Below are 141149 nucleotides of genomic sequence, written 5' to 3'. Positions count from 1 at the left end.
CGTCCTGTCACCAGGCACGTGGGAGAACAGGCCAACCCCCACCTCGCTACAGCCTCCCTTGAGGTACCCATAGAGAGTGATAAGGTCGCCCCTGAGCCTCCTCTTCTCCAGGCTGAACAAGCCCAGCTCCCTCAGCCGCTCCTCGTAGGACTTGTTCTCCAGGCCCCTCACCAGCTTCGTCGCCCTTCTCTGCACCCGCTCAAGCACCTCCATGTCCTTCTTGTAGCGAGGGGCCCAAAACTGAACACAGTACTCGAGGTGCGGCCTCACCAGAGCCGAGTACAGGGGGACGATCACCTCCCTAGCCCTGCTGGCCACACTGTTCCTGATACAAGCCAGGATGCCGTTGGCCTTCTTGGCCACCTGAGCACACTGCTGGCTCATATTCAGCCGACTATCCACCATCACTCCCAGGTCCTTCTCTGCCTGGCAGATCTCCAACTATTCCTCTCCCAGCCTGTAGCTCTGCTTGGGGTTATTGCGCCCCAGGTGCAGGACCCTGCACTTGGCCTTGTTGAACTTCATGCAGTTGACCTCAGCCCATTGGTGCAGCCTATCCAGATCCTCCTGCAGAGCTTTCCTACCCTCAAGCAGATCGACACACGCACCTAACTTGGTGTCATCTGCAAACTTACTGAGGGTGCACTCGATGCCCTCGTCCAGATCATCGATGAAGATATTAAAGAGGACCGGCCCCAGCACCGAGCCCTGGGGGACGCCACTAGTGACTGGCCTCCAACTGGACTTGGCTCCATTCACCACGACTCTTTGGGCCCGGCTATCCAGCCAGTTTCTAACCCAACGAAGCGTGCGCCAGTCCAAGCCAAGACACAAGTCACAAACCGGACACAAGTCACCTCAGCAGCAGCTTCCAAGCCAGGGGCCTGCTGCTGGCCTTGCAGCTTCTTGTGGAGACACAGCCAAGCCTTGTGCCTCCTGCTGCCCAGCCATGGACTCAAGCAGGAGGGACAGGACAACCCATCTGGGGGCCTTCTTTCTGTCTTGGTCCTCCTGGGTCTGGAGGCAGAGGGGATCCCCCAGTCAGCATGCCAAGCAGGTGCCTTCTGCTGGCCTAGCAGGGCCACTGCCAGATGTCAGCCCAAAAGTGCAGCTCCCAGGGAGAAGTCAATGCTGACCTGCCACCTCCAGACACAAGTGACCTCACAGTCCCTTTCTGTGACACATTCCTGCTGCTGCCCTATCAAGTGCAGAGACAGAAGTGACCTCACAGTCCTTGCCACAGTCACATTCCTCCTGTTGGGGCAGGAGATCCTGAAGCCGAGCTTGTATCTCCCTAGTCCCTTAGGGACTAGGACTCACTTTTCTGGGTTAGAGAGTAAACAGAGGTTTTTTGGGAACGTTTGGTGTTCTTCTGTGGTTAGGGTATAGGCAAGCTCTGTAGTTTAGCATTTTATTTAGGTCTGCCAATGAATCGAGGGATAAATAGAGCATTTTAATACTAGTGTCCACGGAAGGCATTTGGGTGAGTAAGCCTCATCTTGGTAAGGGATGCAAGGAATAATAAGAAGACATTCTAGAGATACATCACTCGGTAAATAAAGGCCAAGGAGAGTGTACCCCCTGCAATGAATGAGAAGGGTGGACTGTTAATGACAGACATGGAGAAGGCTGAGGGACTCAACAACATCTTTGCCTCAGTCTTCCCTGCCAGTCAGGCTTCCCAAGTCTTTCATTTCCCTGAAGCCATAGATGGAGGCTGGAGGTGCAAATTCCCACCCACTCTAAGTGAAGAGCAGGTTTGAGACCGCCTGATGGAACTCCACAAGTACAAGTCTATGGCACCTGATGACTTGCATCCCAGGGTCCTCAGGGAACTGGCTGATGCAGTTGGCAAGCCTCTCTCCATCATATTTGAAGAGTCCTGTCAGTTGTGTGAAGTCCCTGGTGACTGGAAAAAGGGAAATATCACTCCCATTTTTAAAAAGGGTAGAAAGGATAACCCAGGGAACTACTGAATGGTGAGCCTCAGCTCTGTGCCTCAAAAGATCATGGAAAAGATCCTCCTGGAATCAGTGTCAAGGCACAAAGAGGTGATCCGAGACAACCAGAATGGCTTCACGAAAGGGTAAATGGTGCCTGGCCAATCTGGTGGCTTTCTAACAATGGAGTGACCACATCAGACAACAAAAGAAGACCAGCCTATGTCACCTACTTGGACTTCAGTAAGACCATTGACACTGTCCCACATGACATCCTGGTCTCCAAATTAGAGAGATATGCATTTGATGGGTGCACTATTCAGTGGGTAAGGAGTTGGCCTGAAGGTCACACCCAGAGAGTGGTGCTCAATCGCTCTATGTCCAAGTGGAGGCTGGTGGTGAGTCTTGTACCTCAGGGGTCTGTCCTCGGACCCATATGGTTTAATATGTTTATTAGTGACATAGACAGTGGGGTTGAGTGCACCCTCAGCAAGTGTGCAGATGACACCAAGCTGAGAGGTGTAGTTGATGCGACAGAGGAAGGGATTCCTGTGCAAAGGGCCCTGGGCAACCTGATCTCATGGGGGGCATCCCTGTTTATGGCCAGGGGGTTAGCAATAGGTGATCTTTAAAGTCCCTTCCAACAGGAGTCATTCTCTGATTCTATGCTCTCACAAACTATACCTCAAGCATGACTCCCATCCCATCAGCCTTCTTGTGGTCTATCACCTCACCAGAACAGAAGACGCCTCACCATCATCTTCAATGCCATGTGCATGCTTCTGGCCTTTACAGTCCCTAACTGTGCCACATTCCTCATGCAGGTCCATCAGAGCCAGAGACAGAAGTGACCTCCCAGCCTCCGTCACAACCATGGGCCTCCTACAGGCCCAGCACATCCTGAGGCACACCTGACCTCATCCCAGCATTCCCAGCCAGCTCCTCCTTGTGGCCTCTGATCTGATCAGATACCTATCACCTCACATGCCTCTTCCAATGCTGAGTGACTGCTGCAGGACTTCACAGTTCCTGCTCTACCCCAAGGGGACAAGCAGCTGAAGTTAGGTGTAGAAGTGGGGTTGAAGCTGAGATGTGTTGTGTGCATGGTGGAGGGCTTTGGGAGTTATGTGTTCAGATTAACATTTAGGCATTAGAGGTCACCTTCTAGGGTTAAGGGAATGGTAGGCCTTTAAGGGAGGGATCAGTGTTCTGCTCAAGATGCCTGCTCAAGGGGTAGGGGAAGAACAAGCTTTGTGGGTTAGAGTTCAGTTCTTGGTGGAGGGCTAGGCTTAAGGCTGGTGTTTTACTCCTTGGTTAGGCTTAATCATCCTTCTGCTTGCTCTTCTAGTAGAAGATGAATTTGACATCTGCATTTTCAAAGTACAGAGGAACGTCTTTGATCAACCTGCCCTTTGCAAGCTTGTTTTCAGAAATGTGTTGTATAGCACATTACTTGCTGCATGTGTTCCCGTTGTGCTCTTTATCATTTCTGGGTCTGGTATAAAGTTATTTTGCTATGTTGTGTAACACTGGCTTATGAGTCAGGAAAATTACTGGTCATGTGACAAATCTGTTCTTTGTACTGAGCATTGCCATCACCTCCATACCTCAGGAACCATCACTCAGAAACTCTTAAGAACTACACCCTTCACCTTTTTGCTTTAGGGAGCCAATCCATGAGGAGAAACGGGAGAAACACTTCTCCACTTATGTACTCTCTCTTTCTCCTTCACCTCCCCCTTCTCCTCCAGGCTAAGTACCCTAGCTCGCTCTACAAAGCTTTGGATATCCATGGGATGGTCCTACTGTGATGTCTCCTGAATGTGTTTCAACTTTTGTTTAAGGATAAACAACTCCTTAAGAATGCCCTCCGGAGACCTGCCCCAAGGCCGGAGAGTTAGGAGTGGCAGGGAGCATGGGAGGATCTGGGCAGGCACCTAGAGCAGTGGGCACCTCCAGTGCTTTGGAACTTCCCCCCTGAGCACGTGCAGAATCCTTAAAAACTGCAGAAGTGCTTGAAAAGGAGGGGTTATCACCTTGGCAATTCCAAAGGGAATTCCAAAGGCAGCCTCAGTCAGTGTCACTCCAACCCCTGTGATGGGCCCTGCAGCTACTCCAACACCTCTGACATGTCCTGCAGCCACTCCAGCCCCAGTGACAGACCCCAGGTCTAGTCTGGGGCCTAGACCAGACCCCCCAGGTCTGCTCTTGCTAGGCCAGAGCACCAACCTGTGCCAGGTTCCACTGCTTCTACATGCAGGAGAAAACAGTGGGTGTGAAAATCAGGCTCCTGAGAATGGAAAAGAACTACTGCCCAGAAAAGAAAGGAGGGAGAAGAATGTTGATCTATGAAACCTTGACATAGACTTCCCCATGAGAAGGTACTTCCAAATCCAAAAGGGTACAGGTGGAGTTTTGGGATAGCTGCCTTGGAGACAGAGGATGTTAAAGAGTTGTCTCCCTCACCCAGTCCCTAGGAGGACCCTTCCATTTATGCAGTGGTTGAAGGTCAAAGAAGAGCAGGTGCAGATGGTTAATGCAATGTTCTACCAGTTGGGGACAGGCTGGACATCAGTCAGTAATGAGCAATTGCACTGTGCATAGCTTGCTTTGTACATAACGATAATAGTAATAAAAATAATTGCTATTATTATTCCTCTTCCCCTTCAGTACTTCAAACTGCCCTTACTACAACACATAAGCATTTGGGGCTGGGGGGTGTTGGCGTGAGCTAACAGCTGTGTGGTGCTGAGCTGCCTGCCAGGTTAAAGCACATCATGTTTGACAACCATACTCTAACAGTAGAAATAACATTTCTAAAAGTCATCTCTCCTGTGTTCAGAGAAGGCCAGTCGGTGATGAATTCAGTCTGCTTCAGACACCACACCCCAGCAGAGACCCTGCTGCTTTTGGGAGCTGTCAGCCCTGAGGCCTTGGGGACACCTCGAGGGAGCCCAAGGGCACAGAGCAACCTATGGAACGGTCGGGTGCTGTGCTGCTGAGCTGGGCCAGGCTCCTGAGCCCAAGGGGAGCTCCTGGCAAGAGGCATCGCTGTAGAGAGACAGCTGTGCCCAGGAGCAGCTCCTCTGCACAGCGCAGCAGGGCTGGGGGCTCTGACCGCAGCTGGCACACAGAGAGGAGAGAAGGAGAGAGGGCTTGGAGGCACTGAGGAGCGCAACAACAGAGGGCAGCGTGTGGCAGGACACATCTGCAGGCTCTTGACACCGTGAGGCTCTGGCAGCAGGGCCATGCAGGTGGGTTTGCCAGAGGGGTCTTCTACAGCTGGCACATCTGATGGCTGATAGCATCTGTCAGGATGACTTTTACTCTACATTTAATGTGGAATAGAATGTGCTATACACAATGGCATTTATAAAAGGGCATTTCCAGAGGAAAACTGACGCTTGGTTAATCTGAAGAGGAAGGCTTTTTTAGTTTCTGTGCTTTCTGAATCTTGCAGTGCAGTGGAAGCATGGATGGGGGCTGTGAGCATGGACAGGGAGATGTGGGGTGTCGTGGTTTAACCCGGCCGGCAGCTAAACACCACGCAGCCGTTCGCTCACCCTCCCCCTCCCTCTCTGGGACGGGGGAGAGAAATGGAAAGTGAAGCCCGTGAGTTGAGATAAAGACAGTTTAATAAGACAGGAAAATAATAATAACAAAAGTAATAATAAGCCAAAACACAGCATTCCACCAGCTCCTAGGAAGAAAATTAATTCTGTTCTATCTGAAACTTCTGTTCTAACTGAAACCAGGACATGGGGACATAGAACCATCTCCAAGCAGAGAAATAGGAAGGCAGCAGAGACTTGGGCAGGTGGTGAGAGGGAGCTGCTGCCAGAAATGCTGTGCGAGGGAGGGCTCAGGCACCTCCCCGCAACCCCCTGCAGGGCAGAAGCCTTCCCTGGGACACCCCCTGCTCTCCTCTCCCTCCAGCACAGCCTCTGCCCTCAAGCCCCCAGTGTCCCCAGCAGGAGCTGCCTGCTCTGCAGGCAGATCTGCAGCACAGGAGGGTCTGCTGAGTGTCCGTCTGTCCCTCCCTGGCCTTGCCTCCCCTGGCAGCAGCACGCTGGCATTCCTCCTGGCTTCTCCAGCTGGCCGTGCTGCTGCTGGTCTTGTTCCCAGGCTGGCTGGGGATGGGGGTTTCACATGCCCATTCCATGAGCCCTAGGAGTGTTTGGCTGGAAGAGGAGTATGGGGACAGGATGAGGGGTCTGGAGATGGGCACTTTGTGCCTGGATTCCTCTACTCTCAGCAGTGTTCAGGTTCTTCTCAGGTCAACCTCTGAATACAACTTTCCTGCAACACTCACATGGTGGCTGAGACCAGTATTGATGGACAGATTATCTGTCCTCACTAAAGGACACTGCACTATAGGGTCAGTCCCTTTTTCCCTTAGGATGCACAACATTTCCACTTATGTGCTGGACAAATGCCCAGGATTTCTGTTTTAGAAAAACTCAACAGGTGTGGTAGGTCAGTAACAACAAAAAATCTGACCCTATAAATTGAAAATTAAAAAAAATCATATATATATATATCTGCTGTGAAGTTGGGTAACCGGGGAGCAACACTGGGGCAAGGTTCTTTGATATCAGGAGTGAAGTGAGTCTGAGATTGCCCCATGTTCCACCTTACCTCTGGCTATTGGGCATAACTGACTCTTGCATTGAATACAGAGGAGTCCCCTGCTCTTGGGGATACCCTCAGGCATCAGGAAGAACTCAGGAAAGATACCTACCAAATGTCTTTTTGGAAATGGACAATTTTCTGGCGATTCTAAATGAGAAATGGGATGAGTTTTTCTCTGATGAGTCTGTTGTACATTGTTACTATTCTTCCTCTTCTTTGTTCAGGATCACATCCCCAAAAAAGCAGATGTCCAACAGAAGCACCATCACTGAGTTCCTCCTGTTGGCATTCGCAGACACGCGCGAGCTGCAGCTCCTGCACTTCGTGCTCTTCCTGGGCATCTACCTGGCTGCCCTCCTGGGCAACGGCCTCATCCTCAGCGCCGTAGCCTGCCACCACCGCCTCCACACCCCCATGTACTTCTTCCTCCTTAACCTCGCCTTCCTCGACCTGGGATCCATCTCTACCACTGTTCCTAAAGCCATGGCCAATGCCCTCTGGGACACCAGGGCCATCTCCTATCAAGGATGTGCTGCACAAGTCTTCTTTTTCATCTTCTTCTTTGGTTCAGAGTTTTCCCTTCTCACTATCATGGCCTATGACCGCTATGTTGCCATCTGCAAGCCCCTGCACTACGGGAGCCTCCTGGGCAGCAGAGCTTGTGCCCAGATGGCAGCAGCTGCCTGGGGCAGTGGCTTTCTCAATGCTGTCCTGCACATGGCCAACACATTTTCCCTTCCCCTCTGCCAAGGCAATGCTGTGGACCAGTTCTTCTGTGAAATCCCCCACATCCTCAAGCTCTCCTGCTCAGATGCCTACCTCAGGGAAGTCTGGGCACTTGTGTTTAGTGTTTCTTTAGTCCTTGGTTGCTTTATTTTCATTGTGGTGTCCTATGTGCAGATCTTCATTGTGGTGCTGAGGATGCCCTCTTCTCAGGGCCGGCACAAAGCCTTTTCCACGTGCCTCCCTCACCTGGCCGTGGTATCCCTTTTTTGTCAGCACTGTCATGTTTGCCTACCTGAAGCCCTCCTCCATTTCCCCTGCATCCTTGGACATGGTGGTGTCATTTCTGTACTCGGTGGTGCCTCCGACAGTGAATCCCCTAATGTATAGCATGAGGAACCAGGAGCTCAAGGATGCCTTGAAGAGACTGATGACTGGAGATGTTTCACAATCAAAAACATAACCCATTTTTTTCTGCATATGACCCACAATACATTGCAGGCTCAAGGTTTGTTCTGTTTTCTTTTTTGTCATTTTTCTTACTCTGGAGAACATCACCACCAGCTCAGAGATATACGGTGCATCGAAGGAGGTTCAGCAATGGCTGGCCAGTCCACTGCTCATTGCTCATCTCATACAGGCTCCCTGGGAGGTAGGATGTCCAGGAGAAGAGCAGGGCCCCCTGCAGGTTCATGGGAGATGTATAAAGGGAAACCCGTTGCTGCTGGTGCCAGCAGGCACATCATACACTCACAGAGAGATGAACACGAGCGAGCACAAATGCCATCAGCCATTCCTACAAGTCTCATGAAGGCCAGTGGGGCAGACAGTGTCACGAGGTTAAGTAACATGCCTTGGGAAATCACCTTTATCCAGCTCTGAGATGTGCTTGCTTGAAGCAAGGTCCCTGTGACCATTCCTCACGCCGTGGGGCATCTCAGAGGAGGGCAGAGCAGGGCAAAGCACTGCAGGGCTGAGGTGCCTCCCAGCCTCTGGCAGTGGCTGCAGGAGCCAGAGGGACACTGCAGGAACTGCAGTGCACTGTGCGTGGTGTGCAAGGCAGAGACTCGTGTCTCTCAACAGCCCCGTGTGTATGAGGAGCATGGGAGGCCATCTCAGATGTGGACATCTCATAGAGCGCTGCCGTTGCCCTGTGTGACTCCCGAACCAACCCCCAGTGTCTCTGTGAGATTTCTGTAACCCCCCTCTCACAAGCTCATTGCAAATGCCCCTCTCTGCTATGTCACACTACCCTGCCTTTCTGGACCAGGCCATCAAGCCTTTGGATCAGAGAGATTTCTGGGGACTTGGAAAAAGCAGACAGCAAACTCGTCTTCAGGAAGCACAAGAAAAAGGACTGGGAGATTTGCAGTTGTCACCTCTGCCCATGGGAACGTGATGGAGAAAGTCCTGCCACAGGTGAAGCAGTAGGGGAGGGCAGAGAAGGGAATGTGGTGAACCTGGATTTGGCAAGGCCTTTGCCATAGTCTCCTGGAGTCTCTCTTTAGCCACATTGCTGATATTCACACTGAAGAAGGGGATGAAGTTGGGGGGGGGAGAAGTTGGCTGGACATTAGTGGTACAAAGTCCTCCTGCCAGCCAGTTACCAGCAGCATCCTTCAGTCATGGGCACTTGGACCAACACGTTTGACCCTTTTTTATCTCCCTTTATGATGGCATGGAGCACTTTTCCAAGTCATCATCTCATCAACATGAGTTATTCTTTAATTCAGTGACTTCTTCCCTTGGAGTTCTGCTTGAAGACGGAAGAGGTGGAGGAAGAAGAAAAAAGAAAAAAAAAAAAGTTGGGAAATATCTTTTGGTAAATGTTTGCATAAGACTATTCACAGAAAAAGCATACATTGGTAGATAATCCTTGTCCACAGTGCTGTCAATAATAAATAAAATAAATAAATAAACAAATAAAATAATAATAATAAAAAACCTATGAGACTAAATCAAGAGAATTCATAGAAAAAAAGCTGGTGGTGCTGCCATAAAAGACTCTTTTAGCTGTTACTTAGAGTCCTTTTATGCACAGGTTCCCATTGTTTCCTAGATCTACTTTCGTGGATGGTTTCCATTCTCTATTCAGAGGTGGCCACTGACTCCAGGATGCCCTGGGGTAGCTGAGGAACGCAGATGGGACAAGTGACGTGAGGGAGCACTTTTGGAGCACAAGTTGAGGGGCATGAACTGAGGCTAGGCCCTACAGGAGCTGTACAGGGCTGCTAAGCACAGAATCATAGAACTGCTCATGTTGGAAGGGACTTTAAAGATCCTGTGGTTCCATAATGTTCACAAACACCCAAATCTCAAGCCTGTGCCACACTGCTGCTGGCCTAGGCCTTTTACTTCAGACGTAGGCCTTTTCCTGCAGCATATACCATGTTGGTAATGGCACAAAAATGCTGTTTCTACACCAGCGATCTGGAGCCTCCTTCATGTGAGGCCACATTTCAGTGTCCTTCGTGCTGCTTGCAGGGTTTTGTCTCATGGATGAACTGGATCACAGAATCCCAGAATCATCTAGGCTGGAAGAGACCTCCAAGATCACCTAGTCCAACCTCTGACCTACCACTAACAAGTCCTCCACTAAACCATATCATAAAGGATCACTAAGTATTCTGAAACTCAATACCATGTTTTTATTACTATTATTATTACTATCACTGTTATTATTACTTTGCCTCTGAAGCACAATCACAGAATCAGAGAATCATATAATGGTAGAGTTGGAAAACACCTCGACAATCATCTAGTTCCAACCCCCCTGTCAGAGGCAGGGACACCACCCCCTAGATCAGATTGCTCAGGGCCTCATCTAACGTGGCCTTGAACACCCCCAAGGATGGAACATCCACAGCCTCAGCCACAGCATTCCACTCCCTGGAATGCAAGTCATCAAGTCCCATAGACTTCACAGAATCACAGAATCACAGAATTTTCTAGGTTGGAAGAGACCTCAAGGTCATCGAGTCCAACCTCCAACCTAACGCTAACAGCCCTCCACTAAACCATATCCCTAAGCTCTACATCTAAACGTCTTTTGAAGACTTCCAAGGATGGTGACTCCACCACTTCCCTGGGCAGCCTGTTCCAATGCCTCACAACCCTTTCAGTGAAGAAGTTCTTCCTAACATCTAGCCTAAAACTCCCCTGGCTCAACTTAAGCCCATTCCCCCTCGTCCTGTCACCAGGCACGTGGGAGAACAGGCCAACCCCCACCTCGCTACAGCCTCCCTTGAGGTACCCATAGAGAGTGATAAGGTCGCCCCTGAGCCTCCTCTTCTCCAGGCTGAACAAGCCCAGCTCCCTCAGCCGCTCCTCGTAGGACTTGTTCTCCAGGCCCCTCACCAGCTTCGTCGCCCTTCTCTGCACCCGCTCAAGCACCTCCATGTCCTTCTTGTAGCGAGGGGCCCAAAACTGAACACAGTACTCGAGGTGCGGCCTCACCAGAGCTGAGTACAGGGGGACGATCACCTCCCTAGCCCTGCTGGTCACGCTGTTCCTAATACAAGCCAGGATGCCGTTGGCCTTCTTGGCCACCTGAGCACACTGCTGGCTCATATTCAGCCGACTATCCACCATCACTCCCAGGTCCTTCTCTGCCTGGCAGCTTTCCAACCATTCCTCTCCCAGCCTGTAGCTCTGCTTGGGGTTATTGCGCCCCAGGTGCAGGACCCGGCACTTGGCCTTGTTAAACTTCATGCAGTTGACCTCAGCCCATCGGTGCAGCCTATCCAGATCCTCCTGCAGAGCTTTCCTACCCTCAAGCAGATCGACACACGCACCTAACTTGGTGTCATCTGCGAACTTACTGAGGGTGCACTCGATGCCCTCGTCCAGATCATCGATGAAGATATTAAAGAGGACCGGCCCCAGCACCGAGCCCTGGGGGACGCCACTAGTGACTGGCCTCCAACTGGACTTGGCTCCATTCACCACGACTCTTTGGGCCCGGCTATCCAGCCAGTTTCTAACCCAACGAAGCGTGCGCCAGTCCAAGCCAAGAGCAGCCAGTTTCTTGAGGAGAATGCTGTGGGAGACGGTGTCAAAAGCCTTGCTGAAGTCAAGGTAGACCACATCCACAGCCTTTCCCTCATCCACCCAGCGCGTCACTCTGTCATAGAAGGAGATCAGGTTCGTCAGGCATGACCTGCCTTTCATAAAGCCATGCTGACTGGGCCTGATCGCCTGCTTCCCCTTCAAGTGCTGCATGATGACTCTCAGGAGGATCTGCTCCATGAGCTTTCCTGGCACTGAGGTCAAACTGACAGGCCTGTAGTTTCCTGGGTCAGCCCTCCGGCCCTTCTTGTAGATGGGCGTCACGTTTGCTAGCCGCCAGTCGATTGGGACCTCCCCCGATAGCCAGGACTGTTGATAAATGATGGACAGTGGCTTGGCCAGCTCCTCTGCCAGTTCCCTCAGTACCCTTGGGTGGATCCCATCTGGCCCCATCGACTTGTGCACATCTAAGTGCCGTAGTAGGTCACCAACCAGTTCTTCATGGATAATGAGGGCCACATCCTGCTCCCCATCCCCTTCCACCAGCTCAGGGTACTGGGTATCCAGAGAACATCCGGTATTGCCGCTAAAGACTGAGGCAAAGAAGGCATTGAGCACCTCCGCCTTTTCCTCATCTCTTGTAACTAAGTTTCCCCCCGCATCCAGTAAAGGATGGAGATTCTCCTTAGTCCTCCTTTTTGTGTTGATACTTGTGACTTGTACTTCTTGAGCTTCTTCAGGTGGCCTCAAACCTTCTCTTCACTTACAAGAGGTCGGAATTTGCACCCCCAGCCACCACCTATGGGTTCAGGGAATGAAAGACTTGTGAAGCCTGACTTGCAGGGAAGACTGAGGCAAAGAAGTTGTTGAGTCCCTCAGGCTTCTCCATGTCTGTCATTACCAGTTCACCCTTCTCATTCATCAATGGGGGTACAATGTCCTTGGCCTTCCTTTTCTGAGCAAGGTACCTACAGAATCTCTTCCTGTTATTCTTTTCATCCCCTGCTAAGCTCAGTTCCATCCGTGCCTTGGTTTTCCTTATCCCATCCCTCCACATCGGAAACTGAAACGTGAGAGGGCCTGGGAAAAGTAGACTGGGATCCACAGAAGTCACTTGGGAAACAAAACTTGTACGTAGGAAGCGTGATTTTGTGGAGGTGCAGAGCTGAAGAGCATATTGTACAGGATGCTCCTAAAGACCCATGTGTCCTTTTTCCTCCTGACTACAATGCCACTTCCTTCTCAGGAATGGAGGAGCCAACAGAGTTGAGACAGATGCACTGAGATGTTAAATGTCATCAGAAAGCTGATCCCAACAAGATATGGGGAGGTCAGGAGCAGCAGTGAGATTATGGGGTGGTAAGAGGAGCATGGCCAGCAGAAATTAATCATTTCATAGAGGTAAGAGCATTCATGCAATGCCAGTAGTGCCGTAACACTGACTTAAAACAGTCACATATGGACCTTACCTTACTTGAAACAGTAATTTTATTCCCCAACCTAAGTACTAATATAATAGTAATTGTAGGTCAAGGGAGGTGATTGTCCCGCTCTACTCTGCGCTGGTGCGGCCTCACCTCGAGTACTGTGTGCAGTTCTGGGCACCACAGTATAAAAAGGACATGAAACTGTTGGAAAGTGTCCAGAGGAGGGCTACGAAGATGGTGAAAGGCCTTGAGGGGAAGACGTACGAGGAACGGCTGAGGTCACTGGGCCTGTTCAGCCTGGAGAAGAGGAGGCTGAGGGGAGACCTCATTGCAGTCTACAACTTCCTCGTAAGGGGTTGTCGAGAGGCAGGAGACCTTTTCTCCATTAACACCAGTGACAGGACCCGCGGGAACGGGGTTAAGCTGAGGCAGGGGAAATTTAGGCTGGACGTCAGGAGGGGGTTCTTCACAGAGAGGGTGGTTGCACACTGGAAGTGGCTCCCCAGGGAAGTGGTCACTGCACCGAGCCTGTCTGAATTTAAGAAGAGATTGGACTGTGAACTTAGGCACATGGTCTGAACTTTTGGGTAGACCTGTGCGGTGTCAAGAGTTGGACTTGATGATCCTTAAGGGTCCCTTCCAACTCAGGATATTCTATGATTCTATGATTCTATGATAATACCCTGAAATGAAGCAGTTTTCTCTCTTGATTACCCTAATCCCTTCCGTTAACACTAACATTAAAATGCTCTATTTAACCCTAGACTTCTTAGCAGACCTAAAACATCCCTAAACCACAGAGCTTGTCCATACCTTAACCACAGACCTGACACCACAAGCAGAACACCAAACAATCCCACTAAAACTTTGCTTAATCTCTAACCCAGAAAGTGAAAAAGAGGTATCGAAGAGACTAGAGTGAGTTCAGCTCTATCTCAGGATCTCCTGCTTCAGCAGGAGGAATGTGACCGTGGCAGGGACTGTGAGGTCACTTCTGTCTCTGCACTTGATAGGGCAGCAGCAGGAACGTGTCACACAAAGGGACTGGGAGGTCACTCCTCTCCAATATAGCTGACAGGTCACCCTTGCCTTCTCCCTGGGATCTGCACTTTTGGGCTGACATCTGGCAGTGGCCCTGCTAGGCCAGCAGAAGGCACCTGCTTGGCATGCTGACTGGGGGATCCCCTCTGCCTCCAGAGCCAGGAGGACCCAGGCAGAAAGAAGGCCCCCAGATGGGTTGTCCTGTCCCTTCTGCTTGAGTCCATGACTGGGCAGCAGGAGACACAAGGCTTGGCTGTGTCTAGCCAAGAAGCTGCAAGGCCAGCAGCAGGGCCCTGGCTTGGAAGATGCTGGTGAGTATCTATGATTTGACCTTAGCTTCATTTTTCAAGGAACAGCTGGTGAGGGTTGATGAGACAGTGAAATGATGGAAATGCTGGGATGAGAGCAAGGTGGTGAACAGAGATGGGTGTCGGCAGACTTCCAGGAAATAGGATAAAGTGTGGGACAGCATATTAAAACATGCAGAGGAGAAGGCAGAGAGTGCTGGCAAGAATGGAAGTCACCAACAGCCCTGTCACTTTGGCTAGAGCTTATGAGAAGATGACTATATGTCATTGCAATGCAGCCTCTTTGCTTCCTTGCAACCCTGTGCAGAGGCAGGGTGGTGTTACACCAGTGTTCTTCTCAGGCATCACACTGCCCACCACATTCCTCAGACCTCCAGGAAAAATCCTGAGCCAGACAGGGGGGTGCAGGATCTCCCCTCACAGTGGCTGGGGTCAGGCCTTGGCTCTTCTGCTTCACCAAAACCAAGAAAGACCTTTCTCAGCACAGTGCTTTGCCTGTCTATAATCATGGACTCCAATTATCTGCCCTAAGCAGTCCCTAGGGAGGCCTTGTCAGTAACAGCCCTCATTGGGGCCCATTCATACTCCAAGTCACTTCAGCTTTTCCTTTTGAGTTTGTTTTTTTGCACAGTTGCATCATTCTCCTCTCAGTACCCAAGTTTCATTGACTCAGCACCAAAACATACAATGGAACTCATTAAAACACGGAAACTCCTAAGCAGCCATGTCTCTCCCAACATTTTCTTCAAGTCTTCAAGACTTGATCAGCTAATTGGAGAGCTTTTCATGTTGTAGTTAAGGGGGAAGATTTCAAGGAGCATCTAATAAAAATCTTTCTTCATTTTAAAGGCTGAATTTTGTTCCGTTTCAGTTTAGAGCATCATTCTCCTGGTTATATTGGTCTAAGGTTTCTCCTTTGAAGCCCTGCATAGGTAGGAAGAACAGGAGTTTTCCTATTTCAAAACAAACAACAGGAAATCATGCTGCAATTAAAAAAAAAAAAAAATGTTCAAGTTCCTTATTTTGTTGCCTCTAGTGATGTTTACCTTCCCAAAAGGATGACTGTACATGATGTATTTTACAGTGATTTAAATAAATGTGTTAATACTAATCCATATTATACTAATTCAATGATAAACGAGGAGGGTCTTACTAAGGAAACCATTAGACAGACTGCTGAGAGATGGGCGACCTTGAACTCACTGAAACTCCAAGCAGCAACTGGGTCATTGAGAGTGGTCTGAATGATTAAACGGTAAGAGGAGGGCAAACCAGGAGAATGATGGGAAATGCATAGGTCCAGACAGGCAGCTGGAAAGGGGAAATTCAGCAGGGTCTGTGTAATCAAGATGAGTTTTGTGCCTGGAAGATGAGGGAGGGAGCACACCATGACAGAAAAGCGATACCAATGCAACTACAGGTGAACACCAGTATTTCTTCTCCTGGGATGAATATGCATCCTGAAAAATCACATTTCTTCATGATAGAAATTACACTTCACATGAGACATTTTACAGAAAGGATTGAGTCTTTTGAGCTGATGAGTTGTTGCTTTATTATTCAAGTACTGAAAAAAAAACTGGGTATTCTGGCAGAGCTTTGCTGTCTGACCATAAGCAACCAGGGAAAACCTCCAGTGGCCCTGTTGTGTTTGAGGCACTTCCCTGGACCGGCAGATGTCAGAAAAGACCTGCAGGATGCCAGAGCCCTTTGGGAAAATCAGGTGGAGCATGGTGGAGTTCCCAGGGCACCTCCACTGCCAGCAGTGGTCTTTGTCCCTGTAACTGCAGCTCAGTCCAGCACAGGAAACCCCTTCAAAGACAAACCTCTTCTTCAGTGGGTTCCTTGGATTGACCTAGATCTGAAATGGCCACTGGAAACCTGAGATACTCTCCCTTACTTAAACTAGACACTTGAACATCTGTTGATGACCTTCCTGGGTCATCTTTAGCAAACTCAGGCTGAAAAACTCAAGTATAGCATGCTTCAAATGGCTGAGGCAGAACCCATCAGCTTGCCCCACTTTGCAAATGGCCCCCGTCCAACTAAGGATTTGAAAGCAAAAAGTGTGGAATGACCCGTGAGGTCAATGTGCAGAGTAAGGGAAAGTCACCCATCTTGTGCTGGAGTAGCAGAAGGCAAAAAGCATTGTATTGTGCCTCAGAATAATCAAGGAGACCTAATCCAGTTCATCCATGAGGAAAAGCAGAGAGAGAAGGATGTTGATTTTGTCCTAACATGAGGAAGGATGTGCATCACTGGTGAAGGAACCGTCATTTGTGCCATCACCAATGTGAATTACACAAGCACTACCACATCTAACGGTAACCTGTCCGCCTCAGCTTGGTATTCCCATAGGGCAGGGGAAAGGGAGTCGACAGCCCAGGGACACATTTGGGTGTGGAAGGTGGGGCCCAGCAGAGACAAGGAGTCAAGACAGTGGGTGGGGGAGGCCAGCAGAAGCAGCCCAAGGGGTGGTGCTGCTTGTGATGACACGTTTGTGGCAACAGCTGGAGTGGGCAGCAGCTGTGCGCAGGCGAGGGGAGGCCAGGAAGCGCATGCCAAGAGTGCTCCTGCCAGCAGAGCCAAGGCCAGGGGCACAGCCTGGCCCTGAGCTCTTCCTGACGGCCCTGCAGGTCCTGGCAGGCTTTGGGGAGGGGACAAATGCCCTGAGCCCCCTTCCTGCTCTGCCCAGGCCACCAAGGGCCCAGTGCGGCCTTCTCTCCCCTGCCCCTGCAGCTCTGGGCTCCCTTGGCGCAGCCCTGGCTCTGCAGCACCAAGCCCTGCTGGGAGCCCTCCCCTGCATGCTGCCACCGCTCCCTGACGCTGCTGTTGCCCTCTGCCGGGCACTGCCCAGCCCAGCCCAGCCCCTGCCCACCTCTCCCCACCTCCCTGCCCTCTCCCCAGCCCACCCCAGCAGCCCAGACTGTGCTGTCCCCAGGGCAGTGCCCACCGCAGGCTGCTGCAGGGCTCTAGGCACGGCCACCACAGCCCTAGCCTATCGCAAGGCACTGCAGCTGCTGGCACAAAGGCGGCTCTGGACCTCCCCAGCAGCCCCTGCACTCAGGAGATGGAGGTCCGTGAAGCTGCAGGAGCCCTGCTCTTTTGCCTGGCAGATCCCCAGCACACAGTGCCTGTGCCCCACAAGGCCAACCCCACTCCCCAGGCCAGCACAAGAGGCCTGGCCCAGCCACAGAGCAGCTCCACATTCCTCTCCAGCATGCCATTTGCCATCAGATCCAACAGCAGTGGACACTCCCAGGCATGACATAAGCCAATTATTGTTTGCTGAGCCATGGCCAGCCAAGAAGGGAGCTGCCAGTGCAGCACTACACTGAACACTCTGAAATTCTGATCCATGGTGAAGCCCCAAAAAGCAAGAGACCCGTTCATGCAGCAGTTCCTTGGGTATATTCCTTCTACCAACTTTGGAAGAGCTGTGCAAAGAAAGAGATGCCCCTTTACAGACAATTAGACTGTCAGCAAGATGTATGAGATCTCAGTGGGAGAACACAAGGGAACAATGTGGAAGCCAAAAGACAGCAGCAGTGAAAAGGCCACATCATGCTGCTGGCCATGGCCATGGCTCCAGGGAAGCAGCAGCCCCAACCCGAAGGCAGCAGAGAGGCAGAGCCCAGCGGGCAGTGAGGGGAAGCTCCAAGGGCCACCGGGGCTTCTCCTGCATGTGGCAGCTGGGCTCTTGATCCTGAGCCCCTCCTGCGTGCTGGGGCTGCTCCCCCAGCTCCAGAGGAGATGGGAAGAAATGTCAGCTCAGACCAGAGAGGTTCTCATGCATTTTTTTATTGTCTATATCTACTGAGGAAGCCTAGTTCTATAGGTAAATTAGATTACCTGATCAAAGTAATTAAAATAATAAATAGGCAGGCTGCTAAGATTAATATTTAACTCAAAATGTTATCATGTGTTTGCTAAACTAGTTCTAAAGTATATTAGAAATGAAAGACTATCTCAACTCTTTTTGGATATGCTAGAAGAATGGATAAATTGATGAGAAGTTTAGTGATGCTTTAACAAATGTTTAAATTGTTTGTTTATAACATCCTTCAATTCCTGGTTCCTCATGCTGTAGATGAGGGGGTTCACAGTTGGAGGCACCACTGAGTATAAAAATGACACCACCAGGTCCAGGGATGGGAATGAGTTTGAAGGGTGCCTCAGGGAGGCAGACGTGCCAGTGCTGACAAAGAGAGAGACCACAGCCAGGTGAGGGAGGCACGTGGAAAAGGCTTTGTGTCGGCCCTGAGAAGAGGACATCCTCAACACTGCCCTGAAGATCTGCACATAGGACACCAAAATGAAAACAAAACAACCAACACCAAAGCAACCACTAACTAGAAGAACACCAACTTCTCTTTGGTAGACATCTGAGCAGGAGAGTTTGAGGATGTGGGAGATTTCACAGAAGAACTGGTCCACAACACTGCTGCGGCAGAGGGGCAGGGAAAATGTGTTGGCCGTGTGCAGGACAGCATTGAGAAAGCCACTGCCCCAGGCAGCTGCTGCCATTTGGGCACAAGCTCTGCTGCCCACGAGGCTCCCGTAGTGCAGGGGCTTGCAGATGGCAACGTAGCGGTCATAGGCCATGACGGTGAGAAGATAAAATTCTGATGCAATCAAGAAGACAAACAAGAAGACCTGTGCAGCACATCCTTGATAGGAGATGGCCCTGGTGTCCCAGAGGGCATTGGCCATGGCTTTGGGCAGAGTGGTGGAGATGCAGCCCAGGTCCAGGAGGGCGAGGTTGAGCAGGAAGAAGTACATGGGAGTGTGGAGGTGGTGGTGGCAGGCTACGGCGCTGAGGATGAGGCCGTTGCCCAGGAGGGCAGCCAGGTAGATGCCCAGGAAGAGCGCAAAGTGCAGGAGCTGCAGCTTGTGCGTGTTTTGCGAATGCCAGCAGGAGGAACTCGCTCACAGAGCTGATGTTGGACATTTGGTGGTTCTGGCCATGGGTTACTGCCAAGGATGAAAAAAGCTTTAATAAATAAGAAGACATACCTGAGATAAAGTTCTTACATTTCTCACATAACTGCTATGAAAACCCTTTCAGTCAGGCTTTTATCAGCTCCCTTTCATATGTTCTTCTTGATGCTGCCTGAGGTTGTCCCTGGGAGCAAGGGACCCTGCTCTGGGCAAGGAGTCAGTCCTGCCCCACAACCAGAGGTAAAGAGGAAGATGGGGTATTCTCAGATTCAATCAGCTGATAATAAAGAGCTTTTCAATTTTGTTGCTCTCAATTCACCCAACTACGGAGCAGGGCTGCGGGGATTTATTTTTGTATTTTCTGTCTAACTGCCTACCCGACCCTGTTTTCTAAGGCATAAATCCTGGGCATTTCAAATGAAAACTTGTGGAGCCTCAGATGAAAGAGTCCCTTCAGAGTTTCATTTAGAGACAATTTTGAGCCATGCTTAGGCTCATTTGGCCTGTGCTGGCATTTATTGAGCTACAGAAGTGTTGTACTCGTAGGTTCATAGAGACATGGAGTCACAGATTATCCCAGGTTGGAAGGGGCCCACAAGGATATTCAAATCCAACCCCTGAATCTGTACATGAAAACCCCAAAATTGGCCTATATCTGAGGGGGTTGCCCAAATATTTCTGGAATTCTGACAGCCTCAGCGCTGTGACCACTTCCCTGTGGTACCTGTTCCAGTGCCTAAGGAACCAGGACACTGCTGCCTGCCCATGTCCCTGCTGGGAACTTGTTTCTCTATCCCCACATCTCTTCCCTGTCCAAAACCAGCAGACCCCATCCCATAAGCTGTGTGCTCAGACTCACTCAGATTCCCCACCACTGCAAGTATCTGAAAGCACAGAAACTAAAAAAGCCTTCCTCTTCAGATAATCCAAGCCTCAGTCTTCCTCTGGAAAAAATCCTTTTATAAATGCCATTCCCTACAGCATCTTCTAGTCCACATTAAATGTAGAATAATGCAGAGCCTCACGGTGTCAAGAGCCTGCAGATGTGTCCTGCCACACGCTGCCCTCTGTTGTTGCGCTCCTCAGTGCCTCCAAGCCCTCTCTCCTTCTCTCCTCTCTGTGTGCCAGCTGCGGTCAGAGCCCCCAGCCCTGCTGCGCTGTGCAGAGGAGCTGCTCCTGGGCACAGCTGTCTCTCTGCACCACGGCCCTCTTGCCAGGAGCTCTGCTTGGGCCCAGGAGCCCAGCCCAGCTCAGCAGCACAGCACCCGACCATGGCATCGCTTGCTCTGTGCCCTTGGGCTCCCTCGAGGTGTCCCCAAGGCCTCAGAGCTGACAACTCCCGAACGCAGCAGGGTCTCTGTTGGGGTGTGCTGATTGAGGCAGACCAAAGTCATCACCGAATGCTCTTCTCTGAAGAAAGGGAAGATACATTTTAGAAGCGTGATTTGTGCTATTAGAGTGTGTTTGTCAAACATGAGAACCAATGATTCCTTAACCCCTATTTTGTTCCTGTTGTATTGCAGGATACCTCGGCCATGACAGGCAGGGATAATTTCACCTCTCTGTAATTCCTTCACTGTTCCGTTTAGGAACTGGGGAAGAAACTGCTTGGAAATTTTTATCCCAACAAGACAGAGGGGACCAGAGTGCTCTAAAAGGGTTTCCATAAGGAAAGGGGAATGGTGCAATAAGCCATCATTGGCTGAGTTTCCACTACTGTGAATACGGAAGTTCCTCAACCCTTACAAACATCTCTCCCTCCTCTCTTACATGAACAGCACAGTGACTGGGATGTGGAACACCCTCATCACTGTGCTGGTGCTGGCCACCAAACACCTGCAGATGCCCGTGGCCTTCTTCCTGAGGGAGATTTCTCCTCCTTGCACACCTTGTACAGCTCCAGCACCCTCCGCCAGATGCTGGCTAGCTTCCTGGCTGGAGACAGCACCCCCTTTGCTCACAGAGCTGGCAGCACTCTCAGCTGCACCTTCTGCATGACTGCAGTGCTTCCTGCTGGGGGCCATGTCCTACGGTCAGCCCTGGGCTGTATGCCACCCCTGTTCTCTGCAAGGCTCAAGAATTGGAAGGCCTGACTCCAGAAGGCAGCTGTACCTGAAACGGGTGAATTTCTCTCATGTACAGGAATTCTTTCTCCCCTTCCCAGCTACAGTTCTGTGGCCCCAGTGTCATAGACACCTTCTGTTGTTTTGTTCCATTGCTGGAGCTGTCCTGCAGTGCCACGGTGATTCTCATGGTCTTTGATTTCATAATCTACATTTTGGATCCAATCTTCCTCTTCCCTCCCATGCAGTTTTCATGTGTGTTTGTGTCCTGTGTTGGCAGGCCCAAGGTCTTATCCACCTGCTCTATAGTCCTCATGAGTGTCACTGTTTTCTGTGACACCACCCTCACTGTCTGTGTGAAGCCCATAAAGGCTGTGCTCAGAGGTTTTAACCAAGCCCTTTCCCAAACCTTCATCATCCCCCTGCTCAGTCCTCAGGTTGCTTAGCAGTTGAGTGGGAAGAGTGAGAGACATGATGGTGGAACTGCTCCAGACGTTGTCATAAGATCTATCTGAGAGGCCTTGGAAAGGACAGGTTGACCAAAGAGGTTCCTCGGGACTTGGAAAAGGCAGATGTCAAACACATCTTGTACTTGAAGGTCAAGCAGAATGATGATTAAGCCTAATCATGAATTAGAATGCCAGCGTTAGCCTTAGTCCTCACCCAAGAACTAAACAAAACTCTGACCCACAAACCTTGCCCTCATCCTACACCTTGAGCAGGAATCTTGAGCAGAACACAAATCCCTCCCTCAAAGCCCTTCCTTTACATTACCTGTAGAAGCTGACCTCTAATCCCTAAATGTTAAATTGACCACCTAACCCTCCACCACACACACAACACATCTCATCTTCAAACCTACTCCTATCCCTAACTTCAGCTGTTTGTCCCCTTGGGGCAGGGCAGGGACTGTGATGTCCTTGAGCAAAGAGTCACTCTCCATCTTTTTTATAAGCCCCCTTTAAGTACTGAAAAGCTTCAGTGAGGTCACCCGGGAACCTTTTCTTCTTCAGGCTGAACAGCCCCAGCTCTCTCAGCCTTTCTTCATAGGAGAGGTGTTCCAGACCCTTGATCATCTTCGTGGCCCTTCTCTAGACCCATTCTAATAGACCCACACCCTTCTTGTGCTGGTGGCCCCAGTCCTGGATGCAGGACTCCAAGATGAGCCTCACAAGGGCAGAGTAGAAGGGGTGAATCACCTGCCTCCACCTGCTTGCCATTCCTCTTTTGATGCAGCCCAGAATGCAGTTGGCCTCCTGGGCTACAAGCACACACTGCTGGCTCATGTCGAGCTTTTTGTCCAGCAGAACCCCCAAGTACCTCCCTGCAGGGATCCTCTCAATGAGTTCTTCTCCCAGCCTATCCTCATATCTGGGATTTCCCGAGCCCAGTTGCAGCATCTTGCCCTTGGACTTGTTGAACCTCCTTAGATTTACAGGGACCCAAATTTCAATCTTGTCCAGCACTCTTTGGTTGGCACCCCTTCCTCTGTTGCATCAACTACAGCACTCAGCTTGGTGTCATCTGCACACTTGCTGAGGGAGCACTCGATCCCACTATGTCATTGATAAAGATATTAAACTGTACCAGTCCCAAGACAGACTCATGACAGACGCCACTCATCACCAGCCTCCACTTGGACATAGAGCCATTGAGCACCACTCTCTCAGTGTGACCTTCAAGCCAACTCCTTACCCACTGAATGGTGCACCCTTCAAATGCATATCTCTCCAATTTGGAGACCAGGATGTCATGTGGGACAGTGTCAATGGACTTAGAGAAGTCCAAGTAGATGGCATCAGTCGGTCTTCCCTTGTTGTCCGATGTGGTTACTCCATTGTAGAAAGACACCAGATTGGTCAGGCAAGATTTATCCTTTGGTGAAGCCATGCTGGCTGTCTGAGATCACCTCTTTGTCTTGTATGTGCCTTGACACCGATTCCAGGAGGATCTTTTCCATGATCTTGTCAGGCACAGACGTGAGGCTCACCATTCAGTGGTTCCCTGGGTCCTCCTTTCTACCCTTTTTAAGGGGGTACACTGTCCTTGGCCTTCCATATCTGAGCAATGTATCTATAGAATCTCTTCTTATTATTCCTTGCATCACTTGCCAAGCTGAGTTCCATCTGAGACTTGGCTTTCCTTATCCTATCCCTCCACATCTGAAACTGAAACATGGGAGAGGGCCTGGGAAAAGTAACCCTGGATCCACAGAAGCCATTTGGGAAACAAAACTTGTAGGTAGGAAGCATGATTTTGCGTAGGTGCAGAGCTGATGGGCACATTGAGCAGGATGTGCCTATGTGTCCTTTTCCCTCCTCATTACAAGACCTTTGTGTCCTTTTCCCTCCTCATTACAAGGCCACTACCTTCTGAGGAATGGAGGAGCCAACAGAGGTGAGATAGATACACTGAGATGGTAAATGTCATCAGAAAGCTGATCCCAACAAGATATGGGGAGGTCGGGAGCAGCCTGGACAAGAGAGATGTGAGATTTTGGGGTGGGAAGAGGAGCATGGCCAGCAGAAATTAATGATTCCCTAAAGGTAAGAGGGGTCATTTAATGTAGGTGTTACAGTAACACTGATTTAAAACAGTCATGTATTGCCCTTACATTATTTGAACCAGTAATTCTAATCTTTAAACCTAAATGCTCCTCCAACACTCTGAGAGGAATCCACTACTCTAATGCCTGAACTTAAAGTATCCACTGAAGAAAAATGCAGCCCACAGACCCGTTTCCTTACCTTTACTCTCCTGCTTACCCTAATTCCTTCCCTAAACACTAGCATTAAAATGCACTATTTAGCCCTAGAGAAGTTGTTGGCAGGCCTTAAAATACTCTAAACCACAGGGTTTGCCCATAACCTTATGACAGACCTGATAGCCACAGAAGAACACCAAAGATTCCCGTTTAACCTGTGTTTATCCTCTAACCCAGAATGGTGAGCCCTAGTCCCTAAAGGACTAGAGAGAGGTCAGCCCTACGTCAGGATGTCCTGACCCAGCAGAAGGAATGTGACTGTGAGGTCACTTCTGTCTCTGCACTTGATAGGGCAGCAGCAGGAAAGTGTCAGGAAAGGGACTGTGAGGTCACTGGTGTCTGGAAGTCACCCTTGGCTTCTCCCTGGGACCTGCATTTTTGGGCTGACATCTGGCAGTGGCCCTGCTAGGCCAGCAGAAGGCACCTGCTTGGCATGCTGACTGGGGGATTCCCCTCTGCCTCTAGACCCAGGAGGACCCAGGCAGAAAGAAGGCCCCCAGATGGGTTGTGCTGTCCCTTCTGCTTGAGTCCATGACTGCACAGCAGCAGGCACAAGGCTTGGCTGTGTCTAGCCAAAAAGCTGCAAGGCCAGCAGCAGGCCCCTGGCTTGGAAGGTGCTGCTGAGGTGACTTGTGTCTGGTTGGCTGAGAGGCCGCAATGAAACACAATGAAAGCAAAACAACCAAATGCTAAAGAAAAACTAAACAGAAGTGGCCCAACTTTCCTGAGGTAGGCATCTGAGCAGGAGAGCTTGAGGATGTGGGGGATTTCACAGAAGAACTGGTCCACAGCATTGCCTTGGCAGAGGGGCAGGGAAAATACTCATTTTTTCCTCCTCAAGACCAGTGCCAACTTTCCAGGGCACGATTCGTGGTTGTTTCTCCTCTCCTTCTCTTTCCTACCACCAAAGAAAGCTCCATCAGAGTGGAAACCACTCCTGAAGTAGGCATCCCAACCCAGCAGGCTCCTTGCGGCCTCTCAGCCCAGCAGACATTAGGCTCACATGTACCAGTGCCTGTGACAGGCCAGAAGAAGACACGTGCTTTGCACTGTAGGCTGTGAGATCCACTCTTCCAAAGCCATTTGGATGGCTTGGCCATCATAAAGTAACAATTGTGAAAAGGTAAGGGGGTTCAGGTAATATTGATGCTGCTGCAACACTGACTCTGAGAATACTCCCTTCAGACTCTTACTTTGTTTCTAACCCCTAACTGCTACTCCTCACCTTGACTGTAATCCACTACTCTCCTGCTTAACCTCAAACCTTCACTTGAAGCAAGTCTTCCATTTCAGATAAACCAAGCCTCGGTCTTCCTGCTAAAATGACCCCTCAAAAATAACATTCTCTAAAACATCTTCTATGCCACATTACAGGTAGAATAAGACCCATCCTCACAGATGCTATCAGCCATCAGATGTGCTAGCTGTAGACGACCCCTCTGGCAACCCCACCTGCATGGCCCTGCTGCCAGAGCCTCACGGTGTCAAGAGCCTGCAGATGTGTCCTGCCACACGCTGCCCTCTGTTGTTGCACTCCTCAGTGCCTCCAAGCCCTCTCTCCTTCTCTCCTCTCACCTGTGGTCAGAGCCCCCAGCCCTGCTGCGCTGTGCAGAGGAGCTGCTCCTGGGCACAGCTGTCTCTCTGCACCACGGCCCTCTTGCCAGCAGCTCTCTCTGTCCCACAAGTCTGGCCCAGCTCAGCAGCACAGCACCAGCCCAAGGCACTGCAATCACCCCTCTGGGGGCTTTGCTGATGAGCCCACGAACCTCAGGCACTCAGAGACAATTGAAGACATCTCTGCTGAAGTCCAAGTCAGAGGCAAGTTTCCTGCAGTGTCCCCCTGAGGGCCAGCACTGACACAGATCTCATTAGAGCAGAACCCTGGAGGCAGTGAGGACAAGGAGACAAAGGCAATGTGAAGATGACATTGATGTGTAGAAAAACTGGATGTGTGTCAGTAAGCACAAGGGCCAGGCCTTGACTCCAAGTGCTTCAGAAGGGAGATCCTTTCCTTTACAGGTTGCTCAGGGCTCTTTGTGGGGCAGTAGGAGATGGGGATGTGCATGGCCAAGTGCAGGAGAATGGTATGACTCCTGCCTGCTTCATGGGTGGGGGCGAGGAGGTAATGAGGCCCTGGTGCTTTAAAGATCAACCGTCTCCTCAAAGGCCTCAGTGGCAGAGACAACAGCCATAGCCATGGGCACAAAGGTCTGGGTTCTGCTGGGACTCTCAGTCTTGTCACAGCCCTTAATCCTTTCCACAGCAGCCTTTCCTAATCACAGAATTTCTAGGTTGGAAGAGACCTCAAGATCATCGAGTCCAACCTCTGACCTAACGCTAGCAGTCCCCACTAAACCATATCCCTAAGCTCTACATCTAAACGTCTTTTGAAGACTTCCAGGGATGGTGACTCCACCACTTCCCTGGGCAGCCTGTTCCAATGCCTCACAACCCTTTCAGTACAGAAGTTCTTCCTAACATCTAACCTAAAACTCCCCTGGTGCATCTTTAGACCATTCCCCCTCGTCCTGTCACCAGGCACGTGGGAGAACAGACCAACCCCCACCTCGCTACAGCCTCCCTTGAGGTACCCATAGAGAGTGATAAGGTCTCCCCTGAGCCTCCTTTTCTGCAGGCTGAACAAGCCCAGCTCCCTCAGCCGCTCCTCGTAGGACTTGTTCTCCAGGCCCCTCACCAGCTTCGTCGCCCTTCTCTGTACCCGCTCAAGCACCTCGATGTCCTTCTTGTAGCGAGGGGCCCAAAACTGAACACAGTACTCGAGGTGCGGCCTCACCAGAGCTGAGTACAGGGGGACGATCACCTCCCTAGCCCTGCTGGTCACACTGTTCCTGATACAAGCCAGGATGCCGTTGGCCTTCTTGGCCACCTGAGCACACTGCTGGCTCATATTCAGCTGACTATCAACCATCACTCCCAGGTCCTTCTCTGCCTGGCAGCTCTCCAACCACTCATCTCCCAGCCTGTAGCTCTGCTTGGGGTTATTGCGCCCCAGGTGCAGGACCCGGCACTTGGCCTTGTTGAACTTCATGCAGTTGACCTCAGCCCATCGGTGCAGCCTATCCAGATCCTCCTGCAGAACCTTACTACCCTCAAGCAGATCGACACACGCACCTACCTTGGTGTCATCTGCGAACTTACTGAGGGTGCACTCAATGCCCTCTTCCAGATCATCGATGAAGATATTAAAGAGGACCGGCCCCAGCACCGAGCCCTGGGGGACGCCACTAGTGACTGGCCTCCAACTGGACTTGACTCCATTCACCACAACTCTTTGGGCCCGGCTATCCAGCCAGTTTCTAACCCAACGAAGCGTGCGCCAGTCCAAGCCAAGAGCAGCCAGTTTCTTGAGGAGAATGCTGTGGGAGACGGTGTCAAAAGCCTTGCTGAAGTCAAGGTAGACCACATCCACAGCCTTTCCCTCGTCCACCCAGCAATGCCAGATGTCAGCCCAAAAGTGCAGATCCCAGGGAGAAGTCAAGGCTCACCTGCCAAATCCAGAAACAAGTGACCTCACAGTCCCTTTCTGTAACACGTTCCTGCTGCAGGCCTATCAAGTGCAGACACAGAAGTGATCTCTGCCCTTGTGAGGCCCCACTTGGAGAGATGCATCCACGACTGGGGCCCCCAGCACTAGAAGGATGTGCATCTGTTAGAATAGGTCCAGAAGAGGGCCACAAAGATGATCAAGGGGCTGAAGCACATCTCCTATGAAGAAAGGGTGAGAGAGCTGGGGCTGTTCAGCCTGGAGAAAAGAAGGCTCCGGGGTGACCTCTTTGTGGCCTTTCAGTACTTAAAGGGGGTGTATAAAAAGACTGAGAGTGACTCTTTGCTCAATCAGATAATGACAGGACAAGGGGGAATGGTTTTAAGCTAAATGAGGAGAGATTTAGACTACTGGTGAGGAGAAAAATTCTTCAATTAGTGGATAGTGAGGCACTGGAACAGGTTGCCGAGAGACCTTAGAGGTGCCCCATCCCTGGAGCTGATCAAGAGCAGGTTAGAGGATGCCCTGGGCAACCTGATCTCATGGGGGGCATCCCTGTTTATGGCCAGGGGGTTAGCAATAGGTGATCTTTAAAGTCCCTTCCAACAGGAGCCATTCTCTGATTCTATGGTCTCACTAGCTATACCTCAAGCATGACTCCGATGCCATCAGCCTTCCTGTGGTCTCTCACCTGACCAGAACAGAAGGTTCCTCACCATCATCTTCAATGCCTTGAACATGCTTCTGCCCTTTATGGTTCCTATCTGTGCCACATTCCTACTGCTGGTCCATCAGATCCAGAGACAGAAGTGACCTCCCAGCCTCCTTCACAGCCATGTGCCTCCTGCAGGCCCAGCACATCCTGAGGCACACCTGACCTCATCCCAGCATTCCCAGCCAGCTCCTCCTTGTGACCTCTGATCTGATCACATACCTGTCACCTCACATACCTCTTCCAATGCCATGGGACTGCTGCAGGACCTCACAGTCCCTGCCCTGCCCCAAGGGGACAAACAGCTGAAGTTAGGGATAGCAGTGGGGTTGAAGCTGAGATGTGCTGTGTGCATGGTGGAGGGCTTTGGGGGTTAGATGATCAAGTTAATGTTTAGGAAGTAGAGGTCACCCTCCAGGGTTAAGGGAATGGCAAAGGCTTCAAGGGAGGGATTTGTGTTCTGCTCAATGTGCCTGCTCAAGATCTGGGATAAGGACAAGTTTTGAGGTTTTTAATTTAGATTTGATCTGAAGTGTAGATTCCATAATAGCATTTTAATCCTTAGTTAGTCTTAATCATCCTTCTGTTTAACCTTCTTGCAGAAGATGCGCACTGGCAGATTTCAGCCCCAAAGTGCAGATCCCAGGTCTATGTCAAGGGTGACCTGCCACCTCCAGACACAAGTGACCTCCCAGTCCCTTTCTGTGACACGTTCCTACTGCTGCTCTATCAAGTGCAGAGACAGAAGTGACCTCACAGTCCCTACCACGGTCACATTCCTCCTGGTGGGGCAGGAGATCCTGAGGCAGAGCTGAGCTCTCAGAGCACTCCCATCCATCTCCTCTTTGTGGCCCACAAGCTGATCAGATCCATGGCCCCTCACATTCATCTTTGTATGCCACGTGACTGCAGAGCAATCTCATGGTTCCTACCCTTCCTTATGGGTCAAGCACCTTAAGTGCTTAAGATAAGGGTTAGGAAAAAGGCTGAATGTGAATAAGTGAATGCAAAGGTATCAGGGCTTTGAGTGTTAGGCATTCATGCATGGGGTTCGGGACTAGGGCTCAGCTTTCTGTGATAGAGATTAATCAAATATTTATTGGGAGGGTTTGGTGTTTGGCTTGTAGTGTCAGGTCTGTGGTTAGGGTATGTACAAGTTCTTTGGTTTTGTTTAAGTCTGCAAGAAGTTTAGGGCTAAGTAGAGCATGTTAATGGTAGTGTTAAGGGCAGGGATCAGGGTGAGCAAGAGACTAAGGGCAATGTAATGAGGCTATGGACTAGTTTTGGCTTCAAGGGATCTTGTGGTCAAATATTAGAGCAGTGGATTCCTGTCAGGGTGTGGAGTAGCATTTAGCTTTATGGATTAACATTACAGGTTAAAATAGGGCAAGGGCCTCCCATGACTGCTTTAAGTCTGCTTTATGGTAGGATCAACATTACCTGAACATTCTTACCTCTGCAAAATCATTAGCTTCTGCTGTCCACGTTCCTTTTCCCTCGCACAAATCTCACATCCCTGTTGTCCAGGCTTCTCCTGACTTCCCCATATCAGTCATCTTCTTAGGGGAAGTTTGGAGAACCAGCATGGAGAAGGAGAGAAATGTCTGTAGGAGCACCCTGCACAATGCGCCCATCAGTTCTGAGCCTAAAGGCACAGATCCCAGCCAGGAGTCAAGGGTTGAGCTATCGGCTACTTCAGAAAGAAGTCAACTCCCAGCCACTTAACAGCCATTCGCTTCCTACTGGACTGACAGCTACCGAGGCGTCTCTGCCCTCATAATACCAGACCTACAAAACACCCCCTTTTTGGGCCAGGACCTGCCCAGATAGAAGTGAGCTGGTTTTCATTCTTCAAGCCTGCTGGGCTCCCAGCCTCTCTGACACTCAGGAGCCAGTTCCGTGCCAGTCCTGTGAGGTGCTAGGGCAGGAGGGACCTTGCAGGCAATGTTCCAGCCCCATGCCTGTTGGTGGTCTCTCAGCTCCTTGTGCACAGTGAAGATCACGCTCACATCCAGAAGTCTGAAGCTGGCCTAGATGACACTCAGGGGAAGCGCTCTCGCAGCCCAAGCCCCAGACCCAGCCCCAGTCCCAACCCCAGCCCCAGCTGGTGGTGCTGCTCTGCAGAGCGAGGGGGCTGTGGTGTCTGGGGCACGGGAGCACTCTGCAGGGCTGTGCTGGTTAGGCTGGGAGGCAGACCCAGCTCATGGGATCACTGCCATTGCCCCAGGGCTGCAAGGAATCACTCGCCAGGCTCCTTTGGTGGGGCTTTTGTGTGCCCTGGGGCTGCCGAGATCTCCTCTGCCTGCTCACACCACACTAAGCACTTGAGCTCTGCTCAGTCCACCTCGGACAGGCTCACACTCTGCGGGCTACATTCATTGCTGTCCCCTGGGCTCACAAATCCCCATCAAAGGAGCCTTGCGAGAGATCTGTTGCAGCCCTGGGGCAATGGCAGTGACATTTCCTTGTTTCTCACAGCCTTCTCACAAGTCTTTCTCCTGGCCCTCCCCACTGCCCAGCACTGCCTCTCAGGTGGCACTCGGTGACCCTTCAGAAGGGCCTTTGGGCATCCTCAGTTGTCTTGGTGCTTATTAGCACCTTCCTGTCACCTTCCCGAGCTTAGAGGGAGCCTTCTTGTACATCAGGGGCACTGCACTGGTTCTGGCTTGGACAAAGTTACTGTCTGCAGACCACCCCCTGTGGTGCTGTGTTTCTGATAAGTGACCAGAGCAGTGTTGGTCACCCATGGCTGTAGTCGCTGTTCCTGAGCAGTGCTGGCACAGCGTCAAGGCCTTCTCTGCTTCTCACTCTACCCCAGGAGACAGTTGGCTGCAGGTGGGCAAGAGGCTGGGTGGGGGACCTGCTGTGACAGCTGACCCAGCCTGACCAGTCCGAACTGCCCATGCACTCCTCAGATTCACCTTGTTTGTTTCCTGAAACGACCTTGCACAGTCATTTTATGAGGTTCTAATCACTACCCACTGAGCACCTTGTCCATGGAGATCCTCTGACATCTGGAAGCTCCAGACTCCTCTCCAGACTGGCATCAGCCATCAGCCCCACTGCAGGGGGTGCAGTCTCATGCTGATGAGTCCAACACCAGTTGTCATCTGCTTGGGCAAGTGCCCCCATAAAGGGAACTCTTAGTCCTGCCCTTGTTTCCCCACAAACCACCCTGGGACTTTCATCCTGTGTCCTTCATTCCATGAATATCCCCAGAAAACAGAAGAGCAGGGAGCAACCTCTTAGCTCTATTCCTGATAGCACATTTGAAAGAGGTGTCCAGGCTTCTGGGTTTGCCCTGAGCAAGACCCTTTTATTACTGTGGTGCTATCAGGGAGGCAGATGTGAGCCAGGGCTACACAGTGCCTGCTGCTGCCTGCAGCCACAGGGATGTCACTGCAGAGACAACAGGACTGTCACCAAGGTACACGAGATCTGATGGCTTATCCAAATAAAAGAGCACAGGATAAAAATGTGGAGACCAAACGAAAGCAGCAGTGAAAAGGTCACGTCCTGCTGCTGGCCAAGGGCATGGCTCCAGGGAAGCAGCAGCCCCGACCCAAAGGCAGCAGAGAGGCAGAGCCCAGCGGGCAGTGAGGGACAGCTCCGAGGGCCACCGGGGCTTCTCCTGCATGTGGCAGCTGGGCTCCTGGACCTGAGTCCCTCCTGCATGCTGGGGCTGCTCCTCCAGCTCCAGAGGAAATGGGAAGAGATGGCAGCTGAGACCAATGAATTTCTTCTGGATTCTTTATTGTTTTTATGAACACAGGAAGCCTGGTTCTATAGGTAAATCTTTAACAAGTAGGAGGATAAGATTAATATTATTTATATCTGAAAAAAAAGATAGTGAAAATAAAAACACAGACAAATAAAAAGAAAAAAAAAAGTACCTAAAAGTTTTCTGAAAAACAGGTATTTCTATTTTATAAGCTTATTGTTATAGGCAAAGAAGCTGAAGAATATGTATTCAAGCAGTGTCATCACTGCATCACTTAGTTCCATGTTCCCCATGTTTTAGATGAGTGGGTTCACTGCTGGAGGCACTGACGATGGGAAGAGACCACAGGAGAGACTAATGAAATAGTCCCAGTTTCTTTATTGTCTTTATTTAAACAAGAATATCAATTGTAAAGGTATTTGAAATTATCGACTTCATAATAATAATAATAAAACAATAATTAGGAGGCTTAGAATATATTAAATCAAAGCCACAAGTTATAGGAAATAATAATAAAGAAAATTACTTTCAAGAATTTGCACTAAGAGTGTTTGTTTGCAGAAATCCTGTTAGTATTTTATGCACATTATTAATGCTGAAGAAAGACGTATAAAATAGTTTCCTCACTGCATGTTTGAGCTCCTGGTTCCTCATGCTGTAAATGAGGGGATTCACTGCTGGAGGCAACACTGAGTACAGAACAGCCACCACTAGGTCCAGGGATGGGGAAGAGATGGAGGGGGGCTTCAGGTAGGCAAACATGGCAGTGCTAAGAAACAGGGAGACCACGGCCAGGTGAGGGAGGCACGTGGAAAAGGCTTTGTGCCGGCCCTGCTCAGAGGGCATCCTCAGCACTGCCCTGAAGATCTGCATGTAGGAGAAAAGAATGAAAACAAAACAACCAAGGACTAAAAAAACACTAAACACAAGTGCCCAAACTTCCCTGAGGTAGGCATCCGAACAGGAGAGCTTGAGGATGTGGGGGACTTCACAGAAGAACTGGTCCACAGCATTGCCATGGCAGAGGGGCAGGGAAAATGTAGTGGCTGTGTGCAGGATACTATACAGAAAGCCACTGCCCCAGGCAGCTGCTGCCATCTGGGCACAAGCTCTGCTGCCAAGGAGGTTCCTGTAGTGCAGGGGCTTGCAGATGGCAATGTAGCGATCGTAGGCCATGACAGTGAGAAGGGAATACTCTGAACCAAACAAGAAGAATAAAAAGAAGACCTGAGCAGCACAGCCTTGATAGGAGATGGCCCTGGTGTCCCAGAGGGCATTGGCCATGGCTTTGGGCAGAGTGGTGGAGATGCAGCCCATGTCGAGGAGGGCGAGGTTGAGGAGGAAGAAGTACATGGGGGTGTGGAGGCGGTGGTGGCAGGCTACGGCGCTGAGGATGAGGCCGTTGCCCAGGAGGGCAGCCAGGTAGATGCCCAGGAAGAGCGCGAAGTGCAGGAGCTGCAGCTCACGCGTGTCTGCGAATGCCAGCAGGAGGAACTCACTCACGGAGCTGATGTTGGGCATTTGCTGTCCATACACATGCTTTCCTGGTAAAGAGCAAAATGCAGAAGAATGTTAAAACAGAGTTCTCTGAGGAAAACCTATTGTGTCTCTTAAAGCACCCTGTAACCTGAGCCTCTCTCTTTGCACAAAAATCTTTTGGCATCTCTCCTGCTTGAGCTGCAGCTGGTGCTGGCTGAGAGTGGCACTGGGAGCAGGGGCTGCTGTAGGCTGCAGAGGAGTCCTCTCTGCTATACAGCAGGAAGGAATCAGGAACATGGGGGAAGCTCAAGTTCAGTTCTCTGGTCAGATTAATGATCTTTTCAGTGTTATTTCAAACAACTCCTCTGAATGCAGAGTTACACAGGCCACTGCCCACAAGTCATGTTCTAATCTGCCCTGTGTTTCCTGTCTTTGAGCCGCAGAACCATCCAGCTCATGAGTTTCCCTGAGAAGAAACTGTAGAGAACTGAGAGCAGAGAAGCCCCAGTCCAAGTGCAGCTGGACAGAAACCTCACCTGAGGTGAAGTTCTCACACAGACAGAGCTTGGGAGCATCCCTGTCTGAGCTCTACCTTCTCTTCTACCCCTGCCTGCCCCACAGCCCATGGGCTGCAGTGGGAGAGGAGGCCAGGGAGGGGCTGCTCCAGGGGAAGGCGTCTGCACTGCAGGGCATGGCCGCAAGGTGCCCGAATCCCCCCTGCCACGGCGTTTCTGGCAACAACTCCTTCTGGCCGCTTGCCCCTCTCTCTGCTGCCTGCAGCTGTCCCTGCAGGGAGCTGCTGCTCTGCGCCCTCCTCTTCTTTCCCCCTGCCCGTGCTCACAGACCCCATCCCACGTGGCTGTGCTCAGCGCTGCCCTGCAGGACCCTGCCACCAACAGGGCCCTGCCAAGGGGCACCTCCATGGCTGCAGGAGCTATGGGGCAGCTGACAGAGAGCCCGGCATGGACAGCCAGGGCAGGGTGTTCTGGGCTGACTGGGGGCACCTGCCTTAGGGCACTCCAAGGGGCTTCTGCCAGACTTCCTCACCTCACACTACAACCCAGCAGGACTCTCAAAGCCTACTGCATTGCCCACTGCCCTCCCAGAAACAAGACCCAGCAAGAGGAGACCCTTCCAGGACCTGCAGCTGCATGGCCCTGCAGCCAGACACTCACCTTGTCAAGGGCTGTGCAGGTTTGTCCTGCAGGCAGCTCTCAGCATCCTCCCCCTGCCAAAAGCCTCCAAGCCCTCTCTCCTTCTCTCCTCTCTGTGTGCCAGTTGCAGTCAGAGCCCCCCAGTCCTGCTGCGCTGTGCAGAGGAGTTGCTCCTGGCCACAGCTGTCTCTGCAACAGGATCCCTTTTCAAATGAGTTTAATCTGTTGCAGGAGCCCAACCCAGCTCAGCACCAGAGGCCTAGATCAAGGCACTGCAATCATCCCTCTGGGGGCTTTGCTGATGAGCCCACGAACCTCAGGCACTCAGAGACAATTGAAGACAGCTCTCCAGAAGTCCAAGTCAGAGGCAAGTTTCCTGCAGTGTCCCCCTGAGGGCCAGCACTGACACAGCCTCCCTTGGAGCTCGTTAGAGCCAAACTCTGGAGGCAGTGAGGACAAGGAGACAAAGGCAATGTGAAGGTGACACTGAGGTGTAGGAAAACTGGATGTGTGTCACCAAGCACAAGGGCCAGGTCTTATTGCATGGCACACATGAAGGGAGATCCTTTGCCTTGACTGGTTGTCCCAGCAGGTGTGCCATGAGCTTGGAGGATCACAAACAGATCATTTCTACCTGGGCAGGTCCTGGCCCAAAAAGGGGGTGTTTTATAGGTGTGGTATTATAAGCTCAGTGGTGCCTCAGAAGCACTAAGTCCAGCAGGAAGCTAATGGCAGTTAAATGGCCTGTGAGTTGAGCTCTCTCTGAAGTAGCTGACAGGTCACCCTTGACTCCTGGCTGGGATCTGTGCCTTTAGGCTCACATCTGCCAGTGTCCATGGTAGGGCAGCAGAAGGCACTTGCTGTGCATGTAGTTTCTGAGATTGGCTCTTCCTAAGTACCTGGTAGGCCCCATAGTGAAAGAGGTCTTGGGTAGGGGTTTTCATGTCAGAGGTGTCAGCTTTTGCCTGAAGTCATCCTTTAGGACTGCTTTCAGTTTTCGACACAGAGGGGGCCACTGCCTCCAAGATGCTTGGGGCAAACTGAACCATGCATGAGGGTTTGGAAAGAGATTGCCTGCGTGCACAGAAGCCATTCCGTATCTAAAAGTTGGAGGCAGGAAACAAAATTTTAGGGTGGTACAAGAACTGCGGGGCACATTGTGCAGGGTTCACCTACAGCCTTTGTGTTCTTTTCCATCCTGACTTAGGTGCCACATCAGTCTCAAAAAAGGAGTAGCCAACGGATATGTGACAGATACTCTGAGATCATGAAAGCCATCAGAAAGCTGCCCGTAAGAAGATGACTGATATGGGGAAGTCAGGAGAAGCCTGGCCAGAGAGATATCAGATTTGCAGGAGGAAAGAGGAGTTTGGCCAGCAGAAATTAATGATTTCTGTGACCTTAGAACTTTCAGACAATGTTGATTTTGCTGTAACACTGATTTAAAATAGTCATGTAAAGCCCTTGCACTATTTTAATCACTGTCATTAATCCCCAAACAGAAATGCTACTCCACACCCTGACAGGAATCCACTATTCTTATGCCTGACCTCAAAGTATCCCTTCAAGACAAAACTCAGCCCATAGCCCCTTTCCCTTACCTTTACTCTCTTGCTCACCCTGATCTGATCAGCTTGTGGGCCACAAGAAGGTTGGGAATGCTGTGATGAGCTCAGCTCTGCCTCAGGATCTCCTGCCCCAGCAGCAGCAATGTGACTGTGGCAGGGACTGTGAGGTCACTTCTGTCTCTGCACTTGATAGGGCAGCAGCAGGAATGTGTCACGCAAAGGGACTGTGAGGTCATTTGTGTCTGGAGGTGGCAGGTCAGCCTTGACTTCTCCCTGGGAGCTGCACTTTTGGGCTGACATCTGGCTTTGCCCTGCTAGGCCAGCAGAAGGCACCTGCTTGGCATGCTGACTGTTGGCATTGCTTCCTTGCAACACTGTGCAGGGCTGAGGAGGTGTCAAAATGAAGTTCTTCTAGTAGCATCACAGTACCCACCACATCCCACAGACCCCAAGACTAGCCCTCAGCCAGAGAGGGGGTTGCAGGATCTCTTCTCCCAGTGGCTGTGGTCAGGCCTTGGCTCTTCTTCACTGAAACCAACCAAGACCTTTCTCAGCACAGTGCTTTGCCTGTCTGTAACCATGGCCTCCAATTATCTGCCCTAACAAGGCCCTGGGGAGGCTTTGTTAGTAACAGGCCTCAGTGGGGCCCATTAATACTCCAAGTCACTTCAAGTTTTCCTTCTGACTTTAGCTTCTCAAGTGGTTACATCACTCTCCTCTCAGTACCTGAGCTGAGTACAGGGGGACAATCACTTCCCTGGACCTGTTGGCCACTATGTTTCTTATGCAAGCCTGGATGCCGTTGGCCTTCTTGGCCACCTGAGCACACTGCTGCCTCATATCCAGCCGACTATCCACCAGTACTCCCACGTCCTTCTCTGCCAGGTAGCTCTCCAACCACTCATCTCCCAGCCTGTAGCTCTGCTTGAGGTTGTTGAGCCCCAGGTGAAAAACCCAGCACTAGAACCCCAGAAAACCAAAGAGCAGGGAGCAACCCCTTGACTGTGTTCCTGATAGCACATTTGGAAGAGGTGTGCAGGGTTCTGGGTTTGCCCTGAGCAAGACCCTCCTGCTACTGTGGTGCTAGCAGGGAGGCAGCTGTGACCCGGGGCTGCACAGTGCCTGCTGCTGCCTGTAGCCACAGGGATGCCACTGCAGAGAGAACAGGACTGTCACCAAGGCCTATGAGATCTGATGGCTTATCCGAATAAAAGAGCACAAGAGAACACACTGGAAGCCAGAAGAGAGCAGCAGTGACAAGGCCACGTCCTGCTGCTGGCCATGGCCATGGCCCCAGAGAAGCAGCAGCCCCCACCCAAACTCCATGTAGCAGCTGGGCTCGCAGTCCTAAGCCCCTCCTGTGTGCTGGGGCTGCTACCCCAGCTCCAGAGGGAATGGGAAGAGATTGAAGCAGATTACAATGTCGTTCTGATGATTTTGTTTTGTTTTCATAGAATCATAGAATCATAGAATCATAGAATATCCTGAGTTGGAAGGGACCCTTAAGGATCATCAAGTCCAACTCTTGACACCGCACAGGTCTACCCAAAAGTTCAGACCATGTGACTAAGTGCACAGTCCAATCTCTTCTTAAATTCAGACAGGCTCGGTGCAGTGACCACTTCCCTGGGGAGCCTGTTCCAGTGTGCAACCACCCTCTCTGTGAAGAACCCCCTCCTGACATCCAGCCTAAATTTCCCCTGCCTCAGCTTAACCCCGTTCCCGCGGGTCCTGTCACTAGTGTTAATGGAGAAAAGGTCTCCTGCCTCTCGACACCCCCTTACGAGGAAGTTGTAGACTGTGATGAGGTCTCCCCTCAGCCTCCTCTTCTCCAGCCTGAACAGGCCCAGTGACCTCAGCCGTTCTTCGTACGTCTTCCCCTCCAGGCCTTTCACCATCTTCGTAGCCCTCCTCTGGACACTTTCCAACAGTTTCATGTCCTTTTTATACTGTGGTGCCCAGAACTGCACACAGTACTCGAGGTGAGGCCGCACCAGCGCAGAGTAGAGCGGGACAATCACCTCCCTTGACCTACTAGCGATGCCGTGCTTGATGCACCCCAGGACACGATTGGCCCTCCTGGCTGCCAGGGCACACTGCTGGCTCATATTTAACTTGCTGTCTACCACGACCCCCAGATCCCTCTCTTCTAGGCTGCTCTCCAGCGTCTCATCACCCAGTCTGTACATGCAGCCAGGGTTTCCCCGTCCCAGGTGCAGGACCCGGCACTTGCTCTTATTGAACTTCATGCGGTTGGTGATCGCCCAGCTCTCCAACCTATCCAGATCCCTCTGCAAGGCCTTTCCACCCTCATTTGAGTCCACAACTCCTCCAAGTTTGGTGTCATCAGCAAACTTGCTCAAAATACCTTCTATTCCTACATCCAGATCGTTTATAAAAATATTGAAAAGTACCGGCCCTAAAACCCATGCAGCACTACAGTCTACGCAGAGGGAAGGGATCTAGGAATGTTGGTCAACACTTACCTGAACATGAGCCAGAAGTGTGCCCAGGTGGCCAAGAAGGCCAATGGCATTCTGGCTATTTTCAGCAGCAGTGTAACCAGAAGGACCAGGTGAAGGCTTCTCTCCCTGTACTCTGCTCTGGTGAGGCCACCCCTCAAGTACTGAGTACCTCTTGCTCTGGCCTGGGCAGAGGGGCTGGCCCAGAGGGGCACAGGCGCTCTGTGCTAGGGCTCTGTTGGACCTGGCAGCAGGGGTGCCGGCATCTCACAGACCTCCATTTCCTGGTGCCGTGGCTGACCCTGGACCTGGGGCTGCTGGGGAGGCTGAGGAGCTTTTGTCCCAGCAGCTGCGGTGCCTTGTGAGGGGCTGAGGCTGTGGTGGCCATGCCCCGAGCTCTGCAACAGCCTGTGGCAAAGCAACCGTGAGTGTGTTTGCCACAAGCCCTGCCTGCCCTACTCCTGCCATGCTCCGTCAGGCAGCTGCAGCAGAGGGGACCTCCAGCCAGCTCCTGGCTGGGCTCTGCCACTCACCTCTCCAGTGCCATCCCTGCTGCCTTGGGGTGCTCTGTGAGGTGCAAAGTGACCTCACAAGGCCTTCTGGCCAGCACATCTCCTGTGGGACAGCCAGGCCACGCAACGGCAGGGACCTCACCACCACCCTTCCAGCCCCCTCCCCTCCCCTCAGCTGTGGCCTTGTCTCTGCTGGCAGGAGCGGCCTGAGGAGGCGCTTCCTGGCCTCCCCTTGCCTCCTGCCAGCTGCTGCCCACTTAGGCTCCTGGCACAAACATGGCCGTGCACCAAAACCACTGCTCGTGCTGCCTTTGCTGCCTTGTCCTGTCCTCTTCCTTGACTCCTTGTGTCTTCCACAGCCAAAGGAATCCCTTTGCTGTCACCACCCTGTCCCCTGCCCTGCAGGACTGCAGAGACAGGGCAGGACATGGTACACAGGGGCCTCAGAGCTTCAAGGAAGCAAATCCCAGAGCCGCATTCAGGTCTTGCACTTTGAACTAGACAGTGTCTGAAGGTGCCTTCCAACTGGACTGTTCTGTGCTATTCAGGCAGATGCCCCGTGGTTGTTTCTCTCAGCATGAAGGGACCTCGGGACACTCTCTGCCCCATTGGCTTTCATGACACCCCTAGGGATAGCTGATGGCCTTTGTGCTCATTCGTGTTCCCTTGCATACCATGTGCCCGCTGGCAGCAGCAGCAGCAAATGTTTCCTGTTCCCGTGTCTCCCCTGTACATGGACAGGCCCTGCTCTTCTCCTGAGCCACCCCATCTACCAGGGAGCCTCTCCCAGGTGAGCCCGTCTGTGCTGGCCTGGCCAGCCACTGCTGCAGCCCCTGGCCATGTTCCCCACAGCCCCAACTGGCGGTGCTGCTCTGCAGAGCCAGGGGGCTGTGGTGCCTGGGGCACGGGGGCACTATGCAGAGCCATGCTGGAGAGGCTGGGGGGCAGAGCCAGTTGGTGGGGGCCCTATCACGGACTGCCTCCCACAACTGTGGCCATGGGGTGCTCAGAGGTGCCCAGCCTGGCCGAGTGAGGAGCCTCTTTGGACTCTCTTCCTTGGGCACGTTCGGATCTGAAAGCAGCTCTGACCGCAGAAGTGAGCCTTCAGGCACAGCCCTTTTAGGGGAGAGATGATTCTCTGTAGGCCAGGTGTGTCACTGCCGTGCCCACTGCCTGTCCATTCCTGCAGTCCCAGCACAGCCCCACAGCAGCACTGGAACCAAGCCACGGGAGCAGCAAAAAAAAAAAAAAAAAAAAAAAAAAAAAAAAAAAAAAAAAAAACTTTAATTGGATAAAAGGCACAATAAAATGCAGAATTATATTTCTTTCTGGACAACTTTTGTAATAAAACTGAGGGGAAAATAATCAGCACAAGAACATAAGACAGGCTTTGTTTATTACGCAAACCTTTAAGAGTGATTTGCAGAACAGGGCAGGCAGCTTATTGCTTATGAAATACAGTTGGTCTTCAGTTTCCACACAGCATTCTTAAGTTCATGGTTCCTCAGGCTGTAGATGAGAGGGTTCACTGCTGGAGGCACCAGTAAGTACAGAACTGTCACTATAAGGTCCAGGGTATGGAATGAGATGTAGGGGGACTTCAGGTGGGAAAACATGGCTGTGCTGAAATTCAGAGAGACCACAGTCAAGTGAGGGATGCATGTAGAAAAGGCTTTGTGTCGTCCCTGCTGTGAGGGCATCCTCAGCACAACCCTGAAGATCTGCACATAGGACAGAATAATCAAAACAAAACACCAACTCAGTAACAAAAAACTAGCTATAGTAATTCGAATTTCCCATAGGTAAGATTCTGAGCAGGAGAGCCTGATGATCTGGGGGATCTGACAGAAAAATTGGTCCAGGGCATTGCCATGGCTGAGAGGTAAAGAAAATACATTGGCAGTGTGCAGTACAGCATTGAGAAAGCCACTGCCCCAGGCAGCTGCTGCCATGGTGGCACAAGCTCTGCTGCCCAGGAGGCTCCCGTAGTGCAGGGACTTGCAGATGGCAATGTAGCAGTCATACGCCATGATGGTGAGAACATAAAATTCTGACGCAACCAAGAAGACAAAGAGAAAGACCTGTGCAGCACATCCTTGATAGGAGATGGCCCTGGTGTCCCAGAGGGCATTGGCCATGGCTTTGGGGAGAGTGGTGGAGATGAGGCCAAGGTCAAGGAGGGCGAGGTTGAGGAGGAAGAAGTACATGGGGGTGTGGAGGCGGTGGTCGCAGGCTATGGCTGTGATGATGAGGCCGTTGCCCGGGAGGGCAGCCAGGTAGATGCCCAGGAAGAGCCCGAAAGTCAGGAGCTGCAGCTCACGTGTATCTGTGAATGCCAGCAGGAGGAACTCGGTGATGGAGCTGCCATTACACATTTATCACCTCTGAGCAAGGGAGCCTGTCCAAAAGAAAAAAATGACAGCGTAAAATGTAGTTACTTCTCTGACCAAAACCCACTGCAAGTCTCATAGAACACCTTACCACACAATAGTCTGTGCCACTTTCTTTTCAGGAAGAGCTTTCTGCAGCTCCTTAGCTTATGTCTGGTTGTTGCTCTGAGGGTGCCACAACAAGCGTGGGGCTCTTCTGTGCGCTCTTAGGCAGTCAGTCCTGGTCTGCAGCAACCCTTAGAAGGGAACCTGGAGTGATCTGAGAAGTCTGCTGGCAAGGGACATCTCCCCGTTTGCAGGTCATGAGAAGGTCAAATAATTCCCTAAGAAAAAACAAAGGTAATGTTGGTTCTGTCTGTACACTGAGGTGTGTGAGGTGCCTTATATCTACAGCAATGATCAAGGAGCCTTAGTCTTTAGTACTACTACTCCATTACTATCCCTCTGAATCACCACACAGGTGGGAAAATGAAAGCAGAGAAAAGTGCACTGCCTTCAGGTAGGTCTTGCCTTGCAGTTTTGCTGTGCAGTGCCCTGGGGAGCTGTGGGGCTGTGAGCAGCCTGCCCCAGGCAGCAGGACCCTGGCCTGCCGTGCCCTGCCATGCCGGGGGGGCTCCTTCCACCCACAGCTTCTCCCTGCAGCCCCTGGGCAGCTCCCCGTGCAGGCTGAGTGCTGAGCCTGGCAGGCGGCAGAGGCCCTGCCCCAGCACACAGCCCCTGGGGCACAGCAGGGACCACAGGCTCTGCACCACAGCCCTGGGCACCCCTGCCTGCATCCCCGGCTGCACTGCCTGCAGCCGGCCCCAAGAGAAGGGAGCCCTCGGGCCCTGCACGCTGACCCTGCAGCACACAAGCCCTGTGTCCTTCAACTCCAACACCGAGCGTCCTCCTGACAGCTCCCATCAGCTGAGGGCTGTGCCAGCTCCAGGAGAGCCTGGCAGGCTCTGCACCCTGAGACTTACTGTGGAGAGGTGGCTGGCAAGATTTCTCCCTCTGCCAGCTCTCCCCTGCCTTCCCCCCCACTCAGGCTGCCCTGAACCTCTCTCTCCCTTCTCTCCTCTCCCCATGCCAGCTGCAGGCAGTGCCCCCAGCAATGCTGTGCCTGGTAGAGCAGCTTGATCTGGGTGGCTGAAGCAGCTTCTCCAGTAGTCCAAGTCTGATGCAAACTCCAAAGCCTCTCACAGTGCTAATGGTCCCACTGAGGGACATTATTGTCAAGGCCTCCCCATGGACTTGTTAGAGCAGAAAAGTGTAGGCAGTGATGACGGGGAGACCAAGGCCCAGGAAAGGTGGCCCTGATGCTGAGGAAACCTTGATGTGTCCCACGAAGTCCAACAGTCGGGCCCTAACCCCAGCCTCTGGGAAGGGAGATCCTGTCCCTCCAGTGGGTTTAGGGCTCTTCCTGGGTAAGCCCAGTGTGGGGACTGTTTCAAGCATGTATCATGGACCTGGGAAAGTATCTGCCTGTTAGTTTGACTCCAGTGCCAGGGAAGCTCATGGAGCAGATTATCGTGACTGTCATCAGGCAGCACTTGCAGGGCAAACAGGTGATCAGGCCCAGTCAGCATGGGTTTATGAAAGGCAGGTCCTGCTTGACGAACCTGATCTCCTTCTATGACTAAGTGACGCGCTGGGTGGACGAGGGAAATGCTGTGGATGTGGTCTACCTTGACTTCAGCAAGGCTTTTGACACCGTCTCCCACAGCATTCTCCTTGAGAAACTGGCTGCTTGTGGCTTGGACTGGCGCACGCTTCGTTGGGTTAGAAACTGGCTGGATAGCCGGGCCCAAAGAGTCGTGGTGAATGGAGCCAAGTCCAGTTGGAGGCCGGTCACTAGTGGCGTCCCCCAGGGCTCGGTGCTGGGGCCGGTCCTCTTTAATATCTTTATCGATGATCTGGACGAGGGCATTGAGTGCACCCTCAGTAAGTTTGCAGATGACAACAAGCTAGGTGCGTGTGTTGATCTGCTTGAGGGTAGGAAGGCTCTGCAGGAGGATCTGGCTGCACCAATGGGCTGAGGCCAACTATGAAGTTCAACAAGGCCAAGTGCCGGGTCCTGCACCTGGGGCACAATAACCCCAAGCAGAGCTACAGGCTGGGAGAGAAGTGGTTGGAAAGTTGCCTGTCAGAGAAGGACGTGGGAGTGATGGTTGATAGTCGGCTGAATATGAGGCAGCAGCGTGCTCAGGTGGCCAAGAAGGCCAACGGCATCCTGGCTTGTATCAGAAGCAGTGTGGCCAGCAGAGCTAGGGAAGTGATTGTCCCCCTGTCCTCGGCTCTGGTGAGGCCGCACCTTGAGTACTGTGTTCAGTTTTGGGCCCCTCACTACAAGAAGGACATCGGGGTGCTCCAGCAAGTCCAGAGAAAACACAAAGCTGGTGAGGGATCTGGAGTCCTACGAGGAGTAGCTGAGGGAGCTGGGCTTGTTCAGCCTGGAGAAGAGAAGGCTCAGGGGTGACCTTATTGCTCTTCCTAAGTACATTAAAGGAGGCTGTAGTGAGGTGGGGTTTGGTCTATTCTCCCACGTGCCTGGTGACAGGACGAGGGGGAATGGGCTAAAGTTGTGCCAGGGGAGGTTTAGGTTGGATATTAGGAAGAACTTCTTTACTGAAAGGGTTATTAGGAATTGGAACAGGCTGCCCAGGGAAGTGGTGGAGTCACCATCCCTGGAGGTCTTTAAAAGATGTTTAGATGTAGTGCTTAGTGATATGGTTTAGTGGAGGACTTGTTAGTGTTAGGTCAGAGGTTGGACTCAATGATCTTGAGGTCTCTTCCAACCTAGACAATTCTGTGATTCTGTGATTTGGTGAATCTCCACGTCTCACCACGATCTGTATCAATCAATCCCTGCATCTCACCATGACCTGTATCAATCTCTGCATCTCACTGCGATCTCTGTATCAAGCAATCTCCGTGTCTCACCACGATCTGTATCAATCAATCTCAGCGTCTCACCGCAATCTCTATATTCGTGTCTGTGCTCGGAGTCTCTCAGGTCTCTCAGTGTCTCTCAGGTCTCTCTGCGTGTCTCAGCCTGTGCAGGTGCCATGTGTTGCAGGAAAAACGGTCGAAAACCCAACAGACACTAGAATGGTCAGATCATGCTCTCTCTCTTTATTACCTGACTAGCCTGACTTTTATAGCATACTTAACAGGGGCGGATAGTGTCTCACACAAGATTATTGGTCAAAAGCACTCAGACAAAGAACTGCACGAAAACAACCCAACCTGCAAGAAAACAACCCCCTTGTGATTAGCAGTCATGTAGATGTTGTCCTTGAAGCCAGCTGCTGGCAACAACATTTTTCTAAATTCCTCAACTGGGCAATGTGGGAACACTGTCATGGGAACTTCTCATAGTCGTCCTGGTAGCTTGGTTTGCTCAGCTGCATCAAGCCATGGGATCTTTGCTGTTTCAAAAATCCCTCAACAAAAGATCTCTCAGCAGCCTGTTCCAGTGCCTCATCTCCAAGTGAAGAATTTCTTCCTAACCTCTAATCTAAATCTCCCCTCATTTAGCTTAGAACCATTCCCCCTTCTTCTGTCATTATCTGATTGAGCAAAGAGTCACTCTCCATCTTTTTTATAAGCTGCTTCAAGTACTGAAAGGCCACAAAGAGGTCACCCTGGAGCCTTCTTTTCTCCAGGCTGAACAGTCCCAGCTCTCTCAGCCTTTTTTTCATAGGAGAGGTGCTTCAGCCCCTTGATCATTTTTGTGGCTCTCTTCTGGACCAGTTTTAAAAGATCCACATCCTTCTCGTGTTGGGGTCTCCAGACCTGGACACAGGACTCCAAGTGAGGCCTCACAAGGGCAGAGCAGAGGGGGACAATCACCTGCCTCCATGTGCTGCCCACTCCTCTCTTGATGCAGCCCAGAATGCAGTTGGCCTCCTGGGCTACAAGCACACACTGCTGGCTCATGTCGAGCTTTTTGTCCAGCAGAACCCCCAAGTACCTCCCAGCAGGGATCCTCTCAATGAGTTCTTCTCCCAGCCTATCCTCATGTCTGGGATTTCCCAAGCCTAGTGCAGAATCTTGCACTTGGACTTGTTGAACCTCCTTAGATTCACAGGGACCCAAATTTCAATCTTGTCCAGCACTCTTTGGTTGGCACCCCTTCCTCTGTTGCATCAACTACACCACTCAGCTTGGTGTCATCTGCACACTTGCTGAGGGTGCACTCGATCCCACTATGTCATTGATAAAGATATTAAACTGTACCAGTCCCAAGACAGACTCGTGACAGACGCTACTCATCACCAGCATCCACTCTGATATAGAGCCATTGAGCACCACTCTCTGGGTGTGACCTTCAGGCCAACACCTTATCCACTCAGTGGTGCAGCCATCAAATGCGTATCTCTCCAATTTGGAGATCAGGATGTCATGCGGGATACTGTAAATGGTCTTACTGAAGTCCAAGTAGATGACATTGGTTGGTCTTTGCTTGTTGTCTGATGCGGTCACTCCATTTTAGAAAGCCACCAGATTGGTCAGGCAAGATTTGGCCTTTGGTGAAGCCATGCTGGGTGTCTGAGATCACTTCTTTTCCATGATCTTGCCAGGCACAGAGGTGAGGCTCAGCAATCGGTGGTTCCCTGGGTCCTCCTTTCTACCCTTTTTTAAAAATGGGAGTGATGTTTTCCTTTTTCAGGTCACCAGGGACTTCAGCCGACTGCCAGGACTCTTCCAATATGATGGAGAGAGGCTTGACAACTACATCAGCCAGTTCCCTCAGGACCCTGGGATGCAAGTCATCAGGCCCCATAGACTTGTACTTGTTGAGTTCCATCAGGTGGTCTCAAACCTGCTTTTCACTTAGAGTGGGTGGGACTTTGCACCTCCAGCCTCCATCTATGGTTTAAGGGAAATGAAAGACTTGGGAAGCCTGACTGGCAGAGAAGACTGAGGCAAAGATGTTGTTGAGTCCCTCAGGCTTCTGCATGTCTGTCATTACCAGTTCACCCTTCTCATTCATCACAGGGGGTACACTGTCCTTGGCCTTTCTTTTCTGAGCAATGTATCTAAAGAATCTCTTCCTGTTATTCTTTGTGTCCCTTGCCAAGCTGAGTTCCATGTGAGACTTGGCTTTCCTTATCCCATCCCTGCACATCCAAAACTGAAACATGTGAGAGGGCCTGGGAAAAGTAACCCTGGATCCTTAGAAGCCATTTGGGAAACAAATCTTGTAGGTAGGAAGTGTGATTTTGTGGAGGTACAGAGCTGGTGGGCACGTTGTGCAGAATGCTCCTAAAGACCGTTGTGTCCTTTTCCTTCCTGACTACAATGATACTTCCTTCCCAGTAATGGAGGAGCCAATAGAGGTGAAAAAAGATACTCTGTGATCATGAATGTCATCAGAAAGCTGACCCCATTAAGATACGGGGAGGTTAGGAGAAGCATGGACAAGAGAGATGTGAAATTTTGGGGTGAGAAAATGAGAATGGCCATTAGAAAATAATGATTTCATAGAGGTAAGAAGGTGCATGTAATGTTGATGCTGTAGTAACACTGACTTAAAAGAACCATGTATGGCCCTTACCTTATTTAGGTGGTAATTTTAATCCCGAAACCTAAATGCTACTCCAACACTCTGACAGGAATCCCCTACTCTAATGCTTGAATTCAAAGGATCCCTTCAAGCAAAACTCAGCCCATAGCCCCTTTTTCTTTCCTTTATTCTCTTACTCACCCAAATGCCTTCCCTGGACACTAGTATTAAAATGCTCTACTGATCCTTAGATTTCTTGGCAGACCAAAATAAAACCCTAAACCACAGAACTTATCCATACCCTAACCACAGAAGAACACCAAACATTCCCAATAAAACTCTGTTTAATCTCTAACACAGAAAAGTGAGCCCGAGTCCCTAAGGGACTAGGGAGAGGTGAGCTCTGCCTCAGGATCTTCTGCCCCAGCAGGAGCAATGTGACCATGACAGTGACTGTGAGGTCACTTCTGTCTCTGCACTTGATAGGGCAGCAGCAGGAACGTGTCACGGAAAGGGACTGGGAGGTCACTTGTGTCTGGAGGTGGCAGGTCACCCTTGGCTTCTCCCTGGGAGCTGCACTTTTGGGCTGACATCTGGCAGTGGCCCTGTTAGGCCAGCAGAAGGCACCTGCTTGGCATGTTGACTGGGGGATCCCCTCTGCCTCCAGACCCAGGAGGACCCAGGCAGAAAGAAGGCCCCCAGATGGGCTGTCCTGTCCCTTCTGCTCGAGTCCATGAGTGGGCAGCAGCAGGCACAAGGCTTGGCACAAGGAGTCAAGGCCATGCGGTGGGGGAGACAAGACACCATACTCCACACGGGGAAGACACCACATGGGGGAGACAGTGCTCCAGCCTCTGTCAGCAAAGGGGGACAGCACTCCCAGCTGCACCTTCTGCATGACCGCAGTGCTTCCTGCTGGGGGCCATGTCCTACAGTCAGCCCTGGGCTGTATGCCACCCCTGTGCTCTGAAAGGCTCGAGAAGTGGAAGGTCTGACTCCAGAAGGCAGCTGTACCTGAACCAGGGGAATTTCTCTCATGTGCAGTAATTCTTTCTCCTCCCAGCTACTGTTCTGTGGCCCCAGTGTCATAGACACCTTCTGTGGTTTTACCCCATTGCTGGAGCTCTTCTGCAGTGCCACGGTGATACTCGTGGTCTTTCCTTTCATAATCTACATTTGGGATCTTCCTTCCTTCTTTCCTTCCTTCCTTCCTTTGGATCATCTTCCTCTTCTCTTTCCTGCAGTTTTCATGTGTGTGCATCCTCTGTTGATAAGCCCAAGGCCTTATCCACCTGCTCTTCTGTCCTCATGAGTGTCACTGTTTTCTATGACACCGTTGTCACTGTCTGTGTAAAGCCCATAAAGGCTGTGCTCAGAGGTTTTAACCAAGCCCTTTCTCATACCTTCATCATCCCCCTGTCAGTCCTAGGGTTGCTTATAGGTAGTATGGGAAGGGTGAGAGATGTGCTGGTGGAGCTGCAGACGTCATCATAAGACTTATCTCAAAGACCTTGGAAAGGACAGATTGATCAAAGAGGTTCCTCGGGACGTGGAAAAGGCAGATGTCGAAAGCATCTTGTACTTCAAGGCTGAGCAGAAGGATGATTAAGCCTAATCATGAATTAGAATGCCAGTGTTAACCCTAGCCCTCACCCAAGAACTAAACAAAACTCTGACCCACAAGGCTTGCCCTTTTCCTACACCTTGAGCAGGCATCTTGAGCAGAACACCAATCCCTCCCTCAAAGCCCTTCCATTGCATTAGCCCTAGAAGTTGACCTCTAATCCCTAAATGTTAAATTGACCACCTAACCCTCCACCACACACACAACACATCTCATCTTCAAACCCACTCCTATCCCTAACTTCAGCTGTTTGTCCCCTTGGGGCAGGGCAGGGATTGTGATGTCCTTGAGCAAAGAATCACTCTCCATCTTTTTTATAAGCCCCCTTTAAGTACTGAAAGGCTGTGATGAGGTCACCCTGGAACCTTCTTTTCTCCAGGCTGAACAGCCACAGTGCTCTCAACCTTTCTTCATAGGAGAGGTTCTCCAGCCACTTGATCATCTTCTTTGCCTCCCAGCCTCCATCTATGGGTTCAGGGAAATGAAAAACTTGGGAAGCCTCACTGGCAGGAAAGATTGAGGCAAAGATGTTGTTGAGGCCCTCAGGCTTCTCCATGTCTGTCATTACCGTTTACCCTTCTCATCCATCAGAGGGGGTACACTCTCCTTGGCCTTTCTTTTCTGAGCTATGTATCTCTAGAATCTTTTCCTGTTATTCTTTGCATCCCTTGCTAAGCTCAGGTCTATCCGCGCATTGCTTTCCTTATCCCATCTCTACACATCCAAAACTGAAGCATTCATAAGGGCCTGGAAAAAGAACTCGAGATCCATGGAAGCTATTCTGGAAACAAAACTAGTAGGTAGGATGCGCAATTTTGTAGAGAGGCAGAGCTGATGGGCATACTGGGCAGGATGCTCCTTTAGGCCCTTTTCCCTCCTGACTACAATGCCACTTCTCTCTGAAGAACAGAGTAGCCCACAGAGGTGAGACATATACTGCCTATGTCATGGATGTCATCAGAAAGCTGATCCCAGTAAGATATGGGGAGGTCAGAAGCAACCTGGACACGAGAGATGTGAGATTTTCAGGTGGCAAGAGGAGCATGGCCAGCAGAAATTAATGATTTCGTAGAGGTAAGAGGCATCATGAAATGCAGATTGTGCAGCAACACTGACTTGTAGAGTCATGTATGGCCCTTACACTATTTTAACCAGTAGTCTTAATCCTTAAATCTAAATGCTCCTCCAACACTCTGACAGGAATCTATTTCTCTAAAGCTTGAACACAAGGTATCCCTTAAAGCAAAACTCACCCCATACCCCCTTTCTATTACTTTTACTCTCTTACTCACCCTAATCCCTTCCCTTAATATTAGTATTAAAATGCTCTATTTAACCCTAGGCTTCTAGGCAGACCTAAAAATGACCTAAACTACAGAGCCTGACCATACCCTAAACACAGAAGAACACCAAACCTTCCTATTAAACATTTGTTTACTCTCTAACCCAGAAAGTTGCGCCTTATTCCCTTGGGAAATAGAAAGCAGTCAGCTATGCCTGAGGATCTCATGGCCTAGCAGAAGGAACGTGACTGTGGCAGTGACTGTGAGGTCACTTCTGTCTCTGCACTTGATAGGGCAGCAGCAGGAGCGTGTCACGGAAAGGGACTGGGAGGTCACTTGTGTCTGGAGGTGGCAGGTCAGCCTTTACATAGACCTGGGATCTGCACTTTTGGGCTGACAGCTGGCAGTGGCCCTGCTAGGCCAGCAGAAGGCACCTGCTTGGCATGCTGACTGGGGGATCCCCTCTGCCTCCAGACCCAGGACGACCCAGACTGAAAGGCCCCCAGATGGGTTGTCCTGTCCCTTCTGCTTGAGTCCATGAGTGGGCAGCAGGAGGCACAAGGCTTGGCTGTGTCTAGCCAAGAAGCTGCAAGGCCAGCAGCAGGCCCCTGGCTTGGAAGCTGCTGCTGAGGTGACTTGTGTCTGGTTGGCTGAGAGGCCGCAAGGAGCCTGCTGGGTTCGGATGCCTAATTCAGGAGTGGTTTCCACCCTGATGGAGCCTGCTTTGGTAGTAGGAAAGAGCAGGAGGAAAAAAAAAAAAAAAAAGAAAAAGACACAAACCACCCTAAAAGGTGGGCTCTGGCCATGAGGAGGAAGAAATGACCAGGGAAACATCTGGTCTTGCTGCTACAGACTGAGGCAAAGAAGGCATTAATTACCTCAGCTTTTACCTCATCTCTTGGCACCAGGTTTCCCCCCACATCCAATAATTTATGATGATTCTTAATCCTCTTTAATTTAAAGTATTTATATAAGCAGTGTTTATTGTCTTTGACAGGAATGGATTTATTAAGCTCCAGCTGGGCTTTGGCCTTTCTAACGTTGTTCTGCACAACCCCATAACATTTAGGACACAACTCCCGAGAAACTGACAGCATGCATGAGAATGAAGAACAGAAAAAGTAGAATCTGGCAGCCTTCCACTCATTACCTTTCTGTGACTGTGTTGCAGTTCCATTCAACTGGTTACTCCTGTATTATCCAAATGTTGATTTAGTGGAGGACTTGGTAGTGTTAGGTCAGAGGTTGGACTCGATCATCTTGAGGTCTCTTCCAAACTAGACAATTCTGTGTGATTCTGTGTGTGATTCTGTGTCCCCTGTACCTCCCAATGCTGCTGTCTTGTCAGAGACAGCACAATCACATGAAGGCTGTCTTGTCTGCCTGCAGACATGAACAGCTGACAGAACGGAGCATCAGTGTGGTTGGAGCTTGAGAAACTACAGGATTTTGTCTAAAGAAACCTCTAGACATTTACAAGGAGAAGAGCCCAGTCCTGAACGAGAGGGAGAGTAACGCCACATATCAGAGCAGACTGGGACACTGCAGAGTACACAGGACGAGGAGGGCCTGGGCACCACAAGGGATGCCATATGAGCAGAGGTGCCTCATCACGAGGAACCAGACCAGCTTCCTACAGAGCTGCCTCATGAGGAGCACGGCCACCAAAAAGATCTGAGTTATCATGCTCATATCAGATCCGGTATGACACCACAAGGACAAGTGTCTTCAACTAACCAGTGAAGAGGTACAGGTCTGGGATTCTCTAGGCCATCCTGGTTTGGAGAGGAGCAAGGGCTATGGCAAGGCTCAAAGTCCCAGCAGGACCCAGGTCTTTGTGTTCATGGCTATGGCTGTTGTCTCTGCCACTGAGCCCTTAGAGGAGACAGCTGATTGGTAAAGCACCAGGGCCTCATTGCCTTCTCGCCCCCACCCATGAACCAGGCAGGAGTCGTACCATTCTCCTGCACTTGGCCATGCACATCCCCATGTCCTACTGCCCCACAAAGAGCCCTGAGCAACCTGTCAAGGGAAAGGATCCCCCTTAAAATGGGATGGATGTCAAGTCCTGGCCCTTGTGCTTGGTGACACACATCCACTTTTCCTACACATCAGTGTCACCTTCACATTGCCTTTGTCTCCTTGTCCTCACTGCCTCCAGGGTTCTGCTCTAACGAGCTCCAAGGGAGGCTGTGTCAGTGCTGGCCTTCAGGGAGACACTGCAGGAAACTTGCCTCTGACTTGGACTTCTGGAGAGCTGTCTTCAATTGTCTCGGAGTGCCTGAGGTTCGTGGGCTCATCAGCAAAGCCCCCAGAGGGGTGATTGCAGTGCCTTGGGCTGGTGCTGTGCTGCTGAGCTGGGCTGGGCTCGTGAGCCCAAGGGGAGCTCGTGGCAAGAGGGCCTTGGTGCAGAGAGACAGCTGTGGCCAGGAGCAGCTCCTCTGCACTGCGCAGCACGAAAGAGACACAGAGGCACAGACACAGAGAGAAGAAAATAAGAGAGGGCTTGGAGGCAGTTGGGTGTGGGAGGATTCTGAGAGCTGCCTGCAGGAGAAACCTGCACAGCCCTTGACAAGGTAAGTGCCTGGCTGCAGGGCCATACAGCTGCAGGTCCTGGAAGGGTCTCGTGCTGGGTCTTGTTTCTGGGAGGGCAGTGGGCAATGCAGTAGGCTTTGAGAGTCCTGCTGGGTTGCAGTGCGAGGTGAGGAAGTCTGGCAGAAGCTCCTTGGAGTGCCCTATGGCAGGTGCCCCCGGTCAGCCCAGAACACCCTGCCCTGGCTGGCCATGCCGGGCTCTCTGTCAGCTGCCCCATAGCTCCTGCAGCCACGGAGGTGCCCCTTGGCAGGGCCCTGTTGGTGGCAGTGTGCTGCAGGGCAGCGCTGAGCACAGCCGAGTGAGATGGGGTCTGTGCACATCGGTAGGGGGAAAGAAGAGGTGGGCGCAGAGCAGCAGCTCCTGGCAGGGACAGCTGCAGGCAGCAGAGAGAGGGGCAGGCGGCCAGAAGGAGCTGTTGGTAGAAACGCCGTGGCAGGGGGGATTTGGGCACCTCGTGGCCATGCCCTGCAGTGCAGATGCCTTCCCCTGGAGCAGCCCCTCCCTGGCCTCCTCTTCCCCTGCAGCCCATGGGCTGTGGGGCAGATGGGGGTAGAAGAGGAGGTAGAGCTCAGACAGGGATGCTTCCAAGCTCTGTCTGTGTGAGAACTTCACCTCAGGTGAGGTTTCTGTCCAGCTGCACTTGGACTGGGGCTTCTCTGCTCTCAGTTGTCTCCAGTTTCTTCTCAAGGAAACTCCAGAGCTGGATGGTCCTGCGGCTCAAAGACAGCAAACACAGGGTAGATTAGAACACGACTTGTGGGCAGTGGCCTGTGTAACTGCATTCAGAGGAGTTGTTTGAAATAACACTGAAAAGCTCATTGATCTGACCAGTGAACAGAACTTGAGCTTCCCCCAAGTTCCTGATTTCTTTCTTTTCTACAGCAGCAAGGACTCCTCTGCAGTCTACAGCAGCCCCTGCTCCCAGTGCACTCTCAGCCAGCACCAGCTGGAGCTCAAGTAAGAGAGCTGCAGAAAGGTTCTTCTGAAAAGAGAGATGCTCAGGCTGGAGGGTGCTCTAAGACTTGCAATAAGTCTCCCTCAGAGAAGTGTGAACTAACATTGTTCTGCCTTCTCCTCTTCAACAGACAACTGTGTTCAATGTCAACAAATGCCCAACATCAGCTCTGTGAGCGAGTTCCTCCTGCTGGCATTCGCAGACACGCGCGAGCTGCAGCTCCTGCACTTCGCGCTCTTCCTGGGCATCTACCTGGCTGCCCTCCTGGGCAACGGCCTCATCCTCAGCGCCATAGCCTGCCACCACCGCCTCCACACCCCCATGTACTTCTTCCTCCTCAACCTCGCCCTCCTGGACCTGGGCTGCATCTCCACCACTCTGCCCAAAGCCATGGCCAATGCCCTCTGGGACACCAGGGCCATCTCCTATCAAGGATGTGCTGCTCAAGTTCTCTTTTTTGTCTTCTTCTTTGGCTCAGAGTTTTTTCTTCTCACCGTCATGGCCTACGACTGCTACGTTGCCATCTGCAAGCCCCTGCACTATGGGAGCCTGCTGGGCAGCAGAGCTTGTGCCCAGATGGCAGCAGCTGCCTGGGGCAGTGGCTTTCTCAATGCTGTCCTGCACACGGCCAACACATTTTCCCTGCCCCTCTGCCAAGGCAACTCTGTTGACCAATTCTTTTGTCAAATTCCCCAGATCATCAAGCTCTCCTGCTCAGATGCCTACCTCAGGGAAGTCGGGGCACTTTTGTTTAGTATTTCTTTAGTCATTGGTTGTTTTGTTTTCATTGTTTTCTCGTATGTGCAGATCTTCAGTGCAGTGCTGAGGATGCCCTCTGAGCAGGGCAGGCACAAAGCCTTTTCCACGTGCCTCCCTCACCTGGCCGTGGTCTCCCTGTTTGTCAGCACTGCCATATTTGCCTACCTGAAGCCCCCCTCCATCTCTTCCCCATCCCTGGACCTGGTGATGGCTGTTCTATACTCAGTGTTGCCTCCAGCAGTGAATCCCCTCATTTACAGTATGAGGAACCAGGAGCTCAAACATGCAGTGAGGAAACTATTTTATACCTCTTCCTTCAGCATTAATAATGTGCGTAAAATGGTAATAGGATTTCTGCAAACAAACACTCTTAGTGCAAATTCTTGAAAGTAATTTTCTTTATTATTATTTCCTATAATTGGTTGCTTTGATTTAATGTTATTCTAAGCCTCCTAATTATTATTTTATTATTATTATTATGAAGTCAATAATTTCAAATAACTTTACAATCATTATTCTTGTTTAAATAAAGACAATAAAGAAACTGGGACTATTTCATTAGTCTCTACCACAGTGTCTTCCCATCGCCAGTGCCTCCAGCAGTGAACCCACCCATCTAAAACATGAGGAACCTGGAACTAACGGTTGCAGTGAGGACACTGATTGAATACATATTCTTCAGCTTCGTTGATTATAACAATAAGCTTATAATCAGAAACACCTATTTTTTCAGAAATCTTTAAGATACTTTTTTTTTTTTTCTTTTTATTTGTCTGTGTTGTTATTTCCATTAGCTATTGTTTCAGATATAAATAGTATTAATCTTAACCTCCTACTTGTTAAAGATTTACCTATAGAACCAGGCTTCCTGTGTAGATAAACACAATAAGGAATCCAGAAGAAATTCATTGTTCTGAGCTGCCATCTCTTCCTATCCCCTCTGGAGCTGGGGGAGCACTTGTTGGGGCACTTGTGTTTTAGTATTTCTTTAGCCTTTAGTTGTTTTGTTTTCATTGTGCTGTCCTATGTGCAAATCTTCAGGGCAGTGCTGAGGATACCCTCTGAGCAGGGCCGGCACAAAGCCTTTTCCACGTGCCTCCCTCACCTGGCCATGGCCTTCCTCTTTCTCAGCACTTCCGTGTTTGCCTACCTGAAGCCCGCTTCCATCTCTTCCCCATCTCTGGACTTGGTGGTGTCACTTTTGTACTCAGTGGCACCTCCAGCAGTGAACCCCCTCATCTACAGCATGAGGAACCAGGAGCTCAAGGTTGCAGTGAGGAAACTGTTTCTATATGTGCTTCTTAAGCATCAGTGCTGTTAACATTATTGTTATTTGTATCATATCATTTTTTGTACTTAGTATTATTATCATATTGTAATAACAATAATAATCCTTTAAATGCTACCATTCTATTTTAAGTAACTTATGAGAGATTTTCATTTCATTTTTCATTTTGATTATTTTCATAACTGTTGATATTGGCTTAATTTTTTAAGTAATTTATTTACTTTAACTACGTCTTCTAATCAACCTATTGAACTAGATTTCCTCTGTAAGTACAGACAATAAAGAAGACAGCATAAATTCATTGGACTCAGTATCCCTCTCTTCCCATCTCCTCTGATTCTGGGGGGAGCAGCCCCAGCACGCAGGAGAGGCTCAGGGCCAAGAGGCTCACCGCCCGCTGGGCTCTGCCTCTCTGCTGCCTTCGGGTCGGGGCTGCTGCTTCCCTGGAGCCATGGCCATGGCCAGCAGCAGGACGTGGTCTTGTCACTGCTGCTCCCTTTGGCTTCCTCATTGTTCTCTTGTGCTTTCACATTCAACTAAGTCTTCAGATCTCATGTATCTTGCTGTCTGTACAGTGGCATCTCTTTCATTGCACAGCTCTTCCAAAGCTGGTGGAAGGAATATACCCAAGGAACTGCTGCATGAACGGACCTCTTGCTTTTCTGGCCTTCACTGTGGATCAGAATTTCAGAGTGCTCAGTGTAGTGCTGGACTGGGAGTTCCCTTCTTGGCTGGCCATGGCTCAGCAAACAATAACTGGCCTTGACTGGCCTGGAACTGTCCCGGTTGTGCTTAGTCTGATGGCAAATAACATGCTGGAGAAGAATGTGGACCTGCTCTGTGGCTGGGCCAGGCCTCTTGTGCTGGCCTGGGGAGTGGGGCTGCCCCTGTGGGGCACAGGCACTGTGTGCTGGGGATCTGCCAGGCAAGAGAGCAGGGCTCCTGCAGCTTCACAGACCTCCATCTCTTGAGCCGGGTCTGGCCCCAGCGTGGGGACTGCTGGGGAGGCCCAGAGCTGCCTTTGAGGCAGCAGCTGCGGTGCCTTGCAAGGGGCTGGGGCTGTGCCTAGAGCCCTGCAGCAGCCTGCACTGGGCACTGCCCTGGGGCCAGCACAGTCTGGGCTGCTGGGGTGGGCTGGGGAGAGGGCAGGGAGGTGGGGAGAGGTGGGCAGGGGCTGGGCTGGGCTGGGCAGTGCCCGGCAGAGGGCAACAGCAGCATCAGGGAGCGGTGGCAGCATGCAGGGGAGGGCTCCCAGCAGGGCTTGGTGCTGCAGAGCCAGGGCTGTGCAAAGGGAGCCCAGAGCTGCAGGGGCAGGGGAGAGGAGGCCGAGGGCCAGGGAAGCTGCTGCAGGGGCAGGGAGGTCAGCATGGCCCTTGCAGCCCCCTGCCCTGGGCCTGCCTCTGCCCTTGGGCTCGGCCTCGGCCCCGGCCTTGGCTCTGCTGGCAGGAGCGCTCTTGGCATGCACTTCCTGGCCTCCCCTCGCCTGCACACAGCTGCTGCCCACTCAGGCTGCTGCCACAAACGTGTCCTCACCAGCAGCACCACCCCTTGGGCTGCTTCTGCTGGCCTCTCCAACCCCACTGCCTTGACTCCTTTTCTCTACTGGGCCCCACCCCACCTTCCCCACCCAAACTCTTGACTGTTGGCTCCATTCCCCTGCCCCATGGAATTACTGTGCTATGGCAGAACGTGTCTCCATTGGGCCGTCTACCAGACACAGCAATGAATACTATGAGCAGGACTAGAGGGGTCCTGCTTCAAGCCAGGGGGAGGCAGGGAGGAAAGGGAGAAACAGGTTTACTTGACTGTATATATTTAATGGCCTGGCACATCAGATCCACAAATGTATCAGGCTCTACTGCACAACGGTGCACAGAGTACCCTAATGCCATCAAGCTAGAAAGAGGTAGAACCCACCTGTATTTCTGGAGTGACAGGGGCAGCCCATTAACTGTACTGGAGGCTGAAGTGAGTCTAACTGGGAAGGAATGGCAAAAGCACCCCACTGGGACTGGCCCAGAGGCTATGTGCATCCTTGGCATAGACTGCTTCAGGAGAGGGAATTCTGAGTTCCAAGAGGGCACCACGGGTGGGGCTTTGGCAGAGCTGCCTTGGAGACAAAGGACATGAAACTGTTGTCTACCTTGCTTGGCCTTCCACAGAATCCTTCTGTTGGGGGTTTGCTGAGGGTTGAAGAACAGCAGGTGCCAATGGCTACCATGGTGGAGCACCTGAGGCAGCGTCGCGCTAACCGAGAGTCCCTGATTGCCATCCATGAGCTGGGTCATCGACTGGAGAGCCAAGGTGTAGATGTAGAGCTTGGGAGCATGGTTTAGTGATGGACTTGTCAGCAGTAAGATAAAGTTGCCTGACCTGGGTTACACGTCCCAGAGTAATGTCAGGCACAATGCAATTCTTTTTGCCTTCTGCATCTATAGCACAGGAAGAAGGACTTTGCCCTGCTCCATTGACTGGGGAGGTCTTTTCACATTACTCAATTTAGTTTTCTGTGTCTGGAAGGGGAAAATTTTCCCAAAGAGGCCAAGATCATGGGTACAGCTACAGCCAATAAAAATATATTTTCTTTAGTTTTCACCCTGAGTTTTCCACAGACGATCCAAGAGAGTGATGGATGTCCAGGTGTCTACTGAGATTCAGGCTGAATTTCTCAGGATTCAATGGTCATTTCAATCTTTTTATTTTATTTTATTTTATTTTATTTTATTTTATTTTATTTTATTTTGTTTTGTTTTGTTTTATTTTATTTTATTTTATTTTATTTTAATTATCTGAACACAACCCTGACTTATCTTAGAAAGGGTTTCATGTGCTAGGCTGGGCTGCAGTTACAGGGACAAAGACCACTGCTGGCAGTGGAGCTGTCAGACCTCCAGTCTCTGCTTTTCCTCCTGATGCAGGTCTCCATAGAAGTCACCCTGGATGAAGAACAATAGGAGAATGATCATCCAAACTGAAATGCAACAACATTCAGCCTTTGAAACAAGAAAATATATTTATTATTTGCTTTGTGAAATCTTTTCCCTTAACTACGTCATGGAAGCTCTGCAGTTAACAGCACAAGACATGAAACCTTGAAGAAAACTTTGGAGGAGATGTTAGGACTTTCTTCATTTTAATGAATTCCATGGTGTATTGTGGTGCTGAGTCTGTGAAGCTCTGGTACTGAGAGGACAATGATGCAACTGCTAGAGAAAGTAAAGTCAGAAGGAAAAGCTGAAGTGACTTGGAGTATTAATGGGCCCCACTGAGGGCTGTTACTAACAAAGCCTCCCCAGGGACTAGTTAGGGTAGATAATTGGAGGCCATGATTGCAGACAGGCAAAGCACTGTGCTGAGAAAGGTCTTGGTTGGTTTTAGTGAAGCAGAAGAGCCAAGGCCTGACCCCAGCCACTGTGAGAGGAGATCCTGAACTGCCACGTCTGGCTCAAGGCTGTTCCTGTTGTCTGAGGGGTGTGGTGGGCAGTGTGATGCCATGAGAAGAACAGTGGTATGACACCTCTGAGCTGCTGCACAGGGTTGCAAGGAATCAATGAGGCCCCATTGCAATGAGTATAACATATCTCCTCCTAAACTACTGCCAAGGGGAAAAACTTTCACGGCTGTTGGGCCTTCCCTTTTTACTAGCACCCTCTGCCTTCTCCTCTGTAGCTTTTCCTATGCTGTCCCACACATTGCCCTATTTTATTGAAGTCTGGAGACATCCATCTCTGTTCACCATCTTGCTCTCATGCCTTGCTTTCACTGATGTCTTGTCAACCCTCACCAGCTGTTCCTTGAAACACAAAGCCAGGGTCTGATCAGAGGGTGACCTCTGGCACCACAGCATGACCCTTTGAGGGATATTTCTCCCTCTTTGTGACCAGTGCCAGCCTTTCTGGAACACTTTGTGGCAGTTTTTTTCTCTTCTGCTCTTTCTTGCTACCGCAGAAAGCTCCATCAGGGTGGAAACCACTCCTGAAGTAGGCATCCCAACTCAGCAGGCTCCTTGCGGCCTGTCAGCCAGCCAGACACAAGTCACCTCAGCAGCAGCTTCCAAGCCAGGGGCCTGCTGCTGGCCTTGCAGCTTCTTGGCTACACACAGCCAAGCCATGTGCCTGCTGCTGCCCACTCATGGACTCAATCAGAAGGGACAGGACAACCCATGTTGGGGCCTTCTTTCTGCCTGGGTCCTCCTGCGTCTGGAGGCAGAGGGAATCCCCCAGTCAGCATGCCAAGCAGGTGCCTTCTGCTGGCCTAGCAGGGCCACTGCCAGATGTCAGCCCAAAAGTGCAGCTCCCAAGGAGAAGGCAAGGGTGACTTGCCTCCTCCAGACACAAGTGACCTCACAGTTCCTTTGCGTGACACGTTCCTGCTGCTACCCTATCAAGTGCAGAGACAGAAGTGACCTCACAGTCCCTGCCACAGTCACATTCCTGCTGCTGGGGCAGGAGATCCTGAGGCAGAGCTGAGCTCCTCTGATCATCCCCGCCAATCTCCTCCTTGTGGCACACAAGCTGGTCAGATCAGAGTGAGCAAGAGATTAAAGATAAAGGGAAGAGGCTATAGGCTGTGTTTTGGCTTCAAGGGATACTTTGAGGTCAGGCATAAGAGTAGTGGATTCCTGTCAGGGTGTGGAGTAGCATTTAGGTTTGGGGATTAATGTCACTGGTTAAAATAGGGGAAGGGCTTTACATGACTGTTTTAAGCCAGCGTTACAGCAGAATCAACATTGCCTGAATGTTCTAATCTCACAGAAATCATTAATTTCTGCTGGCTAAACTCCTTTTCCCTCTCTCAAATCTCACATCTCTCTTGGCCAGGCTTCTCCTGTCTTTCCCATATCAGTCATCTTCCTAGGGGCAGCTTTCAGATGGCTTTCATGATCTCAGAGTATCTTTCTCATATCTGTTGGCTACTCCTTTCTTGAGACTGACGTGGCACCTAAGTCAGGATGGAAAAGAACACAAAGGCTGTAGGTGAACCCTGCACAATGTGCCCAGCAGTTCTTGTACCACCCCAAAATTTTGTTTCCTGCCTCCAACTTCTGGATACGGAATGGCTTCTTTGCACCCAGGGTATCTTTTTTCCAAACCCTCATGCATGGTTCAGTTTGCCCCAAGCATCTTGGAGGCAGTGGCCTGCTCTGTGTAGAAAACTGAAAGCAGTCCTAAAGGATGACTTCAGGCAAAAGCTGACACCTCTGACATGACAACCCCTACCCAAGACCTCTTTCACTATGGGGCCTACCAGCTACTTAGAAAGAGCCGATCTCAGAAATGACATGCACAGCAAGTGCCTTCTGCTGCCCTACCATGGACACTGGCAGATGTGAGCCTAAAGGCACAGATCCCAGCCAGGAGTCAAGGGTGACCTGTCAGCTACTTCAGAAAGCAGTCACCTCACAGACCATTTAACAGCCATTCACTTCTGGCTGGACTTAGTGTTTCTGATGCACCACTGAGCTTATAATACCACACCTACAAAACATCCCCTTTTTGGGCCAGGACCTGTCCAGGTAGAAGTGATCTGGTTGTGATCCTCCAAGCTCATGGCACACCTGCTGGGCTCCCAGCCTCTCTGACACTCAGGAGCCAGTTCCGTGCCAGTCCCGGGAGATGCTAGGGAAGGAGGAACCTTGCAGGCAATGTTCTAGCACCATTCCATGTTGGCGGACTGTCAGCTCCTTGTGCACAATGAAGATCATGTTCGTATCCAGAAGCCGTGAGCCTGTAACTGGCTTAGAAGACACTCAGGAGAAGTGGCCTCCAAGCCCCAGTGCCCCAGCCCCAGCCCCAGCCCCAGCTGGTGGTGCTGCTCTGCAGAGTGAGGGGGCTGTGGTGCCTGTGGCACAGGAGCAATCTGCAGAGGTGTGCTGGGCAGGCTGGGAGGCAGACCCAGCTCAGGGGGTCACTGCCATTGCCCCAGGGCTGCAAGGAATCACTGGACAGGCTCCTTTGCTGGGGCTGCTGCGTGCCCTGGGGCTGCAGGGCTCTCCTCTGCCTGCTCACAGCATACTGAGCACTTGAGCTCTGCTCAGTCCACCTTGGAGGAGATCCCCCCTTAGGAGGGAAGTGCTGCAGTGGAGGCCAGCTGTGCCACTGCCGTGCCCACTGCCTGTCCCTGCCTGCAGTCCCAGCTCGGCCCCACAGCAGCACTGGCACCAAGCTGCAGGAGCAGCCGGGCCTGACCCCACCAGCAGGGCTCAGCAGGACAGGGCGGCAGTGGCAAGAGAGCAGCTCTGCATGTCCCAAGCGCTGGTGCTCCCTGGCTGTGCTGCTGGGATGGGACTCTTTTCCTCTGCACCCCTGCACATGGGCACTGCCCCTGCAGAGCCAGACCAGGTCTCGGAGGAAGGATATCAGACAAAAAAGCCTATTGAACTTTAACTTCCTTAAGGTTAAATTCACAGAGAGCATGGCTTCACATGTACAGAGTCTATGAGCTATATTCAACAGGTCCATCCATATCATTTTAATGGGTGTTCATTAGCTGAATTGATGTAATAAGAATATGTACAAGCACAACCACAAAAAAAAAAAAAAAAAAAAAAAAAAACCTGTAGAGTGGATATTCGTCCAATTATTGACATTACAAATCAGATGCAGAAGCAGATTAGCAATTTCTTGCATCGAAGACACATCTAGTCATTAATTTCCACAAAGCATGCTTGACCTCTTGGATCATTATGGTACAGATGAGGACGTGCTCTGCTGGAAGTACCACTGAGTACAGAACTGCCTCCACCAGGTCAAGGGATGGGGAGAAGTTGGAGGGAGCTTCAGGCAGGCAACCATGACAGGCCTGAGGGAGACGGACACCATGGCCAGGTGAGGGAGGCACGTGGAAAAGGCTTTGTGCCAGCCCTGCTATAGAGACAACAGGACTGTCACCTAGATCCACAAGGTCTAATCCAAATACACTGCTCCTACCCGTGGCAGCTGGGCTCTTGGCCCTGAGCCCCTCCTGGATGCTGGGTCTGCTCCCCCAGCTCGACAGAAGATGGGAAGAGAAGGATACTGAGACCAATGAATTTCTGCTGAGTTTTTTATTGTTTTATCTATCAAGGAAGCCCAGTTCTATATGTACAATAGATGATGTGGTCAAACCTTACAAAAGATGTAACATTCTGAAAGGTAGAATGAGATTATTAAAAACAAAATGAAATATTGTTCAAATACTAACAGAGAAAAATAATTTTAAAAATGTTATGTCATTTTGCCAAACACACTTTTATTTCTCTTGGGATTCTTATTAATGACAATGTTATGATAACACTAGTAACGATAAAAATGATATGATATAATGTGACTCAAAATATTTGCATATTATTAAAAATAAATTTTCTGAACACATAATGGATGCTTAAGAAGAATGTATGGAAACAGATTCCTCACTGCATTCTTGAGCTCCTGGTTCCTCATGCTGTAGATGAGGGGGTTCACTGCTGGAGGCACCACTGAGTATAAAAATGACTCCACCAGGTCCAGGGATGGAGAGGAAATGGAGGGGGGCTTCAGGTAGGAAAATATGCCTGTGCTAATGAAGAGGGAGACCACAGCCAGGTGAGGGAGGCACGTGGAAAAGGCTTTGTGCCAGCCCTGAGAAGAGGGCATCCTCAGCACTGCCCTGAAGATCTGCACATAGGACAACACAATGAAAACAAAACAACCAAATGCTAAAAAGATACTAAACTGAAATGCCCCAAATTCTCTGAGATAGGAATCTGAGCAGGAGAGTTTGAGGATGTGGGGGATTTCACAGAAGAACTGGTCCACAGCATTGCCTTGGCAGAGGGGCAGGGAAAATGTGTTGGCCGTGTGCAGGACAGCATTGAGAAAGCCACTGCCCCAGGCAGCTGCTGCCATCTGGGCACAAGCTCTGCTGCCCACGAGGCTCCCGTAGTGCAGGGGCTTGCAGATGGCAACGTAGCGGTCATACGCCATGATAGTAAGGTTATAATACTCTGCTGATATGAAGAAGAGAAAGAAAAAGACCTGAGCAGCACATCCTTGATAGGAGATGGCCCTGGTGTTCCAGAGGGCATTGGCCATGGCTTTGGGCAGAGTGGTGGAGATGCAGCCCACGTCGAGGAAGGCGAGGTTGAGGAGGAAGAAGTACATGGGGGTGTGGAGGCGGTGGTCACAGGCTACGGCGCTGAGGATGAGGCCGTTGCCCAGGAGGGCAGCCAGGTAGATGCCCAGGAAGAGTGCGAAGTGCAGGAGCTGCAGCTCGCGCGTGTCTGAGAATGCCAGCAGGAGGAACTCAGTGATGTTGCTTCTGTTTGACATTTGCGTTTTTGGGATGTGGTCCTGCACATAGAAGTGGAAGAACAGTAATAACGTACAACAGACTTATCAGAAAAACTCATCCCATTTCTCATCTAATATCACCAGAAAGGTTGCCCACTTCCAGAAAGGTATTTGGTGGTTCCCTTTCTTGAGTTCTTCCTGATGATGCCTGAGGTTATCCCTCGGAGAAGGGGACTCCTCTGTCGACAATGGAAGAGTCAAGTTTGCCCTACAGCCAGAGATAAGGTTGAACATGGGGTAAACTCAGACTCACTTCACTGCTGGTATCAAAGAACCTTGCCCCAGTGTTGCTCCCAGGTCACCCAACTTCAGAGCAGATATATATATATGGATTTTTTTAATTTTTAATTCATAGGGTCAGATTTTTGTTGTTGCTACCCTACCACACCAGCTGAGCTTTTCTAAAACAGAATTCCTGGGCTTTTCTCCTGCACTTAATGGGAAACTTTGTGCATCCTAAGAGAAAAAAGGATTGTCCCTATAGCGTAGTGTGTCCTTTAGTGAGGACAGACAATCCGTCCATCAGTGCTGGTCTCAGCCACCTCGTGTGAGCTGCAGGAAAGTTCTACTCAGAGGTTGACCTGAGAAGAACCTGGACACTGCTGAGAGCAGAAGAATCTAGGCTCAAAGTGCACATCTCCAGACCCCTAAACCAGTCCCTGTACTCCCCTTCCTCCAAGCACACCGAGTGCTCACTCCATGGGCATGTGAAAGCCCCATCCCCAGCCAGCCTGGGAACAAGACCAGCAGCAGCACGGCCAGCTGGAGAAGCCAGGAGGAATGCCAGCGTGCTGCTGCCAGGGGAGGCAAGGCCAGAGAGGGACAGACGGACACTCAGCAGACCCTCCTGTGCTGCAGCTCTGCCTGCAAACGAGGCAGATCATGCTCATTGCAGGTGATCTGTGCTCACCTCAAGTCAGCAGAGACCTCCAAAAGACAGGGCACTGGTCACTGGAGGATTTGCAGCTCCAAAAGATCAGCTAGGATAAAACCTGAGAGGACCACAATGATGATGTTGGTGTAGTTTCTGGGCTGAAGTGTCGGAAGGGACTTTATGAAGTTCATTGATTAAATATTGATCTCTCACTGCAATGTTCTAGGAGTCTCAGTCTGCAGTACAAACCTGACCACCTATTACCATGAAACCGGCCTCCGCTCTACCACAGGTATCTGCAAGCACAGGCTACAGACAAAGTCTTGCCATTCAGGTAGCCCTTGCCTTGGTCTTCCTTTTCAAAAATCCAATCATAAATGCCATTCTCTAAAGCATTTTCTACTCGTTTCTGGAGAAACAGAGAGACCCACCCTGATAGATGCTATCAGCCATCGGATGTGCCAGCTGTAGAAGACCCCTCTGGCAACCCCACCTGCATGTTCCTACTGCCAGAGCCTCACGGTGTCAAGAGCCTGCAGATGTGTCCTGCCACACGCTGCCCTCTGTTGTTGCGCTCCTCAGTGCCTCCAAGCCCTCTCTCCTTCTCTCCTCTCTGCATGCCAGCTGCGGTCAGAGCCCCCAGCCCTGCTGCGCTGTGCAGAGGAGCTGCTCCTGGGCACAGCTGTCTCTCTGCAGCGCTTGCCAGGAGCTGCCCTTGGGCCCACGAGCCCAGCCCAGCTCAGCAGCACAGCACCCGACCATGGCATCGCTTGCTCTGTGCCATTGGGCTCCCTCGAGGTGTCCCCAAGGCCTCAGGGCTGACAGCTCCCCAAGGCAGCAGGGTCTCTGCTGGGGTGTGGTGGTTAAAGCAGACTGAAGTCATCACTGTCTGCTCCTAGATGAATTTCGGAGAGACTGATTTTATGCTCTTAAAGTTTGATTGTCAAACATGAGTACAAATGTTTCCCTCCCTTAACCTCTATTCTGTTCCCACTGCATGGCAGGACACCTCAGCCATGACAGGCAGGGATCTCGTCACCCCTCTAAATGTGTCCTAACAAGAGAGGGGGGAACTGAATGCTCTAAAAGGTTTTCCAAGAAGGGAATTGGACACTAAGACAGCATTTGTTGAGTTTTCCCAGTAATCCACATGGAAGATCCTCTACCCATACACAAATCTCTTCTTCCCCTGTTACTTGACCAGCACGGTGACTGTGATGTGGAACACCCTCATCACTATGCTGGTGCCTGACACCAAACACCTGCAGATGCCCATGGTCTTCTTCATCTTCCCTGCAGGCCTTGTACAGCTCCAGCACCCTACGCCAGATGCTGGCCAGCTTCCTGGCTGGGGACAGCACCCCCTTTGCTCACAGAGGTGGCAGCACTCTCAGCTGCACCTTCTGCATGACCGCAGTACTTCCTGCTGGGGACCATGTCCTACAGTCAGCCCTGGGCTGTATGCCACCCCTGTTCTCTGCAAGGCTCGAGAAGTGGAAGGTCTGACTCCAGAAGGCAGCTGTACCTGAACCAGGGCAATTTCTCTCATGTACAGGAATTCTTTCTCCTCCTCCCAGCTCTAGTTCTGTGGCCCCAGTGTCGTGGACACCTTCCGTGGTTTTGCCCCATTGCTGGAGCTGTCCTGCAGTGCCATGGTGATACTCATGGTTTTGCTTTTGTAATCTGTATTTGTATCCAATCTTCCTGTTCCTAATCATGCAGTTTTCATGTGTGTGTGTCCTGTGTTGGCAGACTCAAAGCTTTATCCACCTGCTTTTCTGTCCTCACAAGTGTCATGGTTTTCTATAACACCATCATCTCTCTCCATGTGAAGCGCGGAACAGCGCATAACATAAGCTACTAATACAATCGCCAAGGAAAAAAAAAAAATCAGTATCTTATGCCCTTCAAACATTTGGTACAGCATTTTGTTTAAAGCAATCATAACATTAATCTTTCCACACAGGAACAGGACATACTCATTGGCATGAATAAATGTTTCTCTAGTAGAGAGAAGAACTTTTGGTCTTCCTCCTCGGAGATTTTAATCAAGCCCTTTCCCAAACCATCATCATCCTCCCAGTCAGCCCTCAGGTTGCTTAGAGGTGGTGTGTGAAGGATGAGACAGGTTCTAGTGGATCTGCAGATGTCATCATAAGACCTCTCTCAAAGACCTTGGAAAGGCCAGATAAAGGAGAGACGTTACTCGGGATTTTGAAAAGCCAGACATGAAAGGCATCTTCTACAAGAAGGGTAAACAGGAGGACAATTAAGCCTAACTAAGGATTAAAATGCTATTATTGAATCTACACCTCAGATCAAATCTAAATTAAAAACCTCAACACTTGTCCTTATCCCAGATCCTGAGCAGACACCTTGAGCAGAACACCAATCCCTCCCTTGAAGCCTTTGCCATTCCCTTAACCCTGGAGGGTGACCTGTACTTCCTAAACATTAACCTGATCATCTAACCCTCAAAGCCCTCCACCATGCACACAGCACGTCTCATCCTCAACCCCACTGCTATCCCTAACTTCAGCTGCTTGTCCCCTTGGGGCAGGGCAGGGACTGTGAGGTCCTGCAGCAGTCCCATGGCATTGGAAGAGGCATGTGAGGTGACAGGTATGTGATCAGATCAGAGACCACAAGCAGGAGCTGGCTGGGAATGCTGGGATGGGATCAGGTGTGCCTCAGGATGTGCTGGGCCTGCAGGAGGCACATGGCTGTGAAGGAGGCTGGGAGGTCACTTCTGTCCGTGGATCTGACGGACCTGCAGCAGGAAACGGCACAGATAGGGACTGTAAAGGGCAGAAGCATGCTCAAGGCATTGACGATGATGGTGAGGCACCTTCTGTTCTGGTCAGGTGGTAGACCACAGGAAGGCTGATGGGATGGGAGTCATGCTTGAGGTATGGCTCGTGAGACCATAGAATCAGAGAATGGCCCCTATTGTGAGGGACCTTAAAGGTCATCTAGTTTGAACCACCTGTTCCATGGATAGCGATGCCATTAGCAGTGATACCCCCCATGAGATCAGGTTGCCCAGGGCGTCATCTAACCTGCTCTTGATCAGCTCCAGGGATGGGGCATCCCTAAGGTCTCTCAGCAACCTGTTCCAGTGCCTCACCTCCCTCTGAGTGAAGAGTTTTCTCCTAACCTCTAGTCTAAGTCTCCAGACTTTTACTTTAAAACTGTTACCCCTTGTCCTGTCATACAATTAAGTGAACAGTCACTCTTCATCTTTTTTAGAAGTCCCCTTTGAGTACTGAAAGGCCACAAAGAGGTCACCCTGGAGCCTTCTCTTCTGTAGAATGATCAGCCACCAAGTATGACGGAGAGAGGCTTGGCAACTACATCAGCCAGCTCCCTCAGGACCCTGGGATGCAAGTCATCAGGCCCCATAGACATGTACCTGTTTAGTGTCATCAGGTGGTCTTGGACCTGCTCTTCACTCCCACCAGGTGCACCCCCAGCCTCCATCTACAGGTTCAGGGAAATGAAAGACTTGGGAAGCCTGACTGGCAGGGAAGATTGAGGGAAAGACGTTGTGGAGTCCCTCAGCCTTCTCCATGTCTGTCATTACCCGTGCACCCTTCTCATCCATCAGAGGGCGTACACTCTCCTTGGCCATTCTTTTCTGAGCAGTGTATCTGTAGAATACCTTCCTATTTTTCCTTGCATCCCTTGAGAAGGTCAGTTCCATCCATGCCTTAACTTTCCTTATTCCATCTCTGCATATCCAAAACAGAACCATGCATGAGAAAAAAAAAAAAAAAACTGATTCCATAAATGCCATTTGGGAAACAAAACTTGTAGGTAGGAAGCGCATTTTTGTGGAGGTGCAGAACTGATGGGCACATTATGCAGGATGCTCCTAAGGATCTTTGTGTCCTTTTCTCTTCTAACTACCATGCCACTACTGTCTCAAGAATAGAGGAACCAACAGAGGTGAGACAGATACTCTGCAATTGTGAATGTCATCAGAAAGCTGATCCCAACAAGATATGGGGAGGTCATGAGCAGCCTGGACAATAGAGATGAGATATTTCAGGCTGGGAAGAAGAGCATGGCCAGCAGAAACTTATGATTTCATGGAGGTAAGAGGGTTTATGTAATGTGGATGCTGTGGTAACACTGATTTAAAACAGTCACAAACGGCCCTTACCTTACATGAGCCAGTAATTTTAATGCCTAAACCTAAATGCTACTACAGTACTCAGAAAGGAATCTTATTTTTTTTTTTTTTTTTTTTTTTTCTCTCTTGCTAAACCTAATGCCTTCCCTTAACAGTAACATGAAAACTCTCTGTTTAACCCTAGACTCCTTGGCAGACCTAAAAAAAAACCCTAACCTGTAGAGCTTATCCATACCTTAACCACAGACATGACACCACAAGCAGAACAACACACACTCCCACTAAAACTTTGCTTAGTCTCTAACCCAAAAAGAGAAAATCAGGTACCTAGATAGTGAGAGAGAGGTCATCTCTGCCTCAGTATTTCATGGCTCAGCAGGAGGAATGTGATGGTGGCAGGGACTGTGAGGTCACTTTTGTCTCTGCACTTGATAGGGCAGCTGCAGGAACGTGTCACAGAAAGGGACTGTGAGGTCACTTGTGTCTGGAGGTGACAGGTCAGCCTTGGCTTCTCCCTGGGAGCTGCACTTTTGGGCTGACATCTGGCAGTGGCCCTGCTAGGCCAGTAGAAGGCACCTGCTTGGCATGCTGACTGGGGGATCCCCTCTGCCTCCAGAGCCAGGAGGACCCAGACAGAAAGAAGGCCCCAACATGGGTTGTCCTGTCCCTTCTGCTTGAGTCCATGACTGCACAGCAGCAGGCCCCTGGCTTGGAAGGTGCTGCTGAGGTGACTTGTGTCTGGTTGGCTGAGAGGCCGCAAGGAGCCTGCTGGGTTGGGATGCCTACTTCAGGAGTGGTTTCCACACTGGTGGAGCTTTCTTTGGTAGTAGGAAAGAGCAGGAGAGAAAAGACTGCTACAAAGTGCACCTTAGAAGTATTGCTGTGGCCATGTCATGGAAGAAATGTCCAGGGGAACAACTGGTCTTCCTGCTACACAGTGGGGCAAAGAAGGCATTAAGTACCTCAGCCTTTACCTAGTCTCTAGATCATCACGAGATTTCCACCACATCTTATAAAGGATGATGATTCTCCTTAATCCTCCTTTATTTAAAGTATTTCTATAAGCAGTGTTTATTGTCTTTGACAGTCATAGCCAGATTGAGCTCCAGCTGGGCTTTGGCCCTTCTAACTTTGACCTGCACAGCCCCATAACATTTAGGACACAGCTCCCGAGAAATTGACAGCATGCATGAGAAGGAAGAACAGAAAAAGTAGAATCTGGCAGCCTTTCACCCACTGTTTTTCTGTGACTCTGTGTTGCAGTTCCATTCAAGTGACTAGTCCTGTATTATCCAAACTTTCCTGCAGCTCGTAATGCTCCTGTCTTGTCAGAGATAGCACAGTCACACAAAGGTTGAAGCATCTGCCTGCAGACATGAACGGCTGACAGAAAGGAGCATGAGTGTGGGGGAATGTTGAGAAACTGCAGGATTTTGCCTAAAGTATCTTCTTGATGTTTACAAGGAGAAGGACCCAGTCCTGCACCAGAGGAAGAGTAACCCCATGCATTAGGGCAGACTGGGACCCTGCTGAGTGAGCACAGAATCACAGAATCACAGAATTTCTAGGTTGGAAGAGACCTCAAGATCATCGAGTCCAAACTCTACCTATCGCTAACAATCCCCACTAAACCATATCCCTAAGCTCTACATCTAAACATCTTTTAAAGACTTCCAGGGATCGTGACTCCACCACTTCCCTGGGCAGCCTGTTCCAGTGTCCAACAACACTTTCGGTAAAGACGTTCTTCCTAACATCTAACCTAAAACTCCCCTGGCCCAACTTTAGCCCATTCCCCCTTGTCCTGTCACCAGGCATGTGGGAGAATAGACCAACCCCCACCTCTCTACAGCCTCCTTTAAGGTATCTGTAAAGAGCAATAAGGTCACCCCTGAGCCTCCTTTTCTGCAGGCTGAACAAGCCCAGCTCCCTCAGCCGCTCCTCGTAGGACTTGTTCTCCAGGCCCCTCACCAGCTTCGTCGCCCTTCTCTGCACCCGCTCAAGCACCTCGATGTCCTTCTTGTAGCGAGGAGCCAAAAACTGAACACAGTACTCGAGGTGCGGCCTCACCAGAGCCGAGTACAGGGGGACGATCACCTCCCTAGCCCTGCTAGCCACACTGTTTCTTATGCAAGCCAGGATGCCGTTGGCCTTCTTGGCCACCTGAGCACACTGCTGGCTCATATTCAGCCGACTATCAACCATCACTCCCAGGTCCCTCTCCGCGTGGAAGCTCTCCAACCACTCATCTCCCAGCCTGGAGCTCTGCTTGGGGTTATTGAACCCCAGGTGGAGGACCCGGCACTTGGCCTTGTTGAAGTTCATGCAGTTGACCTCAGCCCATTGGTGCAGCCTATCCAGATCCTCCTGCACAGCCTTCCTACCCTCGAGCAGATCGACACACGCACCTAGCTTGGTGTCATCTGCAAACTTACTGAGGGTGCACTCAATGCCCTCGTCCAGATCATCAATGAAGATATTAAAGAGGACTGGCCCCAGCACCGAGCCCTGGGGGACGCCACTAGTGACTGGCCTCCAACTGGACTTGACTCCATTCACCACGACTCTTTGGGCTTAGCTATCCAGCCAGTTTCTAACCCAACGAAGCGTGTGCCAGTCCAAGCCAAGAGCAGCCAGTTTCTTGAGGAGAATGCTGTGGGAGACGGTGTCAAAAGCCTTGCTGAAGTCAAGGTAGACCACATCCACAGCCTTTCCCTCGTCCACCCAGCACGTCACTTTGTCATAGAAGGAGATCAGGTTCGTCAAGCAAGATCTGCCTTTCATAAACCCATGCTGACTGGGCCTGATCGCCTGCTTGCCCTGCAAGTGCCGCATGATGACTCTCAGGAGGATCTGCTCCATGAGCTTCCCTGGTACTGAGGTCAAACTGACAGGCCTGTAGTTTCCCGGGTCTGCCCTCCGGCCCTTCTTGTAGATGGGCGTCACATTTGCTAGCCGCCAGTCAACTGGGACCTCCCCCGATAGCCAGGACTGCTGATAAATGATGGACAGTGGCTTGGCCAGCTCCTCTGCCAGTTCTCTCAGTACCCTTGCGTGGATCCCATCCGGCCCCATCGACTTGTGCACATCCAAGTGCCGTAGCAGGTCACCAACCAGTTCTTCATGGATAATGAGGGCCACATCCTGCTCCCCATCCCCTTCCACCAGCTCAGGGTACTGGGTATCCAGAGAACAACCGGTATTGCCGCTAAAGACTGAGGCAAAGAAGGCATTGAGCACCTCCGCCTTTTCCTCATCTCTTGTAACTAAGTTTCCCCCCGCATCCAGTAAAGGATGGAGATTCTCCTTAGTCCTCCTTTTTGTGTTGATGTATTTATAGAAACGTTTTTTGTTATCTTTAACAGCAGTAGCCAGATTGAGCTCCAGATGAGCTTTGGCCTTCCTAATTTTGTCCCTGCACAGCCTCGCAACATCCTTATAGTCCTCCCTAGTGGCCTGCCCACTTTTCCAAAGATTATAAACCCTCTTTTTTCTCCTAAGATCAAGCCACAATTCTCTGTTGAGCCAGCCTGGTCTTCTTCCCCGCCAGCTCATCTTTGGGCACGTGGGGACAGACCGTTCCTGCGCCATTAAGATTTCCCTCTTGAAGAGCGCCCAGCCTTCCTGGACCCCTCTGCCCTTCAGAACCGCCTCCCAAGGGACTCCACCAACCAGTGTCCTGAGCAGCTCAAAGTCAGCCCTCCGGAAGTCCAATACAGCGGTTTTACTGGTCGCCTTCCTGGCCTCGCCAAGAATAGTGAACTCCACCATTTCGTGGTCACTCTGCCCAAGACAGCTCCCGACAATCACATCCTCCACCAGTCCTTCTCTGTTTGTGAAGAAAAGGTCTAGCGGGGCACCACCCCTGGTAGGCTCACTAACTAGCTGCGTCAGGAAGCTATCTTCCACTCTCTCCAGAAACCTCCTAGACTGCTTTCTCAGGGCTGTGTTGTGCTTCCAGGATATGTCAGGGAAGTTGAAGTCCCCCACGAGAACAAGTGCTGAAGATTTCGCAACTTCAGAGTCACTCTCCACTTCAAGAGTCACTCTCCATTTTTTTTATAAGCCCCCTTTAAGTACTGAAAGGCTGTGATGAGGTCACCCGGGAACCTTTTCTTCTCCAGGCTGAAGAGCCCCAGCTCTCTCAGCCTTTCTTCATAGGAGAGGTTTTCCAGACCCTTGATCATCTTCGTGGCCCTCCTCTAGACCCATTCTAATAGACCCACACCCTTCATGTGCTGGCGGCCCCAGTCCTGGATGCAGGACTCCAAGTGGAGCCTCACAAGGACAGAGTAGAAGGGGTGAATCACCTGCCTCCACCTGCTGGCCACTCCTCTGCTGATGCAGCCCAGGATACAGTTGGCCTTCTGGGCTACAAGGGCACACTGCTGGCTCAGGTTGAGCTTTTTGTTCAGCAGAATCCCCAAGTCCTTCTCTGCAGGGCTACTGTCAATCAGTTCTTATCCCAGTCTATCCTCCTGTATGGGATTTCCCCGGCCCAGGTGCAGCACTTAGCACTTGGACTTATAGAACCTGCTTAGGTTCACATGGGGCCAAATTTCAAGCTTTCCCAGAACCACTTGGGTGGCATCCCTTCCTCTGTTGCATCAACTACACCACTCAGCTTGGTGTCATCTGCACACTTGCTGAGGGTGCACTTGACCCCACTGTCTATTTCATTGATAAAGATATTAAACAATACCTGTCCCAGGACAGACCCCTGAGGTACACCACTCATCACCAGCCTCCACTTGGACATAGATCCATTGACCACTTCTCTCTCGGTGTGACCTTCAGGCCAACTCCTTATCCACTGAATGGTGCACCCATCAAATGCGTATCTCTCCAATTTGGAGATCAGGATGTCATGTGGGATAGTGTCAAATGTCTTACAGAAATCCAATTAGGTGGTCTGTCTTCCATTGTTGTCTGATGTAGTCACTCCATTGTAGAAAGCTACCAGATTTACCCCCTGGAGAAGCCATGCTGGCTGTCTGAGATCACCTCTTTGTCTTGCATGTGCCTTGAAACTGATTCCAGGAGGATCTTTTCCATGATCTTTTCAGGCACAGGGGTGTGGCTCACGATTCGGTAGTTCCCTGGGTCCTCCTTTCTATCCTTTTTTAAAAATGGGAGTGATGTTTTCCTTTTTCAGGTCACCAGGGACTTCACCCAACTGCCAGGACTTTTCAGATATGATGGAGAGAGGCTTGGCAACTACATCAGCCAGTTCCCTCAGGACCCTGGGATGCAAGTCATCAAGCCCCATAGACTTGTACTTGTTTAGTTTCTTCAGGTGGTCTCAAACCTGCTTTTCACTAAGAGCAGGTGGGACTTTGCCTCCCAGCCTCCACCCATGGCTTCAGGAAAAGTAAAGACTTGGGAAGCCTGATTGGCAGGGAAGACTGAGGCAAAGATGTTGTTGAGGCCCTCAGGCTTCTCCATGCCTGTCATTACCAGTTTACCCTTCTCATCCATCAGAGCGGGTACACTCTCCTTGGCCTTTCTTTTCTGAGCTATGTATCTCTAGAATCTCTTCCTGTTATTCTTTGCATCCCTTGCTAAGCTCAGTTCTATCCGCGCATTGCTTTCCTTATTCCATCTCTACACATCCAAAAATGAAGTATTTGTGAGGGCCTGGAAAAAGAACTCGAGATCCATGGAAGCTATTCTGGAAACAAAACTAGTAGGTAGGATGCGCAGTTTTGTAGAGAGGCAGAGCTGATGGGCATATGGGGCAGGATGCTCCTTTAGGCCCTTTTCCCTCCTGACTACAATGCCACTTCTCTCTGAAGAACAGAATAGCCCACAGACGTGAGACATATACTGCCTATGTCATGGATGTCATCAGAAAGCTGATCCCAGTAAGATATGGGGAGGTCAGGAGCAACCTGGACACGAGAGATGTGACATTTTCAGGTGGCAAGAGGAGCATGGCCAATTAATGATTTTGTAGAGGTAAGAGGAATCATGTAATGTAGATTATGAAGCAACACTGACTTGTACAGTCATGTATGGCCCTTACACTATTTTAACCAGTAGTTTTAATCCCGAAATCTAAATGCTGTTCCAACACTCTGACAGGAATCCATTTCTCTAAAGCTTGAACACAAGGTATCCCTTGAAGCAAAACTCATCCCATAGCTCCTTTCCATTACTTTTACTCTTTTACTCACCCTAATCCCTTTCCTTAATATTAGTATTAAAATACTCTATTTAAACCTCGGCTTCTAGGCAGACCTAAAAATGACCTAAACTACAGAGCCTGACCATACCCTAAACAGAGAAGAACACCAAATATTCCCAGTAAACATTTGTTTACTCTCTAACCCAGAAAGTTGAGCCTTAGTCCCTTGGGAAATAGAAAGCAGTCAGCTATGCCTGAGGATCTCATGGCCCAGCAGAAGGAATGTGACTGTGGCAGGGACTGTGAGGTCACTTCTGTCTCTGCACTTGATAGGGCAGCAGCAGGAATGTGTCACAGAAAGGGACTGTGAGGTCACTTGTGTCTGGAGGTGTCAGGTCACCCTTTACTTTTGAGAAGTCAAGGCACCTGCTTGTCATGCTGACTGTGGGATCCCCTCTGCCTCCAGACCCAGGAGGACCCAGGCAGAAAGAAAGCCCCCATATGGGTTGTCCTGTCCCTTCTGCTTGAGTCCATGAGTGGGCAGCAGCAGGCACAAGGCTTGGCTGTGTGTAGCCAAGAAGCTGCAAGGCCAGCAGCAGGCCCCTGGCTTGGAAGCTGCTGCTGAGGTGACTTGTGTGTGGTTGGCTGAGAGGCCGCAAGGAGCCTGCTGGGTTGGGATGCCTACTTGAGGAGTGGTTTCCACCCTGATGGAGCCTGCTTTGGTAGTAGGAAAGAGCAGGAGGAAAAAAAAAAAAAAAAAAAAAGACACAAACCACCCTAAAAGGTGGGCTCTGGCCATGAGGAGGAAGAAATGACCAGGGAAACATCTGGTCTTGCTGCTACAGACTGAGGCAAAGAAGGCATTAAGTACCTCAGCCTTTACCTCATCTCTTGGCACCAGGTTTCCCCCCACATTCAATAATTTATGATGAATCTTAATCCTCTTTTATTTAAAGTATTTATATAAGCAGTGTTTATTGTCTTTGACAGGAATGGATTGATTAAGCTCCAGCTGGGCTTTGGCCTTTCTAACGTTGTTCTGCACAACCCCATAACATTTAGGACACAACTCCCGAGAAACTGACAGCATGCATGAGAATGAAGAACAGAAAAAGTAGAATCTGGAAGACTTCCACCCACTACCTTTCTGTGACTGTGCTGCAATTCCATTTAGCCAGTTACTCCTGTATTATCCAAACATTGGTTTAGTGGAGGACTTGTTAGTGTTAGGTCAGAGGTTGGACTCGATTATCTTGAGGTCTCCTCCAACCCAGACAATTCTGTGTGCTTCAGTGTCCCCTGTACCTCCCAATGCTGCTGTCTTGTCAGAGACAGCACAATCACATGAAGGCTGAACTGTCTGCCTGCGGACAGGAACATCTGACAGAACAGAGCATCAGTGTGGTGGGAGCTTGAGAAACTACAGGATTTTGTCTAAAGAAACCTCTAGACATTTACAAGGAGAAGAGCCCAGTCCTGAACGAGAGGGAGAGTAACGCCACATATCAGAGCAGACTGGGACACTGCAGAGTACACAGGACGAGGAGGGCCTGGGCACCACAAGGGATGCCATATGAGCAGAGGTGCCTCCTCACGAGGAACCAGACCAGCTTCCTACAGAGCTGCCTCATGAGGAGCACGGCCACCAAAAAGATCTGAGTTATCATGCTCATATCAGATCCGGTATGACACCACAAGGACAAGTGTCTTCAACTAACCAGTGAAGAGGTACAGGTCTGGGATTCTCTAGGCCATCCTGGTTTGGAGAGGAGCAAGGGCTATGGCAAGGCTCAAAGTCCCAGCAGGACCCAGGTCTTTGTGTTCATGGCTATGGCTGTTGTCTCTGCCACTGAGCCCTTAGAGGAGACAGCTGATTGGTAAAGCACCAGGGCCTCATTGCCTTCTCGCCCCCACCCATGAACCAGGCAGGGGTTGTACCATTCTCCTGCACTTGGCCATGCACATCCCCATCTCCTACTGCCCCACAAAGAGCCCTGAGCAACCTGTCAAGGGAAAGGATCCCCCTTAAAATGGGATGGATGTCAAGTCCTGGCCCTTGAGCTTGGTGACACACATCCAGTTTTCCTACACCTCAGTGTCACCTTCACATTGCCTTTGTCTCCTTGTCCTCACTGCCTCCAGGGTTCTGCTCTAACGAGCTCCAAGGGAGGCTGTGTCAGTGCTGGCCCTCAGGGGGACACTGCAGGAAACTTGCCTCTGACTTGGACTTCTGGAGAGATGTCTTCAATTGTGTCTGAGTGCCTGAGGTTCGTGGGCTCATCAGCAAAGCCCCCAGAGGGGTGATTGCAGTGCCTTGATCTAGGCCTCTGGTGCTGAGCTGGGCTGGGCTCCTGCAACAGATTAAACTCATTTGAAAAGGGATCCTGGTGCAGAGAGACAGCTGTGCCCAGGAGCAACTCCTCTGCACAGCGCAGCAGGACTGGGGGGCTCTGACCGCAACTGGCACACAGAGAGGAGAGAAGGAGAGAGGGCTTGGAGGCACTTGGCAGTGGGAGGATGCTGAGAGCTGCCTGAAGGAGAAACATGCACAGCCCTTGACAAGGTAAGTGCCTGGCTGCAGGGCCATGCAGCTGCAGGTCCTGGAAGGGTCTCCTCTTGCTGGGTCTTGTTTCTGGGAGGGCAGTGGGCAATGCAGTAGGCTTTGAGAGTCCTGCTGGGTTGCAGTGTGAGGTGAGAAAGTCTGGCAGAAGCCCCTTGGAGTGCCCTAAGACAGGTGCCCCTGGTCAGCCCAGAACACCCTGCCGTGGCTGGCCATGCCGGGCTCTCTGTCAGCTGCCCCGTAGCTCCTGCAGCCATGGAGGTGCCCCTTGGCAGGGCCCTGTTGGTGGCAGGGTACTGCAGGGCAGCGCTGAGCACAGCCGTGTGGGATGGGGTCTGTGAGCACAGGTAGGGGGAAAGAAGAGGTGGGCACAGAGCAGCAGCTCCCGACAGGGACAGCTGCAGGCAGCACAGAGGGGCAGGCGGCCAGAAGGAGCTGTTGGCAGAAACGCCATGGCAGGGGGGATTCGGGCACCTTGCGGCCATGCCCTGCAGTGCAGATGCCTTCCCCTGGAGCAGCCCCTCCCTGGCCTCCTCTCCCCCTGCAGCCCATGGGCTGTGGGGCAGGCAGGGGTAGAAGAGAAGGTAGAGCTCAAAGAGATGCTCCCAAGCTCTGTCTGTGTGAGAACTTCACCTCAGGTGAGGCTTCTGTCCAGCTGCACTTGGACTGGGGCTTCTCTGCTCTCAGTTCTCTACAGTTTCTTCTCAGGGAAACACCTGAGTTGGATGGTCCTGTGGCTCAAAGACAGGAAATACAGGGTAGATTAGAACACGACTTGTGGGCAGTGGCCTGTGTAACTGCATTCAGATGAGTTGTTTGAAATAACACTGAAAAGATCATTAATCTGACCAGAGAACTGAACTTGAGCTTCCCCCATGTTCCTGATTCCTTCCTGATGTACAGCAAGAAGGACTCCTCTGCCACCCACAGCAGCCCCTGCTCCCAGTGCCACTCTCAGCCCGCACCAGATTTACCTCAAGTAAGAGAGCTGCAGAAATGTTCTCCTGCAAAGAGAGATGCTCAGGCCGGAGGGCGCTCTAAGACTTGTAATAAGTCTCCCTCAAAGACATGTGAACTAACATTGTTCTGTCTTCTCTTCAACAGACAACTGTGTTCAATGTCAGCAAATGCCCAATATCAGCTCTGTGAGCGAGTTCCTCCTGCTGGCATTCGCAGACACACGCGAGCTGCAGCTCCTGCACTTCGCGCTCTTCCTGGGCATCTACCTGGCTGCCCTCCTGGGCAACGGCCTCATCCTCACTGCCGTAGCCTGCCACCACCGCCTCCACACCCCCATGTACTTCTTCCTCCTCAACCTTGCCCTCCTGGACCTGGGCTGCATCTCCACCACTCTGCCCAAAGCCATGGCCAATGCCCTCTGGGACACCAGGACCATCTCCTATCAAGGATGTGCTGCTCAGGTCTTATTTTTATTCTTCTTGTTTGGTTCAGAGTACTATCTCCTCACTGTCATGGCCTATGATCGCTACGTTGCCATCTGCAAGCCCCTGCACTACGGGAGCCTCCTGGACAGCAGAGCTTGTGCCCAGATGGCAGCAGCTGCCTGGGGCAGTGGCTTTCTTATTGCTGTCCTGCACACGGCCAACACATTTTCCCTGCCCTTCTGCCAAGGCATTGTTGTGGACCAGTTCTTCTGTGAAATCCCCCACATCCTCAAGCTCTCCTGCTCAGATGCCTACTTCAGGGAAGTTGGGGCACTTGTGTTTAGTTTTTCTTTAGCATTTGGTTGTTTTGTTTTCATTGTTTTCTCCTACATGCAGATCTTCAGGGCAGTGCTGAGGATGCCCTCTGAGCAGGCCCGGCACAAAGCCTTTTCCACGTGCCTCCCTCACCTGGCCGTGGTCTCCCTGTTTCTTAGCACTGCCATGTTTGCCTACCTGAGGCCCCCCTCCATCTCTTCCCCATCCCTGGACCTGGTGGTGGCTGTTCTTTACTCAGTGTTGCCTCCAGCAGTTAATCCCCTCATTTACAGCATGAGGAACCAGCAGCTCAAACATGCAGTGAGGAAACTATTTTATACCTCTTTCTTCAGCATTAATAATGTGCATAAAATACTAATAGAATTTCTGCAAACAAACACTCTTAGTGCAAATTCTTGAAAATAATTTTCTTTATTATTATTTCCTTTAACTTGTGGCATTGATTTAATGTTATTCTAAGCCTCCTAATTATTATTTTATTATTATTATTATGACGTTGATAATTTCAAATACCTTTACAATCAATATTCTTGTTTAAATAAAGAAACTGGGACAATTTCATTAGTCTCTACTGCAATCTCTTCCCATCACCAGTGCCTCCAGCAGTGAACACACATGAGGAACTTGGAACTAAGGGATGCAGTGAGGACACTGCTTGAATACATATGCTTCTGGTTCTTTGACTATAACAATAAGCTTATAATCAGAAACACCTATTTTTTCAGAAATCTTTAAGATACTTTTTTTTTCTTTTTATTTGTCTGTGTTGTTATTTTCACTAGCTATTGTTTAAGATATAAATAATATTAATCTTAGCCTCCTACTTCTTAAAGATTTACCTACAGAACCAGGCTTCCTGTGTAGATAAACAATAAAGAATCCAGAAGAAATTCATTGGTCTGAGCTGCCATCTCTTCCGATCCCCTCAGGAGCTGGGGGAGCACTTGTTGGGGCACTTGTGTTTTAGTATTTCTTTAGCCTTTGGTTCTTTTGTTTTCATTGTGCTGTCCTATAGCCTATGTGCAAATCTTCAGGGCAATGCTGAGGATACCCTCTGAACAAGTCCGGCACAAAGCCTTTTCCACGTGCCTCCCTCACCTGGCCATGGCCTTCCTCTTTCTCAGCACTTCCACATTTGCCTACCTGAAGCCCGCTTCCATCTCTTCCCCATCTCTGGACTTGGTGGTGTCACTTTTGTACTCAGTAGTACCTCCAGCAGTGAACCCCCTCATCTACAGCATGAGGAACCAGGAGCTCAAGGTTCCAGTGAGGAAACTGTTTCTATACGTGCTTCTTAAGCATCAGTGCTGTTAACATTATTGTGATTTGTATCATATCATTTTTTGTACTTAGTATTATTATCATATTGTACTACTAATAATAATCCTCTAAATGCTACCATTCTATTTGAGAAGCTGACATGAGAGATTTTCATTTCATTTTTCATTTTGATTATTTTCATAACTTTTGATATTGGCTTAATTTTTTAAGTAATTTATTTACTTTAACTACGTCTTCTAATCAACCTATTGAACTAGATTTCCTCTGTAAGTATAGACAATAAAGAAGACAGCATAAATTCATTGGACTCAGTATCCCTCTCTTCCCATCTCCTCTGATTCTGGGGGGAGCAGTCCCAGCACACAGGAGAGGCTCAGGGCCAAGAGGCTCACCACCCACTGGGCTCTGCCTCTCTGCTGCCTTCAGGTCAGAGCTGCTGCTTCCCTGGAGCCATGGCCATGGCCAGCAGCAGGACGTGGCCTTGTCATTGCTGCTCTCTTTTGGTTTCCACATTGTTCTCTTGTGCTCTCGCATTCAATTAAGCCTTGAGATCGCATGTACCTTGGTGACAGTCTTGTTGTCTGTTCAGTGGCATCTCTTTCATTGCACAGCTCTTCCAAAGCTGGTGGAAGGAATATACCCAAGGAACTGCTGCATGAATGGGTCTCTTGCTTTTCGGGGCTTCACTGTGGATCAGAATTTCAGAGTGCTCAATGTAGTGCTGGACTGGGAGCTCCCTTCTTGGCTGGCCATGGCTCAGCAAACAATAACTGGTCTTGACTGGCCTGGGACTGTCCTGGTGGTGCTTAGTCTGATGGCAAATGGAATCCTGGAGAGGAATGTGGAGCTGCTCTGTGGCTGGGCCAGGCCTCTTGTGCTGGCCTGGGGAGCGGGGCTGCCCCTGCGGGGCACAGGCACTGTGTGCTGGAGATCTCCCAGGCAAGAGAGCAGGGCTCCTGCAGCTTCACGGACCTCCAATTCCTAAGCTGGTCCCAGTGCGGGGGTTGTGGTGGCCGTGCCCAGAGCCCTGCAGCAGCCTGTGGTGGGCACTGCCCTGGGGCCAGCACAGTCTGGGCTGCTGGGCTGGGCTGGGGAGAGGGCAGGGAGGTGGGGAGAGGTGGGCAGGGGCTGGGCTGGACTGGGCAGTGCCCAGCAGAGGGCAACAGCAGAGTCAGGGAGCAGTGGCAGCATGCAGGGAAGGGCTCCCAGCAGGACTTGGTGCTGCAGAGCCAGGGCTGCACCAAGGGAGCCCAGAGCTGCAGGGGAAGGGGAGAGGAGGCTGAGGGCCAGGGCGGCTGCTGCAGGGGCAGGGAGCTCAGCATGGCCCTTGCAGCCCCCTGCCCTGGGCCTGCCTCTGCCCTTGGCCTCGGCCCCGGCCTTGGCTCTGCTGGCAGGAGCGCTCTTGGCATGCGCTTCCTGGCCTCCCCTCACCTGCGCACAGCTGCTGCCCACTCAGGCTGCTGCCACAAACGTGTCCTCACAAGCAGCACCACCCCTTGGGCTGCTTCTGCTGGCCTCCCCCAGCCCACTGCCTTGACTCCTTGTCTCTGCTGGGCCCCACCTTCCACACCCAAATATGTCCCTTGGCTGTTGGCTTCCTTTCCCCTGCCCTGTGGGAATGCCAAGCCAGGGTGGACAGGTTACCATTAGATGTGGTGGTGCTTGTGTAATTCACATTGGTGATGGCACAAATGACGGTTCCTTCACCAGTGATGCACATCCTTCTTCATGTTAGGCCAAAATCAACGTCCTTCTCTCTCTGCTTTTCCCCATGGATGAACTGCATTAGGTCTCCTTGATTAGTCTGAGGCCCAATACAATGCCTTTTGACTTCTGCTACTCCAGCACAATACCGATGACTTTCCCTTACTCTGTGCATTGACCTGATGGGGCATCTCATATTTTACTCTTTCATTCCCATAGTTGGAAGGGGATGGATTCCCAAAGTGCGGCAAGCTGATGGGTTGTATCCTAGCTATTTGACATTTCATGTTCTTGACTCTTGCAACATGAATTTGCTGCAGACGTTCCAGGACGGTAAACGGATGCTCAGCTGTCTACTAGGAACAAAGGAGAGTATCCTGGGTTCCCAATGGCCATTTCAATTTTAGGTCAATCTCAGGAATGCACTGAAGAAGGGGTGTTGTCTTTGAAGAGGTTTCTTGTGCTGGGCTGGACTGTAGTTGCAGGGATAAAGACCGATGCCGGTAGCAGAGGTGCCCTGGGAACTCCACCTGGCTCCAACTGAATCCCCCAAAGGGCTCTGGTCTCTCCTGCAGGCTCTTTCTGACAGCTGCAAATCCAGGGAACTACTTCAAATACAACTGGGTCTCTGGCGGGTTTCCCTGATTGCTTAAGGTCAGACAGCAAAGCTCTGCCTCAATACCCAGTAATTTCGTTAGTACTTAACTAATAGAGCAACTACTCATCACTTCAAATGATTCAATCTCTTCCACGAAATGTCACACAGTGTAGTTTATACCATGAAGAAATGTGAATTTTCAGGATGTATTTTCATCGCAGGAGAAGAAATACTGGTGTTCATCTGTAGTTGCATTGTCCTCTCATAGTCTGTCACGATGTGCTCCCTCATCTTCCAGGCACATCCACAAGTTTTGATTAAACAGACAATGCTCAATGTAGCTTTTCCAGATGCCTGTCTGCACCTATGCACTTCCCATGGTTCTGGTTTGCCCTCCTCTTCATCTGATCATTCAGACTGCTCTCACTGACCCAGTTGCTGCTTTGAGCTTCAGGTAGAAGCAGCCCAGCTTGCCCATCTATCAGCAGCCTGTAATTTTTTTCCTTAGCAAGAACCTCATACTTCATCATTGCAGTCATATGGTATAGATCAATGCTAATACTATTGTTCATAATTTCATATCGATCACTATAAAATACTTCTTGTACATTCAATCTTTTGGGAAGGTAAACCTCAGAGAAGGAATAGAAGATGAGAAGGTTGTTTTATTATTTTATTTTATTTTATTTTATTTTATTTTATTTTATTTTATTTTATTTTATTTTATTTTATTTTTATTTTAAATTGCTGCATGTTTTCATTTTCTTTGCTTGGAAATTTAAAAGACCCTTCTGCACCTGTGTACAGCCACATCTCTTAGGAAAGCAGGTAGAAGCTGCTGCAAAGGGGCCGTAGCATCCAGCTGCAGCCTTGAGTGAAGTCTGGTGTAAGGAAATGAGAAGCAAGCACCAGGTGGCCATTGAGAGAAATGGCAGGGCTGGGGTGGTGAGGAGCAAGGTTGTCCATGCAGTATCAGACCTCCAGAGTCTGCTTTTCCTCCCGAAGCACATCTCCGAAGGAGACACCCTGGATCAATACCAATTAGAGAGTAGTACCTCAAACTGAAATTCAACTAAATGCATCCTTTAAGATGAAAAAAAAAGATTTTTATTAGGTGCTTTTTGCAATCTTCCTCCTTAAATATACCATGAAAACTCTCCAATTAGTTGTACAAGTCTTGAAGTCCTGGACAAAAATACAGAGGAGATGCTAGGAGTTTCTTCCTTCTAATGAGGTCCATGCTGTATTTTGGTGCTGAGCCTGTGACGCTCAGGTACTGAGAGGACAATGATGTAACCGCTTGAGCAAGTAAAGTCAGAAGGACAAGTTGAAGTGACTTGGAATATTAATGGGCGCCACTGAGGGTTATTACTAAGACAACCTCCCCAGAGACTTGTTAGGGCAGATAATTGGAGGCCATGATTACAGACAGGCAAAGGCACTGTGCAGAGAAAGGTCTTTGTTTGCTTTGATAAAGCAGAAGGGCTGAAGCCTGCCACCAGCTACTGGGAGAGAAAATCCTGCTCCCCCACGTCTGGCTCAGGGCTTTTCCTAGGGATCTGTGGGATGTGGTGGGCAGTGTGATGCCATGAGAAGAACAGCGGTATGACAATTCCGAGCTGATGCACAGGGTTGAAAGAAATCAATGAGGCCCCATCACAATCAATATAGCATATCTCCTCATAAGCTCTAGCCAAGGTGACAAAAACCTTAGGGCTGTTGGGGCCTTCCACTTCTACCAGCACTCTGCCTTCTCCTCTGAAGGCTTTCCTATTTTGTCCCACACTTTCCCCTATTTCCTTGACGTCTGCAGACACCCATCTCTGTTCACCATCTTGCTCTCATCCCTTGCTTTCACCCATGTCTCCTCATCCCTCACCAGCTGTTCCTTGAAACACAAAGCCAGGGTCTGATCAGAGGGTGACCTCTGGCACCACAGCACAACCCTTTGAGAGAAATTTCTTCCTCCTCGTGGCCAATGTGTAACTTCCAATGTATACTCCATGGTCATTTTTCTCTCCTGCTCTTTCCTATTACCAAAGCAGGCTCCATCAGGGTGGAAAGCACTCCTGAAGTAGGCATCCCAACCCAGCAGGCTCCTTGAGGTTGGTCAGCCAACCAGACACAAGTCACCTCAGCAGCACCTTCCAAGCCAGGGGCCTGCTGCTGGCCTTGCAGCTTCTTGACACAGCCAAGCCTTGTGCCTGCTGCTGCCCAGTCATGGACTCAAGCAGAAGGGACAGGACAACCCATCTGGGGGCCTTCTTTCTGCCTGGGTCCTCCTGGGTCTGGAGGCAGAGGGGATGCCCCAGTCAGCATGCCAAGCAGGTGCCTTCTGCTGGCCTAGCAGGGCCACTGCCAGATGTCAGCCCAAAAGTGCAGCTCCCAGGGAGAAGTCAAGGGTGACCTGCCACCTCCAGACACAAGTGACCTCACAGTCCCTTTGCGTGACACATTCCTGCTGCTGCCCTATCAAGTGCAGAGACAGAAGTGACCTCACAGTCCCTGCCACAGTCACATTGCTCCTGCTGGGGCAGGAGACCCTGAGGCAGAGCTTAGCTCCTCAGAGCATTCCCACCCATCTCCTTGAGGTCCAGAAGCTGATCAGACCCACGACCCCTCACATCCATCTTTGCATGCCATGTGACTTCATTGCAGCCTCACAGTTCTTGGCCTGCACCAAGGGCCAGACCCAGTACAGTACCTAAAGGTAAGAGTTAGGAGAGGGGCTGAAGGTGAGGAAGTCAATGTACAGGAACAAGGGAATCAGCTGTTAGGTGTTCATGCATGGGATCGGGGACTAGGGCTCACCTTTCTGGGTTTGAGTTTAAAGAAAGATTTATTGGGAGGGTTTGGTGTTCTGCGTTGGTATCAGGTCTGTGCTTAAAGTATGGAAAAGCTTCATGATTTTGGGTTTGTTTAGTTTTTCCAATAATTGTAGGCTTAAATTGAGCATTTAAATCTAGTGTTAAGGACAGGGATCAATGTAAGCAAGAGAGTAAGGGTAAGGAAAAGAGGCTATGGGCTGAGTTTTGGCTTCAGTGCATACTTAGATGTCAGGCATAGGAGTAGTTGATTCCTGTCTGGGTGTGGAGTAGCATTTAAATTTAGGAATTAAGTTTACTCTTTGAAACTTGGGAATAGCCTCATATAACTGTTTTGAGACACAGTTACAGCAGCTTCCGCATAGCCTGAACCAACTCACCTTTTACAAAATCTTTAGTTTCTGCTGGATAGTCCTATTCTCTCTTCCAAATCTCACATTTCTCCTGACCAGGGCTTCTCCTGACCTCGTTATATCAGTCACATTCTTAGGGACATCTTTCTGGTGGCTTTCATGATCTCAGAGTATCTGTCACTGCTCTGTTGGGTACTCTATTTCTGAGAAACGTGGCACTTAATACATGATGGAAAAGGACACAAAAGTCCATTGAAACACCCTGCACAATGTGCCCAGCAGCTCGGCACCATCACAAAAGTGCGGTTCCTGCCTACAACTTTTCTTTCCAGAATGGCTCCTATGTCTCCAGGGTAACTTTTCCCAGGATAAGTTACCCAGGATAAGGGTAACTTTTCCACCCACTTCCCCAGGCCACACCACTCTTGCCTGCAGGCTCCACGTGTCTCTCCAACCCTCCCCTCTCCTCCTGCAGTAGTGGCACCTCACCGCAGCAGGTTGGTGCATCTCCAGGCTCAGGGGTGTTTCCTGAGGGCCTGCCCCGTGTGGGGAGTGATGGGGAGGAAGAGAGCAAGGTCATCTCCTGGGGCATGGCTGAGCACAGCCCAGCCATCCTGCACTACAAGCCCCTGCTCAGCAGTGACCCAGGGCTGCACAGTGCCTGCTGCTGTCAGCAGCCACAGGGATACCACTGGAGACACAACAGGACTGTCACCAAGGCATATGAGACCTCAAGACTAACACGGAAAGAAGCATAATGTGGAAGCTGAAAGAGAGCAGCAGTGACAAGGCCACATCCTGCTGCTGGCCATGGCCATGGCTCCAGGGAAGCAGCAGCCCCGACCTGAAGGCAGCAGAGAGGCAGAGCCGAGCGGGCAGTGAGGGGCAGCCCCGAGGACCACCAGGGCTGCTCCTGCATGTGGCAGCTGGGCTCTTGGCCCCGAGCCCCTCCTGCATGCTGGGGCTGCTCCCCCAGCTCTGGAGGGGATGGGAAGAGATGTCAGCTCAGACCAGTGAGGTTCTCATGGATTTTTTATTGTCTATATCTACTGAGGAAGCCTAGTTCTATAGGTAAATTAGACTACCTGATTATAGCAATTAAAATAAATAACAGGCAGTCTGCTAAAATTAATATTTAACTCAAAATGTTATCACGTATTTGCAAAACTAGTTCTAAAGTACATTAGAAATGAAAGATTCTCTGAACTCTTTTTGGATATGCTACAAGAATGGATAAATTGATGAGAACTTTAGTGATGCTTTAACAAATGTGTAAATTGTTTCTTTATAACATCCTTCAATTCCTGGTTCCTCATGCTGTAGATGACGGGGTTCAGTGCTGCAGGCACCACTGAGTATAAAAATGACATCACCAGGTCCAGGGATGGGAATGAGTTTGATGGACGCTTCAGGGAGGCAGATGTGACAGTGCTGACAAAAAGGGAGACGACGGCCAGGTGAGGGAGGCACGTGGAAAAGGCTTTGTGCCGGCCCTGCTCAGAGGGCATCCTCAGCACTGCCCTGAAGATCTGAACATAGGAGAAAACAATGAAAACAAAACAACCAAGGACTAAAGAAACACTAAACACAAGGATGCCAACTTCTGTGAGGTAGGCATCTGAGCAGGAGAGCATGAGGATGTGGGGGATTTCACAGAAGAACTGGTCCACAGCATTGTCTTGGCAGAGGGGAAGGGAAAATGTGTTGGCTGTGTGCAGGACAGCAATGAGAAAGCCACTGCCCCAGGCAGCTGCTGCCATCTGGGCACAAGCTCTGCTGCCCACAAGGCTCCTGTAGTGCAGGGGCTTGCAGATGGCAACGTAGCGGTCATAGGCCATGACTGTGAGGAGGAAATACTCTGCTCCAATCATAAAAACAAAAAAGAAGACCTGTGCAGCACATCCTTGATAGGAGATGGCCCTGGTGTCCCAGAGGGCATTGGCCATGGCTTTGGGCAGAGTGGTGGAGATGCAGCCCAGGTCGAGGAGGGCGAGGTTGAGGAGGAAGAAGTACATGTGGGTGTGGAGGCGGTGGTGGCAGGCTACGGCGCTGAGGATGAGGCCATTGCCCAGGAGGGCAGCCAGGTAGATGCCCAGGAAGAGCGTGAAGTGCAGGAGCTGCAGCTCGCGCGTCTCTGCAAATGCCAGCAGGAGGAACTCAGTGATGGTGCTTCTGTTGGACATCTGCTTTTTTCGGGATATGGTCCTGAATAAAGTAGAGGATGAGAGTAATAAAGTACAAGAAATGTATCAGAGGGAAACAAATTCAGTTTCTCATTTAAAATCATTGCCTATATTGTGCACTTTCTGGCAGACATTTGGCAGATCCCTTTCATGCATCCTTATTCATTCTGCCTGAGGCTGTCTCTTGGAACAGGGGGCTCTACTGTGGGCAATGCAGGAGTCAGTCCTGTCCTACAGAAAGAGGTGAAGAGGAACATGGGGAAATGTCAGTTTCTCTTCCCTCCTGATCTCAGAGAGTTTTTCACAGTGTTGCTCCCAGTTCACCAAACTGCAGAGCAGAGCTGTGGACACTTTTTTTTAAATTTTATTTTAAATTTTTGTATTTTGAGTTTTTTCTTTCAGCTGTCCCACCACTCCTGAGGAGTGTTTCTAAGCCACAGATCCTGGCTATTTCTACTGGACTCAAAGGGAATCCTTGTAGATCATTATCTGAGAAAAAGGGACTGTCACTTTAGTGCATAGTGTTTTTTGGGGAGGATAACCAGTCTGTCCATCAAGTACGGTCTCAGATGCCCCATGAAAGCTGTAGGAAAGTTGTACTCACATGTTTGATTGAAAAGAACAAAGACACTGCTGAGAGCAGAGGAATCCAGGCTCAAAGTGCCCATCTCTAGACGCATCACCTTGTCCCCGTATTCCCCTTCCCCCAAGCACACCGAGGGCTCACGCCATGGGTATGTGAAACCCCCATCCCCAGCCAGTCTGGGAACAAGACCAGCAGCAGCACGGCCAGCTGGAGAAGACAGGAGGAATGCCAGCGTGCTGCTGCCAGGGGAGGCAAGGCCAGGGAGGGACAGACGGACACTCAGCAGACCCTCCTGTGCTGCAGCTCTGCCTGCAGATGACACAGCTCCTGCAAGGGACACCAGGGGCTTGAGGGCAGAGGCTGTGCTGGAGGGAGAGGAGAGCAGGGGGTGTCCCAGGGAAGGCGCCTGCCCTGCAGGGGATGGCAGGGAGGTGCCTGAGCCCTCCCTCGCACAGCATTTCTGGCAGCAGCTCCCTCTCACCACCTGCCCTGCTCATATCTCTACTGCCTTCCTATGTCCCTGCTGGAAACAGGATCTCTGTCCCCATGTATCTGCCATGTCCTTGCTCACAGACCCCATCTGAGAAGCTGTGTGCTTCCTGAATAAAGGACATCACAGGGGTTGCAGCTCCTAAAGACCTGACAAGCCCTGAGGAGACAACAAACATTGTTGTTTCAGTCTTTAGGCTGAGGTGCCTGAAGAGATTTGATCACGTTAATTGCTGCCATATTGATCTCTCCCTGCAATACTCTTGGAGTCTCAGTCTCCTGTACAATCCAGACAATTCATTGTCATGAACCCTGCCTCTCCTCCACACCAAGAATCTGAAAGCACAGAATCCAAGCAAGTCTTCCATTTCAGATAAACCAAGACTCGGTCTTCCTATTAAAATGCCCCCTCAAAAATACCATTCTCTAAAACATCTTCTGTGCCACATTACAGGTAAAATAAGACACATCGTGACAGATGCTATCAGCCATCGGATGTGCCAGCTGTAGAAGACCCCTCTGGCAATCCCACTTGCATGGCCCTGCTGCCAGAGTCTCACGGTGTCAGGAGCCGGCAGATGTGTCGTGCCACACGCTGTCCTCTGTTGTTGCGCTCCTCAGTGCCTCCAAGCCCTCTCTCCTTCTCTCCTCTGTGTGTGCCAGCTGCGGTCAGAGCCCCCAGCCCTGCTGCGCTGTGCAGAGGAGCTGCTCCTGGGCACAGCTGTCCCTCTGCATTGTCTGCCAGGAGCTCCCCTTGGGCCCAGGAGCCCGGCCCAGCTCAGCAGCACAGCACCAGCCCAAGGCACTGCAATCACCCCTCTGGGGGCTTTGCTGATGAGCCCACGAACCTCAGGCACTCAGAGACAATTGAAGACAGCTCTCCAGAAGTCCAAGTCAGAGGCAAGTTTCCTGCAGTGTCCCCCTGAGGGCCAGCACTGACACAGCCTCCCTTGGAGCTCTTTAGAGCAGAACCCTGGAGGCAGTGAGGACAAGGAGGCAAAGGCAGTGTGAAGGTGACACTGATGTGTAGACAAACTGGATGTGTGTCACAAGCACAAGGGCCAGGCCTCGACTCCAAGTGCTTCGGAAGGGAGATCCTTTCCTTGACAGGTTGCTCAGGGCTCTTTGTGGTGCAGTAGGAGATGGGATGTGCATTGTCAAGTGCAGGAGAATGGTATGACCCCTGCCTGGTTCTTAGGTGAGGGCAAAGAGGAAATGAGGCCATGGTGCTTTAATGATCATCAGTCTCCTCCTAGGTCTCAGTGACAGAGAAAACAGCCATAGCCATGGACACAAAGACCTGGTCCTGTTGGGACTTTCAGCCTTGTCACAGACCTCTACCCTGTCTATACATGGCTTTGCTAGGGACTCCGAGACCTCCACATCTTTCCTTTTTGGCTGCAGACCCTTAACTCTGTGGGGTCACAGCAGATCTGAGCTGAGCATGATAACTCAGATCTTCTTGGTGGTCATGCTCCTCATAAGGCAGCTCTGTAGGAAGCTGACCTGGTTCCTCGTGAGCAGGCACCACTGCTCTATGGCATCCCTCGTTGTACCCAGAGCCTCCTCCTCATGGCCACTACTCACTCAGCAGTGTCCCAGGCTGCCCTGATGTGTGGGGTTCCTCTTCTTCTGGTGAAGGACTGGGCTCTTCTCCATGTGAAAGTCAAGTGTTTTCTGAAGTCAAAATCCTGCAGATTCTCAAGGTTCACCCACAGTGATGCTCCATTCTATCAGCTGTTAATATCAGCAGGCAGACAGTTCAACCTTCGTGTAATTGTGCTATCTCTGACCAGACAGCAGCAGCAGCAAGAGTTGCAGGGAAATGTGGATAATTCAGGAGTAACCATTTGAATGGCATTGCAGCACAGTCACAGAAGGCAGGGGATGGAAGGCAGTCAGGTTCCACATTTGCTGTGCTTTCTTCTAATGCATGCTGTCAGTTTCTCTGGAATCGTTTTCTGAATGTTATGGGGCTGTGCAGGTGAAAATTGGAAGGACCAAAGCCCAGCTGGAGCTCAATCCATCTATTACTCTCAAAGACAATAAAAAAAAAATAATAATAATAAAAAAAAAACACTACTTTCAATGAAGGAGTATTAGAAAGAATCATAATGCTTTATTGGATTTTGGGGGAAAAACCTGGTGAAAAGGGATGAGGTAAAGGCTGAGACACTTAATGCATTCTTTGCCTCTGTTACTAGTAGCAAGACCAGCTGTTCCCCTGGAAATTTCTTCCTCCTCATGGCCAGTGCCAACCTTCCAGGGTACGCTTTGTGGCATTTTTTCTCTCCTGTTCTTTCCTACTACCAAAGGAAGCTCATAACTGGAAGATAACTGGAGGCCATGGTTACAGACAGGCAAAGCACTGTGTTGAGAAAAATCTTGGTTGGTTTTGGTGATGCAGAAGGGCCAAGGGTTTGCCCCCAGCCACTGGAAGGGGAGATCCTGCATCCCCACATCTGTCTCAAGGCTCTTGCTGGGGTCTGTGGGCTGTGGTGGGCAGGGTGATGCCAAGGGAAGAACAGTGTTATAACAGAATCACAGAATTTCTAGGTTGGAAGAGACCTCAAGATCATCGAGTCCAACCTCTGACCTAACGCTAACAGTCCCCACTAAACCGTATCCCTAAGCTCTACATCTAAATGTCTTTTAAAGACTTCCAGGGATGGTGACTCCACCACTTCCCTGGGCAGCCTGTTCCAATGCCTCACAACCCTTTCGGTAAAGAAGTTCTTCCTAACGTCTAACCTAAAACTCCCCTGGCTCAACTTAAGCCCATTCCCCCTCGTCCTGTCACCAGGCATGTGGGAGAATAGACCAACCCCCACCTCGCTACAGCCTCCTTTAAGGTATCTGTAGAGAGCAATAAGGTCGCCCCTGAGCCTCCTCTTCTCCAGGCTGAACAAGCCCAGCTCCCTCAGCCGCTCCTCGTAGGACTTGTTCTCCAGGCCCCTCACCAGCTTCGTCGCCCTTCTCTGCACCCGCTCAAGCACCTCCATGTCCTTCTTGTAGCGAGGGGCCCAAAACTGAACACAGTACTCGAGGTGTGGCCTCACCAGAGCTGAGTACAGGGGGACGATCACCTCCCTAGCCCTGCTGGCCACACTGTTTCTTATGCAAGCCAGGATGCTGTTGGCCTTCTTGGCCACATAAGCATACTGCTGGTTCATATTCAGCTGACTATCCACCATCACTCCCAGGTCCTTCTCTGCCTGGCAGCTCTCCAACCACTCATCACCGAGCCTGTAGCTCTGCTTGGGGTTATTGTGCCCCAGGTGCAGGACCCGGCACTTGGCCTTGTTGAACTTCATGCAGTTGACCTCAGCCCATCGGTGCAGCCTATCCAGATCCTCCTGCAGAGCTTTCCTACCCTCAAGCAGATTGACACACGCACCTAACTTGGTGTCATCTGCAAACTTACTGAGGGTGCACTCGATGCCCTCGTCCAGATCATCGATGAAGATATTAAAGAGGACTGGCCCCAGTACCGAGCCCTGGGGGACGCCACTAGTGACTGGCCTCCAACTGGACTTGGCTCCATTCACCACGACTCTTTGGGCCCGGCTATCCAGCCAGTTTCTAACCCAACGAAGCGTGCGCCAGTCCAAGCCAAGAGCAGCCAGTTTCTTGAGGAGAATGCTGTGGGAGACGGTGTCAAAAGCCTTGCTGAAGTCAAGGTAGACCACATCCACAGCCTTTCCCTTGTCCACCCAGCGCGTCACTTGGTCATAGAAGGAGATCAGGTTCATCAAGCAGGACCTGCCTTTCATAAAGCCATTCTGACTGGGCCTGATCACCTGCTTCCCCTGCAAGTGCTGCGTGATGACTCTCAGGAGGATCTCCTCCATGAGCTTTCCTGGCACTGAGGTCAAACTGACAGGCCTGTAGTTTCCCGGGTCTGCCCTCCGGCCCTTCTTGTAGATGGGTGTCACGTTTGCTAGCCGCCAGTCAACTGGGACCTCCCCCGATCGCCACGACTGCTGATAAATGATGGATAGTGGCTTGGCCAGCTCCTCTGCCAGTTCTCTCAGTACCCTTGGGTGGATCCCATCCGGCCCCATTGACTTGTGCACATCCAAGTGCCGTAGCAGGTCACCAACCAGTTCTTCATGGATAGTGAGGGCCACATCCTGCTCCCCATCCCCTTCCACCAGCTCAGGGTACTGGGTATCCAGAGAACAACCGGTATTGCCGCTAAAGACTGAGGCAAAGAAGGCATTGAGCACCTCCGCCTTTTCCTCATCTCTTGTAACTAAGTTTCCCCCCGCATCCAGTAAAGGATGGAGATTCTCCTTAGTCCTCCTTTTTGTGTTGATGTATTTATAGAAACGTTTTTTGTTATCTTTAACAGCAGTAGCCAGATTGAGCTCCAGATGAGCTTTGGCCTTCCTAATTTTGTCCCTGCACAGCCTCGCAACATCCTTATAGTCCTCCCTAGTGGCCTGCCCACTTTTCCAAAGATTATAAACCCTCTTTTTTCTCCTAAGATCAAGCCACAATTCTCTGTTGAGCCAGCCTGGTCTTCTTCCCCGCCAGCTCATCTTTGGGCACGTGGGGACAGACCGTTCCTGCGCCATTAAGATTTCCCTCTTGAAGAGCGCCCAGCCTTCCTGGACCCCTCTGCCCTTCAGAACCGCCTCCCAAGGGACTCCACCAACCAGTGTCCTGAGCAGCTCAAAGTCAGCCCTCCGGAAGTCCAATACAGCGGTTTTACTGGTCGCCTTCCTGGCCTCGCCAAGAATAGTGAACTCCACCATTTCGTGGTCACTCTGCCCAAGACAGCTCCCGACAATCACATCCTCCACCAGTCCTTCTCTGTTTGTGAAGAAAAGGTCTAGCGGGGCACCACCCCTGGTAGGCTCACTAACTAGCTGCGTCAGGAAGCTATCTTCCACTCTCTCCAGAAACCTCCTAGACTGCTTTCTCAGGGCTGTGTTGTGCTTCCAGGATATGTCAGGGAAGTTGAAGTCCCCCACGAGAACAAGTGCTGAAGATTTCGCAACTTCAGAGTCACTCTCCACTTCAAGAGTCACTCTCCATTTTTTTTATAAGCCCCCTTTAAGTACTGAAAGGCTGTGATGAGGTCACCCGGGAACCTTTTCTTCTCCAGGCTGAAGAGCCCCAGCTCTCTCAGCCTTTCTTCATAGGAGAGGTTTTCCAGACCCTTGATCATCTTCGTGGCCCTCCTCTAGACCCATTCTAATAGACCCACACCCTTCATGTGCTGGCGGCCCCAGTCCTGGATGCAGGACTCCAAGTGGAGCCTCACAAGGACAGAGTAGAAGGGGTGAATCACCTGCCTCCACCTGCTGGCCACTCCTCTGCTGATGCAGCCCAGGATACAGTTGGCCTTCTGGGCTACAAGGGCACACTGCTGGCTCAGGTTGAGCTTTTTGTTCAGCAGAATCCCCAAGTCCTTCTCTGCAGGGCTACTGTCAATCAGTTCTTATCCCAGTCTATCCTCCTGTATGGGATTTCCCCGGCCCAGGTGCAGCACTTAGCACTTGGACTTATAGAACCTGCTTAGGTTCACATGGGGCCAAATTTCAAGCTTTCCCAGAACCACTTGGGTGGCATCCCTTCCTCTGTTGCATCAACTACACCACTCAGCTTGGTGTCATCTGCACACTTGCTGAGGGTGCACTTGACCCCACTGTCTATTTCATTGATAAAGATATTAAACAATACCTGTCCCAGGACAGACCCCTGAGGTACACCACTCATCACCAGCCTCCACTTGGACATAGATCCATTGACCACTTCTCTCTCGGTGTGACCTTCAGGCCAACTCCTTATCCACTGAATGGTGCACCCATCAAATGCGTATCTCTCCAATTTGGAGATCAGGATGTCATGTGGGATAGTGTCAAATGTCTTACAGAAATCCAATTAGGTGGTCTGTCTTCCATTGTTGTCTGATGTAGTCACTCCATTGTAGAAAGCTACCAGATTTACCCCCTGGAGAAGCCATGCTGGCTGTCTGAGATCACCTCTTTGTCTTGCATGTGCCTTGAAACTGATTCCAGGAGGATCTTTTCCATGATCTTTTCAGGCACAGGGGTGTGGCTCACGATTCGGTAGTTCCCTGGGTCCTCCTTTCTATCCTTTTTTAAAAATGGGAGTGATGTTTTCCTTTTTCAGGTCACCAGGGACTTCACCCAACTGCCAGGACTTTTCAGATATGATGGAGAGAGGCTTGGCAACTACATCAGCCAGTTCCCTCAGGACCCTGGGATGCAAGTCATCAAGCCCCATAGACTTGTACTTGTTTAGTTTCTTCAGGTGGTCTCAAACCTGCTTTTCACTAAGAGCAGGTGGGACTTTGCCTCCCAGCCTCCACCCATGGCTTCAGGAAAAGTAAAGACTTGGGAAGCCTGATTGGCAGGGAAGACTGAGGCAAAGATGTTGTTGAGGCCCTCAGGCTTCTCCATGCCTGTCATTACCAGTTTACCCTTCTCATCCATCAGAGCGGGTACACTCTCCTTGGCCTTTCTTTTCTGAGCTATGTATCTCTAGAATCTCTTCCTGTTATTCTTTGCATCCCTTGCTAAGCTCAGTTCTATCCGCGCATTGCTTTCCTTATTCCATCTCTACACATCCAAAAATGAAGTATTTGTGAGGGCCTGGAAAAAGAACTCGAGATCCATGGAAGCTATTCTGGAAACAAAACTAGTAGGTAGGATGCGCAGTTTTGTAGAGAGGCAGAGCTGATGGGCATATGGGGCAGGATGCTCCTTTAGGCCCTTTTCCCTCCTGACTACAATGCCACTTCTCTCTGAAGAACAGAATAGCCCACAGACGTGAGACATATACTGCCTATGTCATGGATGTCATCAGAAAGCTGATCCCAGTAAGATATGGGGAGGTCAGGAGCAACCTGGACACGAGAGATGTGACATTTTCAGGTGGCAAGAGGAGCATGGCCAATTAATGATTTTGTAGAGGTAAGAGGAATCATGTAATGTAGATTATGAAGCAACACTGACTTGTACAGTCATGTATGGCCCTTACACTATTTTAACCAGTAGTTTTAATCCCGAAATCTAAATGCTGTTCCAACACTCTGACAGGAATCCATTTCTCTAAAGCTTGAACACAAGGTATCCCTTGAAGCAAAACTCATCCCATAGCTCCTTTCCATTACTTTTACTCTTTTACTCACCCTAATCCCTTTCCTTAATATTAGTATTAAAATACTCTATTTAAACCTCGGCTTCTAGGCAGACCTAAAAATGACCTAAACTACAGAGCCTGACCATACCCTAAACAGAGAAGAACACCAAATATTCCCAGTAAACATTTGTTTACTCTCTAACCCAGAAAGTTGAGCCTTAGTCCCTTGGGAAATAGAAAGCAGTCAGCTATGCCTGAGGATCTCATGGCCCAGCAGAAGGAATGTGACTGTGGCAGGGACTGTGAGGTCACTTCTGTCTCTGCACTTGATAGGGCAGCAGCAGGAATGTGTCACAGAAAGGGACTGTGAGGTCACTTGTGTCTGGAGGTGTCAGGTCACCCTTTACTTTTGAGAAGTCAAGGCACCTGCTTGTCATGCTGACTGTGGGATCCCCTCTGCCTCCAGACCCAGGAGGACCCAGGCAGAAAGAAAGCCCCCATATGGGTTGTCCTGTCCCTTCTGCTTGAGTCCATGAGTGGGCAGCAGCAGGCACAAGGCTTGGCTGTGTGTAGCCAAGAAGCTGCAAGGCCAGCAGCAGGCCCCTGGCTTGGAAGCTGCTGCTGAGGTGACTTGTGTGTGGTTGGCTGAGAGGCCGCAAGGAGCCTGCTGGGTTGGGATGCCTACTTGAGGAGTGGTTTCCACCCTGATGGAGCCTGCTTTGGTAGTAGGAAAGAGCAGGAGGAAAAAAAAAAAAAAAAAAAAAGACACAAACCACCCTAAAAGGTGGGCTCTGGCCATGAGGAGGAAGAAATGACCAGGGAAACATCTGGTCTTGCTGCTACAGACTGAGGCAAAGAAGGCATTAAGTACCTCAGCCTTTACCTCATCTCTTGGCACCAGGTTTCCCCCCACATTCAATAATTTATGATGAATCTTAATCCTCTTTTATTTAAAGTATTTATATAAGCAGTGTTTATTGTCTTTGACAGGAATGGATTGATTAAGCTCCAGCTGGGCTTTGGCCTTTCTAACGTTGTTCTGCACAACCCCATAACATTTAGGACACAACTCCCGAGAAACTGACAGCATGCATGAGAATGAAGAACAGAAAAAGTAGAATCTGGAAGACTTCCACCCACTACCTTTCTGTGACTGTGCTGCAATTCCATTTAGCCAGTTACTCCTGTATTATCCAAACATTGGTTTAGTGGAGGACTTGTTAGTGTTAGGTCAGAGGTTGGACTCGATTATCTTGAGGTCTCCTCCAACCCAGACAATTCTGTGTGCTTCAGTGTCCCCTGTACCTCCCAATGCTGCTGTCTTGTCAGAGACAGCACAATCACATGAAGGCTGAACTGTCTGCCTGCGGACAGGAACATCTGACAGAACAGAGCATCAGTGTGGTGGGAGCTTGAGAAACTACAGGATTTTGTCTAAAGAAACCTCTAGACATTTACAAGGAGAAGAGCCCAGTCCTGAACGAGAGGGAGAGTAACGCCACATATCAGAGCAGACTGGGACACTGCAGAGTACACAGGACGAGGAGGGCCTGGGCACCACAAGGGATGCCATATGAGCAGAGGTGCCTCCTCACGAGGAACCAGACCAGCTTCCTACAGAGCTGCCTCATGAGGAGCACGGCCACCAAAAAGATCTGAGTTATCATGCTCATATCAGATCCGGTATGACACCACAAGGACAAGTGTCTTCAACTAACCAGTGAAGAGGTACAGGTCTGGGATTCTCTAGGCCATCCTGGTTTGGAGAGGAGCAAGGGCTATGGCAAGGCTCAAAGTCCCAGCAGGACCCAGGTCTTTGTGTTCATGGCTATGGCTGTTGTCTCTGCCACTGAGCCCTTAGAGGAGACAGCTGATTGGTAAAGCACCAGGGCCTCATTGCCTTCTCGCCCCCACCCATGAACCAGGCAGGGGTTGTACCATTCTCCTGCACTTGGCCATGCACATCCCCATCTCCTACTGCCCCACAAAGAGCCCTGAGCAACCTGTCAAGGGAAAGGATCCCCCTTAAAATGGGATGGATGTCAAGTCCTGGCCCTTGAGCTTGGTGACACACATCCACTTTTCCTACACCTCAGTGTCACCTTCACATTGCCTTTGTCTTCTTGTCCTCACTGCCTCCAGGGTTTGGCTCTAACGAGCTCCAAGGGAGGCTGTGTCAGTGCTGGCCCTCAGGGGGACACTGCAGGAAACTTGCCTCTGACTTGGACTTCTGGAGAGATGTCTTCAATTGTCTCTGAGTGCCTGAGGTTCGTGGGCTCATCAGCAAAGCCCCCAGAGGGGTGATTGCAGTGCCTTGGGCTGGTGCTGTGCTGCTGAGCTGGGCTGGGCTCGTGAGCCCAAGGGGAGCTCGTGGCAAGAGGGCCGTGGTGCAGAGAGACAGCTGTGCCCAGGAGCAGCTCCTCTGCACAGCACAGCAGGAAAGAGACATAGAAGCACAGACACAGAGAGAAGAAAATAAGAGAGGGGCTGAAGGCAGTTGGCAGTGGGAGGATTCTGAGAGCTGCCTGCAGGAGAAACCTGCACAGCCCTTGACAAGGTAAGTGTCTGGCTGCAGGGCCATGCAGCTGCAGGTCCTGGAAGGGTCTCGTGCTGGGTCTTGTTTCTGGGAGGGCAGTGGGCAATGCAGTAGGCTTTGAGAGTTTTGCTGGGTTGCAGTGCGAGGTGAGGAAGTCTGGCAGAAGCTCCTTGGAGTGCCCTAAGGCAGGTGCCCCCAGTCAGCCCAGTACACCCTGCCCTGGCTGGCCATGCCGGGCTCTCTGTCAGCTGCCCTGTAACTCCTGCAGCCATGGAGGTGCCCCTTGGCAGGGCCCTGTTGGTGGCAGGGTGCTGCAGGGCAGCGCTGAGCACAGCCGCGTGGGATGGGGTCTGTGAGCACGGGCAGGGGGAAAGAAGAGGTGGGCGCAGAGCAGCAGCTCCCAGCAGGGACAGCTGCAGGCAGCACAGAGGGGCAGGCGGCCAGCAGGAGCTGTTGGCAGAAACGCCATGGCAGGGGGGATTCGGGCACCTCATGGCCATGCCCTGCAGTGCAGACGCCTTCCCCTGGAGCAGCCCCTCCCTGGCCTCCTCTCCCCCTGCAGCCCATGGGCTGTGGGGCAGGCAGGGGTAGAAGAGAAGGTAGAGCTCAAAGAGATGCTCCCAGGTTCTGTCTGTGTGAGAACTTCACCTAAGGTGAGGTTTCTGTCCAGCTGCACTTGGACTGGGGCTTCTCTGCTCTCAGTTGTCTCCAGTTTCTTCTCAAGGAAACTCCAGAGCTTGATGGTCCTGCGGCTCAAAGACAGCAAACACAGGGTAGATTAGAACACGACTTGTGGGCAGTGGCCTGTGTAACTGCATTCAGAGGAGTTGTTTGAAATAACACTGAAAAGCTCATTGATCTGACCAGTGAACAGAACTTAAGCTTCCCCCATGTTCCTGATTTCTTTCTTTTCTACAGCAGCAAGGACTCCTCTGCAGCCTACAGCAGCCCCTGCTCCCAGTGCCACTCTCAGCCAGCACCAGCTGGAGCTCAAGTAAGAGAGCTGCAGAAAGGTTCTTCTGAAAAGAGAGATGCTCAGGCTGGAGGGTGCTCTAAGACTTGCAATAAGTCTCCCTCAGAGAAGTGTGAACTAACATTGTTCTGCCTTCTCCTCTTCAACAGACAACTGTGTTCAATGTCAACAAATGCCCAACATCAGCTCTGTCAGTGAGTTCCTGCTGCTGGCATTCGCAGACACGCACAAGCTGCAGCTCCTGCACTTCGCGCTCTTCCTGGGCATCTACCTGGCTGCCCTCCTGGGCAACGGCCTCATCCTCAGTGCCATAGCCTGCGACCACCACCTCCACACTGCCATGTACTTCTTCCTGCTCAACCTCGCCCTCCTGGACCTGGGCTGCATCTCCACCACTCTGCCCAAAGCCATGGCCAATGCCCTCTGGGACACCAGGGCCATCTCCTATCAAGGATGTGCTGCTCAAGTTCTCTTTTTTGTCTTCTTCTTTGGCTCAGAGTTTTCCCTTCTCACCGTCATGGCCTATGACCGCTACGTTGCCATCTGCAAGCCCCTGCACTACGGGAGCCTCCTGAGCAGCAGAGCTTGTGCCCAGATGGCAGCAGCTGCCTGGGGCAGTGGCTTTCTCAATGCTGTCCTTCACACAGCCAACACATTTTCCCTTCCCCTCTGCCAAGGCAACTCTGTTGACCAATTCTTTTGTCAAATTCCCCAGATCATCAAGCTCTCCTGCTCAGATGCCTACCTCAGGGAAGTCGGGGCACTTTTGTTTAGTATTTCTTTAGTCATTGGTTGTTTTGTTTTCATTGTTTTCTCGTATGTGTAGATCTTCAGGACAGTGCTGAGGATGCCCTCTGAGCAGGCCCGGCACAAAGCCTTTTCCACGTGCCTCCCTCACCTGGCCGTGGTCTCCCTGTTTGTCAGCACTGCCATATTTGCCTACCTGAAGCCCCCCTCCATCTCTTCCGCATCCCTGGACCTGGTGATGGCAGTTCTATACTCAGTGTTGCCTCCAGCAGTGAATCCCCTCATTTACAGCATGAGGAACCAGGAGCTCAAACATGCAGTGAGGAAACTATTTTATACCTCTTCCTTCAGCATTAATAATGTGCGTAAAATGGTAATAGGATTTCTGCAAACAAACACTCTTAGTGCAAATTCTTGAAAGTAATTTTCTTTATTATTATTTCCTATAATTGGTTGCTTTGATTTAATGTTATTCTAAGCCTCCTAATTATTATTTTATTATTATTATTATGAAGTCGATAATTTCAAATAACTTTACAATCATTATTCTTGTTTAAATAAAGACAATAAAGAAACTGGGACAATTTCATTAGTCTCTACCACAGTCTCTTCCCATCGCCAGTGCCTCCAGCAGTGAACCCACTCATCTAAAACATGAGGAACCTGGAACTAACGGTTGCAGTGAGGACACTGATTGAATACATATTCTTCAGCTTCGTTGACTATAACAATAAGCTTATAATCAGAAACACCTATTTTTTGAAAACTTTAAGATACATTTTTTTTTTCTTTTTATTTGTCTGTGTTGTTATTTTCACTAGCTATTGTTTCAGATATAAATAATATTAATCTTAACCTCCTACTTGTTAAAGATTTACCTATAGAACCAGGCTTCCTGTGTAGGTAAACACAATAAAGAATCCAGAAGAAATTCATTGTTATGAGCTGCCATCTCTTCCTATCCCCTCAGGAGCTGGGGGAGCACTTGTTGGGGCACTTGTGTTTTAGTATTTCTTTAGTCCTTGGTTCTTTTGTTTTCATTGTGCTGTCCTATGTGCAAATCTTCAGGGCAATGCTGAGGATGCCCTCTGAACAGGGCCGGCACAAAGCCTTTTCCACGTGCCTCCCTCACCTGGCCATGGCCTTCCTCTTTCTCAGCACTTCCGTGTTTGCCTACCTGAAGCCCGCTTCCATCTCTTCCCCATCTCTGGACTTGGTGGTGTCACTTTTGTACTCAGTGGCACCTCCAGCAGTGAACCCCCTCATCTACAGCATGAGGAACCAGGAGCTCAAGGTTGCAGTGAGGAAACTGTTTCTATATGTGCTTCTTAAGCATCAGTGCTGTTAACATTATTGTTATTTGTATCATATCATTTTTTGTACTTAGTATTATTATCATATTGTAATAACAATAATAATCCTTTAAATGCAACCATTCTATTTTAAGTAACTGACGAGAGATTTTCATTTCATTTTTCATTTTTATTATTTTCATAACTTTTGACATTGTTTTAATTTATTAAGTAATTTATTTACTTTGACTATGTCTTCTAATCAATCATATTGAACTAGGCTTCCTCTGTAAGTACAGACAATAAAGAAGACAGCATAAATTCGTTGGACTCAGTATCCCTCTTTTCCCATCTCCTCTGATTCTGGGGGAGCAGCCCCAGCATGCAGGAGGGGCTCAGGGCCAAGAGGCTCACCGCCCGCTGGGCTCTGCCTCTCTGCTGCCTTCGGGTTGGGGCTGCTGCTTCCCTGGAGCCATGGCCATGGCCAGTAGCAGGACGTGGCCTTGTCACTGCTGCTCCCTTTGGCTTCCTCATTGTTCTCTTGTGCTTTCACATTCAACTAAGTCTTGAGATCTCATGTATCTTGCTGACAATCTTGTTGTCTGTTCAGTGGTATCTCTTTCATTGCACAGCTCTTCCAAAGCTGGTGGAAGGAATATACCCAAGGAACTGCTGCATGAACGGGCCTCTTGCTTTTCGGGGCTTCACTATGGATCAGAATCTCAGAGTGCTCAGTGTAGTGCTGGACTGGGAGCTCCGTTCTTGGCTGCACATGGCTCAGCAAACAATAACTGGCCTTGACTGGCCTGGGACTGTCCCGGTTGTGCTTAGTCTGATGGCAAATAACATGCTGGAGAGGAATGTGGAGCTGCTCTGTGGCTGGACCAGGCCTCTTGTGCTGGCCTGGGGAGCGGGGCTGGCCCTGCGGGGCACAGGCACTGTGTGCTGGGGATCTGCCAGGCAAGAGAGCAGGGCTCCTGCAGCTTCACAGACCTCCATCTCTTGAGCCGGGTCTGGCCCCAGCGCAGGGACTGCTGGGGAGGCCCAGAGCTGCCTTTGAGGCAGCAGCTGCGGTGCCTTGCAAGGGGCTGGGGCTGTGGTGGCCGTGCCCAGAGCCCTGCAGCAGCCTGTGGTGGGAACTGCCCTGGGGACAGCACAGTCTGGGCTGCTGGGCTTGGCTGGGGAGAGGGCAGGGAGGTGGGGAGAGGTGGGCAGGGGCTGGGCTAGGCTGGGCAGTGCCCGGCAGAGGGCAACAGCAGCATCAGGGAGCGGTGGCAGCATGCAGGGGAGGGCTCCCAGCAGGGCTTGGTGCTGCAGAGCCAGGGCTGCGCCAAGGGAGCCCAGAGCTGCAGGGGCAGGGGAGAGGAGGCCGAGGGCCAGGGCAGCTGCTGCAGGGGCAGGGAGCTCAGCATGGCCCTTGCAGCCCCCTGCCCTGGGCCTGCCTCTGCCCTTGGCCTCGGTCCTGGCCTTGGTTCTGCTGGCAGGAGCGCTCTTGGCATGCGCTTCCTGGCCTCCCCTCGCCTGCGCACAGCTGCTGCCCACTCAGGCTGCTGCCACAAACGTGTCCTCACAAGTAGCACCAGCCCTTGGGCTGCTTCTGCTGGCCTCCCCAACCCCACTGCCTTCACTCCTTGTCTCTACTGGGCCCCACCCCACCTTCCCCACCCAAATGTGTCTCTTGACTGTTGGCTCCATTCCCCTGCCCCATGGAATTACTGTGCTATGGCAGAACGTGTCTCCATTGGGCCGTCTACCAGACACAGCAATGAATACTATGAGCAGGACTAGAGGGGTCCTGCTTCAAGCCAGGGGGAGGCAGGGAGGAAAGGGAGAAACAGGTTTACTTGACTGTATATATTTAATGGCCTGGCACACCACACCCACAAATGTATCAGGCTCTACTGCACAACGGTGCACAGAGTACCCTAATGCCATCAAGCTAGAAAGAGGTAGAACCCACCTGTATTTCTGGAGTGACAGGGGCAGCCCATTAACTGTACTGGAGGCTGAAGTGGGTCTAACTGGGAAGGAATGGCAAAAGCACCCCACTGGGACTGGCCCAGAGGCTATGTGCATCCTTGGCATAGACTGCTTCAGGAGAGGGAATTCTGAGTTTCAAGAGGGCACCACGGGTGGGGCTTTGGCAGAGCTGCCTTGGAGACAAAGGACATGAAACAGTTGTCTACCTTGCTTGGCCTTCCACAGAATCCTTCTGTTGGGGGTTTGCTGAGGGGTGAAGAACAGCAGGTGCCAATGGCTACCATGGTGGAGCACCTGAGGCAGCATCGCGCTAACCGAGACTCCCTGATTGACATCCATGAGCTGGGTCATCGACTGGAGAGCCAAGGTGTAGATGCAGAGCTTGGGAGCGTGGTTTAGTGATGGCCTTGTCAGCAGTAAGATAAATTTGCCTGACCTGGGTTACACGTCCCAGAGTAGTGTCAGGCACAATGCAATTCTTTTTGCCTTCTGCATCTATAGCACAGGAAGTAGGACTTTGCCCTGCTCCATTGACTGGGGAGGTCTTTTCACATCACTCAATTTAGGTTTCTGTGTCTGGAAGGGGAAAATTTTCCCAAAGAGGCCAAGATCATGGGTACAGCTACAGCCAATAAAAATATATTTTCTTTAGTTTTCACCCTGAGTTTTCCACAGACGATCCAAGAGAGTCCATGGATGTCCAGGTGTCTACTGAGATTCAGGCTGAATTTCTCAGGATTCAATGGTCATTTCAATCTTTTTATTTTATTTTATTTTATTTTATTTTATTTTATTTTATTTTATTTTATTTTATTTTGTTTTGTTTTGTTTTGTTTTGTTTTGTTTTGTTTTGTTTTATTTTATTTTAATTATCTGAACACAACCCTGACTTATCTTAGAAAGGGTTTCATGTGCTAGGCTGGGCTGCAGTTACAGGGACAAAGACCACTGCTGGCAGTGGAGCTGTCAGATCTCCAGTCTCTGCTTTTCCTCCTGATGCAGGTCTCCATAGAAGTCACCCTGGATGAAGAACAATAGGAGAATGATCATCCAAACTGAAATGCAACAACATTCAGCCTTTGAAACAAGAAAATATATTTATTATTTGCTTTGTGAAATCTTTTCCCTTAACTACGTCATGGAAGCTCTGCAGTTAACAGCACAAGGCATGAAACCTTGAAGAAAACTATGGAGGAGATGTTAGGACTTTCTTCATTTTAATGAATTCCATGGTGTATTGTGGTGCTGAGTCTATGAAGCTCAGGTACTGAGAGGAGAATGATGCAACTGCTAGAGAAAGTAAAGTCAGAAGGAAAAGCTGAAGTGACTTGGAGTATTAATGGGCCCCACTGAGGGCTGTTACTAACAAAGCCTCCCCAGAGACTAGTTAGGGTAGATAATTGGAGGCCATGATTGCAGACAGGCAAAGCACTGTGCTGAGAAAGGTCTTGGTTGGTTTTAGTGAAGCAGAAGAGCCAAGGCCTGACCCCAGCCACTGTGAGAGGAGATCCTGAACCGCCACGTCTGGCTCAAGGCTGTTCCTGTTGTCTGAGGGGTGTGGTGGGCAGTGTGATGCCATGAGAAGAACAGTGGTATGACACCTCTGAGCTGCTGCACAGGGTTGCAAGGAATCAATGAGGCCCCATTGCAATGAGTATAACATCTCCTCCTAAACTACTGCCAAGGGGAAAAACCTTCACGGCTGTTGGGCCTTCCCTTTTTACCAGCACCCTCTGCCTTCTCCTCTGTAGCTTTTCCTATGCTGTCCCACACATTGCCCTATTTTCTTGAAGTCTGGAGACATCCATCTCTGTTCACCATCTTGCTCTCATGCCTTGCTTTCACTGATGTCTTGTCAACCCTCACCAGCTGTTCCTTGAAACACAAAGCCAGGGTCTGATGAGAGGGTGACCTCTGGCACCACAGCATGAGTCTTTGAGGGACATTTCTCCCTCTTTGTGACCAGTGCCAGCCTTTCTGGAACACTTTGTGGCAGTTTTTTTCTCTTCTGCTCTTTCTTGCTACCGCAGAAAGCTCCATCAGGGTGGAAACCACTCGTGAAGTAGGCATCCCAACCCAGCAGGCTCCTTGCGGCCTCTCAGCCAAGCAGACGCAAGTCACCTCAGCAGCAGCTTCCAAGCCAGGGGCCTGCTGCTGGCCTTGCAGCTTCTTGTGGAGACACAGCCAAGCCTTGTGCCTGCTGCTGTGTAGTCATGGACTCAAGCAGAAGGGACAGGACAACCCATCTGGGGGTCTTCTTTCTGCCTGGGTCCTCCTGCGTCTGGAGGCAGAGGGGATCCCCCAGTCAGCATGCCAAGCAGGAGCCTTCTGCTGGCCTAGCAGGGCCACTGCCAGCTGTCAGCCCAAAAGTGCAGATCCCAGGGAGAAGCCAAGGGTGACCTGCCACATCCAGACACAAGTGACCTCACAGTCCCTTTCCGTGACACGTTCCTGCTGCTGCCCTATCAAGTGCAGAGACAGAAGTGACCTCACAGTCCCTGCCACAGTCACATTCCTGCTGCTGGGGCAGGAGATCCTGAGGCAGAGATGAGCTCCTCTGATCATCCCCACCCATCTCCTCCTTGTGGTCCACAAGCTGGTCAGATCAGAGTGAGCAAGAGATTAAAGATAAAGGGAAGAGGCTATAGGCTGTGTTTTGGCTTCAAGGGATACTTTGAGGTCAGGCATAAGAGTAGTGGATTCCTGTCAGGGTGTGGAGTAGCATTTAGGTTTGGGGATTAATGTCACTGGTTAAAATAGGGGAAGGGCTTTACATGACTGTTTTAAGCCAGCATTACAGCAGAATCAACATTGCCTGAATGTTCTAAACTCACAGAAATCATTAATTTCTGCTGGCTAAACTCCTTTTCCCTCTCTCAAATCTCACATCTCTCCTGGCCAGGCTTCTCCTGTCTTTCCCATACCAGTCATCTTCCTAGGGGCAGCTTTCTGATGGCTTTCATGATCTCAGAGTATCTTTCTCATATCTGTTGGCTACTCCTTTCTTGAGACTGACGTGGCACCTAAGTCAGGATGGAAAAGAACACAAAGGCTGTAGGTGAACCCTGCACAATATGCCCAGCAGTTCTTGTACCACCCCAAAATTTTGTTTCCTGCCTCCAACTTCTGGATACGGAATGGCTTCTTTGCACCCAGGGTATCTTTTTTCCAAACCCTCATGCATGGTTCAGTTTGCCCCAAGCATCTTGGAGGCAGTGGCCCGCTCTGTGTCGAAAACTGAAAGCAGTCCTAAAGGATGACTTCAGGCAAAAGCTGACACCTCTGATATGACAACCCCTATCCAAGACCTCTTCCACTATGGGGCCTACCAGCTACTTAGGAAGAGCCAATCTCAGAAACTACATGCACAGCAAGTGCCTTCTGCTGCCCTTCCATGGACACTGGCAGATGTGAGCCTAAAGGCACAGATCCCAGCCAGGAGTCAAGGGTGACCTGTCAGCTACTTCAGAAAGCAGTCACCTCACAGGCCATTTAACAGCCATTCACTTCTGGCTGGACTTAGTGTTTCTGATGCACCACTGAGCTTATAATACCACACCTACAAAACATCCCCTTTTTGGGCCAGGACCTGCCCAGGTTGAAGTGATCTGGTTGTGATCTTCCAAGCTCATGGCACACCTGCTGGGCTCCCAGCCTCTCTGACACTCAGGAGCCAGTTCCGTGCCAGTCCCGGGAGATGCTAGGGAAGGAGGAACCTTGCAGGCAATGTTCTAGCACCATTCCATGTTGGCGGACTGTCAGCTCCTTGTGCACAATGAAGATCATGTTCGTATCCAGAAGCCGTGAGCCTGTAACTGGCTTAGAAGACACTCAGGAGAAGTGGCCTCCAAGCCCCAGTGCCCCAGCCCCAGCCCCAGCCCCAGCTGGCAGTGCTGCTCTGCAGAGTGAGGGGGCTGTGGTGCCTGTGGCACAGGAGCAATCTGCAGAGGTGTGCTGGGCAGGCTGGGAGGCAGACCCAGCTCAGGGGGTCACTGCCATTGCCCCAGGGCTGCAAGGAATCACTGGCCAGGCTCCTTTGCTGGGGCTGCTGCGTGCCCTGGGGCTGCAGGGCTCTCCTCTGCCTGCTCACAGCAGATTGAGCACTTGAGCTCTGCTCAGTCCACCTTGGAGGAGATCCCCCCTTAGGAGGGAAGTGCTGCAGTGGAGGCCAGCTGTGCCACTGCCGTGCCCACTGCCTGTCCCTGCCTGCAGTCCCAGCACAGCCCCACAGCAGCACTGGCACCAAGCTGCAGGAGCAGCCGGGCCTGACCCCACCAGCAGGGCTCAGCAGGACAGGGCGGCAGTGGCAAGAGTGCAGCTCTGCATGCCCCAAGCGCTGGTGCTCCCTGGCTGTGCTGCTGGGATGGGACTCTTTTCCTCTGCACCCCTGCACATGGGCACTGCCCCTGCAGAGCCAGACCAGGTCTCGGAGGAAGGATATCAGACAAAAAAGCCTATTGAACTTTAACTTCCTTAAGGTTAAATTCACAGAGAGCATGGCTTCACATGCACAGTCTATGAGCTATATTCAACAGGTACACCCTTATCATTTTAATGGGTGTTCATTAGCTGAATTGATGTAATAAGAATATGTACAAGCACAACCACAAAAAAAAAAAAAAAAAAAAAAAAAAAAAAAAAAAAAAAAAAAAAAAGCATGTAGAGTGGATATTCGTCCAATTATTGACATTACAAATCAGATGCAGAAGCAGATCCGAAATTTCTTGCATCGAAGACACATCTAGTCATTAATTTCCACAAAGCATGCTTGACCTCTTGGATCATTATGGTACAGATGAGGACGTGCTCTGCTGGAAGTACCACTGAGTACAGAACTGCCTCCACCAGGTCAAGGGATGGGGAGAAGTTGGAGGGAGCTTCAGGCAGGCAACCATGACAGGCCTGAGGGAGACGGACACCATGGCCAGGTGAGGGAGGCACATGGAAAAGGCTTTGTGCCAGTCCTGCTATAGAGACAAGAGGACTGTCACCTAGATGCACTAGTTCTAATCCAAATACACTGCTCCTACCCATGGCAGCTGGGCTCTTGGCCCTGAGCCCCCCCTGGATGCTGGGTCTGCTCCCCCAGCTCGACAGAAGATGGGAAGAGAAGGATACTGAGACCAATGAATTTCTGCTGAGTTTTTTATTGTTTTATCTATCAAGGAAGCCCAGTTCTATATGTACAATAGATGATGTGGTCAAACCTTACAAAAGATGTAACATTCTGAAAGGTAGAATGAGATTATTAAAAACAAAATGAAATATTGTTCAAATACTAACAGAGAAAAATAATTTAAAAAATGTTATGTCATTTTGCCAAACACACTTTTATTTCTCTTGGGATTCTTATTAATGACAATGTTATGATAACACTAGTAACGATAAAAATGATATGATATAATGTGAATCAAAATATTTGCATATTATTAAAAATAAATTTTTTGAACACATAATGGATGCTTAAGAAGAATGTATGGAAACAGATTCCTCACTGCATTCTTGAGCTCCTGGTTCCTCATGCTGTAGATGAGGGGGTTCACTGCTGGAGGCACCACTGAGTATAAAAATGACACCACCAGGTCCAGGGATGGAGAGGAAATGGAGGGGGGCTTCAGGTAGGAAAATATGCCAGTGCTAATGAAGAGGGAGACCACAGCCAGGTGAGGGAGGCACGTGGAAAAGGCTTTGTGCCGGCCCTGAGAAGAGGGCATCCACAGCACTGCCCTGAAGATCTGCACATAGGACAACACAATGAAAACAAAACAACCAAATGCTAAAAAGATACTAAACTGAAATGCCCAAAATTCTCTGAGATAGGAATCTGAGCAGGAGAGCTTGAGGATCTGGGGGATTTCACAGAAGAACTGGTCCACAGCATTGCCTCGACAGAGGGGCAGGGAAAATGTGTTGGCCGTGTGCAGGACAGCATTGAGAAAGCCACTGCCCCAGGCAGCTGCTGCCATCTGGGCACAAGCTCTGCTGCCCACGAGGCTCCCGTAGTGCAGGGGCTTGCAGATGGCAACGTAGCGGTCATAGGCCATGATAGTAAGGTTATAATACTCTGCTGATATGAAGAAGAGAAAGAAAAAGACCTGTGCAGAACAGCCTTGATAGGAGATGGCCCTGGTGTCCCAGAGGGCATTGGCCATGGCTTTGGGCAGAGTGGTGGAGATGCAGCCCAGGTCGAGTAGGGCGAGGTTGAGGAGGAAGAAGTACATGGGGGTGTGGAGGCGGTGGTGGCAGGCTACGGCGCTGAGGATGAGGCCGTTGCCCAGGAGGGCAGCCAGGTAGATGCCCAGGAAGAGCGCGAAGTGCAGGAGCTGCACCTCACACGTATCTGAGACTGCCAGCAGGAGGAATTCAGTGATGGAGCTGACGTTGGGCATCTGCTTTTTTCTGGATGTGGTCCTGAACAAAGAAGAGGATGAGAATAATAAAATACAAGAAATGCATCAGAGGAAAATGAATTCAATTTCTCATTTAAAATCATCACTTTTATTGTGCACTTTTTGGCAGACATTTGGCAGATCCCTTTCATGCATCCTGATTCATTCTGCCTGACGGTGTCTGTTGGAACAGGGGGCTCTACTGTGGGCAGTGCAGGAATCAGTCCTGTCCTACAGCAAGAGGTGAAGAGGAACATGAGGAAATGTCAGTTTCTCTTCCATCCTGATCTCAAAGAGGTTTTCCCCGGTGTTGCTCCCAGTTCACCAAACTGCAAAGCAGAGTTGTGGAGGCTTTTTTTTAATTTTATTTTAAATTTTTGTTTTTTGAGTTTTTTGTTTCAGCTGTCCCACCACTCCTGAGGAGTGTTTCCAAGTCACAAACCCTGGTTATTTCTGCTGGACTCAAAGGGAATCCTTGTAGATCATTATCAGAGAAAAAGAGACTGTCACTTTAGTGCACAGTGTTCTTCAGGGAGGACAGCCAGTCTGTCCATCAAGTATGGTCTCAGCTGCCCTGTGAGAGCTGCACGAAAGTTGTACTCACATGTTTGATTGAAAAGAACAAAGACACTGCTGAGAGCAGAGGAATCCAGGCTCAAAGTGCACATCTCCACACCCCTCACCCTGTCCCCGTACTTCCCTTCCCCCAAGCACACTGAGGGCTCACCCCATGGGCGTGTGAAACCCCCATCCCCAGCCAGCCTGGGAACAAGACCAGCAGCAGCACGGCCAGCTGGAGAAGCCAGGAGGAATGCCAGAGTACTGCTGCCAGGGGAGGCAAGGCCAGGGAGGGACAGACGGACACTCAGCAGACCCTCCTGTGCTGCAGCTCTGCCTGCAGACGAGGCAGCTCCTGCTCATTGCAAATGATCTGTGCTCACCTCAAGCTGGCAGAGACCTCCCAAAAACAGGGATGTCTCCCAGCACTGGGCATCAGGGGGCTTGCAGCTCGTAAAGATCAGCTAGGATAAAACCTGAGAGGACCACAAAATGATGTTGGTGCAGTTTCTGTTCTGAGGTGTGCGTAGGAACTTTATAAACTTAATTGCTGACAAACTGATCTCACACTGCAATTCTCTAGCAGTCTCAGTCTCCACTACAATACCTCCAATCCATTACCATGAAACCTGCCTCCCCTCCACTGCAGGAATCTGCAAGCACAGGCTACAAAAAAAGTCTTGCCTTTCAGGTAGCACCTGCCTTGGTCTTCCTCCTGAAATATCCAGTCATATTTCCCATTCTCTAAAGCGTTTTCTACTCCTTTCTGTAGAAATAGAGACAATGACCCAGGCAGATGCTATCAGCTATCAGATGTGCCAGCTGCAGAAGACCCCTCTGGCAACCCCACCTGCATGGCCCTGCTGCCAGAGCCTCACGGTGTCAAGAGCCTACAGATGTGTCCTGCCACACGCTGCCCTCTGTTGTTGCACTCCTCAGTGCCTCCAAGCCCTCTCTCCTTCTCTCCTCTCTGCGTGCCAGCTGCGGTCAGAGCCCCCAGCCCTGCTGCGCTGTGCAGAGGAGCTGCTCCTGGGCACAGCTGTCTCTCTGCAGCGCTTGCCAGGAGCTCTGCTTGGGCCCAGGAGCCCGGCCCAGCTCAGCAGCACAGCACCCGACCATGTCATTTCTTGCTCTGTGCCCTTGGGCTCCCTCGAGGTGTCCCCAAGGCCTCAGGGCTGACAGCTCCCCAAGGCAGCAGGGTCTCTGCTGGGGTGTGGTGGTTGAAGCAGACTGAATTCATCACCAACTGCTTCTCTCTGTAGATGTCAGAGACTGATTTTTTAAAGTGTGATTTGTGCTGTTGGACTGTGGTTATCAAACATGAGTACAAATGTTTCCCTCCCTTAACCTCTATTCTGTTCCCACTGCATGGCAGGACACCTCAGCCACGACTGACAGGGATCATTTCACCCCTCTGAATGTGTCCTAACAAGAGAGGGGGGAACTGAATGCTCTAAAAGGTTTTCCAAGAAGGGAATTGGACACTAAGCATTTGTTGAGTTTTCCCAGTAATCCACATGGAAGATCCTCTACCCATACACAGATCTCTTCTTCCCCTGTTACTTGACCAGCATGGTGACTGTGATGTGGAACACCCTCATCACTATGCTGGTGCCTGACACCAAACACCTGCAGATGCCCATGGTCTTCTTCATCTTCCCTGCAGGCCTTGCACAGTTCCAGCACCCTGCGCCAGATGCTGGCCAGCTTCCTGGCTGGGGAGAGCACCCCCGTTGCTCACAGAGGTGGCAGCACTCTCAGATGCATCTCCTGCATGACCGCAGTACTTCCTGCTGGGGACCATGTCCTACAGTCAGCCCTGGCTTGTACACCACCCCTTTTCTCTGCAAGGCTCAAGAAGTGGAAGGCCTGACTCCAGAAGGCAGCTGTACCTGAACCAGGGGAATTTCTCCCATGTACACTAGTTCTTTCTCCTCCTCCCAGCTCTAGCTCTGTGGCCCCAGTGTTGTAGACACCTCTTGTGTGGTTTTGCCCCATTGCTGGAGCTGTCCTGCAGTGCCACGGTGATACTCATGGTCTTTGATTTCATAATCTACATTTTGGATCCAATCTTCCTCTTCCCTCTTATGCAGTTTTCATGTATGTGTGTGTCCTGCGTTGGAAGGTCCAAGGCCTTATCCACCTCCTCTTCTGTCCTCACGAGTGTCACTGTTTTCTATGATACTGCCATCACTGTCTGTGTGAAGCCCATAACAGCCCTCCGCAGAGATTTTAACAAAATCCTTTCCCAAGCAAACATCATCCTCCCGGTCACTCCTCAGGTTGCCTAGAGGTGGTGTGGGAAGGGTGAGAGAGGTGCTGGTGGAGCTGCAGACGTTGTTATAAAACCTCTCTCAAAGACCTTGGAAAGGCCAGATAAAGGAGAGGTGTTGGTCAGGATTTTGAAAAGGCAGAGGTAAAAGGCATCTTCTACAAGAAGGCTAAACAGAAGGATGATTAAGACTAACTAAGGATTGATGAAAATGCCAGCCTTAAAGCTAGCTCTCTAACCAAACCTAAACTAAAAGCCTCAAAACTTGTCCTTATCCCAGATCTTGAGAAGGCACCTTGAGCAGAACATTAATCCCTCCCTCAATGCCTTTGCCATTCCCTTAACCCTGGAGGGTGACCTCTACTTCCTAAACATTAACCTGATCATCTAACCCTCAAAGCCCTCCACCATGAACACAGCACATCTCAGCTTCAACCCCACTCCTATCCCTAACTTCACAGAATCACAGAATCACAGAATCACAGAATTTCTAGGTTGGAAGAGACCTCAAGATCATCGAGTCCAACCTCTCCCCCCTGCCCGTGCTGCTCAGGGTGGGCAGCAGACCTACATCCATGGGGATCTCTGCTGCTGAGCCCCTTTCCATCTGCCCTGATGGCTCAGCAGCACAGGGCAGTGCTGGGCAGGGCCATGGGGTGTCTCTAAGGGCACAAAGGGCAGGCGAGTGCTGCACCAGACCTCGCCCATAGCACTTCAAAATGGTTATCCTCAATTACTCTGCAATCTTATGGGCCTTTGCCTGCTGGCTCTTCACCACCTCTTGTGGCATTGCAGAGCCCTCCTTTAGACCATGGACTCCTCAGATTCCCCTTTTACTTTAACAGACCTTTTTTTGGATGGTCACTCATTTTATGAGGTTCTAATCACTTCATCTGAGGACCTTGTCCCTGCAGATCCCCTGACATCTGCTGGAAGCTCCAGATTCCTCTCCAGGCTGGAATCTGCCACCTGCCCCGCTGCAGGGGGTGCAGTCCCATGCAGATAAGTTTAAGATCAGTTGTCATCTCCCTAGGCAAGTTCTGTCATAATGGAAGCTCTTAGTGCTGCCCTTGGTTCCTCAGGGGCCACCCTGGAACTTTCAGCCTGTGTCTTTCACTCCATGAAGAACCCCCAGAATAGAGAAGAGCAGGGAGCAACCCCTTGGTTTCCAGGCTCCTGGGTTTACCTTCAGCAGCCCCTTTTGTTACTGTGGTGCTAGCAGGGAAGCAGCTATGACCCAGGGCTGCACAGTGCCTGCTGCTGTCGGCAGGGATCGGGATGCCCTGCAGAGAAAACAGGACTGTCATCGAGGCATATGAGAGCTCAAGACTAACAGATACAAGAGCACAACAGAACAATGTGGAAGCCAAAGGGAGCAGCAGTGAAAAGGCCATGTCCTGCTGCTGGCCATGGCCATGGCTCCAGGGAAGCAGCAGCCCCGACCTGAAGGCAGCAGAGAGGCAGAGCCCAGCGGGCAGTGAGGGGCAGCCCCGAGGGCCACCGGGGCTGCTCCTGCATGTGGCAGCTGGGCTCTTGGCCCTGAGCCCCTCCTGCATGCTGGGGCTGCTCCCCCAGCTCCAGAGGGGATGGGAAGAGAGGGATACTGAGACCATTGAATTTATTCTGTCTTCTTTATTGTCTATACCTACAAAGGAAGCCTAGTTCAATAGGTTAAATGGAAGATGTAGTCAAAGTAAAAAAATTACTAAATAAATTAAAGCAATATCAAAAGTTATGAAAATAACAAAAACAAAAAATAATATGAAAATCTCTCATCTCAGTTTCTCAAATAGAATGGTAGCGTTTAGAGGATTATTATTATTATTACAATATGATAATAATACTAAGTACAAAAAATGATATGATACAAATCACAATAATGTTAACAACACTGATGCTTAAGAAGCACATATAGAAACAATTTCCTCACTGCAACCTTGAGTTCCTGGTTCCTCATGCTGTAAATGAGGGGGTTCACTGCTGGAGGTACCACTGAGTACAAAAGTGACACCACCAAGTCCAGAGATGGGGAAGAGATGGAAGCGGGCTTCAGGTAGGCAAACATGGAAGTGCTAAGAAAGAGGAAGACCATGGCCAGGTGTGGGAGGCACGTGGAAAAGGCTTTGTGCTGGCCCTGTTCAGAGGGTATCCTCAGCACTACCCTGAAGGTCTGAAAATAGGACAGCACAATGAAAACAAAACAAATAAATGCTAAAGAAACACTAAACACAAGGATGCCAATTTCCCTGAGATAGGAATCTGAACAGAAGAGCTTGAGGATATGGGGGATTTCACAGAAGAACTGGTCCACAACATTGCCATAGCAGAGGGGCAGGGAAAATGTGTTGGCCGTGTGCAGGACAGCATTGAGAAAGCCACTGCCCCAGGCAGCTGCTGCCATCTGGGCACAAGCTCTGCTGCCCACGAGGCTCCCATAGTGCAGAGGCTTGCAGATGGCAACGTAGCGATCGTAGGCCATGATGGTGAGAAGGGAATACTCTGCTGTGATAAAGAAGACAAAGAGAAAGACATGAGCAGCACAGCCTTGATAGGAGATGGCCCTGGTGTCCCAGAAGGCATTGGCCATGGCTTTGGGCAGAGTGGTGGAGAAGCAGCCCAGGTCAAGGAGGGCGAGGTTGAGGAGGAAGAAGTACATGGGGGTGTGGAGGCGGTGGTCGCAGGAGATGGGGATGTGCATGGCCAAGTGTAGGAGAATGGTACGACCCCTGCCTGCTTCATGGGTGGGGGCGAGGAGGCAATGAGGCCCTGGAGCTTTAACGATCAGCTGTCTCCTAATCAGTGGCAGTGGCAGAGACAGCAGCCATAGCCATGGGCACAAAGACCTGGGTCCTGCTGGGACTTGGAACCTTGTCATAGCCCTTGCTCCTCTTCTAACCAGGATGGCCTAGAGAATCCCAGACCTGTACCTCTTTACTGGTTAGTTGTAGGCACTTGTCCTTGTGGTGTCATACCGGATCTGAGCTGAGTCTGATAACTCAGATCTTTTTGCTGGCCATGCTCCTCGTAAGGCAGCTCTGTGTGAAGTTGGCCTGGTTCCTGCTGAGCAGGCACCACTGCTTGTATGGCATCCCTCGTGGTGCCCAGGCCCTCCTTGTCCTGTGTACTCAGCAGTGTCCCAGTCTGCTCTGATGTGTGGCGTTACTCTCCCTCTCGTTCAGGACTGGGCTCCTCTCCTTGTAAATGTCTAGAGGTTTCTTTAGACAAAATCCTGTAGTTTCTCAAGCTCCAACCACACTGATGCTCCGTTCTGTCAGCTGTTCATGTCTGCAGGCAGACAGTTCAGCCTTCATGTGATTGTGCTGTCTCTGACAAGACAGCAGCATTGGGAGGTACAGGGGACACAGAATCACACACAGAATCACACAGAATTGTCTAGTTTGGAAGAGACCTCAAGATGATCGAGTCCAACCTCTGACCTAACACTAACAAGTCCTCCACTAAATCAACATTTGGATAATACAGGAGTAACCAGTTGAATGGAACTGCAACACAGTCACAGAAAGGTAATGAGTGGAAGGCTGCCAGATTCTACTTTTTCTGTTCTTCATTCTCATGCATGCTGTCAGTTTCTCGGGAGTTGTGTCCTAAATGTTATGGGGTTGTGCAGAACAACGTTAGAAAGGCCAAAGCCCAGCTGGAGCTTAATAAATCCATTCCTGTCAAAGACAATAAACACTGCTTATATAAATACTTTAAATAAAAGAGGATTAAGAATCATCATAAATTATTGGATGTGGGGGGAAACCTGGTGCCAAGAGATGAGGTAAAAGCTGAGGTAATTAATGCCTTCTTTGCCTCAGTCTGTAGCAGCAAGACCAGATGTTTCCCTGGTCATTTCTTCCTCCTCATGGCCAGAGCCCACCTTTTAGGGTGGTTTGTGTCTTTTTCTTTTTTTTTTTTTTTTTCCTCCTGCTCTTTCCTACTACCAAAGCAGGCTCCATCAGGGTGGAAACCACTCCTGAATTAGGCATCTGAACCCAGCAGGCTCCTTGCGGCCTCTCAGCCAACCAGACACAAGTCACCTCAGCAGCAGCTTCCAAGCCAGGGGCCTGCTGCTGGCCTTGCAGCTTCTTGGCTAGACACAGCCAAGCCTTGTGCCTCCTGCTGCCCACTCATGGACTCAAGCAGAAGGGACAGGACAACCCATATGGGGGCCTTTCAGTCTGGGTCGTCCTGGGTCTGGAGGCAGAGGGGATCCCCCAGTCAGCATGCCAAGCAGGTGCCTTGTGCTGGCCTAGCAGGGCCACTGCCAGCTGTCAGCCCAAAAGTGCAGATCCCAGGTCTATGTAAAGGCTGACCTGCCACCTCCAGACACAAGTGACCTCCCAGTCCCTTTCCGTGACACGCTCCTGCTGCTGCCCTATCAAGTGCAGAGACAGAAGTGACCTCATAGTCACTGCCACAGTCACGTTCCTTCTGCTAGGCCATGAGATCCTCAGGCATAGCTGACTGCTTTCTAGTTCCCAAGGGAATAAGGCGCAACTTTCTGGGTTAGAGAGTAAACAAATGTTTAATAGGAAGGTTTGGTGTTCTTCTGTGTTTAGGGTATGGTCAGGATCTGTAGTTTAGGTCATTTTTAGGTCTGTCTAGAAGCCTAGGGTTAAATAGAGTATTTTAATACTATTATTAAGGGTAGGTTTTAGGGTGAGTAAGAGAGTAAAAGTAATAGAAAGGGGGTATGGGGTGAGTTTTGCTTCAAGGGATACCTTGTGTTCAAGCTTTAGAGAAATGGATTCCTGTCAGAGTGTTGGAGGAGCATTTAGATTTAAGGATTAAGACTACTGGTTAAAATAGTGTAAGGGCCATGCATGACTCTACAAGTCAGTGTTGCTGCACAACCTGCATTTCATGATGCCTCTTACCTCTACGAAATCATTAATTTCTGCTGGCCATGCTCCTCTTGCCACCTGAAAATCTCACATCTCTCGTGTCCAGGTTGCTCCTGACCTCCCCATATCTTATTGGGATCAGCTTTCTGATGACATCCATGACATAGGCAGTATATGTCTCACCTCTGTGGGCTACTCTGTTCTTCAGAGAGAAGTGGCATTGTAGTCAGGAGGGAAAAGGGCCTAAAGGAGCATCCTGCCCAGTATGCCCATCAGCTCTGCCTCTCTACAAAATTGCGCATCCTACCTACTAGTTTTGTTTCCAGAATAGATTCCATGGATCTCGAGTTCTTTTTCCAGGCCCTTATGAATGCTTCATTTTTGGATGTGTAGAGATGGGATAAGGAAAGCAATGCACGGATAGACCTGAGCTTAGCAAGGGATGCAAAGAATAACAGGAAGAGATTCTATAGATGCATAGCTCAGAAAAGAAAGGCCAAGGAGAGTGTATCCGCTCTGAGGGATGAGAAGGGTAAACTGGTAATGACAGACATGGAGAAGCCTGAGGGCCTCAACAACATCTTTGCCTCAGTCTTCTCTGCCAGTGAGGCTTCCCAAGTTTTTCATTTCCCTAAACCCATAGATGGAGGCTGGGGGAAAAAGAAGATCAAGTGGCTGGAGAACCTCTCCTATGAAGAAAGTCTGAGAGCACTGTGGCTGTTCAGCCTGGAGGAAAGAAGGCTCCAGGGTGACCTCATCACAGCCTTTCAGTACTTAAAGGGGGCTTATAAAAAAGATGGAGAGTGATTCTTTGCTCAAGGACATCACAGTCACTGCCCTGCCCCAAGGGGACAAACAGCTGGAGTTAGGGATAGGAGTGGGTTTGAAGATGAGATGTGCTGTGTGTGTGGTGGAGGGTTAGGTGGTCAATTTAACATTTAGGGATTAGAAGTCAACTTCTACAGCTAATGTAATGGAAGGGCTTTGAGGGAGCAATTCTGCTCAAGATGCCTGCTCAAGGTGTAGGAAAAGGGCAAGCCTTGTGGGTCAGAGTTTTGTTTAGTTCTTGGGTGAGGGCTAGGGTTAACACTGGCATTCTAATTCATGATTAGGCTTAATCATCCTTCTGCTCAGCCTTGAAGTACAAGATGCTTTCAACATCTGCCTTTTCCACGTCCCGAGGAACCTCTTTGATCAATCTGTCCTTTCCAAGGTCTTTGAGATAAGTCTTATGATGACGTCTGCAGCTCCACCAGCACATCTCTCACCCTTCCCATACTACCTATAAGCAACCCTAGGACTGACAGGGGGATGATGAAGGTATGAGAAAGGGCTTGGTTAAAACCTCTGACTACAGCTTTTATGGGCTTTACACAGACAGTGAAAACGGTGTCATAGAAAACAGTAACACTCATGAGGACAGAAGAGCAGGTGGATAAGGCCTTGGGCTTGTCAACAGAGGATGCACGCACATGAAAACTGCAGGAAAGAGAAGAGGAAGATGATCCAAAGGAAGGAAGGAAGGAAAGAAGGAAGGAAGATCCCAAATGTAGATTATGAAAGGAAAGACCATGAGTATCACTGTGGCACTGCAGGAGAGCTCCAGCAATGGGGGAAAACCACAGAAGGTGTCTATGACACTGGGGCCACAGAACAGTAGCTGGGAGGAGAAAGAATTACTGCACATGAGAGAAATTCCCCTGGTTCAGGTACAGCTGCCTTCTGGAGTCAGGCCTTCCACTTCTCGAGCCTTTCAGAGCACAGGGGTGGCATACAGCCCAGGGCTGACCGTAGGACATGGCCCCCAGCAGGAAGCACTGCGGTCATGCAGAAGGTGCAGCTGAGAGTGCTGTCCCCCTTTGCTGACAGAGGTTGGAGCACTGTCTCCCCCATGTGGTGTCTTCCCCGTGTGGAGTATGGTGCCTTGTCTCCCCCACCGCACGGCCTTGACTCCTTGTCTCTGCTGGGCCCCACCTTCCAGACACAAATATGTCTCTTGGCTGTCGGCTCCCTCTCCCCTGCCCTGTGTAGCAAGCTGGAGCGGACAGGTTACCATTAGATGTGGTGGTGCTTCTGTAATTCACATTGGTGATGGCACAAATGACAGTTCCTTCACCAGTGATGTACATCCTTCTTCATGTTAGGACATAACTCAATGTCCTTCACTCTGCTTTATCACACTGATGAACAGAACATGGTCTCCTTGATTATTCTGAGGCACAATGCAATGCTTTTTGCCTTCTGCTACTCCAGCACAATATGTGTGACTTTCCCTTACTCTGCACATTGACCTGCAGGGTCAATGACGTCAGTGGGAGAGATATGGCTCCTTAGGAGTTTCTGTGTTTTAATGAGTTCCATGGTGTATTTTGGTGCTGAGTCAATGAAACTTGGGTACTGAGAAGAGAATGATGCAACTGAGCGAAAAAGCAAACTCAAAAGGAAAAGCTGAAGTGACTTGGAGTATTAATGGTCCCACTGAGGGCTGTTACTAATAAAGCCTCCCCATGGACTGCTTAGGGCAGATTATTGGAGGCCATGATTACAGACAGGCAAAGCACTGTGCTGAGAAAAGTCTTGGTTGGTTTTGGTGAAGCAAAAGGTCTAAAGCCTGACCCCAGCCACTGCGAGGAGAGATCCTGCACCCCCGTCTGGCTCAGGACTTTTCCTGGAGGTCTGAGGAATGTGGTGGGCAGTGTGATACCATGAGAAGAACACTGGTATGACACCACCCTGCCTCTGCACAGGGTTGCAAGGAAGCAAAGAGGCTGCATTGCAATGACTATATCTAGTTTACTCGTAAGCTCTAGGCAAAGTGACAGGGCTGTTGGGTCCTTCCTTTCTTGCCAGCACTCTGCCTACTCCTCTACATGTTTTAATATGCTGTCCCACAATTTATCCTATTTCCTGGAAGTCTGCAGACACCCATCTCTGTTCACCACCTTGCTCTCATCCCAGCATTTCCATCATTTCACTATCTCATCAACTCTCACCAGCTGTTCCTTGAAAAACGAAGCTAAGGTCACATCACAGACACTCACCAGCATCTTCCAAGCCAGGGGCCTGCTGCTGGCCTTGCAGCTTCTTGGCTAGACACAGCCAAGCCTTGTGCCTGCTGCTGCCCAGTCATGGACTCAAGCAGAAGGGACAGGACGACCCATCTTGGGGGCCTTCTTTCTGCCTGTGTCCTCCTGGCTCTGGAGGCAGAGGGGATCCCCCAGTCAGCATGCCAAGCAGGTGCCTTCTGCTGGCCTAGCAGGGCCACTGCCAGATGTCAGCCCAAAAGTCCAGATCCCAGGTCTATGTCAAGACACAGGACTGTCACCTGCCACCTCCAGACACAAGTGACCTCCCAGTCCCTTTCTGTGACATGTTCCTGCTGCTGCCCTATCAAGTGCAGAGACAGAAGTGACCTCACAGTCACTGCCATGGTCACATTCCTCCTGCTGGGGCAGAAGATCCTGAGGCAGAGCTGAGCTTTCTCTAGCCCCCTTGGTATCTCTTTTTACTTTCTGGGTTAGAGATTATGCAAAGTTTTAGTGGGATTGTTTGGTGTTCTGCTTTTTCTCTCACGTCTGTGGTGGAGGTATGGACAAACTCTGTGGTTTACGGGTGCTTTACATCTGCCAAGGAGTTTAGGGTTAAATAGAGCATTTTAATGTTAGTGGTAAGTGAAGGGATTACGGTTATCAAGAGAGAAAATTGATTCCTTTCAGAGTGTTGTAGTAGCATTTAGGTTTAGGGATTAAAATCACTGTTTCCAGTAAGGTAAGGGACATACATTACTGTTTTAAGTCAGTGTTACTGCAGCATTGGCATTGCATGAATGCTCTTACCTCTATGAAATCATTAATTTCTGCTGGCCATGTGTGGTGGTTTTACTTAGGTGGGCAGCCGAGCTCCACCACAACCGCTCTCTCACTCCCCCTCTCCTCAAAGAGGAAGGGGGAGAAAATACAACACAGAGAACTCGAGTTTAGAGATGAGAAAGGTTTAATTAAAGGGAAAAGGAATGGGGCGGAAAAACAGAGACAAAAGAAACAATCAGTCTGCGCGGAAGCACAGAGAGAGAAAAAATTATTCTCTACTTCCCATCAGCGAGCGGTGTTCGGCCATGTTCTGGGAAACAGGGCCTCAAAACGCGTAGTGGTTGTTCAAGAGGAACAGCCCCCTCCCCCACGAGAGTCCCGCTTTTATTGCTGAGTGTGACATCAGGTGTTATGGAATATCGCTTGGTTGGTTTAGGTCAGCTGCCCCGGCAATGTCCCCTCCCCATCACTTGCCCACCCCCACTGCTGGCTCTTGGGGGCTCAGAAGGAGTCCTGATGCTGTGCCAGCACTATGCAGCAATAGACGCAACACTGGAGTGATATCAGTGCTGTTCCAGCTACAAGTGCAGAGCACAGCACTGTGTGGGCTGCTGCAGGGAAAAGGTGACTCCAGCTCAGGCAGACCCAACACACAGATTCTCCACTGAAATCAACAGTTGGACATAAATGTCCATTGCACCAGTTCCCACCTTAGGCTGCATGGAGGCACATAATTTTTTATTATTATTGTTATTATTATTATTACTATTGTTGTTGTTGTTGTTATTTTATTTTATTTTATTTTATTTTATTTTATTTTATTTTATTTTATTTTATTTTATTTTATTTTATTTTATTTTATTTTTTTGAAACAAGCAACTGTAAACCATGTTACAATTTGCTGAAAAATAGAACAAACTCCTCAGCTGTGTGCCCAGTCCAGGCTGCCTCTAGGCAACTTCACATTCCAAAAGGAAGAAGTAGAAATTAGATGGACAAGAAATTAGATTTATTTTGTTTGTTTGTTTGTTTGTTTATTTTATTTTATTTTATTTTATTTCAAGATAAAATATTTTATACAGCTAGATTGGAAATGCTAAATAGAAAAAGAGTTGAGGAGCTGCCTAAGGACATGATTAGATAAACTTGTTAAACATGGTCAAATTTGAACTCCCTGATGGTCAGAGACTAACTGGGTAGGTTAGAGGGATCAGAATGATCAAAGGTTTGCAGTGGGCAAATCTGGAGACCAATGGGAAGTGCATAGGTCCAGACAGAGAGCTGGAAAGGGAAATTCCAACACTGTCAGTTTAATCAGGACCAGTGGAAGATTATGGCATTAAATGCACATCAGAATCAACAGAGTAGTGCAAGTGCAGGGGAAGAACGGTATTTCTTTTTCTGCAGCGAATATACATCCTGGAAATTCTCATTTTGTGACAACAGAAATTCAACTTAATGTGGGACGCTTTGTGGAAAGGATTCACCCAAATCCCTTCAAGTGATGACGATTAGGTGCTCTATTTCTTAAATACTGAAGGAATGCACAGGATTTTGGGCAAAGCTTTGCTGTCTGACCATAAGCAACCAGTTCCACCTCTAGATACTCGGCTGCATCTGAGAAACTTCCCTGGACTGGCCGCTGTCAGAGAGGAACTGCAGGAGACCCTTGGGGCTACAGATTGAGCCAGGTGGACTTCCCAGGACACCTCTACTGCCAGTAGTAGTCTCTGTCCCTGTAACAGCAGCCCAGCCCAGCACAACAAACCCCATCAAAGACAAGTCGGGGGCTCTTGAGAAATGGTCATCCATCTGAAATGGTCATTTCGAGCATTGGTCATACATGTACAGCATTGGTATCACACCAGTGTTTTGTCCATTGCTGAGCAATACTGGCACAGCATCAGGACTCCGTAAGGCTTGGATTGCTTTGGTTTCCACCAGTCACTGCACAGGAGATGGAGGTCCATGAAGCTTCACGACCTCTTGTCTCATGCCTGGGAGATCCCCAGCACACAGTGCCTGTGCCCCGCAGGGCCAGCCCCGCTCCCCAGGCCAGCACAAGAGGCCTGGCCCAGCCACAGAGCAGCTCCACATTCCTCTCCAGGATGCCATTTGCCATCAGACCCAGCACCAGTGGGACAGTCCCAGGACAGTCAAAGGCCAGTTACTGTTTGCTGGGCAATGTGGAACCAGGAAGGGAGCTCCCAGACCAGCCCTTGGTCTTTCACTGGTCACTTTGGGACTCTGATCCTGCTGCTGGCCATGGCCATGGCCAGGGAAGCAGCAGCCCCGACCCGAGGGCAGCAGAGAGGCAGAGCCCAGCGGGCAGTGAGGGGCAGCCCCGAGGGACACCGGGGCTGCTCCTGCATGTGGCAGCTGGGCTCTTGGTCCTGAGCCCCTCCTGCGTGCTGGCACTGCTCCCCCAGCTCCAGAGCTGTGAAGAGACAGCAGCTGAAAGTAGTTAATTTATCCTGGATTCTTTATTTTCTTTATCTACACAGAAAGACAAGTTCTATAGTTACATGGCAAAGCTTTTGGACAAAAATAAAAAGAAATAAGTAACAGATAGGAAACTTAGAATATCATTAATATATGATAAAAACAAGTTTCAGAAAATGGTATAAAAGAAAATAATAAGAAAAGACTGTTCTAACATATTGTCAGAAAAACTTTGAGTCCGGTTAGGACTATAGTCCATTATTAAGATGAAGATCTATGTATCCAAAGAGTTTCTGCAAGGCATTCTTGAGCTCCTGGTTCCTCATGCTATAGATGAGGGGGTTCATGGCTGCAGGAACCACAGAGTATAGAACTGCAACCACGAGGTCCAGGGATTGGGAGGAGATGGAGGGGGGCTTCAGGTAGGCAAACATGGCAGTGCTGATAAACAGAGAGACCACAGCCAGGTGAGGGAGACACGTGGAAAAGGCTTTGTGCTGGCCCTGAGAAGAGGGCATCCTCAGCACCACCCTAAAAATCTGCACATAGGATAGCACAATGAAAACAAAACAACCAAATGCTAGACAGACACTAAGTAAAATAAGCCCAAACTCCCCGAGGAACAACTTTGAACAGGACAGCTGGAGGATTTGAGGAAGTTCACAGAAGAACTGATTAAGCTCATTGCCTTGACAGAGGGGCAGGGAAAATGTAGTGGCTGTGTGCAGGACTGCAATGAGAAAGCCACTGCCCCAGGCAGCTGCTGCCATCTGGGCACAAGCTCTGCTGCCCAGGAGGCTCCCGTAATGCAGGGGCTTGCAGATGGCAACGTAGCGGTCGTAGGCCATGATAGTAAGGTTATAATACTCTGCTGATATGCAGAAGAGAAAGAAAAAGACCTGTGCAGCACAGCCTTGATAGGAGATGGCCCTGGTGTCCCAGAGCAAATTGGCCATGGCTTTGGGCAGAGTGGTGGAGATGGATCCTACATCGAGGAGGGCGAGGTTGAGGAGGAAGAAGTACATGGGGGTGTGGAGGTGGTGGTCGCAGGCTACGGCGCTGAGGATGAGGCCGTTGCCCAGGAGGGCAGCCAGGTAGATGCCCAGGAAGAGCGCAAAGTGCAGGAGCTGCAGCTCGCGCGTGTCTGCGAATGCCAGCAGGAGGAACTCACTCACAGAGCTGATGTTGGGCATTTGCTGTCCATACACATGCTTTCCTGGTAAAGAGTAAAATGCAGAAGAATGTTAAAACAGAGTTCTCTGAGGAAAACCTATTGTGTCTCTTAAAGCACCCCGTAACCTGAGCATCTCTCTTTGCACGAAAATCTTTTGGCATCTCTCCTGCTTGAGCTGTGGCTGGTGCTGGCTGAGAGTGGCACTGGGAGCATCGGCTGCTGTAGGTTGCAGAGGAGTCCTCTCTGCTTTACAGCAGGAAGGAAACAGGAACATGGGGGAAGCTCAAGTTCAGTTCTCTGGTCAGATTAATGATCTTTTCAGTGTTATTTCAAACAACTCATCTGAATGCAGAGTTACACAGGCCACTGCCCACAAGTCGTGTTTTAATCTACCCTGTATTTCCTGTCTTTGAGCCGCAGGACCATCCAGCTCATGAGTTTCCCTGAGAAGCAACTGGAGACAACTGAGAGCAGAGAATCCCCAGTCCAAGTGCAGCTGGACAGAAACCTCACCTGAGGTGAAGTTCTCACACAGACAGAGCTTGGGAGCATCTCTTTGAGCTCTACCTTCTCTTCTACCTCTGCCTGCCCCAAAGCCCATGGGCTGCAGGGGAAGAGGAGGCCAGGGAGGGGCTGCTCCAGGGGAAGGCGTCTGCACTGCAGGGCATGGCCACGAGGTGCCCAAATCCCCCCTTTCACGGCGTTTCTGCCAACAGCTCCTTCTGGCCGCCTGCCCCTCTGTGCTGCCTGCAGCTGTCCCTGCTGGGAGCTGCTGCTCTGCGCCCTCCTCTTCTTTCCCCCTACCCATGCTCACAGACCCCATCCCACGCGGCTGTGCTCAGCGCTGCCCTGCAGCACCCTGCCACCAACAGGGCCCTGCCAAGGGGCACCTCCATGGCTGCAGGAGTTACAGGGCAGCTGACAGAGAGCCTGGCATGGCCAGCCAGGGCAGGGTGTTCTGGGCTGACCGGGGGCACCTGCCTTAGGGCACTCCAAGGGGCTTCTGCCAGACTTCCTCAATTTGCACTGAAACCCAGCAGGACTCTCAAAGCCTACTGCATTGCCCACTGCCCTCCCAGAAACAAGACCCAGCACGAGACCCTTCCAGGACCTGAAGTTGCATGGCCCTGCAGCCAGACCCTTACCTTGTCAAGGGCTGTGCAGGTTTCTCCTGCAGGCAGCTCTCAGCATCCTCCCACTGCCAACTGCCTTCAGCCCCTCTCTCCTTTTCTTCTCTCTGTGTCTGTGCTTCTGTGTCTCTTTCCTGCTGCGCAGTGCAGAGGAGCTGCTCCTGACCACAGCTGTCTCTCTGCACCAGGGCCCTCTTGCCACGAGCACCCCTTGGGCTCACGAGCCCAGCCCAGCTCAGCAGCACAGCACCAGCCCAAGGCACTGCAATCACCCCTCTGGGGGCTTTGCTGATGAGCCCACAAACCTCAGGCACTCAGAGACAATTGAAGACAGCTCTCCAGAAGTCCAAGTCAGAGGCAAGTTTCCTGCAGTGTCCCCCTGAGGGCCAGCACTGACACAGGCTCCCGTGGAGCTCGTTAGATCAGAACCCTGGAGGCAGTGAGGACAAGGAGACAAAGGCAATGTGAAGATGACACTGATGTGTAGGAAAACTGGATGTGTGTCACCAAGCACAAGGGCCAGGCCTTGACCCCAAGTGCTTCGGAAGGGAGATCCTTTCCTTGACAGGTTACTCAGGGCTCTTTGTGGGGCAGTAGGAGATGGGGATGTGCATGGCCAAGTGTAGAAGAATAGTACTACCCCTGCCTGCTTCATGGTTGGGGGTTAGGAGGCAATGAGGTCTTGGTGCTTTAATAATAATCTGTCTCCTCATGGGCGTCTGTGGCAGAGACAACAGTCATAGATATGAACACAAAGACCTGCTCCTGCTGGGAGTTTCAGCCTTGTCACAGTCCTCTGTCCTGTCTATACATGGCTTTGCTAGGGACTCCGAGACCTCCACATCTTTCCTTTTTGGCTGCAGACCCTTATCTCTGTGGTGTCACAGCAGATTGGAGCCGAGCGTGATAACTCAGATCTTCTTGGTGGCCATGCTTCTCATAAGGCAGCTCTGTAGGAAGCTGCCCTGGTTCCTCGTGAGCAGGCACCACTGCTTGTATGCCATCCCGCATGGTTCCCAGGCCCTCCTCCTGCTGGACATTACTCACTCAGCAGGGTCCCAGGGTGCCCTGATGTGTGGGGTCTCTCTTCCTCTGGTACAGGACTGGGCTCTTCTCCATGTTAAAGTCAACAGTTTTCTGAAGTCAAAATCCTGCAGATTCTCAAGGTTTACCCACATTGATGCTCCATTCTATCAGCTGTTAGTGTCAGCAGGCAGACAGTTCAACCTTAGTGTAATTGTGCTATCTCTGACTAGATAGCAGCAGCAGCAAGGGTTGCAGGGAAATTTGGATAATTCAGGAGTAACCAGCTAAATGGAGTTGCAGCACAGTCACTCAAGGGCAGGGGATGGAAGGCTGTAAGGTTCAACATTTGCTGCGCGTTTTTCTCATGCATGCTGTCAGTTTCTCTGGAGCTGTGTCCTGAATGTTATGGGGCTGTGCAGATCAAAATTAGAAGGGCTAAAGCCCAGCTGCACCTCAATCCATCTATTATTGTCAAAGACAATAAACAAATAGAAATAAAGGCTTGACGTCAGGAGGGGGTTCTTCACAGAGAGGGTGGTTGCACACTGGAACAGGCTCCCCAGGGAAGTGGTCACTGCACCGAGCCTGTCTGAATTTAAGAAGAGATTGGACTGTGCACTTTGTCACATGGTCTGAACTTTTGGGTAGACCTGTGCGGTGTCAAGAGTTGGACTTGATGATCCTTAAGGGTCCCTTCCAACTCAGGATATTCTATGATTCTATGATTCTATAAATAAATAAATAAATAAAACTACTTTAAATGAAGGAGGATTAGGGAGAATCATAATCCTTTATTGGATTTTGGGGGGAAAACCTGTTGACAAGGGATGAGGTAAAGGCTGAGACACTTAATGCATTCTTTGCCTCTGTTACTAGCAACAAGACCAGTTTTTCCCCTGGACATTTCTTCCTCCTCATGGCCTTTGCCAACCTTACAATGCATACTTTGTGGAATTTTTTTCTCTCCTGCTCTTTCCTACTACCAAAGATACTCTATCAGGGTGGAAACCACTCCTGAAGTAGGCATCCCAGACCATCTCGATCCTTGCAGCCTCTCAGCCAACCAGACACAAGTCACCTCAGAAGTGCCTTCCAAGCCATGGGCCTGCTACTGGCCTTGCAGCTTCTTGGCTAGACACAGCCAAGCCTTGTGCCTCCTGCTCTGCAGTCATGGACTCAAGCAGAAGGGACTGGACAACCCACCTTTGGGCCTTCACACACAGACACACACAAACACACAGAATTTCTGGGTTGAAAGAGACCTCTAGATCATCGAGTCCAACCTTTGACCTCTTTCTACCTGGGTCGTCCTGGTTCTGGAGGCAGAGGGGATCCCCCAGTCAGCATGCCAAGCAGGTGCCTTGTGCTGGCCTAGCAGGGCCACTGCCAGATGTCAGCCCAAAAGTCCAGATCCCAGGAAGAAGTCAAGGGTGACCTGCCACCTCCAGACACAAATGACCTCACAGTCCCTTTGCGTGACACGTTCCTGCTGCTGCCATATCAAGTGCAGAGACAGAAGTGACCTCACAGTCACTGCCCCAGTCACATTCCTGCTGCTGGGTCAGGAGATGCTGAGGCAGAGCTGAATTTTCTCTAACCCCCTCGGTATCTCTTTTTCACTTTCTGGGTTAGAGATTAAGCAAAGTTTTAGTGGGAGTGTTTGGTGTTCTACTTGTGCTGTCACGTCTGTGGTTGAAGTATGGACAAGCTCTGTGGTTTACGGGTGTTTTACGTCTGCCTAGGAGTTTAGGGTTAAATAGAGCGTTTTAATGTTAGTGGTAAGTGAAGGGATTACGATTATCAAGAGAGAAAATTGATTCCTTTCAGAGTGTTGTAGTAGCATTTAGGTTTAGGGATTAAAATCACTGTTTCCAGTAAGGTAAGGGACATACATTACTTTTTTAAGTCAGTGTTACTGTAGCATCGGCATTTCATGAATGCTCTTACCTCTATGAAATCATTAATTTCTGCTGGCCATGCTCCTCTTCCCACCCCAAAATCTCACATCTCTCTTGTCCAGGCTGCTCCCGACCTCCCCATATCTTGTTGGGATCAGCTTTCTGATGACATTTACCATCTCAGTGTATCTGTCTCACCTCTGTTGGCTCCTCCATTCCTGAGAAGGAAGTGGCATTGTAGTCAGGAGGGAAATGGACACAAAGGTCTTTAGGAGCATCCTGCACAATGTGCCCATCAGCTCTACACCTCCACAAAACTGTGCTTCCTACCTACAAGTTTTGTTTCCCAAGTGGCTTCTGTGGATCCAGGGTTACTTTTCCCAGGCCCTCTCACATGTTTCAGTTTTGGATGTGCAGGGATGGGATAAGGAAAGCCAAGGCATGGATGGAACTGATCTTCTCAAGGGATGCAAGTAATAATAGGAAGAGATCCTATAGGTACATTGCTCAGAAAAGAAAGGCCAAGGAGAGTATACCCCCTCTGATGGATGAGAAAGGTGAATTGATAATGACAGACATGGAGAAGGCTGATGGACTCAACAACATCTTTGCCTCAGTCTTCCCTGCCACTCAGGCTTCCCAAGTCTTTCACTTCCCTGAACCTATAGATGGAGGCTGGGGGGCAAAGTCCCTCCTGCTCTAAGTAAAGAGGAGCTCTGAGTCCACCTGAAGAAACTGAGCACATGCAAGTCTATGGGGCTTGGTGACATGCATCCCAGGGTCCTGAGGGAACTGGCTGATGTAGTCGTCAAGCCTCTCTCCATCATATTTGAAGAGTCCTGGCAGTCAGGTGAAGTCCCTGGTGACCTGAAAAAGGAAAACATCACTCCCATTTTTAAAAAGGGTAGAAATGAGAACCCATGGAACTACCGAATGGTGAGCCTCACCCCTGTGCCTCAAAAGATCATGGAAAGGATCCTCCTGGAATTGATGTCAAGGCACATGCAAAACAAAGAGGTGATCTCAGACAGCCAGCATGGCTTCACCAAAGGCCAAATCGTGCCTGACCAATGTGATGACATTCTACAATGGAGTGACCACATCAGACAACAACAGAAGACCGACCAATGTCATCTACTTGGACTTCTGTAAGACCATTGACACTGTCCCACATGACATCCTGATCTTCAAATTGGAGAGATACAGATTTGATGGGTGAACCATTCAGTGGATAAGGAGTTGGCCTGAAGGTCACACCCAGAGAGTGGTGGTCAACGGCTCAATGTCCAAGTGGAGGCTGGTGACAAGTGTTGTACCTCAAGAGTCTGTCCTGGGACTGGTGCTGTTTAATATCTTTACCTATGACAGACAGTGAGATCGACAGTGAGACAATGAGACAGTACATTCTGTGCTTGTAGCCCAGAAGGCCAACTGCATCCTGGGCTCCATAAGCAGAGGAGTGGCCAGCAGGTGGAGGGAGGTCACTTCTACTTCTACTCCTTGTACTCTGCCCTTGTGAGGCCCCACTTGGTGTCCTGCATCCAGGACTGGGGCCGCCAGCATGAGAAGGGTGTGGGTCTGTTAGAACAAGTCCAGAGGAGGGCCACAAAGATGATCAAGGGGCTGGAGCACCTCTCCTGTTAAAAAAGGCTGAGAGAGCTGAGGCTGTTCAGCCTGGAGAAAAGAAGGCTCTGGTAGTGACCTCTTTGTGGCCTTTCAGTACTTAAAGGGGGCTTATAAAAAAGATGGAGAGTGACTCTTTGCTCAATCAGATAATGACGGGGCAAGGGGGAATGTTTTTAAGCTAAATGAGGGGAGATTTAGATTAGAAGTTAGGAGGAAATTCTTCACTCAGAGGGAGGTGAGACAATGGAAACTGTTGCCCAGAGAAGCTGTGAATGCCCCATTCCTGGAGCTGATCAAGAGCAGGGTAGATGAGGCCCTGGGCAACCTGATCTCATGGGGGGCATCCCTGCTTATGGGCAGGTGGTGTGTACCGGATGACCTTTAAGTTCCCTTCCAACAGGAGCCATTCTCTAATTCTATGGTCTCACAAACTGTACCTCAAGCATGACTCCCATCCCATCAGCCTTCCTGTGGTCTACCGCCTGACCAGAACAGAAGGTGCCTCACCATCATCTTCAATGCCTTGTGCATGCTTCTGGCCTTTACGGTCCCTATCTGTGCCACATTCCTCCTGCTGGTCCATCAGCTCCAGAGACTGAAGTGACCTCCCAGCCTCCGTCACAGCCACATGCCTCCTGCAGGCCCAGCACATCCTGAGGCACACCTGACCTCATCCCAGCATTCCCAGCCAGCTCCTCCTTGTGGCCTCTGATCTGATCACATACCTGTCACCTCACATGCCTCTTCCAATGCCATGGGACTGCTGCAGGACCTCACAGTACCTGCCCTGCCCCATGGGGACAAACAGCTGAAGTTAGGGATAGGAGTGGGGTTGAAGATGAGATGTGCTGTGTGCATGGTGGAGGGCTTTGGAGGTTAGATGATCAGGTTAATGTTTAGGGATTAGAGGGCACCCTCCAGGGTCAAGGGAATGGCAAAGCATCGAGGGAGGGATTGGTGTTCTGCTTAAGGATCCTGCTCAAGGTTTAGGATAAGGGCAAGCTTTGAGGACTTCAGTTTAGGTCTGGTTTGGGGGCTAAGGCTAAGGCTGGCTTTTTATTCCTTGATTAGGCTTTATCATTCTTCTGCTTGCCCTCCTATTAGCAGATGAGTTTGACATCTGTCATTTCCATGTTCTGAGGAATGTCTTTGATCCATCTGTCCTTTCCAAGGTCTTTGAGATAGGTCTTATGATGACATCTGCAGATCCACTTGAACCTCTCTCACCCTTCCCACACCACCTCTAAGCAATCTGAAGAGTGACCAGGAGGATGATGTTTGCTTGGGAAAGAGTTTTGTTAAGATCTCTGAGGAGGGCTGTATTTGGCCTTCTCAGAGACCGTGATGGCAGTATCATAGAAAACAGTGACACTCGTGAGGACAGAAGAGCAGGTAGATAAGGCCTTGGCCTGCCAATACAGGACACACACACACCTGAAAACTACATGAGAAGGAAGAGGAAGATTGGATCCAAAATGTAGATTATGAAATCAAAGACTGTGAGTATCACCTTGGAACTGCAGGACAGCTCCAGCAATGAGGCAAAACCACAGAAGGTGTCTATGACACTGGGGCCACAGAACTGTGTCTGGGTAGAGAAGAAGAAATAATTCCTGCACATGAGAGAAATTCCCCTGGTTCAGGTACAGCTGCCTTCTGGAGCCAGACCTTCCAGTACTCGAGCCTTGCAGAGAACAGGGATGGCATACAGCCCAGGGCTGACTGTAGAGCATGGTCCCCAGAAGGAAACACGGCATCTGCAGGTGTTTGGTGACAGGCACCAGCTGAGTGATGAGGGTGTTCCACATCCCAGTCACTGTGCTTGTCATGTGAGAGAGGAAGAAGAGATTTGTGTATGGGTAGAGGATCTTACATGTGTGTTACTGGGAAAACTCAACAAATGCTGTCTTAGTGTCCAATTCCCTTCTTGGGAAACCTTTTAGAGCATTCAGTTTCCTCCTCTCTTGTTATGACACATTCAGAGGGGTGAAATGATCCCTGGCAGTCATGGCTGAGGTGTCCTGCAATACACTGGGAACACAATAGGAGTTAAGGGAGGGAAACATATGTTCTCATGTTTGACAATCAAACTTTAATAGCATAAATCACACTTCTAAAATTAGTCTCAACCAAATACAGCAAGGAGCAGCCAGCGAAGACTTCAGGCTGCTTCAGACACCACACCCCAGCAGAGACCCTGCTGCCTTGGGGAGCTGTCAGCCCTGAGGCCCTGGGGACACCTCCAGGAAGACCAATGGCACAGAGCAAGCGATGCCATGGTCGGGTGCTGTGCTGCTGAGCTGGGCCGGGCTCTTGGGCCCAAGCAGAGCTCCTGGTAAGCGAGCAGCACTACAGAGAGACAGCTGTGCCCAGGAGCAGCTCCTCTGCACAGCGCAGCAGGGTTGGGGGCTCTGACCGCAGCTGGCACACACAGAGGAGAGAAGGAGAGAGGGCTTGGAGGCACTGAGGAGCACAACAACAGAGGGCAGCGTGTGGCAGGACACATCTGCAGGCTCTTGACACCGTGAGGCTCTGGCAGCAGGGCCTTCTGGCAGACGGGTCTTGTACAGCTGGCACATCCGACGGCTGATAGCATCTGTCAGGGTGGGTCTCTCTGTTTCTCCAGTGAGGAGTAGAAAATGCATTAGAGATTGGCATTTAAAATTGGATTTTTCAAGAGAAAGACCTGGGCAGGGACTACCTGAAAGGCAAGACTTTTTCTGTAGCCTCTGCTTGCAGATACCTGTGATAGAGCGGAGGCCGGTTTCATGGTAATAGGTGGTCAGGTTTGTACTGCAAACTGTGACTCCAAGAGAATTGCAGTGAGAGATCAATATTGAATCAATGAACTTCATAAAGTCCCTTCCCACACCTCAGCCCAGAAACTACACCAACATCATCATTGTGGTCCTCTCAGGTTTTATCCTAGCTGATCTTTAGGAGCTGTGAACCCTCCAATGCCCAGTGCTCTGTCTTTGGGAGGTCTCAGCCAATTTGAGATGACTACCGATTGCCTGCAATGAGCATGAACTGACTCTTCTGCAGGCAGAGCTGCAGCACAGGAGGGTCTGCTGAGTGTCCGTCTGTCCCTCCCTGGCCTTGCCTCCCCTGGCAGCAGCACGCTGGCATTCCTCCTGGCTTCTCCAGCTGGCCGTGCTGCTGCTGGTCTTGTTCCCAGGCTGGCTGGGGATGGGGGTTTCAGAGGCTGTGGTGTGCCCTCGGGGTGTTTGGGGAAAGGTGAGTATGGGGACAAGGTGAGGGGTCTGGAGATGGGCACTTTGAGCCTGGATTCCTCTGCTTTCAGCAGTGTTCAGGTTCTTTTCAGATGAACAACTGAGTACAACTTTCCTGCAGCTCTCACAGGGCAGCTGAGCCCAGCACTGATGGAGAGGCTGGCTGTCATCTCTGAGGGACACTGCACTAAAGGCACAGTGTCTTTGCCTCTGAGGATCCACAAGGTTTTACTTGGAGTGCAGCAGAATGCCCAGGATTTATGCCTTAGAAACAGTTCTCCGGTGTGGTGGGGCAGCTACAACCAAAACCACAAAACAAATAATTACATATCTAAACCTCCAAACGTCTGCTCTGCAGTAGGGTGAACTAGGAGCAAAACTGGGGAAATCTCTTTGATATCAGCAGTAACCTTAATCTGAGACTACCCCATGTTCCTACCATGTTCCTACCATGTTGCTACCATGCTACTCCCTCTGGCTGTAGTGCAGGACTGATCCCTCCATTGCCCACAGAGGATCCTCTGCTCCCAGAGGCACTCTCAGGCAGAATCAGTGAAAGAGAGCTTCAAAATATCTGCCTGGAAATGGGCAATTTTTTGGTGATTTTAAATGAGAAAATGGAAAGGTTTTTACTCCGATATGTCTGTGGTACATTATCACTGCCTTTGTCTTCCTTGTACAGGACCTCATGACCAGAAATAACAGATGTCCAATGTCAGCTCCATCACGGAGTTCCTCCTGCTGGCATTCGCAGACACGCACGAGCTGCAGCTCCTGCACTTCGCGCTCTTCCTGGGCATCTACCTGGCTGCCCTCCTGGGCAACGGCCTCATCCTCAGTGCCGTAGCCTGCCACCACCGCCTCCACACCCCCATGTACTTCTTCCTCCTCAACCTCGCCCTCCTCGACATGGGCTGCATCTCCACCACTCTACCCAAAGCCATGGCCAATTCTCTCTGGGACACCAGGGCCATCTCCTATCAAGGATGTGCTGCTCAAGTTCTCTTTTTTGTCTTCTTCTTTGCTTCAGAGTATTCAATTCTAACTATCATGGCCTACGACCGCTACGTTGCCATCTGCAAACCTCTGCACTATGGGAGCCTCCTGGGCAGCAGAGCTTGTGCCCAGATGGCAGCAGCTGCCTGGGGCAGTGGCTTTCTCTATTCAGCCCTGCACACGGCCAACACATTTTCTCTCCACCTCTGCCAAGGCAATGCTGTGGACCAGTTCTTCTGTGAGATTCCCCAGATCCTCAAGCTCTCCTGCTCAGATGCCTACCTCAGGGAAGTCGGGGCACTTGTGTTTAGTTTTTCTTTAGCATTTGGTTGTTTTGTTTTCATTGTGGTGTCCTATGTGCAGATCTTCAGGGCAGTGCTGAGGATGCCCTCTGAGCAGGGACGACACAAAGCCTTTTCCATGTGCCTCCCTCACCTGGCCGTGGTCTCCCTCTTTGTCAGCACTGTCATGTTTGCCTACCTGAAGCCCCCCTCCATCTCCTCTCCATCCTTGGACATGGTGATGGCAGTTCTGTACTCGGTGCTGCCTCCAGCACTGAACCCTCTCATCTACAGCATGAGGAACCAGGAGCTGAAAGCCACACTGAAAAAAATGATTCTATTTACTTAGCAATAAATTGGCTATCTCACTTTTCTGGTTTTACTCACATTAATCTCAGGCAGTTTGTGAGCTTTAGGTATAGCATTCTTTAAAATTCTTTTTCCAGTTAGATGTTTGCTTTCATTCCTCTTTTCCAGATGACCAGTCCTCTGTGAACCCAGAGGCTTTCTCTGAATGTGTTTATCCCTAAATGACACCTGGCCTCTGTTCTGGTATCTTGTTAATAAAATGAAGTTGCTCATGCTTAGTGCTCTTCTTCCCAATCTGGAGTGCAGAAGACAATCAGGGAATGCCAGGCTTAAGGCATCGGTCTTGTACTTGGGTTTCACCTGGACACAGGGACATGGGGGCACCAGGTTTTGGGTGAGGGAGTGAGGGCTGGACTGAGTTGTCACTGGTGGATGCCCAGTGCCCCTGGAGAACCTGACCCTTCAAGAAGCAGCTTCTTGGGATTGAAACGTGAGAGGACCGGTGGCATCAAGGAGGTATTTGGAGCCACCAGGATATCCTAAGGCTTCTCCTGGGATATTGAGTGCCTTGTGTTGGGTGGGCAGTGAGTGGATCTTCACAGTAAAGCTAAGCCAAAGGATGGATTTGCTAAAGGGAGCTCTGCAATGCCAGGGCACAAAGCTGGGTAACAGCACAAAGGTCTCAGAGGCCTTCAGTTGAAAGGGCCAAAAGGGTGAGCAGGTAAGGGCAGAGAGGTGGGGAGAGGTGGACAGGGGCTGAGCTGGGCTGGGCAGTGCCCGGCAGAGGGCAACAGCAGCGTCAGGGAGTGGTGGCAGCATGCAGGGGAGGGCTCCCAGCAGGGCTTGGTGCTGCAGAGCCAGGGCTGCGCCAAGGGAGCCCAGAGCTGCAGGGGCAGGGGAGAGGAGGCCGCTCTGGGCCCTTGCTGGCCTGGGCAGAGCAGGAAGGGGGCCCAGGGCATTCGTCCCCTCCCTGCAGCCTGTCAGCACGTCTGCTGAAGGCCAGGGCGGCTGCTGCAGGGGCAGGGAGCTCAGCATGGCCCTTGCAGCCCCCTGCCCTGGGCCAGCCTCTGCCCTTGGGCTCAGACCCGGCCTTGGCTCTGTTGGCAGGAGCGCTCTTGGCATGTTCTTCCTGGCCTCCCTTCGCCTGCGCACAGCTGCTGCCCACTCAGGCTGCTGCCACAAACGTGTCCTCACCAGCAGCACCACCCCTTGGGCTGCTTCTGCTGGCCTCCCCCACCCCACTGCCTTGATTCCTTGTCTCTGCTAGGCCCCAAATCCTGCAACAAAATGCATCCCTTGGCTTTCAGCACCCTCTCCCCTGCCGTGGTGGGACGTGTTTCCATTGGGCCGTCTACCAGACACGGTAATAAATACTATGAGCAGGACTAGAAGGGTCCTTTTTCCAGCCAGGGGAAGGCGGGGAGGAAAGGGACAATTTGGTTTACTGGACTGTGTATATTTAATGGCCTGCCACAACAGACCCACAAATGTGTCAGGCTCCTCTGGACCACAGAATAGCCTAATGCCATCAAGCTAGAAAGAGGTAGAACCCACCTGTATTTATGGACTGACAGGGGCATCCCAAGAGATAACTGTACTGGAGTCTACCTTGCTTGGCCTTCCACAGAATCCTTCTGTTGGGGGTTTGCTGAGGGCTGAAGAACAGCAGGTGCCAATGGCTACCATGGTGGAGCACCTGAGGCAGCGTCACGCTAACCGAGACTCCCTGATTGCCATCCATGAGCTGGGTCATCGACTGGAGAGCCAAGGTGTAAATGTAGAGCTTAGGAGCGTGGTATAGTGATGGACTTGTCAGCACTAAGGTAAAGTTGCCTGACCTGGGTGACACATCCCAGAGTAGTGTCAGGCACAATGCAATTCTTTTTGCCTTCTGCATCTATAGCACATGATGTAGGACTTTCCCCTACTCTATTGACTGGGCAGCTCTTTTCACTCTACTCAATTTAGGTTTCTGTGTGGGGAAAGGGACAATTTCCCCAGTGAGGCCAATCTCATGGGTACAGCTACAGCCACTTGAAGATATATTTTCTTTCATTTTCTTCCTGAGTTTTCCACAGAAGACACAATAGAGACTATGGATGTCCAGGTGTCTACTGAGATTCAGGCTGAATTTCTCAGGATTCAACGGTCATTTCAAATTTATTTTATTTTATTTTATTTTATTTTATTTTATTTTATTTTATTTTATTTTATTTTATTTTATTTTATTTTATTTTATTTTATTTTATTTTATTATTTTATTTTATACTTTAATTCTTTCCCAAGGAACCCCTGAATTGTCTTAGAAAGGGTTTCATGTTCTGGGCTAGGCTGCACTTACAGGGACAAAGACCACTGCTGGCAGTGGAGGTGTCAGACCAGGAGGCTCTGCTTTTCCTCCCGATGGAGTCCTCCAAAGAAATCACCCTGGATGAATAGCAATAGGAGAATGATGCTCAAAACTGAAATGCAACAAAATTCAGCCTTTGAAATAAGAAAATATTTTTGTTATGTGCTTTGTGAAATCTTTTCCCTTAAAAACGCCATAAAAGCTCTGCAATTAGCTGCACAAGGCATGAAGGCTTGAAGAATACTATCGAAGAGATGTTAGGAGTTCCTGCATTTTAATGAGTTCCATGGTGTATTTTGGTGCTCAGTCTATGAAGCTCAGGTACTGAGAGGAGAATGATGCAACTGCTAGAGAAAGTAAAGTCAGAAGGAAAAGTTGAAGTGACTTGGAGTATTAATGGGCCCCACTGAGGGCTGTTACTAACAAAGCCTCCCTAGGAACATGTTAGGGCATATAACTGCAGGCCATGACAGCAGACAGGAAAAGGCACTGTGCTGAGAAAAGTCTTTGTTTGTTTTGGTGATACAGAAGAGCCAAGGTCTGGCCCCAGCCTCTGGAACAGGAGATCCTGCACCGCCACGTCTGGCTCAAGGCTTTTCCTGGGGTCTGTTGGATATGGTGGGCAGGGTGATGCCATGAGAAGAACAGTGGTATGACACCTCTGAGCTGCTGCTGTTGCATCCCAACCCAGCAGGCTCCTTGCGGCCTCTCAGCCAACCAGACACAAGTCACCTCAGCAGCCTCTTCCAAGCCAGGGGCCTGCTGCTGGCCTTGCAGCTTCTTGGCTAGACACAGCCAAGCCTTGTGCCTGCTGCTGTGCAGTCATGGACTCAAGCAGAAGGGGCAGGACAACCCATCTGGGGGCCTTCTTTCTGTCTGGGTCTTCCTGAGTCTCTAGGCAGAGGGGATCCCCCAGTCAGCACGCCAAGCAGGTGCCTTGACTTCTCAAAAGTCAACGGTGACCTTCAACCTTCTTCAGGCAGAAGTGACCTCACAGTCTCTTTCTGTGACACGTTCCTGCTGCTGCCCTATCAAGTGCAGAGACAGAAGTGACCTCGCAGTCACTGCCACAGTCACATTGTTCCTTCTGGGGCAGGAGATCCTGAGGCAGATCTGAGCCCATCAGAGCATTCCCACCCATCTCCTCCTTGTGGTCCACAAGCTGCTCAGATCCATGGCCCGTCACATCCATCTTTGCATGCCATGTGACTGCATTGCAGCCTCACAGTTCTTGGCCTGCACTAAGGGTCACACCCAGTATGGTACCTAAAGGTAAGGGTTAGGAAAGGGGCTGAAGGTGAGGAAGTTAATGCACAGGAACAAGGGAATCAGCTGTTAGGTTCACGCATGGGATCAGGGACTAGGGCTCACCTTTCTGGGTTTGAGTTTAAAGAAAGATTTATTGGGATTATTTAGTGTTCTGCTTTGAGTATCAGGTCTGTGGTTAAAGTATGGAAAAGCTTCATGATTTAGGGTTTGTTTAGTTTTTCCAATAATTCTAGGCTTAAATTGAGCCTTTAAATCTAGTGTTAAGGAGAAGGATCAATGTAAGCAAGACAATAAGTGTAAGGGAAAGAGGCTATGTGCTGAGTTTTGGCTTCAATGCATACTTTGAGGTCAGGCGTAGGAGTAGTCAATTCCTGTCTGGGTGTGGAGTGGCATTTAAATTTAGGAATTAAGTTTACTCTTTGAAGCTGGGGAATAGCCTCATATAACTGTTTTAAGACACGGTTACAGCAGCTTCCACATAGCATGAACCCTCTTACCTTTTACAAAATACTTAATTTCTACTGGATAATCCCCTATTCCCTCCTCCAAAACTCAAATTTCTCCTGACCAGGGCTTCTCCTGACCTCCCTATATCAGTTATATTCTTAGAGGCATCTTTCTGGTGGCTTTCATGATCTCAGAGTATCCATCACACCTCTGTTGGCTACTCTATTCCTGAAAAAAGTGGCATTTAATACACGATGGAAAAGGACACAAAAGTCCATCAGAGCACCCTGCACAATGTGCCCAGCAGCTCTGCAGTGCCACAAAAGTGCGGTTCCTGCCTACAAGTTTTATTTCCAGAATGGCTCCTACGGCGCCAGAGTAAATTTACCCAGGCACTCAGTTCCCCAGTCCACACCACTCTTGCCTGCAGGCCCCATGTGTCTCTCCAACCCTCCCTTCTTCCCCTGCAGTAGTGGCACCTCAGCGCAGCAGGTTGGTGCATCTCCAGGCTCAGGGACGTTTCCTGAGGGCCTGCCCCATGTGGGGAGGAAGAGAGCAAGGTCATCTCCTGGGGCATGGCTGAGCACAGCCCAGCCATCCTGCACCGTGGGCAGCCCCCTGCTCCCAGGCTGATGCACACATGCAATGTGCACATTTCTCCATCCACCCAGCTTCACGCAGGGACCTTCAGCCCTTTCCCAGTCCCAAGATTTGGCTACTTCTCCACCCACAGACATACCCTGCTTTCCATATGGGGACTCAGGCAGGACTTTAAGGATCTGCTAAAGCCCTGGGTGTCCTTGTTTCTCACAGTTCTTTCTCCTGGTCCTCCCCACTGCACAGCAGTGCCTCTCAGGTGGCTCTCAGTGACCCTTCAGAAGGGCTTTTGGGCTTCCTCAATTGTCCTGGTGCTTATTAACACCTTCCTGGCTCCTTCCAGAGCTTAGAGGGAGTCTTCTTGTCCATCAGGGGCCCTGTACTGGCTCTGGCTGGGGTGGAGTTACTCTCTGCAAAGCAGCCCCTTGTGGTACAGTGTTTTGGTTGTGTGACCAGTGATGGTCACCCACAGTTGTGGTTGCTGTTTTTGAGCATTTCTTGCACAGCATCAGGGCCTTCTGTGGCTCACAATTTGTGAGTTTTACTTGGTTTTGCTATTCTGTTCCCAGTTCCTCTAGAAGAAGAGAAAGCAGGTGACCGATCGGTGTTTATCTGCTGGATGCATGAAGCAAGGAGGTGTCCATGGTGCCAGGAGATGGAGGTCCGTGAAGCTGCAGGAGCCCTGCTCTCCTGCCTGGCAGATCCCCAGCACACAGTGCCTGTGCCCCGCAGGGCCAGCCCCGCTCCCCAGGCCAGCAC

The 141149-nt window shown here is 50.5% G+C and overlaps 9 protein-coding genes and 1 pseudogene across 10 annotated transcripts; 5 read left to right on the top strand and 5 right to left on the bottom strand.

Moving 5' to 3' along the window:
- The first annotated feature begins 6818 nt into the window (after positions 1-6818).
- On the top strand, positions 6819-7758 carry LOC309888228 (olfactory receptor 14A16-like; annotated as a pseudogene). Its single transcript has one exon. The product of its transcript is annotated as an olfactory receptor 14A16-like (transcript).
- A 10338-nt stretch (positions 7759-18096) lies between these two features.
- LOC309888227 (olfactory receptor 14C36-like) lies at positions 18097-18861 on the bottom strand (the record flags this gene model as incomplete). Its single annotated transcript, XM_082780465.1, has 1 exon — positions 18097-18861. One exon carries the CDS (start codon positions 18859-18861, stop codon positions 18097-18099), a length of 765 nt encoding a protein of 254 aa, XP_082636591.1.
- Positions 18862-32313: 13452 nt separating this feature from the next.
- On the bottom strand, positions 32314-33306 carry LOC309888226 (olfactory receptor 14C36-like; the record flags this gene model as incomplete). The annotated part of the gene is made up of 1 exon (XM_082780464.1): positions 32314-33306. One exon carries the CDS (start codon positions 33304-33306, stop codon positions 32314-32316), a length of 993 nt encoding a protein of 330 aa, XP_082636590.1.
- Positions 33307-53451: 20145 nt separating this feature from the next.
- LOC309888225 (olfactory receptor 14C36-like) lies at positions 53452-58299 on the top strand (the record flags this gene model as incomplete). The annotated part of the gene is made up of 2 exons (XM_082780463.1): positions 53452-54399; positions 58264-58299. 2 exons carry the CDS (start codon positions 53452-53454, stop codon positions 58297-58299), a joined length of 984 nt encoding a protein of 327 aa, XP_082636589.1.
- Positions 58300-59042: 743 nt separating this feature from the next.
- LOC309888224 (olfactory receptor 14A16-like) lies at positions 59043-63633 on the bottom strand (the record flags this gene model as incomplete). The annotated part of the gene is made up of 2 exons (XM_082780462.1): positions 59043-59138; positions 62740-63633. 2 exons carry the CDS (start codon positions 63631-63633, stop codon positions 59043-59045), a joined length of 990 nt encoding a protein of 329 aa, XP_082636588.1.
- A 14844-nt stretch (positions 63634-78477) lies between these two features.
- On the top strand, positions 78478-82335 carry LOC309888223 (olfactory receptor 14C36-like; the record flags this gene model as incomplete). The annotated part of the gene is made up of 3 exons (XM_082780461.1): positions 78478-79143; positions 80110-80337; positions 82276-82335. 3 exons carry the CDS (start codon positions 78478-78480, stop codon positions 82333-82335), a joined length of 954 nt encoding a protein of 317 aa, XP_082636587.1.
- A 4747-nt stretch (positions 82336-87082) lies between these two features.
- On the bottom strand, positions 87083-88015 carry LOC309888222 (olfactory receptor 14C36-like; the record flags this gene model as incomplete). Its single annotated transcript, XM_082780460.1, has 1 exon — positions 87083-88015. One exon carries the CDS (start codon positions 88013-88015, stop codon positions 87083-87085), a length of 933 nt encoding a protein of 310 aa, XP_082636586.1.
- An 11872-nt stretch (positions 88016-99887) lies between these two features.
- On the top strand, positions 99888-101810 carry LOC309888221 (olfactory receptor 14A16-like; the record flags this gene model as incomplete). Its single annotated transcript, XM_082780459.1, has 2 exons — positions 99888-100509; positions 101482-101810. 2 exons carry the CDS (start codon positions 99888-99890, stop codon positions 101808-101810), a joined length of 951 nt encoding a protein of 316 aa, XP_082636585.1.
- Positions 101811-104700: 2890 nt separating this feature from the next.
- LOC309888220 (uncharacterized protein) lies at positions 104701-125247 on the bottom strand (the record flags this gene model as incomplete). Its single annotated transcript, XM_082780458.1, has 5 exons — positions 104701-104754; positions 109230-110145; positions 111380-111447; positions 114884-115497; positions 124965-125247. 5 exons carry the CDS (start codon positions 125245-125247, stop codon positions 104701-104703), a joined length of 1935 nt encoding a protein of 644 aa, XP_082636584.1.
- Positions 125248-134846: 9599 nt separating this feature from the next.
- On the top strand, positions 134847-135767 carry LOC309888219 (olfactory receptor 14C36-like; the record flags this gene model as incomplete). The annotated part of the gene is made up of 1 exon (XM_082780457.1): positions 134847-135767. One exon carries the CDS (start codon positions 134847-134849, stop codon positions 135765-135767), a length of 921 nt encoding a protein of 306 aa, XP_082636583.1.
- Between the last annotated feature and the right edge of the window lie 5382 nt (positions 135768-141149).

This window comes from Aythya marila, assembly GCF_965140915.1.
Source record: "Aythya marila genome assembly, chromosome: 28".
In the NCBI taxonomy this organism is placed as follows: Eukaryota; Metazoa; Chordata; class Aves; order Anseriformes; family Anatidae; genus Aythya; species Aythya marila.
This window is presented reverse-complemented; position numbering and strand designations above follow the sequence as displayed.